At 36.5% G+C, this 144,179-nt stretch overlaps 2 protein-coding genes and 2 pseudogenes across 2 annotated transcripts; 1 reads left to right on the forward strand and 3 right to left on the reverse strand.

Annotated features, from left to right (window-relative positions):
• Positions 1-13,291: 13,291 nt before the first annotated feature.
• LOC149221165 (heterogeneous nuclear ribonucleoprotein 1-like) lies at positions 13,292-15,208 on the reverse strand. Its single transcript, XM_089383663.1, has 3 exons — positions 15,201-15,208; positions 14,341-14,533; positions 13,292-14,236 (listed from the first exon to the last, which is right to left on the reverse strand). The coding sequence occupies exons 1-3, from the start codon at positions 15,206-15,208 to the stop codon at positions 13,292-13,294; spliced, it is 1,146 nt and encodes a 381-aa protein (XP_089239789.1).
• Positions 15,209-37,869: 22,661 nt separating this feature from the next.
• On the forward strand, positions 37,870-115,726 carry LOC149221166 (serine/threonine-protein kinase AFC2-like; annotated as a pseudogene).
• LOC149221167 (heterogeneous nuclear ribonucleoprotein 1-like) lies at positions 46,493-47,696 on the reverse strand (annotated as a pseudogene).
• On the reverse strand, positions 92,322-93,596 carry LOC149221168 (heterogeneous nuclear ribonucleoprotein 1-like). The gene is made up of 2 exons (XM_089383664.1): positions 93,372-93,596; positions 92,322-93,266 (listed from the first exon to the last, which is right to left on the reverse strand). The coding sequence occupies exons 1-2, from the start codon at positions 93,594-93,596 to the stop codon at positions 92,322-92,324; spliced, it is 1,170 nt and encodes a 389-aa protein (XP_089239790.1).
• Positions 115,727-144,179: the final 28,453 nt, after the last annotated feature.

A 144,179-nucleotide genomic window follows, 5' to 3' on the forward strand; every position in this document is an offset into this window, starting at 1 on the left:
TATTCATTGCAATAACTTGATCTGCATAGGCATTTCATGCTTTCATATGAGCCCTTCATAATTTTTGTAGAGAACCAGATAAAGTAATTGTTTATCATGTGCATCATCCAACTATGCTTCCAGTTACTACTATGGGAACAAGAGAATTTGGCATGAAAGAAGTTTATGTGCCAGCTGATCTTACATAAAATGATGGCGTTCAAGCACTAAATGATAGTGAGCATTTAGTTGAGAAATGTATGCAATATTCTTCAAAAGAGACAAATATTCCATGTGAAGGTATGGTTGTGATAAGGCCAACAAAACAAAGGGTTTGTGAGGGGTTGCAAGCTTTACAATATGACACAGTTGTCATTGGAAGCTATGGACGTGGCATGCTTGCAAGAACATTCCTTGGGAGCGTCAACGATTTTCTGTCCCACCATAGTCCCTGCCCAGTCATAGTGGTGAAGACGCAAAATCAAAAGGAAGAAGACATGGAAAAACAAAAAAAAAAAAGAAAATATTGGAGATGTCCACCAACGTGCCATTTGAAATACATTTCCAAAGAATCTATGTGATGGTTTAATAGAAGGATCGACAAAAGAAGCTTCAATGATGGGTTCATGATCTAGGGCTGAAACCGCATTATGATCGCAAGTGCAAGGAGATCTTCAAAGGATGGAATTGCATATCGAACAACAAATCAAATACCAGAGATATTCTGAAAAGGCGTTGGCAGCCCTGGGAGTGTGACCTCCCTCACTTTGACCCCGAGCACTTCCTCTAGCATTTCAGGGATACCAGTATCAATAATTTTTTTATCACAACTTGTTAAGTTTTGATATTTTTATTTGTTTTCTATATTGTTCTAGGTGCCCCCAAATCCAATTTTCCTTGATTTTGTGAATCGCTCAAAACAAATTACATGAAAAATGTGTTATTTTTGAAATCCCTAGCATGATTGAATTCCAAATCTCCACATGTATTTGAAAGTAAAAAGAACAAGAAGAGGGTTGTAAAAAATTATCAAAGACCACAATCACTCAAGGGTATAGGAATATGAGTGGCATATCTAAACATGATATATATATATATATATATATATATATATATATATATATATATATATATATATATAGATACAGATTAAAAACAAAATCATTTAAAAATTTAATAAAAACAAATAAATAAACTAAATAAATAAAAATACAAAGAAAAACATTAAAAAAATAATAACAAAATCAAAACAATAAAAAAAACATATAAAATAAAACAATAATAAATAAACTACAAAAAAATGTTCTATTTGCTAAACTTTCTGGAAGAGGTATTGATCAATTTGAAGATTGGAATGGTTATTTTTTCATAACAAAATTGCATATCTATGTGTACTCAACTGTCTGTTCAAGATTTTAGCTACAGAAACTGCGCAACTCTGTAGTTGACCAACAATTCTGCAGCTGACCAACAATTCTGCAGCTGAAAAACAATTTTGCAGCTATGTATTTAACTCAATGATCTACTTGCCAACAATGCATTCTAATTAGAAAATCATGATCAAAATTTATTGGATTTGTCTAATGATTATGTCTTCAAGTATGATGGAGGAAACAAGAAGAACTGTAAGGGCGCTTTATCTGCAAGATCAATTCATGAATTTTTTATTAAGGATTGTTTTGCAAGAATCATCAAGCATTAGCAAATAGTATTTGCTTATCTTTATGAAATGCTATGATTCAAACATAAATTGAGGAAATTGTTTTCTTTTAGAAATTGTATTTATTATCGTGATTGTGAAATTGGACTAACCATTTGAAACGAAATCACATCATGAACCTGTCAATTATGCAATTTTTTCGTATGTACATAGAGAAATTGATCACTTCTCTTTGAACACACTTACGTTGTTGCAATGTTAGTGCCATGTTTATTTTCAGGTTCTAGGGAAATCAGAGAATTGAAGGAAGCCAATTATACATGGTTGGTTTTCTACGACCAATTTCAAGAAATATAAACCAATTGAATCCATTTCTATCATCCATAAATGCCATCATTTTTCCTCTCCAAACTCACAAGCTACCCAAGCATTTTCGCTAAGCATTGCCATCACCATTTTCCTTGCAAAGAGTCGCATGTTTCCTTCACATTTTCCATAATTTCCATTCATTAACCCATTAAGAGAGACATTCAGCTCGCTTACATGCTGATTTTTCCTTTTTCTTTCCATTCACTTATTTACCCTCTTGTCATTTTCCCTTCCATAAAATAAACCTTGATCCACTGCAAAAATTTTCATTCATAGTTCTTCCAAAATCATCATTTCATGCTCGTGTTAGATGATGGAGGATTCATTAAGACCTCCCTTCTAACAAGTCTTGGCCTATCGACATCAGCACATTATCTAGGTTAAGGGCTAGATTCCTTATTAGTACCTTGAGGCTTGTATGCATCAATGACAAGTTCTCTCGCTGACAATCACGGGAATACATCAATGTCCCTTGATCGTTATATCTTGCAAGTGGCTTGACATCAGCTCATCTATTTGCACATTACAAGATGTACTTAGGTACCTTGGTACTCGTTGACATTAATGGCGAGTTTGCATCACATTGGTTAACGACATTCATCAATGTTTGGTAATCCAATGACTTCTCTTCATGCTCGACAACAACACATTCATTCGCATGGTTAGCATTGTACCATCGGGTTTGTAGCAGGTGAAGACTATATCATTTCAGCATTTTGCAGCATATACGATAGATTTAATAGCAGAAATAAAGAATACACTTTCACCACCTCATCCACCATTTATGCAAACAAGAAGCAGATAAAATTACACATTCTATTCCATGATCCAACAGCAACTACAACTTCTCTACATATGCTTTGTCCACTTCCTAGGTAAGTAAAGGTATGTTCTTTTCTAGATTTTAATCATAGAATTCCTTGAATACTGAAATTATAATTCTTGGAAATACTTCACCATATTTCCTTTCTCATTTGAAAAAAAAATTGTAAAAACCTTTAGTTGAGGGGGGGGGGACATCCATTTATTATCACATCCATATCACTTCATTTCATCCTAACATACTTGTCCTAATCAATTATGATTGCATTATGGTTCAAAAGTTATGTGATTTGCAAATAAAGCCTAAATGATGAGCATATTATATGTTTGATTTAAAGATGCATTCTTAAGTATGTTCAATGAATCTTGCTGCAACAAAAAGAAACAAGGTGTTGAAACACAAGAACCAATACCAAGTAAAAGTTGGTTTTTACACAAGAACCAACCAAACATGTTGCAATTCAATGTATGATAAGGAATACTTTGCAAAAAGAAATGAAATTGTCAAATTCAAAGTTTAAGGACATATGATATAAGCCAATCTCATTCAAAAGCAAATCATGATTAAACAATGCAGTAGATTGCATGAGGACATGCAATAATGTCAGTTGGGGGGTATGTAGAGCCTCCAAAATGTATTCAAAATATAATCCACTTTCACATTTATCACCACCATTTCACTCACATGTCGTAACTCCATGACCATATAACCTTTCATTAGCCTCCATTTTTATAATTATATGGGTTACCTTTGTGTTTTCCAAAAGATAATGATTTCTAGTATTTTAAGTGAATTTATGGTTAAAACTTAGAAAAATGACATATACTTGCTAATACTTAAAAATGGCTTGAGTTTCATGACATGTGTAGGTCATTTGGAAGCTTCCAAGGCACCCTTATGTGGCCTCCAATGCTCAAATTCGAATTCCCTTCAAGATATGGAAGAATATTAGGATAAAGGTCAAAGACGATATGTGTCTCATCATTATCTATTTGAGTTGTAACTCTATAAGATTTTCTAGGGATCTAGGGAGAGAGTAATGGACCTTCATTAATGAGGTAGCTTCTTATGTTTTTGTATAAATAGGAGAGCCTTATCCTGTGTAAAGTTGGAGATACTCAGGTGGAAAGTTAAGATTACTTATGTTTTGAATGGAACTTAGATTTAGCACCATGTTCATGAGTGATGTTCACCTTGATTGGTAAGGCTTTCACTAGGAGCCTCTCAACTTGCCCTCTCTCATGCTTTTGGATTAGCCACCTATAATGTGTGAGATTTATTGTTTTTCATAGATTAAGATTTATTGCTTTCATAGATTAAGATTTATTGCTTTCATATCTTTTCCTATGTGAAAGGTTAAGAGTGATCATTCATTGTCTTTCAAACCTTTTCCTATGTGAGAGGTTAAGAGTGATAGTTTTTATTTTCTTTTCTACCTAGAGGTTAAGAGCAATTATTTTTATTTGCTTTCCTATCTAGAAGTTAAGAGCAATTGTTTTTATTTGCTTTCATATCTTTTCCTGTGTGAGAGGTTAAGAATGATTGTTTTTTCTTTCATTTCATGTCATGTGGTTTTGATTATTCTTTTCAAAGGATCCTAATTTGATAATGCACACATGATCCCTTATAGTAGATTTCATTTCATGTAATTTCAATTCTGCATGATGTACTATAATTGTACTATAATTTCCTTTTAATAGAGTGTTGAATTAGATAGGTGAATTTGGTCTGTCGTTATTTTGTTTTGTAGTTAGATTGATCTATGTTGAAAGTTAATTTCTAGCATATATAATGCATGCACACTTCGCAAGTTTTACGAAACCCCCAGGTTGACAATTAAATGATAGGTAATTAAATTGCCTCAACAGTGATTTTCATAATCATATAAATGATAACCAAAATCATTAACACCATATCTAATAAAGGTACATTTCTTTGATTTTTCCTCAAGCTTTGTTCTATTTTCTTTATAAATGTGGACAAAGGCTTCACAACTAAAAGTCTTTAAAAATGAGTAGTTTACCTTTTTACTTATCCATGCCTCCTCTAGAATACCACCATCCAAGGAACTTGAAGACCCTTTGTTTATTAAATAAACATTAGTATCTACAGCATTTGCCCAAAATTATAAAGGAAATCTCGCATGCAATCTCATGCACCTTGCACGCTCCATGATTGTCCTGTTCATCCTTTCTGACAGACCATTTTGTTGTGGTGTTCCTAGAACTTTCTTCTCTCTCCAGATTCCATGCTCTGAATAATACTTATCAAACTCTTTGTTGCAGTATTCACCTCCATTATCTGATCTGAGACACTTCAACTTCTTTCTTGTCTCATTCTCAACCAAAGCTTTCCATTTCTTGAAAGTATCAAATACATCAGATTTATTTCAAATACAATAAATCCAGGGTTTTCTGGTTGCATCATCAATAAAAGTAACATAATAATGAGAGCCACTGAGAGATGATACTTGAGCAGGTCCCCATACATATGTATGCACAAGCTCTAATTTTTCACTCTTTTTTTCATTCCCAACTTTGATAAATCTAAGTCTTTTATGTTTTCCATAAACACAATTATCACAGAAATCCAAATCAACATGCTTCAAACCTAGCAACAAATTTCTTAAGTGGAGTATTTGCATCCCCTTCTCACTCATGTGCCCAGTCCTATGATGCCACAATGTTGTATCTACTCCTGTGGAGGTTAAAGAATTAACAGAATTATAAATACCACTACATAAATACAATGTACCAACATTTTTTCCTTTTGATATTACCAGGGCTCCTTTAATGACCTTCCAAGTTTTATCTGTAAAAGTAGTTACACAGCCTTCACCTCCCAAAAATTAGATTTCTTTTCAGATTTGGAACATGCCTTACCTCCTTCAATAGCCATTGGTTTCCTTTCTACTATTTTGTGAAAAAATTACCCATTCCAATGATTTTATAAGGTTTATCATCACCCAAATGAACTTGTCCAAAATCACCTTGAACATAATCATGAAAATGTTTCCTATCAGGTGTGGCATGGAATGGGGCCTCTGAATTTACCACTCAGTGATAAATAATATTTTCTAATGAAAGAATCAAAGCATATTGCAATGCATCACCTGTCACATTAGCTTCATGATTGTTTTCTTGGTGTGTGTCTCCTTCTTTTCCCTTCCAAGACTTACAGTCTTTCTTCAGGTGTCCTTTCTTCCCGCATTTCCAGCATACTATCCCCGATCTGGACTTGGATATGCCTTTCCTTGACTTACTGCGATATCCTGGGCTCTTTCCTTTTTCCATTTTTCTTCCCTAGTCTTTGTAGTCAATGCATTACCTAATGTCTCACCAAAGAATTTTTGTCGCATTTCCTCGCTAAGGATGGCACCGACAACATTATCAAACTTTAAAGTACTAGATCCAAAGACAAATTTACTAATGGCCATAACTAAGACATTCCAACTTTCCGGTAATCAGCACAAAAATAATAGAGCCCTAACTTCATAATCAAAATTTACCCCTATAGAACTTAACTAACTGGTAACCGTATTAAATTCATTTAAATGATCAGCAACAGATTCATCTGCTGACATCTTCATATTAAATAAATGCTTCATAAGAAATACCTTGTTTGAGGACGATGGTTTTTCATATATTTTAGCCAATGTTATCATTAAACCCTCTGTTGTCGTTTCCTTTGAAATATTAAAGGTCACCAATGCTACTAGGCACAGTCGTATTGTTCCAAGTACCTTTCTGTCGAGAATCTCCCATTCTGTGTTTGTCATACTCGCCGACTTCTCTATTTTTTTGCTCAATGGTAGGTACATACCTTTCTTATACAAATAATCCTCCATCTGCATCTCCATAGATGGTATTTTTGGCTGTTAAATTTCTTGACCCTAAACCTACCATCTTTTGCCATTGCTCCCACTTGAGCCAGGAAGTTACCCTTCTCTCTTGTGATTTTATCAAGAAAATAGACCTTTGGTTCTGATACCAGTTGTTAGAAAATTATATATTACAAAGCAATGAAACACATAAAATATTTCAAAAACACAAACAAAGAAAACGCATAAAACAAGAGAGACACGGATATATGTGGTTCACCTAATTTGGGCTACGTCCATAGAGAAACAATCATTCCTTCCTATTATATTATCCAACAAAATGAAGAGATACAACCTAAAGGAGATCCGATGTAATTTCCACTTCACTCTCACATAGTCTCCTCTCTCTTTCTCGCTCAGAATATGCATATATACAACCGCAATACAATTCCCTCATAAAAATCGAGGGGTTTCCCTCTAGGGCCAAAAACCCTAAATTAAACATAACTTCTACCATCATATCATCTTCCTAATGAACGACCCAAATTGACTATGAAATTACAATATTTTACAAGGCAATTTTACATCTATTTTTAGCTTCAGGGGTGTTACCCGCGAACCCCTGCCAGCCGCAATACAATTCCCTCATAAAAATCGACGGGTTTCCCTCTAGGGCCAAAAGCTCTAAATTAAACATAACTTCTACCATCATATCATCTTCCTAATGAACGACCCAAATTGACTATGAAATTACAATATTTTACAAGGCAATTTTATATCTATTTTTAGCTTCAGGGGTGTTACCCGCGAACCCCTGCCAGGGGAGGGCTCATAAAATCGTCGTCGCCCCTCCTGGATCCCCCTGACAGCGGCTAAATGAGCGGAATTTTTGACCCATTAGGAACTAGGGTCCAACACGGCGATACCTATGAATAAAGAAGATATTCAGGCTCCACACCCAACATATGTTTGTTTGACGAAAATATGAGAAAGCGCGAGAAGATAATGTCATAGTGGGACATACCCCCTTGTCATATTCAGGTTGGTTTTAGTTTTAGGAATCCATCACAACCATTTTCCCCATAGATCTATGTTATAACACTCAGAGCATGGGGATTCCTCTTTCCCTTCAGATTGTTGTGAGATTTTTTCAATTTTCTTGTACATTCAAATTCAGGGTTCCATAATAATAAACATAGTTATGAGGAATAGTCGGAAGATAATGTCATCATGGGATGTACCCCCTTCTCGGATTCAAGTTGGTTTTAGTTTTTGAAATTCATCTATCCATTTTCCTCATAGATCTATGCTATAACACTCAGAGCACAGAGATTCCTCCCGACCTTCAAATTGTTGTGACATTTTTTTAATTTTCTTGTACATATAGATTTATGGTTTCATAATAATAAACATAGTTAGAGGTTTTTGTATAAATGAATGTTTATGTGTAGGCCCAATAGTTGCAAGTATTTACTATGCAATATGTTGGGAACGGGAATAAAAACAAAGAAGGGGAAGTCAAATTCACTTTATCAGCAAGGGCAAAACCTTCCATTTCATCCTCAGAACATAGTTGGCCTTCATCTTCAACTATGAAATTTAAAGTAGGGATCTCCCACAATGCCTCCCCACCATGGTGTAGTGATGACAAGGATGGCCATTACATGTTTGTACTTGGAGAGAATTTGAAACCTCAATGTCATAACAAATATTTCGCCTCACTATTATTTATTTCATCTCCAATGGTTTTTTCCTAAATGTTAGTATGGGATCTCAGCAAGCGTTTTTAGGTTTATTGTTTGATACCACAACCTAGTTTACAAATAATCCATTTCCTTGATGTGTTTTCCTCATATGTCTTCTGCTCTATGCTCTATAGATAAAATAATCAGTAAAATGGGGCAAGGTAAGGATCTAGGAGACATTGTATGTTGGATTTTTCTTGTCATATATCATGTATTCGATCAATTCTATTTTAATGAGAGTATGGCCAATATTTGTAGGTACATTTGGGCAAGTTTTGGAGCGTTGGGAATGAAAATCAAAGGATCTCATAGCTATCAAAATAATTCATGTCTTAAAAAAGTACCAAGAGGTAACAATGATTCAAGTTGATTTCCTTCGTGAAGTTGCTAAATATGACAGAAATAACACATAATGTGAAGAAGTATTTGTTTTGATGTTTTACTTTGCATGCGTTATTTTTACATGTACAATTTAATAGATGGGCATGTTGGGCATGTGGCCTAACACCCCTGGATAATTTTTTTATTCAAAATATACATGTAGTACTTGTAAATGGTTGTATGAGATGTATGACATCTCCCCATACAGTTGTGTGCGGATGAGGGAATGGTATAACTATCAAAATCACACTTGCATCATCAGAATTTTGTAGCAACTTATATCTTCATTTTATTTTTATTTTTCACAAAGATTGAGTTCTCTGCATTTCGTATTTGGTTGTTATTGTGTATTTTTAAGGTTGTGGATGGAGGTGAAAAGAAGTTTTAGAGAAGCTTGGGCCAAGCATACATGATTTCCTATGAAAAAATAAAATAAAAATTACCACCCAGCTCCCATTGAATTTGTACGAGATGGTGGAAGGAAAATATCGAAGTCTATGGCATGTGTGTAGAAAATACTCACTTGAATCTTGACATATGCATTGGGAGGGTTGAAATATTTTGATTTTATATTAAATGTTTGTCTACAACTCTATTTCATCGGTCATGTTAACTCCCAATTTATGAGATTGGATTGTCATGGGCCTTTTTAAGGGTACTAATAATTTCAATCCAAGGTTTCCTTATCCTAATGTTGTCAATTGTGTGTGGTAGATATGCATGAGTTGAAACTCGTTCACATAGACTTAAAGCCTGAAAATATACTTTTCGTTTCTTCAGACGATGTGAAGGTTCCAGATTGCAAGACAATTTTCCAGTGTTTTGTGCTTTGTGTTTAAGTGATTATGATTGGAATTGTATTGGTTGGCTTAACCTATATATGTCAATGAGGGATACTTAATTTATAATATTGGTTTATAGGATAGGAAGCAACAATTTTCCTACATCCTTCACGCAATAGACAGAGTTAGGGTTATATTTCTCTATTTTTCTTCTTTCCATAATTACTCCAACATTACTAGCAAGAACCCCCTATTGTCCCCATATTGTTGTTAATATGCTCCATATAAACCCACTATTGTTATTTTTGTGCCCTTATGTTAAGAGGCTGAATTCTAAGGCATTGACCTATCTTTTCTATATTTTTGTGAGTTGGTTTCCTAACATTTGGTATCAAAGCTTTGGATTCTAGGGTTTCTCTACTCCAAACAGGTCATCGTGGCATTTTCTTTATAAAAAAATTTCTGCGATGTTTCAGAAGCTACAAAAAAACCCATTTGAGTGTAAATCTTTCTAAACTTTGGGTCCGAATTTCAAATCTTGTCTCACTATATTTGTGGAGATATGATCTGAGGACGTTAGGGTTTTTGCAAACTCCCGAATTACATTCCAAACAGGTGACCTGTGGAAAAGCATCATAACTTTTGTTTTGAGCATCAGATTGAAATTTCGTAAGAAGTTTCAGAAACAAGATGGCCTGTAGTTTTCTGTATATCAGGTTTAGGTACTAAATTTGAAATAGTGACACGTGGCACATCATACAAGTTTGCTCTACTGAACTATTTTATAATCAGGTCACTGTGGGAGATTTGGCATATCTCTTCCTAGGAGAATCCAATATGTATCATACTTGCAGGGTTAGAAAGAGGACTCAAAAGACTACTGTAGAATGAGATTTTAGATATTCGAGTTCCGCAGTTACAGAGATACAACAGATTTAATATCGAGCTCTTACAAACTGAAAAAAAAGGTGTGTAGTTTTTTTTAAATTTTGCATAAGATTGGTTTGAAAGATTAGTTTGAAGGAATTCAAAGGGAATAGTGAAGAATTATTAGCATTAATTAATTCCCCGAAGAAAGAAAATGGAAACACCTAGTAAGCAACCTGAAAGCTCTAGCATGACTTGTGAAGAAGAGGAAGAAATGCAACATGATTTATCAAAATTACAAGACCAAGTACAATAAATTTCACTCTCATTAAAGGTAAATGAAGCCAAGATGAATGGCGTGGAAGCTAATATGAATGGAATGCAAGTTAAGATGGAAGCTAAGATGGATGGCGTGGAAGCTAAGATGAATGGCATGGACAATAAGATGGAAGAATTGAAGATAAATTTGAATAAGTTGCTACAAGAAATGGTCACTAATGGTGAAAGGGTAGTAAAGGAAACTCATGATGAAAACAAAAGAAATTTTAATCATGATTTCATAGACTCTAATGTTGGATTGAAAACCCACCATGTTCCAAAAATCGATATGAGGAAGTTTGATGGCAAGGATCCTAGAACATGGATACTACAAATGGAGTAATTTTCTATCTCCATAATGTGCAAAATACACAAAAGGTACGTATTGCAACTTTATATTTGGAACGCAATCAGTTTGTATGGTATCAATGGCTTTGCTCTCGTAAACAAATTGTCATTTGGGCAAGTTTTACGGAATAAATGATAGCACATTATGAGGATACAAAAAGCAACGCCTTTTTTAACCAATTGATAAATCTCAAACAAAAGGGTTCAATGATGAAGCACATTGAGGACTTTCAAAAATTGAACATCAGGGTAAAAGATATTCCAAATGAGCATAAGATTCCAACATGAGGTTCTCCGGAACCTGATTCATTGGAGATGGCATTCAGGCTGGCAAGAAAAATGGAAAGCAAAATTATGAAAACCAGGAAGCCCACCACTCACAACTATAAAGATAGAAGTGTTGTTTCCCCTAGCCTTCCACAACCTACAAGGCTGACACCACAACAATTGGAAGAAAAAATAGCAAAAGGGCTTTGTTACAGTTGTGATAACAAATACACTGAAGGTCATAAGAGTGCTGAGAAGAAATTATTCTACATATATTGTGAAGAGGAGGAAGAAAATGAACAAGAAATGTCAAAAGAAGAGGATATACACCAAGAAAAAACTCTGGAGAAAGAAGAAATGAATCCAACCATATCTTGTAATGCATTGGCTGGAATTACCACTCCTCAAACTATCAAGATAGGACATATCAAGAAGAAAAATGTAATAGTGTTGATTGATTTAAGCAGTACCCATATCCAGCACCAGAGTGTCAATTGATGGTTGCAAGTGGAGGAATCATAAATTGCTCTGAAAAGTGCCATAATATCAAGCTATCCATGGGAGAATATGTATTGAATAGCCCAATGCTTTCCATTCCAATGGATGGTGTTGATGTTGTACTAGGAGTCTAATGGCTACAATCCTTGGGTACAATAGCTTTTAATTTTCAAGAACTTTTCATGAAATTTTGTGCGTAAGGAAAAGAAGTTGAATTAAGGGGTATTGCGGGGAAACCGAGAAAGATAATCAGCTCTAACGTAAATTGAAATTGAAAAAGAGTGAAATTGAACGTATGGTTGCAAAAATGTTAGATGCTGGTATAATTCAACCTAGTCAAAGTTCTTTCTCTGCTCTAGTAGTATTGGTGCACAAGAACGATGGATCATGGCGCATGTGTCCGGATTATAGGGAGCTCAACAAACTCACTATTAAAGATAAATTTCCCATCCCTGTCATTGATGAATTATTTGATCAATTGCATGGATCAATTTACTTCACCAAGTTGGATCTTTGTTTAGGATATCATCAAATCATAATGAAGACTAAAGACATTCTGAAAACAACATTTAGAACTCATGAGGGTCATTATGAATTTTTGGTCATGCCTTTTAGCCTCACCAATGCACCTTCTACATTTTAAGGTTTTATGAATTCCATTTTCAAACCCTTCCTTAGAAAATTTGTGTTATTATTTTTTGATGATATATTAATCTACTAGCAAGTCTTGGAAGGATAATGTTGAACATGTTGATAGGGTGCTCAAACTATTGGAGGAAAAACAATTATATGCAAAAAGCTCCAAATGTTTCTTTGGAGTACAATTAGATGTATTTTCCAATGTGGTCAAATTAAAGGTATTGTTTAGTATGTCATTAACCCACATGCTATGTCAGAGGTTCGTTGAGTGAAACCCCAATAAGCGTGATGTTATAGCCTCATGTTTTAATAGAAGAGATTTAGAATTACAATAAGTGATTTATTCCAATATACTTTCTGAAACTGGCTATTCCAATATACTTTCTGAAAGTATTTTGATCCTTAACATCAAAGATATAAGGAATTATATTTGCCATTAAAAAACACTTATTACAATGTAAATATTTACAATTTTTAACCGTAATCAACTTTATAAACATAAATGTTCATTAAAATTGTAATTGAAATACAATTCATGTAGTAAATTAGGTAAGTAAAAATAATAAAAACTCCTCGTTAAAACTATGTTTAAAATATTTTTAACAGAAAAAATAGATAAATATATTTTTGTATTATTATGATCAAATTCTCAGTGATTACTGTTGATTAACCAGATAATCTAGTACGCGGCTCCTTGATATGCTATAAGCCTGACACAACTCCCACAATCTTTCTAGTTGTTGCTCTCGTTCTCTTAGAGGAGTCTCCATTACTAGAGCTGCGACATGTGTCCCTCTATGCATCTCCATATCCCACACTTGCTGAGCCATATGGTGGGACTCCCATTTCAAACACATTGTTCTGTGCTGCATAACCAGCATTGTTGCCATTTGACTGCCCATTGTCAACTTGAGCTGCTCCATAGGGATTAATGCCCCTACTCCCTGTGTCTTCGTATCCAACAAAGCTACCTGTGTTTCCATAAGGCATGGCTGGAGCACCCCACATACTTGAACCTGGAGTAGCTGTAGCATCATTGCGATATAATCCTCCATTCCCTGCAGTGTCTACTCCGTAGGCAACAGGACCTCCGTAGCTAATGGGTGCTCCTCCATAGATTCTCTCAGTGCTAGAAATATTGTTTACAAAACTAGTGTTACCATAGCCATCACCAGTAACGGCGGGTCCATATCCTGCAGCAGTTCCATAACTGGAAACATTATACCCACCAGGTCCATATGAAGAATAGCTACCTGTTTCTCCCACTGCAGCACTATAACCAGTGTTCATTGGAGGAAAATGGCCCGCTGAAGGAATTGGAGTAGAATTGAAGCCACGCGCATTGCTGAAACTAAAATTCCCTCCTCTACCTACAGGAAAACGACCATGGCCAGTAGAAAGTTCCTTGGGCACTGATCGTTTGACTTCAACCATCTTCCCATTGAGCTCATAAAAGGGTGTTTGCACAACAATATCTACAGTATCTTCTGAGTCAAATGTGATGAAGCCAAACCCTCGAGATGATTGAGTTACGGGATCATACATCACAACTGCATGGGTGATTGTACCAAACTGGTTAAAATATTCCCTCAAGTCATTCTCAGTAACAGTGGGTGGTAGGCCACCCACAAATATCTTCTTTGTCCTACTTTGATTTTGGCCACTATAACCATGTGTAATATCCCTACTCCTATTTATGTTATTCTGCTCATCTCTGGAAATTGCTTTTCTAACTTCCACCTAAATATTTGTAGAGAAGACAGAAACATGAACTAGTTATAACATGCTACTCATAAATCTTCAAGTCATGAGAAAAGAAGAAGAGGTTAAGAAAAGAAACTTACTATTCGGCCATCGATGTTGTGCTTGGAATCCAAGAGAAGTCTTTCTGCCACAGTTGGATCTGCAAAAACAAGAAAGCCAAACCCTCGTGACCTGCCTGTGAACTTATCCTTCATGATCACCACTTCCACTAAATCACCAAATGTCATAAAATAATCCTTCAGTCGCTCCTCTGTTGTCTCCCATGGTATCCTTCTAGCGTTATTGTAATAGCTTAGGATTAACTTTGTTGCTTTCCAACGTTATGGTAATAGCTTATGAAGAATGATTGTTATGTGGGGGTGTTTTCAAGCGTTATTGTAATATCACATTAATTTTGATATTACTTATTAAATAATTTGGTTATTAGGAAAAAATATTTAAATAACAAAATATTATTAATGATATTAATGATATTTTATTATTAGTAATATTATAGTATTTTTTATAATAATTATTAGATTTTATTTAAAAATATATATATATATTATTATAATAATAATAACTTAATTTGAATTTACTGTGAAGTAAGAAATTAAATTGGTGTATAAGATTTGACTACTAAAGTCTATAAATGTGTAAGACATTAAATTGGTGTATGGGATTTGACTACTAAAGTTTAGAAATGTGTCTAGACTCTACTCGACAGTGGATTTGAACTTGTGATCTATTAGGAGGAAACACATGTTCTTAACCATTAAGCCCATGTAAGCCTCGTTGAGATAAGTTGCATGTCTCATCTACCTAGAACCTCATTCAGCGTAGTCATCCCCCTAGGAATCCTCATGGCCGGATGATGTGAGGCGTTTTAATAAACTTCAATTTTGTTCATGTGTCTGTCACTGCAAATCTAGAACTTGACATATCAACCATCTTAACTTACATGGACATTTCTAAGGTTATGGACATTCCCAGTCTTGGTTTATGAGAGCAAAGCAGGGTTTACGAAGATTTGGGATATACGTGGGGCTGAGATTGAAATGGCAAAGACAATTGCAGTGGCCATGCTTTCTTCCTTTCCAATGCGATTTAGCACGAATTCAATTTAGCAAGCTGGTAATTCTAAATCCGTCTTAGACCAGTTTTTGACGGCAGTTGGTTTTTGACAACAGTTTATGGTTTGCTTCTCATCTCTGTGGATGTTTCCCACTGCATCTCAGATTTGGAGCGAGGTCTCATTTTTGGAGCGAGGTCCTAGTTTCGAAAACTGGAAACAAGTCATTCATAGAAATTGAATAGTGTTGTGCCTTAACAAAGCTGGGATCATTGAGGAGTGAGGGTTAAGAAGGATGGGTGTCAAGCTCTAGGCCACCCAATTGGCTGCTTCTTTTATCTTTGAAGTTTTTTGTTGACGAGCAGCGAGCAGCATGGACATCACTGTGAACAGTGTGGTCAGTAGTGAGAGCATCGAGCAGTGAACAATGAGCAATGTGAGAGCGGGGAGCTTTTATGTAGCAGAAGTCTCGAGTAGCGAGCAAGGAGCAGTGAAAACCTAAATAGGGGGAGTAGTGCGAAGTAATCTTTGCATTTTATAGACATGCATCTTTCTTGAAACAAGTTAGATGGTAAATGCATTCAAACATGACAATGGGACAAGAAATTTTAGAACTTACGGAGACAAATGATTTAGGACAAGTGAAAATTGCCTCATCCGCCAAAGCTGGGAAGTGGATTTGCATCAATGCCAAACAATATCGGGGCATTTTAAAGCGAAGACAAATCCGTCTAAAATGGGAGCAGACAAGGAAAAAGTGGTCTAAAAAGGAAAGTACTCGAGCCCTTTGCAAGAAGCACTCAAACAAGTACCCTCTACAAGCACGTGGCAACAAGAAGTCCAGAGGAAAATTCATTGATGATTCTGCCTTATATAGTCCCACATCCACACCTCTCACCTGGTCCTCTGATCTTTATGTGAAAGAATTGTTAAATGCAAAACAAAGGTTGGAGATTTTAGAAGCTAAAGAGTAGGAAAGAGATCATAAAATTCATATAATAACAGTTGAGAACAAGGCTTTAGCAGAAAGCAATAAAGTTTTAAAAGAACAATTGGCATTGCTACAAGAAGCTCTCCTGATAGGGAAGACAGAATGGCAATGCATGAAGGCCAATGTGCAAAACATAAAGAAATCTATAGTAGAAAGTACAAAGGTGGTGAATGTGAAATAATCCCAGGATAAAGGGAAAATGATTTCCCAAATAGACAACCATGAAGAGAAATCAAGAGAAGAAAGGAAAGGAGATTCCACCAAATTTTCGAAAACTTGGGCTCAAGTTATTAACAATTCTACTAATAAGGAAGGAGAAACAAACATTCAAGTTGACAACATGCAAGATAGAGAAGGCAAGGAAAGACAAAATAGGGCAGCAAACATAATTATTAAAGGGGTGAAAGACTATGGGAAAAATGAATGCACTCTTGACCTTGCAAGAGACTTCTTGAAAGGAAAGTTGTTATGGCAAGGAAAAATATGCCAAGCATGGAGGATCGGTAAGTTTAACTGTAAGAGAACTAGGCCCACAAAAGTCATCATTCCTAGCTTGCATGATAAATATATCATTCTAAGCAAGAAGCATCTCTTGAGGGGTTATCAATTTTTCCTAGAAGAAGATTTAACTGTAAAACAACATTAGGAAAGGAGGGAGGAAATGTTAAAGGTTAGGGAAGCAAGAAATGAAGGCTAGAGAGCATGGATTTATACACGCAAAGTTGTAATATCGCGATTTGGACCTCCTTCCAAAGTAGAGCAGCAAGATGGTAATAAAGAAGAGGCAACAAACTCTTCAACAGGAAATTGGGAAGCAAGCTTAGTATGGGAAAGTAGGGACAAAGACTCAAATGCGAGTCTTGCATGTCAAAATAAATATCAGTCAATCCATACCCAAGTTTCCTTAAGATTAGTTTTTTGGAACTATAGAAGTTACCCATGGAGTTGAGGACCTGGGTTAGGGCCTATTGCGGAAGATAAAGACATAATTTTCCTCATAGAAACACATAAGCATGAAGGGTGAAAGACACCTTTGTTTTAAGGATACTGGAAGATGGCAGTCTGGAACAAGGTAGCAGGGAATGCCAAAGGGCACGGGGGTATCATGGTTTTAGTAAGGGAGAAAGAAAGTCGTTTCATTCAGTTAGAAAAAGAAGACTCCAATAAGCAATTCATTTGGTTTAAAATATCAGAAATGGAAACCACATCAGAAATGCAGCATGTTATTTTGTGCCACAAGTTTCAAAAATATACAAAATTATAGGGCTTGACCACAAAGATCCATTTGTAGCCTTAAAAGCGGATATTGCAACATATTCGTAGCTAGGTGAAGTCCTTATAGTGGGTGATTTCAATGCTAAGACTGAAAGTGAGCAAGCTAGCATTCTTTGATATAAAGATGATTGCGACCCTATTTGGCTTACAAAAGAGAGTAATCATCAGTGGGAAAGAATTTCAAAGGACAAGGGTTGCAATCTCTTTGGTAAACAACTGATTACTTTATGTGGGGACTTTGATTTATTCATTTGTAATGGCTTGACTAGATGGGCAAAGTCTTGTAATTTCACTTGCAATACTTTCAAATGGAGCAAGTGTAATAGATTAAGTAATTTTCTCACATCGTTTGTGTGAGAAAATGGAGGAAGTTTTGATTGGAGATCAGTTGTGGGACTTAAAATCAGATCACAAGCCAATTCATTTATGTTTCTCTTCGACTGGAAAGAAACAATTAGAGTCAAAAATTCATCATGTCCAACAAATTCTCCCACAGGGCAAAATTCTTTTGACTCCAGAAAATTGTAATACCTTCAAAATTACACTAGAGAGGCTCTTCGAGAAGGAGAAAATCACAATTCACAGCCTTCATAGTCATGAATTAATACATTTAATTCAATGCACACTTGCAAAGTGCAAAAGAGAAAAAATTAATAATTCTGAAACAAATTGCTTTCCGGTTAATGCTTGGTTTGAAGAGGAATGCAAAAAGGCAAGGAGAATGTGGAAAGAGACAAACAAGGATACCATAAAGCTCAAAGCTTATAAGTAGTTATTAAGCAAGAAAAAAGTTGATTTCATGGTTTCAAGGAGGGAAGAACTAATCATCCTTGGGAAAAATAATCCCAAATTATTTTGGAATGAGCTCCAACTGAAAAAGATATAAACTAGGAATAGTATTACTGCTTCTAAATGGTTTGACTATGCAAGACAACTCTTATGAGCAAGATCCCAAGGTTGACCCTCCCCCCTTGGTCAACACTGATACTCAACTCTTCATGATGCAAGAGGTAGAGATGAGTATCAAGATTTTTGGTGTTGGAAAAGCAAAATACTTAGCTTAACTCAAGCAGAATATCTAAAGTGAGGCTCAAAGATCCTTGCACCTCACATTACAAAAATTTTCAACAACATCATACAATAGGGGCTCCCCACATATTGGAAAACTAGTCTGGAAATACCTCTTTTCAAGAGTGGTGACGTCAATAATCCCTCCAATTATAGGACCATCGTGATAAACCCTTTGTTTGCAAAGCTATTTAGAAGCATGCTAGAAAATAAAATTAGCAAGTGGGCAAAAGAAAGAGATAAGCATGCTAAAGGGCAAGCGGATTTTACACCTAAACATTCCAAATTTGATCATTGTATAACTTTAAGGCACATCATTGAAAAAGTTTGGGATAAAAAGGAATAAGTCTTATGTTGCTTTCTTGATTTCAGAAAAGCGTTTGACTCGGTTCCTAGGGATAAGCTTTGGCACAAAATGGAGGAACTTGGGGTTCCTAAACATTTCAGAGTAGTTGTGCATAGGCTGTATGAAGAGGTGAAAGTCAAAATTAGAACTTCAGTAGGCATTTCTGAAAGTTTTAGAAGCAATATTGGGGTCAAGCAAGTTTTCCCACTATCTCCTACCCTTTTTGGTTTATATATCGAAAATCTTGAGGAGTGGTTAAATTCGCAAGGGGGTTATGGTATTTATTTGGGAAAGTGTGTTGTAAGGCTTCTTTTGTATGCAGATGACCTTATTCTAATTGCTAAATCGACTCTTGGTTTGCAAGAGCACTTACTATCCCTTGAGAATTTTTGTAGAAGTGTGGGGATGCAAGTCAATATTAGCAAAACAAAAGTAGTGGTTTCTCTAAGAAAATAAAACATAACTAGCATAAGTTCTACTTTGATGGCAACATTCTGGAAGAAGTTGTGTCAGATTACAAATACCTCGGAATTGACTTCAATAAAAATCTAAGTTGGGATGTAGTAGAAAGAAAAGAACTTTTGGGGGTTGGAAAGCATTTTATGCTTTTCAAAATAGGTGTAGAGAGGGATAGTTATGGGACTGGAAAACCACTCAAACTGGGCTAGCAATACATCCGACATGCAATGGAGACAAATTGAGAAAATTCAGAAGTGTTTGATTACAAACAAATTCAAGATTAAAAGTGTAGTTCCTTATGCTATCTTGTTAAGTGAAAAAGGGGTTGCTCCTATTGAAGAAATTGTTATGGTGCGAGTCGTAAGATATTTAAAAAAAGTTGAGCAAATGGAAGAGGGTAGATGGCCTAAGGTTGTATTTAATGACAGATTGTGCAACAGAAAAAAATAAATAAATAAAATTAAATAAAATTAAATTAAAAAATTAAAATTAAAATTGGATGCAGCAAAATAACAAATGGTTTAGTAAATGGGGTATTTGCTTGAATGTGTGTTTCATAAACAGCAAAGAGATAAAAGCTTTTGTTATGGATAAGTTCCACAAGCATACTTGAGATAAGGAGCTAGGAAGAAAAAAAAATTACCATATTGAAGTGTTTAATCCCACTCCTAGCTATCAACCAAAATCATACATAGAGGCCAATATCTCTTAGAAAGCCAAAATTCTTATTGCTCAGTTAAGGACTAATTCTCATCAACTCTGTTGTGAAACAGGGCACTGGAAAAGGCCAAAAGAAGTGTGGGAGGAAAGAGTATGCATTTTTTGTTCTTCCAGAAAAGTGGGAAACAGAAAAACATTTCATTTTAGAATGTGAGGCCTTCAGAGACAACGGTCCTTCAAAGACAACATGGAAAGTTATGCAGATATGCTTGCAGCTGGCTCTTGGGATAATCTATTTAGTGAGGGGTTTGTCGAGAAGTTGGGAGAATTTATTGTGAAGCATCACAGAAAAGGGTCGAATACATCAAGCAAATGAAGAAGCAATCTGTCCCATAGGCTATCTTTAGCCTCGAGGATGTTAAAATAATTTATGTATTCTTTCTTTCTTCTTCAATAATGGATATAAATTTAAAAGTAGGGTCATAACAAACAAAAAATGTGTTATGCATGTCTCTTCAACATCATGTAAAATAGTTCAGCATGTTTATTATCTTATAAACTATAGTAATACAAGTAAAATCTAACAAAACATTTAATATTTAAGGAAAAAACAAATTCCATATACATCTTGAATTTTACTGTCACAATCCACTTGGAACTATGGTCCTTCATTTTCCATATGCATCATGCTAGGTTTAATGTCCAATGTTGCATAGCCAATCCCTACATAAGCTTCCATTACATATAGTGACAAGAACAATGAATAATCGAGTGCTTTGTTCTGGCCCCAAAAAGACCAAAGGATAAGTCCTGCAATATTTCCATAGACTTGGCAGGGAGGGATGAAATTAAACAAAGTTTGGGATGGGCCATGATGTACCCTACCAAAAATTGTAGAGATATTAATTGGAAGGAAATTTTCAATTACTTTCTTGTGTGAATTGACATGAAAGTGTTTTTTTCTTCCTCCCATTCCCTCAAGCCCTTAATGTACTTTGTTTCTCAACCACACATTGATATCAAACTCTATTTGTTTCCAAAATCTACTTCTTGAACCCCTATTTCCACCATTTCTATTACTATGCTAAATAGATCACATTGTATTTTTCCTTTTGCAACAACTTTTTCACATTGCTTGAGACCCCTATGCAATCCCCTAAGCTCTCAAAGAACATAATACTTATTACAATAGTGGCAATGTGCCATGCCTACCCCTAACCTTGGTGAAAAGGACCAATCACTACCAAAATCCATAACTATGTTTGAAAGAAAAAGGTATAGAATTAGCAAAGGCATTCCATACCTTTAATTTCTCACCAACCTTGGTAATGAATTCAAGGAGGACGATCATAAAATAGAAGAAGGCAAAGAAATATCACATGCAAGAGAAGTTGTAATCATCATACTATTCCATATAATACCCTTTGAAGTAGCTTGCATGTTTCTTTGAGGATGGAACTAGTGCTTGTGCTCTCTTTCCCCTTACACCCTCTTGATGGCATGAGTGTTGTGAGGTGGCCTAGTCTTCTTAAATTCTTTACATGTCATCAGAAGAAAAGGATGATACTATGGTTGGTCGACAACTACTTATTGTTATTCATTAGCATATTCCAAGTCAAGAAATTTCCTTACTTACCACTCATCCCCTCCTTTGTCTTAACAATCCCTTTTGGCAAATAAACCCCATACTTTCCTTCTTCTTGGATTCCACAATGAGACTTTAGATATGTGGAAGAATTCAATATGCTCAAATTCACTTATGACCAAGATGGTTCTTTAGAAAATTAGTAATAACTTTAGTTTTATGAAAAGAATTTAACGGGAGAGAAATTATAAAATGATCATTAAGTCATTAATTACTATAGCCTTTTGAATGTCTTTGTCTTTGAAAGAAACCAAGTCTCGTAAGATTACAAGTTTTTGTAGTATCTCCCAAACCCCAAGTAAACTATGTCCTTTTTTCCATTTGGATCATATATCCCCATCCACCTACTATATATATGTCACCCCTAATAATAACTTTGTAGTGTTAATAATGCATTATTAAATTGGTTTATAAATTATAAAATAAAAATAAAAACAAATTTTCTTTTATTAATTATTAAACAATTTTGTTTTAAAAATAAATTCTATAAATTATTAATTTTATATTTCAAAAATACTCGAAATTTTAGAACAAAAGCTATTTTGAAAAGAGCAAATTGTTAATTCTTTTTTCCCACAAACAACTATCTTTTAGTGTGTTGAAATTATTCATCTTTAAATTTTAATCCTTTATTCTCTTAATTTATTTGTTGCAAAATATTACTATTATAAAATATCTATTGTTTTATTTTATTTTTGTAAGAGAAATAACATGTCGATCTCAATTGATTGTTATGAGTCTCTAAATCTAATAAGATAACAATTTCCAAATAAAATTGTTGAAAACATTGAATATTCAATGGAATATAATTCTAATATTCATATAGCTTCTTTTTCTCAAAGAATCCAATAAATAAAATATCATGAAAAACCTATTTTTATGGATAATGATGTACTCTTTAATAATGTCATATCTAATGAAATAATTTCTTCAATATAAACATAATGAAATAATTTCTTCAATATAAACATACTAAAATAATATAGAGGTGATTGATTGCATAAGAATAAGACAATTCAAAATTAGACAATCATAATGAATGATCTCACTCTAAATTTGCTACATAGATAGATAGAAAGAAGTATGCAGATTGTTACATAAATAAAAGTATACATAATTTCAACATTGGCACTCACCCAAAAATGTTTACTAACTATAATAATATTTTTATAAAATTGTAAAATGTGTATTTTTATAAAATTGCAATGTGTACTTTTAATTAGTATGAAGTGATAAAAGGTTAAATATTTTTCAAATTTTATTAATAAAAAAGAAAATTCGTAGAGAAACATTTTCCAAAAAAATCTAAATCACTGAAGTGTGAATAGTACAATCAACCTAAAATATTGTTTCATCCTTATATGGAAAAAGGATGAATTCCCAATACAGAAGTAGAGCATCTCAGGAAATTGAACAGAGAGCATATTCTAAATAAGGAAGTTATACATTTTCAAGATATCTATCTTAAAGTGGATTACGTGTAAAAAGTATATGTTAACATATAAAACTAAGCATATTTCATTAGACTTTAGATTGGTGATTTTCCATAGATTAGAATACTTAAGAAAGTAAGGGTGAGCATGTGTGGAATATGTGTAGATTTAAAAGCCAAAAGACTAATATCCATAAATGTAGAGAAATGTAAGAGTATTACTATTTGATTTTTTATTGTTTATTATTATATTTTTTATTTTAAAAAATGACAAGTATCATTACTGATGAACAATAATAATATGGGTAAAAATAGTCTCATGAGTGTGTTGTAACATTTTGGTCCTTATCAATGCACACAAGTCTGTTAGGATAAAAACCTCAAGATGTGATTCTTACTCTTTATTAGCACACTTACTAGTTTGAAACACTCAATGTCAAATTCATTTTATGTAGTTTAGGATTCTTATCACGCCGTAAAGTGTTCCCTTTGTGAAGAAATCCCCTCCATGCCACTCTGTGCCAATGTGCACCGTTGAATTAATTGTTAGACAATGGAATAATGCTCAACCATTAGATCATCGATAGAGAATATTGTGCTAGAAGGTAGTTACAGATGTTGTGTTGGATTATATTTTGCCTTACACGTGTTTGTGCCTCTTTCAACCCTATCTTCTTCTTCTCATATCTACAAACCCTCAAAACCTAAGTGAGCCACCTTCTCCTTGTGCGACTGAAATTTGTCTAGATACTCATGGGTGCCATGGCTTGCGTTGCAAAATATCATCATCCTCCATGTTGTTGGAAATTTATATATTACAGAGCAATGGAACACACAAAATATTGCAGAAACACAAACACAGAAAATGCATAAAAAAAGAGACATAAATATATGTGGTTCACCCAATTTGGGCTACGTCCATGGAGAAACAACTAGTCCTTTTATATTATCCAACAAATGAAGAGATACAACCTACAGTAGATCCATTGTAATTTCCCCTTCACTCTCACACAATCTCATCTATATTTCTCGCTCAGAATACGCATATAAATAGTCAGAATACAATTCCCTCATATAAATCGAGGCGTTTCCTTCTAGGGAAAAAAACCCCTTAATTAACATAACTTCTACCGTCAAATCATCTGCCTAATGAACAACCCATATTGACTACGAAATTACAATATTTTACAAGGAAATTTTACATATTTTTTTAGTTTCAGGAGTGCTACCCACGAACCCCCACCAAGGGGGGCTCATAAAATTATCATCGCCCCCTCGTCAGTGATTAAATAGGTGGCATTTCTACCCCATTAGGAACTGGGGTCCAACGCAGTGATACCTTTGAATAAACAAGATAATCAGGCTCCACACCCAACAATCTCCCACTTGGATACTGATTATTGCGACTCTGCGATTGCTTCATTTGTTAGACAATTCTTCCATTTTGGACCTGGTTGTTTCTCATCTTCATCATCATACTTGAAGACCAATTGAAACTTAGCAGAATCTTAGTTTCTCCCTGGTTACAACTTTTGTTAACATGTCTACAAGATTCTGGATAGTGTGTATCTTTTCCAGCTTCAACTGTCCATCTTCCAACACTGACCGTATGAAATGGTACTTGAGATGTATATATTTAGTCTTGGAATGAAATGTTGAGTTCTTTGAAATATGAATGGCCCTCTGGCAGTCACTGTATAACCTTCCCATCTCTTGTGTCTTAACCAATTCATCCATAAACCTTTGCAACCAAATCATTTCTTTATTAGCCTCTATATTAGCAACATACTTTGTTTCCATTATTGAAAGTGTAACAACACTTTAAATTTTTTAAACCTAATTGATAGTTGTTTTATCTACAATAAACACATACCCTGTGGTGATCCTCTTGTTATCTCTATCACATACAATATTTGCATCAACATATCCCTGTAGGGCAATGTTTGAACCACCAAATACCCAAGAATCCATTTCACTGCCATCCAATGTCCTTTTCCTGGATTGTTCATGTACCTACTTACAACTTCCATTTCATGTGCAATATCAGGCCATGTGAAGGCCATTGCATACATCAAGCTTCCAATTGTTGATGCATATGGAAATTTAGACATATAATCCATCTCTTCCTGAGTCTCGGGACACATCTCCTTACTTAGTTTGAAATGGCTAGCCAAAGGTGTAGTAACTAGTTTTTCATTACACATATTAAATATTTTCAACACCTTTTGTATGTACTCACTCTGATACAATGTTAATTTTTTATTTTTCTTGTCTCTATTTATTCTGATACCAAGTATTTGTTTTGCAGCACCCAAATCCTTTATTGCAAATGAATTTGTCAATTTTTCTTTGAGCACATTTATTTCCTGCATGTTAGACCATGCAATAAGCATGTCATCTACATACAATAACAATATAATATAGTTGCCATCATTGTGCCTTTTGAGATAAACACAATGATCAGAGTGACATCTAGTATAACCTAGTTCAGAAATAAATCTGACAAATTTTAGATACCACTGCCTTGGAACATGTTTTAGGCCATACTAAACCTTCTTCAACCTGCACACTAGTTTTTGCTTCCCTTTTACCTCATACCCTTGTGGCTTCTACATATATATCTCTTCCTCCAAATCCCCATGGAGAAAGGTCATCTTTACATATAACTTCTCAAGATGAAAATCTTTTTCTGCTACTAGACTTAAAATAGTTCTGATTGAAGTCATTTTAACAACAAGAGAAAATATTTCATCAAATTCTATACCTTTCTTTTGTTCAAACCCATTCACCATAAGTCTAGATTTATACCTTTTTCTACCTCCACCTTCTTCCTTCAACCTGTAAACCCATTTATTCTACAATGTTATTTTACCTGTAGGCAGTCTAACTAAGTCCCAAGTCTGGTTATGTACCAAGGATTCCATCTCTTCTTTCATGGCTAGCTCCCACTTCTTCCTGGTTTCTACCTGCATTACTTCTTCATAACATTCTATTTCACCAGAATCAATCAACAATACATAATATAACGAAGGAGAGTATCATTCAGGGAGTCTACTTATCCTAGTAGATTTTCTAACACCACTTTCAGGTGTTTGAGGTGCATGTTGTTGTTGTTGTGTGTGTTGATCATTGTGATTTTCAAACACCTTTACTTTTCCTGTGATCTCATCAAGCACTTTGTATTTTTTGCTTTCTTTTTCCTGTCCCTTTTCTTGCATCTGATGCTTATACAAGACCCTTTCATTGAATATGGAATCTCCACTCCTAATGATTTTGTGATTGTAGAGCCCCCAAAATTTATTCAAAATATCATCCACTTTCACCTTTATCACCACCATTTCACTCACATGTCTCAACTCCATGACCATATAACCTTTCGTTAGCCTCCATTTTTATAATTATATGGGTTACCTTTGTGTTTTCCAAAAGCTAATGATTTCTAGTATTTTAAGTGAATTTATGGTTAAAACTTAGAAAAATGACATATACTTGCTAATACTTAAAAGTGGCTTGTGTTTCATGACATGTGTAGGTCATTTGAAAGCTTCCAAGGCACCCTTATGTGGCCTCCAATGCTCAAATTCGAATTCCCTTCAAGATATGGAAGAAGGTTTGGATAAAGGTCAAAGAGGATATGTGTCTTATCATTATCTATTTGAGTTGTAACTCTATGAGATTTTCTAGGGATCTAGGGAGAGAATAATGGACCTCCATTAATGAGGTAGCTTCTTATGTTTTTGTATAAATAGGAGAGCCTTCTCCTTTCAAAGGCGTGTGTAAAGTTGGAGATACTCGGGTGGAAAGTTAAGATTACTTATGTTTTGAATGGAATTTAGATTTAGCACCATGCTCATGAGTGATGTTCACCTTGATTGGTAATACTTGCACTGGGAGCCTCTCAACTTGCCATCTCTCATGCTTTTGGATTGGCCACCTATAATGTGTGAGATTTATTGTTTTTCATAGATTGAGATTTATTGCTTTCATAGATTAAGATTTATTGCTTTCATATATTTTCCTGTGTGAGAGGTTAAGAGTGATTGTTTTTATTTGCTTTCCTACCTAGAGGATAAGAGCGATTATTTTTATTTTCTTTCTTATCTAGAAGTTAAAAAAAATTGTTTTTATTTGCTTTCATATCTTTTCCTGTGTGAGAGGTTAAGAATGATTGTTTTTTATTTCATTTCATGTCATGGGGTTTTGATTATTCATTTCATAGGATCCTGATTTGATAATGCACACATGATCCCTTAGAGTAGATTTGATTTCATGTAATTGTACTATAATTGTACTATAATTTCTTTTGAATTGAGTGTTGAATTAGAATAGGTGAATTTCGTTTGTCATCATTTGGTTCTGTAGTTAGATTGATCTAAATTGAAAGTTAATTTCTAGCATATACAGTGCACGCACACTTCGCAAGTTTTACGAAACCCTCGGGTTGACAATTAAATGATAGGTAATTAATTTGCCTCAACATTTTGGCACCGATGTCGGGGAAGTGTGCATGGGAACTAGATTTCAGTCTAGAGTTCATTCTTCAAGAAAAAATTAGATGCATGATTAAAGTATGTAGATACATAAATCATTTAGCTGCATATCATTTTTATAAAAAAATATTAAAAAAAAAAATCAATACTAACCATTTATGGACAAAGGATCTAGAATGCAGATCAAACATTCTTTGGAGCACAAGGACTACATTAAGGAATGGTATCGAAACGTGATTGCGCCACGACATTCATCCGTTCTTCAAGAGATATTTGCGGCAAATCTAAAGGTTAAAACAATTTTTCATGTCCTCATGCACAATCAAGTACATTTCACAAATTTGGATATGAACATTTTAGAAAGTTTAATCTGTAAATGGCTCCATTGGAAACATTCATATACTTATAAAAAAAAAAACAAAAAAAAAAAAACATATATATATATATATATATATATATATATATATATATATATATATATATATATATATATATATATATAATTTCAAGTAGATAAGTTAGGAAAAATAAAATCAAGCTTGATTGCATTTTTTTTAAAGGTTCTTGATTGCATTTTTAAAGCTTTTAGGCTTTAAAAATTTTAGATTTTATTTATTTTTCTTACATTTTCACTAACCTCACAAAAATATTTTCAACAAAAAATCATTTTTTTTTCAATTAAAAAAAATCATGTTAAATTTTATTTTTTATGTTTTTAGTAAGGAAAATGTAAGTTTGAAATTAATAAAAAAAAACAGTTCTCTTTTCACTATCTTCATTTCTTTACTATCTTCATTTTCCAAGGGAATTGACAAATTAATAGCTAGCTCTCGTGCGACCTGCAAAAAAATAAATTCAATTGCATTAGCTTAAAAATCAAAATCCAAAATTCATCATTTAAAAAAAGAAATAAAATTAGATCTTGCTTTAAATCGCTGCATACTTGGCTAATCATCTATAGCTCAACTTCTTCCTGCAATTCAATATGCATTTGCACCAAATATTTGTTTTAAAAGCCGATCCCAATCTTTTACATAAAACAATAAACAATGCTCTTGTTATAGTTTTCTGGATTGTGGTTCAATTGATGGATCGTATGAGGCAAATTTGATGAACCATTGTTGTTGTTGTGAAGAAAGCATTATATGAGGTTTCATATAGACTTCATGAAAATCCTCCCAAGTTCACATTCTTTGTGAAAATCAGCTTTGCTAATTGCAAACTTGATTTCTTGCTCCAGCTTTAGGACCTCTTCCCTTTGATGCCTTTGAGAATTCTCCCTTCTTTTAACATATTCATTCAACTCAACAACCCGTTTTCCTAACATTGTAACATGTCTCTCATGTTCTTCTAGTATCTTGCTCTTTTTATCTATCTCTCTCAAAAACTATGAAAATTGAGATTCTACTAAATGAATCAATGCTTCACTCGCATCTGGTGAAGCTTGAAATTTGGACAGTTTCAATTTAACATCTTCCAAATCCTCAATGTATTTATTCCCAATAGAGGCAGTTGAGCTTTGTGTTTCAGAGCAGCTTGACATTGGCAATTTTCTGACAGAAGAAACAACCATTTTTTAATTCCAAGACCTAGCACTTACCTGAGCATTTGCCAAATATGTGTAGCAGTTTTCGACACGTCATTTTAAAACACGATTTCTAGCCAAATGAAAACACATTTCAAAAAACTAAAACATGAGTTTTCTTCATAACAGGGTTAATTATATTACCCAGGAGCGATTTTCTCAAATTCGTAACCGTTTGAGATATTTTTCAGGTTTCTTTGTAGCCTTATCTGCTAGGTTGCGTGAGAAAAACAGTTTTTAATTAAATGCAAATCCGGTTTTGGATGTTATGGTGGTTTGAAAAATCAGAGTTTTGATTTACTGACACCTAAATCCATGGATTCACTGCCACAGAAGAAAAACGTGTAAAAAGGTGATCCAAGGACTTGGATTGTTGACAAGGCAGATCAGATTTCATCGATTACATATTGCATAACACATTTTCCCAGTGGCAATTATTCGACAGCCTGAGTTGCCTCTGATGCATGATCCCTTGAAATCAGAATGAGTATCCAACATGATATTCATTGCAATAACTTGATCTACATAGGCATTTCATGCTTTCATATGAGCCCTTCATAATTTTTGCAGAGAACCAGATAAAGTAATTGTTTATCATGTGCATCATCCAACTATGCTTCCAGTTACTACTATGGGAACAAGAGAATTTGGCATGAAAGAAGTTTATGTGCCAACTGATCTTACATAAAATGATGACGTTCAAGCACTAAATGATAGTGAGCATTTAGTTTAGAAATATACGCAATATTCTTCAAAAGAGACAAATATTCCATGTGAAGGTATGGTTGTGATAAGGCCAACAAAACAAAGGGTTTGTGAGGGTTGCAAGCTTTACAATATGACACAGTTGTCATTGGAAGCTATGGACGTGGCATGCTTGCAAGAACATTCCTTGGGAGCGTCAGCGATTTTCTGTACCACCATAGTCCCTGCCCAGTCATAGTGGTGAAGACGCAAAATCAAAAGGAAGAAAACATGGAAAAACAAAAAAAAACAAGAAAATATTGGAGATGTCCACCAACGTGCCATTTGAAATACATTTCCAAAGAATCTGTGTGATGGTTTAATAGAAGGATCGACAAAAGAAGCTTCAATGATGGGTTCATGATCTAGGGCTGAAACCGCATTATGATCGCAAGTGCAAGGAGATCTTCAAAGGATGGAATTGCATATCGAACAACAAATCAAATACCAGAGATATTCTGAAAAGGCATTGGTAGCCCTGGGAGTGTGACCTCCCTCACTTTGACCTCGAGCACTTCCTCTAGCATTTCAGGGATACCAGTATCAATAATTTTTTTATCACAACTTGTTAAGTTTTGATATTTTTATTTGTTTTCTATATTGTTCTAGGTGACCCAAATCCAATTTTCCTTGATTTTGTGAATCGCTCAAAACAAATTACATGAAAAATGTGTTATTTTTTAAATCCCTAGCATGATTGAATTCCAAATCTCCACATGCATTTGAAAGTAAAAAGAACAAGAAGAGGGTTGTAAGAAATTATCAAAGACCACAATCACTCAAGGGTATAGGAATATGAGTGGCATATCTGAGATATATATATATATATATATATATATATATATATATATATATATATATATATATATATATATATATATATTAAAAACAAAATCATTTAAAAAGTTAATAAAAACAAATAAATAAACTAAATAAATGAAAATACAAAGCAAAACATTAAAAAAATAATAACAAAATCAAAACAATAAAAAAAAAAACATATAAAATAAAACAATAATAAATAAATTACAAAAAATTGTTCTATTTGCTAAACTTTCTGGAAGAGGTATTGATCAATTTGAAGATTGGAATGGTTATTTTTTCATAACAAAATTGCATATCTATGTGTACTTAACTGTCTGTTCAAGATTTTAGCTACAGAAACTGCGCAACTCTGTAGCTGACCAACAATTCTGCAGCTGAAAAACAATTTTGCAGCTATGTATTTAACTCAATGATCTACTTGCCAACAATGCATTCTAATTAGAAAATCATGATCAAAATTTATTGGATCTGTCTAATGATTATGTCTTCAAGTATGATGGAGGAAACAAGAAGAACTGTAAGGGCGCTTTATCTGCAGGATCAATTCATGAATTTTTTATTAAGGATTGTTTTGCAAGAATCATCAAGCATTAGCAAATAGTATTTGCTTATCTTTATGAAATGCTATGATTCAAACATAAATTGAGGAAATTGTTTTCTTTTAGAAATTGTATTTATTATCGTGATTGTGAAATTGGACTAACCATTTGAAACGAAAACACGTCATGAACCTGTCAATTATGCAATTTTTTCGTATGTACCTAGAGAAATTGATCACTTCTCTTTGAACACACTTACGTTGTTGCAATGTTAGTGCCATGTTTATTTTCAGGTTCCAGGGCAATCAGAGAATTGAAGGAAGGCAATTATACATGGTTGGTTTTCTACGACCAATTTCAAGAAATATAAACCAATTGAATCCATTTCTATCATCCATAAATGCCATCATTTTTCCTCTCCAAACTCACAAGCTACCCAAGCATTTTCGCTAAGCATTGCCATCACCATTTTCCTTGCAAAGAGTTGCATGTTTCCTTCACATTTTCCATAATTTCCATTCATTAACCCATTAAGAGAGAAATTCAGCTCGCTTACATGCTGATTTTTCCTTTTTCTTTCCATTCACTTGTTTACCCTCTTGTCATTTTCCCTTCCATAAAATAAACCTTGATCCACTGCAAAAATTTTCGTTCATAGTCCTTCCAAAATCATCATTTCATGCTCGCGTTAGATGATGGAGGATTCATTAAGGCCTCCCTTCTAACAAGTCTTGGCCTATCGACATCAGCACATTATCTAGGTTAAGGGCTAGATTCCTTATTAGTACCTTGAGGCTTGTATGCATCAATGACAAGTTCTCTCGCTGACAATCACGGGAATACATCAATGTCCCTTGATCGTTATATCTTGCAAGTGGCTTGACATCAGCTCATCTATTTGCACATTACAAGATGTACTTAGGTACCTTGGTACTCGTTGACATTAATGGCGAGTTTGCATCACATTGGTTAACGACATTCATCAATGTTTGGTAATCCAATGACTTCTCTTCATGCTCGACAACAACACATTCATTCGCATGGTTAGAATTGTACCATCGGGTTTGTAGCAGGTGAAGACTATATCATTTCAGCATTTTGCAACATATACGATAGATTTAATAGAAGAAATAAAGAATCCACTTTCACCACCTCATCCACCATTTATGCAAACAAGAAGCAGATAAAATTACACATTCTATTCCATGATCCAACAGCAACTACAACTTCTCTACATATGCTTTGTCCACTTCCTAGGTAAGTAAAGGTATGTTCTTTTCTAGATTTTAATCATAGAATTCCTTGAATACTGAAATTATAATTTTTGGAAAATACTTCACCATATTTCCTTTATCATTTGAAAAAAAATTGTAAAAACCTTTAGTTGGGGGGGGAGGGACATCCATTTATTATCACATCCATATCACTTCATTTCATCCTAACATACTTGTCCTAATCAATTATGATTGCATTATGGTTCAAAAGTTATGTGATTTGCAAATAAAGCCTAAATGATGAGCATATTATATGTTTGATTTAAAGATGCATTCTTAAATATGTTCAATGAATCTTGCTGCAACAAAAAGAAACAAGGTGTTGAAACACAAGAACCAATACCAATTAAAATTTGGTTTTTACACAAGAACCAACCAAACATGTTGCAATTCAATGTATGATAAGGAATACTTTGCAAAAAGAAATGAAATTGTCAAATTCAAAGTTTAAGGACATATGATATAAGCCAATCTCATTCAAAATCAAATCATGATTAAACAATGCAGTAGATTGCATGAGGACATGCAATAATGTCAGTTGGGGGGTATGTAGAACCTCCAAAATGTATTCAAAATATAATCCACTTTCACCTTTATCACCACCATTTCACTCACATGTCGTAACTCCATGACCATATAACCTTTCATTAGCCTCCATTTTTATAATTATATGGGTTACCTTTGTGTTTTCCAAAATATAATGATTTCTAGTATTTTAAGTGAATTTATGGTTAAAACTTAGAAAAATGACATATACTTGCTAATACTTAAAAATGGCTTGAGTTTCATGACATGTGTAGGTCATTTGGAAGCTTCCAAGGCACCCTTATGTGGCCTCCAATGCTCAAATTCGAATTCCCTTCAAGATATGGAAGAATATTAGGATAAAGGTCAAAGACGATATGTGTCTCATCATTATCTATTTGAGTTGTAACTCTATAAGATTTTCTATGGATCTAGGGAGAGAATAATGGACCTCCATTAATGAGGTAGCTTCTTATGTTTTTGTATAAATAGGAGAGCCTTATCCTGTGTAAAGTTGGAGATACTCAGGTGGAAAGTTAAGATTACTTATGTTTTGAATGGAATTTAGGTTTAGCACCATGTTCATGAGTGATGTTCACCTTGATTGGTAAGGCTTTCACTAGGAGCCTCTCAACTTGCCATCTCTCATGCTTTTGGATAAGCCACCTATAATGTGTGAGATTTATTGTTTTTCATAGATTAAGATTTATTGCTTTCATAGATTAAGATTTATTGCTTTCATATCTTTTCCTATGTGATAGGTTAAGAGTGATCGTTCATTTTCTTTCAAACCTTTTCCTATGTGAGAGGTTAAGAGTGATTGTTTTTATTTTCTTTTCTACCTAGAGGTTAAGAGCAATTATTTTTATTTGCTTTCCTATCTAGAAGTTAAGAGCAATTGTTTTTATTTGCTTTCATATCTTTTCCTGTGTGAGAGGTTAAGAATGATTGTTTTTTCTTTCATTTCATGTCATGTGGTTTTGATTATTCATTTCAAAGGATCCTAATTTGATAATGCACACATGATCCCTTATAGTAGATTTCATTTCATGTAATTTCAATTCCGCATGATTTACTATAATTGTACTATAATTTCTTTTCAATAGAGTGTTGAATTAGATAGGTGAATTTGGTCTGTCGTTATTTTGTTTTGTAGTTAGATTGATCTAAGTTGAAAGTTAATTTCTAGCATATACAATGCACGCACACTTCGCAAGTTTTACGAAACCCACAGGTTGACAATTAAATGATAGGTAATTAAATTGCCTCAACAGTGATTTTCATAATCACATAAATGATAACCAAAATCATTAACACCATATCTAATAAAGGTACATTTCTTTGATTTTTCCTCAAGCTTTGTTCTATTTTCTTTATAAATGTGGACAAAGGCTTCACAACTAAAAGTCTTTAAAAATGAGTAGTTTACCTTTTTACTTATCCATGCCTCCTCTAGAATACCACCATCCAAGGAACTTGAAGACCCTTTGTTTATTAGATAAACATTAGTATCTACAGCATTTGACCAAAATTATAAAGGAAATCCCGCATGCAATCTCATGCACCTTGCACGCTCCATGATTGTCCTGTTCATCCTTTCTGATAGACCATTTTGTTGTGGTGTTCCTAGAACTTTCTTCTCTATGCAGATTCCATGCTCTGAATAATACTTATCAAACTCTTTGTTGCAGTATTCACCTCCATTATCTGATCTGAGACACTTCAACTTCTTTCTTGTCTCATTCTCAACCAAAGCTTTCCATTTCTTGAAAGTATCAAATACATCAGATTTATTTCAAATACAATAAATCCAGGGTTTTCTGGTTGCATCATCAATAAAAGTAACATAATAATGAGATCCACTGAGAGATGATACTTGAGTAGGTCCCCATACATATGTATGCACAAGCTCTAATTTTTCACTCTTTTTTTCTTTCCCAACTTTGATAAATCTAACTCTTTTATGTTTTCCATAAACACAATTATCACAGAAATCCAAATCAACATGCTTCAAACCTAGCAACAAATTTCTTAAGTGGAGTATTTGCATCCCCTTCTCACTCATGTGCCCAGTCCTATGATGCCACAATGTTGTATCTACTCCTGTGGAGGTTAAAGAATTAACAGAATTATAAATACCACTACACAAATACAATGTACCAACATTTTTTCCTTTTGATATTACCAGGGCTCCTTTAATGACCTTCCAAGTTTTATCTGTAAAAGTACTTACACAGCCTTCACTCCCAAAAATTAGATTTCTTTTCAAATTTGGAACATGCCTTACCTCCTTCAATAGCCATTGGTTTCCTTTCTACTATTTTGTGAAAAAATTACCCATTCCAATGATTTTATAAGGTTTATCATCACCCAAATGAACTTGTCCAAAATCACCTTGAACATAATCATGAAAATGTTTCCTATCAGGTGTGGCATGGAATGGGGCCTCTGAATTTACCACTCAGTGATAAATAATATTTTCTAATGAAAGAATCAAAGCATATTGCAATGCATCACCTGTCATATTAGCTTCATGATTGTTTTCTTGGTGTGTGTCTCCTTCTTTTCCCTTCCAAGACTTACAGTCTTTCTTCAGGTGTCCTTTCTTCCCGCATTTCCAGCATACTATCCCCGATCTGGACTTGGATATGCCTTTCCTTGACTTACTGCGATATCCTGGGCTCTTTCCTTTTTCCATTTTTCTTCCCTAGTCTTTGTAGTCAATGCATTACCTAATGTCTCACCAAATAATTTTTGTCGCATTTCCTCGCTAAGGATGGCACCAACAACATTATCAAACTTTAAAGTACTAGATCCAAAGACAAATTTACTAATGGCCATAACTAAGACATTCCAACTTTCCGGTAATGAGCACAAAAATAATAGAGCCCTAACTTCATAATCAAAATTTACCCCTATAGAACTTAACTAACTGGTAACCGTATTAAATTCATTTAAATGATCAGCAACAGATTCATCTGCTGACATCTTCATATTAAATAAATGCTTCATAAGAAATACCTTGTTTGAGGACGATGGTTTTTCATATATTTTAGCCAATGTTATCATTAAACCCTCTGTTGTCGTTTCCTTTGAAATATTAAAGGTCACCAATGCTACTAGGCACAATCGTATTGTTCCAAGTACCTTTCTGTCGAGAATCTCCCATTCTGTGTTTGTCATACTCGCCGACTTCTCTATTTTTTTGCTCAATGGTAGGTACATACCTTTCTTATACAAATAATCCTCCATCTGCATCTCCATAGATGGTATTTTTGGTTGTTAAATTTCTTGACCCTAAACCTACCATCTTTTGCCATTGCTCCCACTTGAGCTAGGAAGTTACCCTTCTCTCCTGTGATTTTATCAAGAAAATAGACCTTTGGTTCTGATACCAGTTGTTAGAAAATTATATATTACAAAGCAATGAAACACATAAAATATTTCAAAAACACAAACAAAGAAAACGCATAAAACAAGAGAGACACGGATATATGTGGTTCACCTAATTTGGGCTACGTCCATAGAGAAACAATCATTCCTTCCTATTATATTATCCAACAAAATGAAGAGATACAACCTAAAGGAGATCCGATGTAATTTCCCCTTCACTCTCACACGGTCTCCTCTCTCTTTCTCGCTCAGAATATGCATATATACAACCGCAATACAATTCCCTCATAAAAATCGAGGGGTTTCCCTCTAGGGCCAAAAACCCTAAATTAAACATAACTTCTACCATCATATCATCTTCCTAATGAACGACCCAAATTGACTATGAAATTACAATATTTTACAAGGCAATTTTACATCTATTTTTAGCTTCAGGGGTGTTACTCGCGAACCCCTGCCAGCCGCAATACAATTCCCTCATAAAAATCGAGGGGTTTCCCTCTAGGGCCAAAAGCCCTAATTTAAACATAACTTCTACCATCATATCATCTTCCTAATGAACGACCCAAATTGACTATGAAATTACAATATTTTACAAGGCAATTTTATATCTATTTTTAGCTTCAGGGGTGTTACCCGCGAACCCCTGCCAGGGGAGGGCTCATAAAATCGTCGTCGCCCCTCCTGGATCCCCCTGACAGCGGCTAAACGAGCGGAATTTTTGACCCATTAGGAACTAGGGTCCAACACAGCGATACCTATGAATAAAGAAGATATTCAGGCTCCACACCCAACATATGTTTGTTTGACGAAAATATGAGAAAGCGAGGGAAGATAATGTCATAGTGGGACATACCCCCTTGTCATATTCAGGTTGGTTTTAGTTTTAGGAATCCATCACAACCATTTTCCCCATAGATCTATGTTATAACACTCAGAGCATGGGGATTCCTCTTTCCCTTCAGATTGTTGTGAGATTTTTTCAATTTTCTTGTACATTCAAATTTAGGGTTTCATAATAATAAACATAGTTATGACGAATAGTCGGAAGATAATGTCATCATGGGATGTACCCCCTTCTCGGATTCAAGTTGGTTTTAGTTTTCGAAATTCATCTATCCATTTTCCTCATAGATCTATGCTATAACACTCAGAGCACAGAGATTCCTCCCGACCTTCAAATTGTTGTGACATTTTTTTAATTTTCTTGTACATATAGATTTATGGTTTCATAATAATAAACATAGTTAGAGGTTTTTGTATAAATGAATGTTTATGTGTAGGCCCAATAGTTGCAAGTATTTACTATGCAATATGTTGGGAACGGGAATAAAAACAAAGAAGGGGAAGTCAAATTCACTTTATCAGCAAGGGCAAAACCTTCCATTTCATCCTCAGATCATAGTTGGCCTTCATCTTCAACTATGAAATTTAAAGTAGGGATCTCCCACAATGCATCCCCACCATGGTGTAGTGATGACAAGGATGGTCATTACATGTTTGTACTTGGAGAGAATTTGACACCTCAATGTCATAACAAATATTTCGCCTCACTATTATTTATTTGATCTCCAATGGTTTTTTCCTAAATGTTAGTATGGGATCTCAGCAAGCGTTTTTAGATTTATTGTTTGATACCACAACCTAGTTTACAAATAATCCATTTCCTTGATGTGTTTTGCTCATATGTCTTCTTCTCTATGCTCTATAGATAAAATAATCAGTAAAATGGGGCAAGGTAAGGATCTAGGAGACATTGTATGTTGGATTTTTCTTGTCATACATCATGTATTCGATCAATTTTATTTTAATGAGAGTATGGCCAATATTTGTAGGTACATTTGGGCAAGTTTTGGAGCGTTGGGAATGAAAATCAAAGGATCGCATAGCTATCAAAATAATTCATGGCTTAAAAAAGTACCAAGAGGTAACAATGATTCAAGTTGATTTCCTTCGTGAAGTTGCTAAATATGACAGAAATAACACATAATGTGAAGAAGTATTTGTTTTGATGTTTTACTTTGCATGCGTTATTTTTACATGTACAATTTAATAGATGGGCATGTTGGGCATGTGGCCTAACACCCCTGGATAATTTTTTTATTCAAAATATACATGTAGTACTTGTAAATGGTTGTATGAGATGTATGACATCTCCCCATACAGTTGTGTGCGGATGAGGGAATGGTCTAACTATCAAAATCACACTTGCATCATCAGAATTTTGTAGCAACTTATATCTTCATTTTTATTTTTATTTTTCACAAAGATTGAGTTCTCTGCATTTCGTATTTGGTTGTTATTGTGTATTTTTAAGGTTGTGGATGGAGGTGAAAAGAAGTTTTAGAGAAGCTTGGGCCAAGCATACATGATTTCCTATGAAAAAATAAAATAAAAATTACCACCCATCTCCCATTGAATTTGTACGAGATGGTGGAAGGAAAATATCGAAGTCTATGGCATGTGTGTAGAAAATACTCACTTGAATCTTGACATATGCATTGGGAGGGTTGAAATATTTTGATTTTATATTAAATGTTTGTCTGCAACTCTACTTCATTGGTCATGTTAACTCCCAATTTATGAGATTGGATTGTCATGGGCCTTTTTAAGGGTACTAATAATTTCAATCCAAGGTTTCCTTATCCTAATGTTGTCAACTGTGTGTGGTAGATATGCATGAGTTGAAACTCGTTCACATAGACTTAAAGCCTGAAAATATACTTTTCGTTTCTTCAGACGATGTGAAGGTTCCAAATTGCAAGAAAATTTTCCAGTGTTTTGTGCTTTGTGTTTAAGTGATTATGATTGGAATTGTATTGGTTGGCTTAACCTATCTATGTCAATGAGGGATACTTAATTTATAATATTGGTTTATATGATAGGAAGCAACAATTTTCCTACATCCCTCACGAAATAGACAAAGTTAGGGTTATATTTCTCTATTTTTCTTCTTTCCATAATTACTCCAACATTACTAGCAAGAACCCCCTAGTTCGTTAGGGTGATAGTATCCTGCCAAATTCTCAGCGTGCAATGGTCGAAAGGTTGATTCTAACACAATTTGGAAATCCCCTATTAGGAATTTAAAATAGTCAAGTTTGGTCTAATTTTTCTCGCCATATTTAGAATTTCTCCACCAATTAGAATCTCAAACAATCAAGTTTGGTTTAGGGTTTCGATCATATTTACAACTTCTCAACTAATTATTCTGCAAGACGATGGATCATTCCTAGAGTTAGAGTTTTAGTCATAATTGCAAATTTTGTCACGTATGTATGAGTGTTTGAGCAACATTTGACTTGGATGATAATGATGATTACTTGCTTTGTGTCCTTCATTCCTTTCAATTGACCTCCTCCATTCGTTCCATGAATTCCCATCCCTATAGGAAAAAGCAAATGCAACGCACTAAACATTGATCTTCATCTTTATCTTTATATTTTAAAGTTAGGCTTGATCTATGTATTAATATTGATATCAATAAGTTTGAAATAATTTTTATTCTTTTATATCGTGTAATATACATTATATATAATTTTCATATTTTTTTGGGTAGTAGTTCTATGCAAAAGGACGAGAGACATTATATTTTGTAAATGCTTATAGCATTGCAATATTATGCTCATATGTCTTCTGCTCTATGCTCTGCAAATAAAATAATCAGTAAAATGGGGCAAGATAAGGATCTAGGAAACATTATGTGTTGGATTTTTCTTGTTATGGATCATGTATCCGATGAATTTTTTTTTGATGGGAGTATGGCCAATATTTGTAGGTACGTTTGGGAAAGTTTTGGAGCATTGGGACCGAAAATCAAAGGATCTTGTAGCTATCAAAATCATTTGTGGCTTAAAAATGTACCAAGAGGTAGTAATGATTGAAATTGATGTCCTTCATGAAGTTTCTAAATATGATAGAAATAGCACATAGTGTGAGGAAGTATCTGTTATGATTATTTACTATGCATGTGTTATTTTTACATGTGTAATTTAATACATGGGCATGTTTGGCATGTGACCCAACATTCCTGGATAATTTTTTGATTCAAAATATACATGTAGTACTTGTAAATGGTTGTCTGAGATGTATTCCATCTCCCCATCTCCCCAAATAGTTGTGTGTAGATGTGGGAATGGTTTTATTATCGGAATCACACTTGCATCATCAATATTTTGTAGCAACTTATATCTTCATTCTTTTTTTGTTTCACAAATGCTGAGTACTCTGCATTTCGTATTTGGTTGTTAGTGTCTATTTTTAAGGTTGTGGATGGATGTAAAAACAAGTTTTTGAGAAGCTTGGGTCAAGCTTATATGATTTCCTATAGAAAAATAATTACCACCCATTTCCCATTGAACTTGTACCGGATGTTGGAAGGAAACTATTAGAGTCTATGGCATGTGTGTAGAAAATACTCACTTGAATCTTGACATATGCATCGGGAGGGTTGAAACATATATTTTGAATTTTTTTAGGCCCCTATAATACTAGTGATTCCCCCATTACTATTATCATTGTATTCCTTATTGTTATTATTGTGCCCCTATTGTCTCCATATTGTTGTTAATATGCCCCATATAAACCCACTATTGTTATTTTTGTGCCCTTATGTTATTACTGTTATGTCGGCTTGATTATATTATGACCCCTTAAACTCCTATATATAGAAGGGAGGTTAAGTAATTTTTATCATCCAAGAATTGTTCATTTGTGGAATGTAAAGGAGGTTGCCGCCTCGAAGAGGCTGAATTCTAAGGCATTGATCTATCTTTTCTATCTTTTTGTGAGCTGGTTTCCTAACATTTGGTATCAAAGCTTTGGATTCTAGGGTTTCGCTGCTCCAAACAGGTCATCGTGGCATTTTCTCTATAAATTTTTTTCTGCGATGTTTCAGAAGCTACAAAAAAACCCATTTGAGCCGAAATCTTTCTAAACTTTGGGTCCTAATTTCAAAGCTTGTCTCACTATATTTGTGGAGATATGATCTGAGAACGTTAGGGTTTTTGCAAACTCCCGAATTACATTCCAAACAAGTGACATGCGGAAAAGAATCATAACTTTTGTTTTGAGCATCAGATTGAAATTTCGTAAGAAGTTTCAGAAATAGGATGGCCTGTAGTTTTCTGTATATCAGTTTTAGGTACTAAATTTGAAACAGTGACACGTGGCACATCGTACAAGTTTGCTCTACTGAACTATTTTATAATCAGGTCACCATGGGAGATTTGGCATATCTCTTCCTTGGAGAATCCAATATTTATCATACTTGCAGGGTTACAAAGAGGACTCAAAAGGCTACTGCAGAACGAGATTTTAGATATTTGAGTTCCGCAGTTACAGAGATACAACAGATTTAATATCGAGCTCTTACAAAGTGAAAAAAAAGGTGTGTAGTTTTTTTTTAATTTTGCATAAGATTGGTATGAAAGATTAGTTTGAAGGAATTCAAAGGGAATAGTGAAGAATTATTAGCATTAATTAATTCCCCGAAGAAAGAAAATGGAAACACCTAGTAAGCAACCTGAAAGCTCTAGCATGACTTGTGAAGAAGAGGAAGAAATCCAACATGATTTATCAAAATTACAAGACCAAGTACAATAAATTTCACTCTCATTAAAGGTAAATGAAGCCAAGATGAATGGCGTGGAAGCTAATATGAATGGAATGCAAGTTAAGATGGAAGCTAAGATGGATGGCGCGAAAGCTAAGATGAATGGCATGGACAATAAGATGGAAGAATTGAAGATAAATTTGAATAAGTTGCTACAAGAAATGGTCACTAATGGTGAAAGGGTAGTAAAGGAAACTCATGATGAAAACAAAAGAAATTTTAATCATGATTTCATAGACTCTAATGTTGGATTGAAAACCCACCATGTTCCAAAAATCGATATGAGGAAGTTTGATGGCAAGGATCCCAGAACATGGATACTACAAATGGAGTAATTTTTCTATCTCCATAATGTGCAAAACACACAAAAGGTACGTATTGCAACTTTATATTTGGAACGAAATCAGTTTGTATGGTATCGATGGCTTTGCTCTCGTAAACAAATTGTCACTTGAGCAAGTTTTATGAAATAAATGATAGCACATTATGAGGATACAAAAAGCAACGCCTTTTTTAACCAATTGATAAATCTCAAACAAAAGGGTTCAATGATGAAGCACATTAAGGACTTTCAAAAATTGAACATAAGGGTAAAAGATATTCCAAATGAGCATAAAATTGATGTGTTCATAGGGACTTTAAAGGGTAACATCCAACATGAGGTTCTCCTTTGGGAACCTGATTCATTGGAGAAGGCATTCAGGCTGGCAAGAAAAATGGAAAGCAAAATTATGAAAACCGGGAAGCCCACCACTCACAACTATAAAGATAGAAGTGTTGTTTCCCCTAGCCTTCCACAACCTACAAGGCTGACACCACAACAATTGGAAGAAAAAATAGCAAAAGGGCTTTGTTACAGTTGTGATAACAATTACACTGAAGGTCATAAGAGTGCTGAGAAGAAATTATTCTACATAGATTGTGAAGAGGAGGAAGAAAATGAACAAGAAATGTCAAAAGAAGAGGATATACACCAGGAAAAAACTCTGGAGAAAGATGAAATGAATCCAACCATATCTTGTAATGCATTGGCTGGAATTACCACTCCTCAAACTATCAAGATAGAAGGACATATCAAGAAGAAAAATGTAATAGTGTTGATTGATTTAAGCAGTACCCATAATTTTATTTATTGTAAGATAGCCAAGGAATTGAATTGATTCCTATATCCAGCACCAGAGTGTCAATTGATGGTTGCAAGTGGAGGAATCATAAATTGCTTTGAAAAGTGCCATAATATCAAGCTATCCATGGGAGAATATGTATTGAATAGCCCAATGCTTTCCATTCCAATGGATGCTGTTGATGTTGTACTAGGAGTCTAATGGCTACAATCCTTGGGTACAATAGCTTTTAATTTTCAAGAACCTTTCATGAAATTTTGTGCGTAAGGAAAAGAAGTTGAATTAAGGGGTATTGCGGGGAAACCGAGAAAGATAATCAGCTCTAACGTAAATTGAAATTGAAAAAGAGTGAAATTGAACGTATGGTTGCAGAAATGTTAGATGCTGGTATAATTCAACCTAGTCAAAGTTCTTTCTCTGCTCTAGTAGTATTGGTGCACAAGAACGATGGATCATGGCGCATGTGTCCGGATTATAGGGAGCTCAACAAACTCACTATTAAAGATAAATTTCCCATCCCTGTCATTGATGAATTATTAGATCAATTGCATGGATCAATTTACTTCACCAAGTTGGATCTTTGTTTAGGATATCATCAAATCATAATGAAGACTAAAGACATTCTGAAAACAGCATTTAGAACTCATGAGGGTCATTATGAATTTTTGGTCATGCCTTTTAGCCTCACCAATGCACCTTCTACATTTCAAGGTTTGATGAATTCCATTTTCAAACCCTTCCTTAGAAAATTTGTGTTATTATTTTTTGATGATATATTAATCTACTAGCAAGTCTTGGAAGGATCATGTTGAACGTGTTGACAGGGTGCTCAAACTATTGGAGGAAAAACAATTATATGCAAAAAGCTCCAAATGTTTCTTTGGAGTACAATTATATGTATTTTCCAATGTGGTCTTGGAAGGATCATGTTGAACGTGTTGACAGGGTGCTCAAACTATTGGAGGAAAAACAATTATATGCAAAAAGCTCCAAATGTTTCTTTGGAGTACAATTAGATGTGTTTTCCAATGTGCTCAAATTAAAGGTATTGTTTAGTATGTCATTAACCCACATGCTATGTCAGAGGTTTGTTGAGTGAAACCCCAATATGTGTGATGTTATAGCCTCATGTTTTAATAGAAGAGATTTAGAATTACAATGAGTGATTTATTCCAATATACTTTTTGATCCTTAACATCAGAGATATAAGGAATTATATTTGCCATTAAAAAACACTTATTACAATGTAAATATTTACAATTTTTAACAGTAATCAACTTTATAAACATAAATGTTCATTAAAATTGTAATTGAAGTACAATTCATGTAGTAAAATAGGTCAAGTAAAAATAATAAAAACTCGTTAAAACTATGTTTAAAATATTTTTAAAATATTTTTAACAGAAAAAATAGATAAATATATTTTTGTATTATCATGATCAAATTCTCAGTGATTACTGTTGATTAACCAGATAATCTAGTACGCGGCTCCTTGATATGCTATAAGCCTGAGACAACTCCCACAATCTTTCTAGTTGTTGATCTCGTTCTCTTAGAGGAGTCTCCATTACTAGAGCTGCGACATGTGTCCCTCTATGCATCTCCATATCCCACACTTGCTGAGCCATATGGTGGGACTTCCATTTCAAACACATTGTTCTGTGCTGCATAACCAGCATTGTTGCCATTTGACTGCCCATTGTCAACTTGAGCTGCTCCATAGGGATTAATGCCCCTACTCCCTGTGTCTTCGTATCCAACAAAGCTACCTGTGTTTCCATAAGGCATGGCTAGAGCACCCCACATACTTGAACCTGGAGTAGTTGTAGCACCATTTCCATATAATCCTCCATTCCCTGCAGTGTCTACTCCGTAGGCAACAGGACCTCCGTAGCTAGAAATATTGTTTACAAAACTAGCTGTGTTACCATAGCCATTACCAGTAATAGCTATGAGACTGAAACAGCTCCCCTATAGCTGGGTCAACACAACCTGCAAAATAGGGGACCCAAGGTAATGCTCCAGATTGCATGAGACTGAAACAGCTCCCCTATCCCTGAGTGGCCCTCCATATTTGGTGGTATTCTAGAAGGTGGAGGTGTTAGGATTATCTGGTGGGGGTGATCCCTCGTGGGTAGGAGCCATCTTGGTGAATTCATGTTATTTTGAGTGGTTGTGCTCGAGTCTTCTCTCTATGGGGAGTGTTCTTTTGGGTGTAAAGTTTGGTGTTTAGTGAATGTTCAAAGTATGCCTCCACCGAGGGAAGCTATGAAACTATCAGTGCAAAGGGGGTGCTCTTCCTCCCCTGTTGCCCTTGCTTTTGAAGGGGTGACAAACCAAGCTCTGGTCACAGTGACGCCCCATCAAGGTGTGAAAACATCTAGGCGTGTGGAGAAAGGCAATGTAGGTGTGAGAGGAGGCCGCAGAGGTGGCAAGCAAGGGGTGAGTAGAGGTGAAGGGTCGCACGGCCATGGGCAGACTCGCAAAGGTAGCAGCACCCATGGCGGCAGGGCAAAGCGTGGGCCAGCAACACCCAAGGCTCAAGAGTTAAATTAGATGTATTTTCCAATGTGGTCAAATTAAATGTATTGTTTAGTATGTCATTAACCCACATGCTATGTCAAAGGTTCGTTAAGTGAAACCCCAATATGTGTGACCCCAATATGTGTGACGTTATAGCCTCATAATATAATAGACGAGATCTAGAATTACAATGAGTGGTTTGTTCCAATATACTTTTTGATCCTTAACATCAGAGATATAAGGAATTATATTTGCCATTAAAAAACACTTATTACAATGTAAATATTTACAATTTTTAACAGTAATCAACTTTATAAACATAAATGTTCATTAAAATTGTAATTGAAATACAATTCATGTAGTAAAATAGGTCAAGTAAAAATAATAAAAACTCGCCGTTAAAACTATGTTTAAAATAGTTTTAACAGAAAAAATAGATAAATATATTTTTGTATTCTCATGATCAAATTCTCAGTGATTACTGTTGATTAACCAGATAATCTAGTACACGGCTCGTTGATATGCTATAAGCCTGACTCAACTCCCACAATCTTTCTAGTTGTTGATCTCGTTCTCTTAGAGGAGTCTCCATTACTAGAGCTGTGACATGTGTCCCTCTATGCATCTCCATATCCCACACTGTCTGAGCCATATGGTGCGACTCCCATTTCAAAGATTGTTCTGTGCTGCATAACCAGCATTGTTGCCATTTGACTGCCCATTGTCTACTTGAGCTGCTCCATAGGAATTAATGCCCCTACTCCTTGTGTCTTCATATCCAACAAAGCTACCTGTGTTTCCATAAGGCATGGCTGGAGCACCCCACATACTTGAACCTGGAGTCGGTGTAGCACCATTGCCATATAATCCTCCATTCCCTGCAGTGTCTACTCCGTAGGAAACAGGACCTCCGTAGCTAATGGGTGCTCCTCCATAGATTCTCCCAGTGCTAGAAATATTGTTTACAAAACTAGTGTTACCATAGCCATCACCAGTAATGGCAGGTCCATATCCTGCAGCAGTTCCATAACTGGAAACATTATACCCAGCAGGTCCATATGAAGAATAGCTACCTGTTTCTCCCACTGCAGCACTATAACCAGTGTTCATTGGAGGAAAATGGCCCGCTGAAGGAATTGGAGTAGAATTGAAGCCACGCGCATTGCTGAAACTAAAATTCCCTCCTCTACCTACAGGAAAACGACCATGGCCAGTAGAAAGTTCCTTGGGCACTGATCATTTGACTTCAACCATCTTCCCATTGAGCTCATAAAAGTGTGTTTGCACAACAATATCTACAGTATCTTCCGAGTCAAATGTGATGAAGCGAAACCCTCGAGACGATTGAGTTACAGGATCATACATCACAACTGCATGGGTGATTGTACCAAACTGGTTAAAATATTCCCTCAAGTCATTCTCAGTAACAGTGGGTGGTAGGCCACCCACAAATATCTTCTTTGTCTACTTTTATATTGGCCACTATAACCATGTGTAATATCCCTACTCCTATTTATGTTGTTCTGCTCATCTCTGGAAATTGCTTTTCTAACTTCCACCTAAATATTTGCAGAAGAAGACAGAAACATGAACCAGTTATAACATGCTACTCATAAATCTTCAAGTCACGAGAAAAGAAGAAGAGGTTAAGAAAAGAAACTTACTATTCGGCCATCTCCAAGAGAAGTCTTTCTGCCACAGTTGGATCTGCAAAAACAAGAAAGCCAAACCCTCGTGACCTGCCTGTGAACTTATCCTTCATGATCACCACTTCCACTAAATCACCAAATGTCATAAAATAATCCTTCAGTCGCTCCTCTGTTGTCTCCCATGGTATCCCACCAAGAAAAACCCTCCCTTGCTTTGATTCCATATTACACCAAATCTGCTTCATACAAACACCAAATATCAAATCCGAATAATACAACCAAACCAAAAATCGTACAGTTCGGCGGATAATTATGAAGTAAGACGATAAAAGAGATTCTGCTTTGCGCACCGTTTAAAGTAAAAAGCAGAGCAATTTTGATTATAAATCTCGATCGATAAAGGAAGATGGAAGGAGTGGTCTGCAGTATGAATCAGTTGACCAGTCTCAAACTTTGGTATGTTCTTCCTTGTTCCACCTTCAAATGCAAGAACGGGTAGAAAAGCCCATGTTGGACCTTTTATGTCCACTAGAAAGTTATCAGACTTGCTATCAACAACAATGCCACTAATTTTGTCTTCCACGGCAGGTGTATACCTTTTTTTGTGAGCCTTCAACCCAATATTTGTTTGGCTTTGTATACCTGAGCCTACCAACCTTTGTTACAGTAACATTGTCACAGTCTTGATGAAGACCGCCGCCCAGTCTGAGAGTCTGATTATTGAGTCGCGTTAGGTCTAGCACTGTGTCTCCAGGAGCCAGAGTTTTGTCTACGAAGGGTGAAGAAGCGCCGGCAACCATATCTTATGGCATATCTTAGGCCACCATATCTTATGGCATATTAACCACAAAAGTTCAGCCTCTTCATTATTTTTGCATAGGCCAGCGTGACAATAGCAGGTTGTCGCAGCCTTCGTTTCGACTTTTTAGACTTGGGATGGGCATTGTGTCGTTTCCCAACTCTTCAACGCCGGATTAGACCATTGTTTTCGTCTGCTTCTGGATCATCAGGAGAGAGTGAGAAAGTGAGGCAATCGGCAGCATATGGCGCCATTGAGGTTCTGATCTCAATGATGTAATTGATGATGGGATGATTTGTAGGCGGGGGTAGGAAAATGCAGCGAAGGCCGCTTTCCATGTTTTGCAGCCGCTACAGCAATTTCACAAATTGACCGACGATGGAGCAGAGTACACTGTTCTGTGCTTGCAAGAGACTCAATTTGCTGAAACAGTGAAGACTGAGAGTTTAAAAAGTTTGAGTATTGTGCAGTATCATTCAAAATTTTTAAAGCATTTATATATTGCGCTGCTTTCAAAATAGTATTAGATGATATATTGAAGTGATATATTAATACATTGAAATGATATAGTCATGTACTGCGCTGCTTTCAAAATAGTATTGCATATTGATACATTGAAGTGATACAGTGATATATTGCGCTGCTTTCAAAGTGGTATTACATGATATATTGATATATATTGAAGTGATATATTGAAGTGATCCCTTGTGCGTTTTTTTAACATAGTAGTATTGCATGATATATTGAAGTGATGCTGATGCTTCTATCAAACGTTAGAGGAAAATAAAGTGCATAAGGCTGTGACATAAGGATTTTTTTTTCAGCAGAAGAACTTTTACAGAATGCATTCAATCATCTCTATGGTAGGGATAGTTCTCACTGGCAAGGAGAACTATCCTGAATGGTCCCGGATGATAAAACACACCCTCATCTTCAATGAATTGTGGAAGGGAGTGTGTGTCGGAGAAGGATACAATGACCCAGTACAGCCTACATCAAACAAAGAGCTCGTCATTTGGGATAACAAGAATAGCAAAGCATATGCATTAATCGCAGCATCTGTAAATGAAGAAGTAAGTCGCCATATTTCATCATATTCAACTGCCTTTGAAGCTTTACAAAAGCTCAAAGAACTCTATGACTCACATTCTGCACTTGAAGTTGTTCAGCTCATGATTAAACTCTTCACTCTTGAACTGAAAAATAATGATCCTCTTGCTCTTGCATCTGAAGTTAAATCCATAATGCATGATATCAAATCCACTAAGGTTGAGCTGGATATCCCTCTTATTGCTTTTCTCAAGGCACTCTATCCTACTTATTACAATTATCTTGAGTCTTTACAAGCAAATGGAAATCTTAAAGATATAACCTTTGACTCTCTTGTGAAAAAGTTTGTTGAAAGAGAGAAAGCCTTTGGAAAGAAGACAGTCCCTGAATCTTCTGAAGAGACTGTTTGCCTTGCTCATAAAGAAAAGCATCCTGCTCAATATTCTACAAGAGGAAGAGGTGGACGAAGAGGAAGAGGAAGATACTTCAGAGGCAGGGGGGGCAGACATTCTCAAGGAGAAAAAGCAGATCTGCATTGCATTCGCTGCAAACGAAATGGATCACATGATGCTTCTACATGCAAGCTACCATGGGACAAAATTGAGCAGAAAAGAAACTAGCAGAAAGGTAAAACTGAGGATACAGACAAAGGTAAAGCACCTGAATCCGCTCATTGTATTGAGGCACAATGTAACATTGGAGTAAATGAAGATTTGTTTAATGCTTCACTTGCTTCTTCGAAAAATGATTGGTTTCTTGATTCAGGAGCAACCTGTCATATGACTCATAGGAAAGATTTTTTTGAAGATTTCACTGACAATGTTGATGGAGCAGTATACTTTGCAGATCAGTCAAAAATCAAGCCATCAGGGCTTGGCACAATCAGGCTTAAACTGCCTGGTGTTCCAAACTTTCTTCTGGATCATGTTCTATATCTCCCACAGCTCAAGAGAAACTTGTTGTCCTTGGTCCACATCCGCCAGCAAGGTCACTCCATTCATATGTTTGATGGCAAGCTTGAGGTAAGAAAAGCATCTGACCACTCACTTGTCATGAGGGGAATAGAAGAAGAAAGGCTTCTCAAACTGCAAGGAACCTCTGCTCATGCACAACATTTCTCATATATTTCTCATCATGAAGAAGGTACACTTCCATCAAGTTTATTATGGCATGCTAGATTTGGACATTTAAACTATGACAGTCTCTGCTTATTGAAGAAAAATGGTGTTGCTAGTTTGCCTACAATTCCTAGGAAACATAAGCAATGTGATGCTTGCATTCTAGGAAAGCATAGCAAACATTCTTTTCATGATTCACATTCAAGAGCACATAGGAAGCTCAAACTCATTCATTCAGATTTATGTGGTCCAATGCCTGTTCATTCTGCAAATGGAAATAAATACATCATGACATTTATTGATGATTACACCAGAATGTGTTGGGTTTATCTATTGAAGAACAAATCTGATGCTTTTCAAACATTCAAGAATTTTCATAAATGGATTGAAAATGATGCACAATCTCATATTGGGTCTATTCGCACTAATAATGGAAAAGAATATACATCAAATGAATTTGAACACTATCGTCGCCAACATGGGATTAAACATCAAACAACTGTACCTTATAATCCCCAACAGAATGGTGTAGCAGAAAGAATGAATAGAACAATTTTGAATATGGTACGATCCATGCTTTTCTTCAAAAATGTAAAGATAATGTTTTGGGCTGATGCTGTTCTATGTGCTGCATATATAAAGAATAGATGTCCATCTAATTCTATAAGAAACAAGACTCCTTATGAATTGTGGTATGGACATGTTCCTTCGGTAAAACATCTCAGGATCTTTGGTTCCACCTGTTATGCTTTGATACCAAAGGTACATAGAAACAAACTTGGTGCTAGAAGTCGTAATTGTATCTTCCTGGGGTATTCAAACACATCTAAAGCATACCGCCTCTATGATGAAGTAAATAAAAAGTTTGTTGTATCTAGAGATGTCATTTTTCTTGAATCATCCAAATCTGACAATGTTGTTGAGTGGCAACTTGATCGCTTGGATAGATTCGCAAAAACGAAATCATTTCAAGAATTTGATAATCAGATTCCACATCTTGAAGGGGGCATTCCTATACTAGAACAACATGTGGAATCTTCTTCTGAAGAACAATCTCCCCTGCATGAAACTCCAACAACGGATGATGCTTTAAGTGATGTAATTGATAGAATTGGGAGACTCAATCTTGATTCAGTCCCAACTCAATCAACAGAGCAGCCTGGACCATCTCAGAAAGGTCCCCCAAAGTGGCTGACAAAGACACTTGAAAGTGTTCATCCTGATGAAATTGGAAAAACAGGAACCAGAAATTCAAACCGACAAAATGGAGGTGATGTAGATGACTCTAATTCACCTGTTGATATGGATGTTACTTATGATTGTGAATTGAACTTGTCTACATATTTTGAACCAACTTCCTTCAAAGAAGCTGCTTCTCATGATGAATGGAAAGAAGCGATGAAAAAGGAGTATGATGCCCTCATAAAGAATGGCACTTGGAAGCTGGTTGACCCACCATTTGGAACAAAACCAATTGGCTGCAAGTGGGTCTACAAGAACAAGTACAAAGCTGATGGCTCACTTGACAAGCACAAAGTTAGGCTTGTGGCAAAAGGTTTTGCACAGAAGGAAGGGGTCGATTATGAGGAAACTTTTGCCCCCACAGCAAAATGGGCCACCATCTGGACACTCTTTGCACTAGCAGCTCAGAACGGTTGGAAAGTCCATCAAATGGATGTAAAGACTGCATTCTTGAATGGAGATCTAAAAGAGAATGTTTTTATGTCCTAGCCTGAAGGATTTGCTGTGAAAGGACATGAACAAAAAGTATGCAAACTTGTGAAGTCCTTGTATGGCCTCAAACAAGCACCGCGAGCCTGGTATGAAAAATTAACTGAGCATCTTCTGAAACTCAACTTCAATCATTTTGATCTTGATGATGCAACTTTATTTGTCAAGAAAGTTGGCAAAACAGTGGTATATATTGTGGTATATGTAGATGATCTTTTAATGACAGGGAACAATGAAAGCTATATTGCATCCATAAAGAAAGAATTAGGAAAAAGTTTGAAATGACTGACTTGGGCTATGTTCATTACTATCTTGGCATTGAAGTAACCCAACATCCAAAATCCATATTTCTTTCTCAAAAGAAATACATTGGAGATTTGTTAAACAGATTTGGCATGACAGAGTGCAATCCTCTTTCTACTCCAATGGAACAAAACTTAAAGCTCACATCTATTGAAGGAAAGGAATTTGAGGATGCAACAAAGTATAGACAGCTTATAGGAAGTCTCATCTACCTCACTACTACCAGACCAGACATTTCATTTGATGTTGGAATCCTCTCCAGGTTTATGCAAAAGCCTTGTGACGGACATTGGTCTGCTGCAAAAAGAGTTCTAAGGTACTTGAAGGGAACTCAAGACCTTGGAATCAAGTATACACAGGTGGACGACTTCAGCTTGATTAGATACTCTGATTCAGACTTCGATGGAGACAAAGAAACTGGAGTATCTACTTCAGGATATGCTATGAGTCTTGGATCAGGAGTTGTCTCTTGGAGATCACGCAAACAATCAGTTCCCGCAGATTCCACAACAGAAGCAGAATACGTGGCAGCAGCTGAAGCAACGAAAGAAATTGTGTGGCTCAGGAAAATTCTTGAAGATTTGCAGGTAAAACAAGTACAATCAACTCCACTCATGATTGACAACACCTCTGCAATAAAGTTGGCCAAGAACCCAAAGTTCCATGATCGTACAAAGCATATCAATACTAAATATCATCTGATCCGACATCATGTTGAGGCCAAAACAATCCATCTTCATCATTGTTCCACAAATGAGCAAATTGCAGACATCTTCACCAAAGCGCTTGGAAGAGAAAAGCTTGAAAGATTCAGAACGATGCTTGGACTCACCAACATCCCTTCAGATTAAGGGGGGGAATGTTGACACCTAATCCTCTGCGATTGGGTGAATGTGGAATGTGAACAGTCATCAAGAAGATGAACTGATCAGTCACATTCATGTATATAACAATAGCTACCTAATGAAATTTATGAATCAGTTTTAGAAGTGTGGGGATGCAAGTCAATATTAGCAAAAAAAAAAGTAGTGGTTTCTCTAAGAAAATAAAACATAACTAGCATAAGTTCTACTTTGATGGCAACATTCTGGAAGAAGTTGTGATTACAAATACCTCTGAATTGACTTCAATAAAAATCTAAGTTGGGATGTAGTAGAAAGAAAAGAACTTTGGGGGGTTGGAAAGCATTTTATGTTTTTCAAAATAGGTATAGAGTGGGAGAGTTATGGGACTGGAAAACCACTCAAATTGGGCCAGCAGTACATCTGACATGCAATGGAGACAAATTGAGAAAATTCGGAAGTGTTTGATTATAAACAAATTCAAGATTAAAAGTGCAGTTCCTTATGCTATCTTGTTAAGTGAAACAGGGGTTGCTCCTATTGAAGCAATTTTTATGGTGCGAGTCATAAGATATTTAAAAAAAGTTGAGAAAATGGAAGAGGGTAGATGGCCTAAGGTTGTCTTTAATGACAGATTGTGCAACAATAAAAAAACTTGGATGCAGCAAAATAACAAATGGTTTAGTAAATGGGGTATTTGCTTGAACGTGTGTCCCATAAACAACAAAGAGATAAAAGCTTTTGTTATGGATAAGTTCCACAAGCATACTTGAGATAAGGAGCTAGGAAGAAAAAAAAATTACCATATTGAAGTGTTTAATCCCACTCCTAGCCATCAACCAAAATCATACATAGAGGCCAACATTTAAGGAAAAAACAAATTCCATATACATCTTGAATTTTACTATCACACTCCACTTGGAACTATGGTCCTTCATTTTCCATATGCATCATGCTAGGGTTAATGTCCAAGGTTGTATAGCCAATCCCTACATAAGCTTCCATTACACAGAGTGACAAGAACAATGAATAATCGAGTGCTTTGTTCTGGCCCCAAAAATACCAAAGGATAAGTCCTGCAATATTTCCATAGATTTGGCAGGGAGGGATGAAATTAAACAAAGTTTGGGATCGACCATGATGTACCCTACCAAAAATTGTAGAGATATTAATTGAAAGGAAATTTTCAATTAATTTCTTGTGTGAATTGACATGAAAGCATTTGTTTCTTCCTCCCATTCCCTCAAGCCCTTAATGTACTTTATTTCTCAACCACACATTGATCTCAAACTCTATTTGTTTCCAAAATCTACTTCTTGAACCCTATTTCCACCATTTCTATTGCTATGCTAAATAGATCACATTGTAATTTTCCTTTTGCAACAACTTTTTCACATTGCCTGAGACCCCTATGCAATCCCCTTAGACAATAGTGGCAATGTGTCATGCCTACCCCTGACCTTGGTGAAAAGGACCAATCACTACCAAAATCCATAACTATGTTTGAAAGAAAAAGGTATAGAATTAGCAAAGGCATTCCATACCTTTAATTTCTCACCAACCTTGGTAATGAATTCAAGGAGGACTATCAATAAAATAGAGGAAGGCAAAGAAATATCACATGCAAGAGAAGTTGTAATCATCATACTATTCCATATAATACCCTTTGAAGTAGCTTGCATGTTTCTTTGAGGATGGAACTAGTGCTTGTGCTCTCTTTCCCCTTACACCCTCTTGATGGCATGAGTGCTGTGAGGTGGCCTAGTCTTCTTAAATTCTTTACATGTCATCAGAAGAAAAGGATGATAAAATATCTATTGTTTTATTTTATTTTTGTAAAAGAAATAATATGTCGACCTCAATTGATTGTTATGAGCCTCTAAATCTGATAAGATAACAATTTCCAAATTTGAACACATTGAACATATTTAGATAACAATTTCCAAATTTGAACACATTGAATATTCAATGGAATATAATTTTAATATTTATATAGCTTCTCTTTCTCAAAGAATCCAATAAATAAAATATCATGAAAAACCTATTTTTATGGATAATGATGTACTATTTGAAAATGTCATATCTAATGAAATAATTTCTTCAATATAGACATACTAAAATAATATAGAGGTGGTTGATTGCATAAGAATAACACCAATTCAAAATTAGACCATCATAATGAATGATCTCACTCTAAATTTGCTACATAGATAGATAGAAAGAAGTATGCAGATTGTTACATAAATAAAACTATACATAATTTCAACATTGGCACTCACCCAAAAATGTTTACCAACTATAATAATATTTTTATAAAATTGTAAAATGTATATTTTTATAAAATTGCAAAATGTGTACTTTTAATTAGTATGAAGTGATAAAAGGCTAAATATTTTTCAAATTTTATTAATAAAAAAGGAAAATTTGTAGAGAAACATTTTCCAAAAAAATCTAAATAACTAAAGTGTGAATAGTACAATCAACCTAAAATATTGTTTCATCCTTATATGGAAAAGGATGAATTCCTAATACAGAAGTAGAGCATCTCAGGAAATTGAACAGAGAGCATATTCTAAATAAGGAAGTTATACATTTTCAAGATATCTATGTTAAAACAAAAGTGTGGATTACGTATAAAAAGTATATGTTAACATATAAAACTAGGCATATTTCATTAGACTTTAGATTGGTGATTTTCCATAGATTAGAATACTCAAGAAAGTAAGGGTGAGCATGTGTGGAATATGTGTAGATTTAAAAGCCAAAAGACTAATATCCATAAATGTAGAGAAATGTAAGAGTATTATTGTTTGATTTTGTATGGTTTATTATTATATTTTTTATTTAAAAAAATTACAAGTATCACTATTGATGAACAATAATAATATGGACAAAAATAGTCTCATGAGTGTGATATAACATTTTGTTCCTCATCAATGCACATAAGTCTGTTAAGATAAAAACCTCAAGATGTGATTCTTATTCTTTATTAGCACACTTACTAGTTTGAAACACTCAATGTCAAATTCATTTTATGTAGTTTAGGATTCTTATCACGCGTAAGGTGTTCCCTTTGTGAAGAAATCCATTAGAAGACAATGGAATAATGTTCAACCATTAGATCATCGATAGAGAATATTGCACTAGAAGGTAGTTACAGATGTTGTGTTGGATTATATTTTGCCTTACACGTGTTTGTGTCTCTTTCAACCCTATCTTCTTCTTCTCATATCTACAAAACCTCAAAACCCGAGTGAGCCACCTTCTCCTTGTGCGACTGAAATTTTTCTGGATACTCATGGTTGCCATGGCTTGCGTTGCAAAATATCATCATCCTCCATGTTGTTGGAAATTTATATATTACAGAGCAATGGAACGCACAAAATATTACAGAAACACAAACTAGAAAATGCATAAAAAAAGAGAGACACAAATATATGTGGTTCACCCAATTTGGGCTACGTCCACGGAGAAACAACCAGTCCTTTTATATTATCCAACAAAATGAAGAGATACAACCTAAAGCAGATCCGTTGTAATTTCCCCTTCACTCTCACACAATCTCATCTATATTTCTCGCTCAAAATACGCATATATAGTCGGAATACAACTCCCTCATATAAATCAAGGGGTTTCTTTCTAGGGGAAAAACCTCTTAATTAACATAACTTCTACCGTCAAATAATCTGCCTAATGAACAACCCAGATTGACTACGAAATTACAATATTTTACAAGGAAACTTTACATATATTTTTAGCTTCGGGAGCGCTACCTGCGAACCCCCACCAAGGGGGGCTCATAAAATTATCATCGCCCCCCCCGTCAGTGATTAAATAGGTGGAATTTTTGCCCCATTAGGAACTGGGGTCCAACGCAGTGATACCTTTGAATAAACAAGATAATCAGGCTATACACCTGTTTTATTCTTTAAATGTCATGATTTGGGTTTGTCTGAAGTCTAGAATAGCAGCAAAGTTATGAGTTAATATTTGCAGATCTATATGCTAGTTTGTCTCGGTAAAATCTCGTATACACGCAGGTTCTACTCTTCCAAGTAGCGTATACAAAAGAAAAGCCTATTATTCAAATCTGACTGATCTATCTGATCAGTTCTATTGTTTTACTATTGTCTATCAATGAAGTCTTCTTAGATCTGACTTTAAAATTGAATGCATAAGGATTTTGGTGTCTCATTGATTTATTGTCTAAGTAAGAAGGGTTTTCTCTGCTACTACCTGATTAAAGCTCAGTAAATTGACAATAGATGTTCAGTATATAGCTGGTTGGCACATACTTGATTCAGAAGTTTTATGTTTCAGTAGTTTTGAGGGTATACGCAGTTTTGGTTAAAGGAAGTAGCGTATACATGTAGGTTGGGTTCAGTAAAGTAGCGTATAGACTCTGATGCATGATTTTTGAAGTTACTTCTGATTCTGAATGATGATGCAAGTTTCTGGGTTCAGCACAACATTATGGTGACAGTGATCTGATTGTTCAGATTAACTTATTGTTGGTTGATGCAATTTGAGATTCAAAGTTTCTGATGGGTCCAGTATGAAACTTTGATGAAATGAGGCCTTCATTTGTATTGTTGTGTACGAGGAGCATCCAGTCTGAAAATTTATGAAACGTGCTCCCTTGAAAAAGAGAGAAGGTTGTAGCCTTCTATAGGTCACCGCCTATGTACTAGTAAACACATTGGCTAGTACAAGAGCTAGGGGTTGTAGCTCCCTTCCAGTAGAAGCTGGAAAATGAGAGAAAGTTGTAGCCTTCTGCAGGTGGGTTCCTTCATACTGGTATGAGTCTGCACCAATACAAGATTGTAAACAGATTTTCTTATTATTAAAAGAAGACAGAGACGACAACAGTGGGTATTTTTTCTCTTGCATTGGGTTTCCACCTTAAATCTTGGTGTTCATGTGTGTTTCTTATGTTTGATTGTTTATTATGGATTTATTGCATTTCTTAACAAGTTACTGATGCACTGATTAAAGATAAACTCATGATAAATTGATTAAATAATAAGTTCTCTCAGTATACACTGGTTTATCTAATAACAGTAGCATGTACACGCTAGTTCACTTCACAGAAGTAGTGTATATAAATCTATTTAGGAAATGAAAAATAATTGAACTGATAATACTGATTCACCCCCCTCCCAGTATTATTTCCAACAAAGTCAATCTTTTTTCTTTTGCAGCACTTCATCCTCCTTCTTCCAGCACTTCGTCCTCCCATTACATTCTTCTTCTGGCAACTGATAGCAACCCTATTTATGCTTTCCCTAGAAGAGATATTTTTTGTGTTCCTTTGTTTGAGATGTATATTTCATCACTTAGGAAGAGGGCCTTATTCTTTACCCAATCGAGTTGTACCTTTTGATCTAGTTGCAGATCTAATGTAGTAGCAGTGTGACCCTAATTCTTCACACATGTGAGGGTATATCTTCAAGAAAATTGTGTGTGATTCCTTCTCTTTCCTTCGCTTGAGTATTCTCCTTCTTCACTTGAGTAAGAGGCCTAATAGGCACACTTTTCTAACCCAATTAATTCTCTTTGGGTGATTGCAATAGGAGGATTGTTATGACAGCAGAATGAGCTTCCCTTCCTTTGCACATGTTAATAGGCCCTAAAACAACCCTCTAAAACTCGTTTTCTTCCTTCCTTCTTCGCTACACTAGAGGATCCTTTCCTTGAATTTTTGGTAACCTTTTCTCTTCATCTCCTTCATAGATTTCATATATGAATTTCTTTGTATTGAAGAGGTCGAATGGCCCTTTATATAAGAGTTTACCCCTCCTATTAGGCCAACTTGATAACTTGAGGCCAACCTAATCTCTATAATTCGAATTGCTTCCCTTTATGATGCTGACATATGGAGGAGGCTTCAGACTTTTCTTGGAGGTCTTCTTTTGACTCTAATACATATTTTTACATGGTGTAACAAACCCATAAGGCTCTTCAACAAATACATTGATTCTTTGACTTCCTAGAAGCACTCAAACATGTGCTTGACCTATTCAATGAGAAAGAAACTCATTGTTATAAATGAAAAAAATAATATTTCTTTTCTCTTATAAGTACAAAGATCAAAATTACATTTATCAAGACTGCACCTAGTTACACTTTCTTCAACACTCCCTCTTAACTAGGGAGGTATTCATAAATCATTTACAAGGCATTTGGACATTCTCAATTTTGAAGAATTCACATAGGAGAAAGCGTATTGGCAATCCATTTGTTATAGAATCATAGTAACCAACATTGCTTCCATAGCAAGGCCTTGACTGGTAGCTCTATCTCTCAGTAGATCAGAGCACAATATTGGCGAGACTAATGACTATAGAGACCTTCATCATTGTCTCTCAAGGTACATACCCACCCGGGTGTTCACTGAGTATGACCTTTTAGGACTATTGTTATCTTGGGTTCCAAGCCCTCAAAGAATATCATTTCTCTTACCTACTCTTATCTTGGATGCCCTACACATCCTCAAAGAGTATGGGATGCTAGATGGTTACCCAATCCTTCCATTTTTTCTTCCGATGTGAAGACAAGAATGTTGGGTCTATCTCTCCCTCTTAACTAGGGAAGATATGTTCATTCCTTTAAAGGAATGTACCCAAGTTCCCTCTGGCCAGGAACTTTCCCAAACTCCCTCTTAATTAGGGACTTGTTAGAGCTCCCTTTTATCTAGGGATTCTCCTTTTAATTAGCAATTTCTGTTGGAAATAATACTGAGGGGGGGGTGAATCAGTATTATCTAATTCTTTTAATCAATCTTCCTTATTTGTTCTTTGAATTATTTTTGCATGTCAGTACCATAAAATAATGAGCATGAACAAAGAAAAACAGATAGTCACACCAAAGAACACAAGATGTAAGGTGGAAACCCAATGTGGGTGAAAACCACCTGCTGCAATATGTCTCTATCTTCTTTCAACTTAGAAACTTCTTTTACAATGGTTTTGTACTGGTGTAGTCCTTTACCAGTACGCAGGCTGCAACCTGCAGAGAGCTACAACTCTCTCTCTCTCGTTTTCCAGTCTCTCCTGGAAGGGAGCTACAACCCCCTACTTCTTTTCATAAAGCATCAAATGATCATCAAGTACATAAAGGTTACAGTCCACTACAGTTATCAGATCAGCAATAACAGAACTAACCCACAACACCTTATCAACAGAAAATTTCAGTCAACAGAACATTTTAATACAGATACGCAGTTTTCCCTTCTGTGGCCTGCGTCGCTACGCTATTCACCTTCTGCTTTCCTGCATATACCCGCAGGAATCCTTCTGCCGAACTGCGTGCCCACGCACTGTACCTTGAACCGCGCTGCGTATTATTACTGCAGGGACACACCCAGAGACATTATCGCGCCGTGTACTGTTACTGCAGGGACGCACCCAAAAATACTATCGCACCGCGTACGGACGCACCTGGAAATACTATCGCGCCGCGTATTTTTACTGCACGGACGCACCTGAACCTTAGTCGCTCTGCGTACCCACGCAGGTCTCCTTCTTCTGCTCTGCGTACCGACGCAGGTCTCCTGTTTCTGCTTTGCGTCCCCACGCAGATCTCCTGTTTCTGCACTGCGTACCCACACAGCTCTTCTGTTAAACACCTGCGTCCTTCTGATTAGGGCCGAATAGGCAGTCCACCAGAGTGGCACAATTGCTCAGATCTGATCATGCACTCGAGAGATCACCCTTCACAGATTCGCCTTCAACTTCCCTTTCATATAGATCAAGCTTTTAAGACCATAACCCAATATTTCAGATCTAAAGATATTCAATTGCAAAAGATGCTTAGCCAAGTGATCTCCTTTGCTTTATATAGGCAAGCTCCTCCTCAAATCATGGAACAATACCACGAGCCAACACCATAATAACACAATACCGTCGGCTAGATACCAAGAGTAAAATATAAGAAACCCCCACGTGTGCTTTTCTCTGCCTTGAAATGTGTGCACTGGGGTACGCACCTCCTGAACGGCTGGCCTGCGTATCTGGACGCAGTCCCTACATGGTGTACCTGCGGGTACGCACCTTCTGAACTGATTTCCTGCGTACTTCTTAATTTTCAACAAATTGAGAGCCTGCCACGGGAGTTGCCATCAAGTACAACATCTGTAACAAATAGCCATACCAGAAACATAATGCCAACAATCTCCCCCTTTGGACTTGATGGCAACCTCACAAACTTCAGCTTCATTCTCCCCCTTTGACATCAAGGGCAAAGGGGTATGCTCCCCCTTAGATCATGCTCCCCCTGAAAAATGAACCAGAAAAGAACCATAATCCACCATGAAAGAGATAGAGACATATTGCAGCTATTTCCAAGATCTCCTTCTGACCATCCTCCATAATGCCAAAAATGCATTATATGCTCCCCCTGAACCTGTACCATCAATCAGAAAAGGTTCAACAATAAGATGATGCATCAACAACTCCCAGCTTTTGCCTGAGGTATTCAAAAGTGTCCCTGGGCAATGGTTTGGTGAGAATATCAGCAACTTGTTCCTTAGAAGGAACATACTCCAACTTGACCTTCTGTTCAAGTACTTGTTCCCGGAGAAAATGGTACTTGATTGGTATGTGCTTGGTTTTTGAATGCATAACCGGATTCTTTGAGATGTTGATTGCACTTGTGTTATCACATAAGATGGGGATAGGTGGAGTACAAGTGATTTGAAAATCCTGCAAAGTCTGCATCATCCAAAGGAGTTGAGTGCAACAAGATGCAGTAGCAACATATTCCGCTTCAGCTGTAGACAAGGCAATCGAACTCTGTTTCTTGCTGAACCAAGATACCAGTCTGGAACCCATAAAGAACGCACCACCACTTGTGCTTTTCCTGTCATCCACGCTTCCGGCCCAATCTGCATCTGTATAAGCATGAAGTGTAAGATCTGTATCTCTAGGATACCATAAGCCATAATTTTGAGTCCCTTGAAGATATTTGAAAATTCTCTTCACTGCCTGAAGATGAGTCTCCTTCGGATTTGCCTGAAATCTTCCAACTATTCCAACTGCATGCATGATGTCCGGTCGGGTACCTGTCAAATAAAGTAAGCTTCCAATCATAGATCTGTAGGTTGGTTGATGTACTGCTGCAGATTCATCATTTGCACTGAGGCTACATCTTGTGACCATGGGTGTACATACTGGTTTTGCATCTTCCATACCATATTTCTTCAAAATCTGTTTGAGATACTTGGTTTGAGATAAAAAGATTCCTCCTTCTTTTTGTTGGATTTGTAAACCAAGGAAATATGTCAGTTCTCCTAGCAAAGACATTTCAAATTCTTTCTGCATTACCGAGGCAAAGCTTTGACTCATAGCTTCTTCATTGCTCCCAAAAATAATGTCATCTACATACACAACCAGTATTAGCAATTTGTCATTTTCAACTTTTATATAAAGATTGCTATCTGCTGATCCTTTTGAAAAACCTTGTTGATGAAGATATTTGTCCAAACGGTAGTACCAAGCCCTTGGAGCTTGTTTGAGACCATAGAGAGCCTTTTTCAATCTGCATACAAGATTTGGATCATTTCCAAGAATGAACCCATCTGGCTGTTCAATGTATACTTCTTCTTCCAGGTCTCCATTCAGAAAGGCTGATTTCACGTCCATTTGAAATACTTTGAAGTTTTGAAAACTTGAGAGAGCAAGGAACATTCGGATGGCCTCAAGTCTTGCAACCGGAGCAAAGGTTTCTTCAAAGTCTATTCCTTCTTGCTGCGCATACCCTTTACAAACAAGTCTGGCTTTGTTTCTAATTACTTCTCCATTTTCATTCAATTTGTTTTTGAAGACCCATTTTGTTCCGATAACATTCTTATCCTTTGGTCTAGGAACCAGCTCCCAAGTGTTATTCTTTTCGATTTGCTCAAGTTCTTCATCCATTGCTTTCACCCAACATTCATCTTTGCATGCCTCTTTCACACTTTGTGGTTCAGTAGAGGAGAGTAATGCCAAATAGCTTGAAGCTTCTGCAACTGTTCTTCTTGTTTGTACACCTGCTTCTTTCTGCCCCATAATCTGAGATTCTGGATGATTCTTCTAAACATATCTGGATGGAGTCTTTTCTTCTATTCTTGTCTGCTCCTCTGGTTCTTCTTGAGGTTCTTCTTGAGGTTCTTCTTCTTCATCATTCTGTCTTTGAGGGTAGCCTTCATCTTCTTCGATGTCTTCATGATGTACTTGCCTGGGAATGTATCCCTTCTCATCAACCACTACGTCAATACTGTCAACAATTCTGCCAAGTCTTTTATTGTAGCATTTGTATGCTTTGCTATGTGGAGAGTAACCAAGAAGAATGCCTTCATCTGCTCTAGGTTCAAGTTTGCCAAGCTGCTCATCAGTATTCTTGATATAGCATTTGCTCCCAAAGATTTTGAAGTGCTTTACCGAAGGAGTCTTACCACTTCAGAGCTCATGAGGAGTTTGAGTGTTGTTCACCCGAACATTTGTTTTGTTAAGAATAACAACTGCAGCATGTGCAGCTTCACCCCAGAAAGTTGCGGGAGTTCCTGATTCATCAAGCATAGCACGAGCCATTTGTTGGACTGTTCTGTTCATTCTTTCCACAACTCCATTTTGCTGAGGAGTTCTAGCTGTAGAGAATTCTCTTCTTATCCCATGTTCTTCACAGAAATCGAAAAATTCATTTGAGGTAAACTCCCCACCTCTGTCGGATCTGAGGCACTTAATTTTGTGACCTGATTCATTTTCAACCAAGGCTTTGAAGGACTTGAATTTTTCGAATGCTTCATCTTTGTGCTTCATAAGTCCTATCCAGACAAACCTGGAGAAATCGTCAATGAATAGTATCAAGTATTCTTCTCCTCTAGGTGTTCTTTTCCTAAATGGACCGCATGTATCTGTATGTACTAGCTCGAGAGGCATGCTAGCTTATCCTTCCTTCTCTGGAAAGTTAGTTCTGGTTTGTTTTCCAAACTGACATGATTTGCATATGGTGTTGTCAGGAATTTTGATATCTGGAAGATCGCGAACTACCTGATATTTGCATGCTTTCCTTATTTGTGAAAAGCTTAGATGCCCCAGCCTCCGATGCGGCATCTAAGTAATGTTATGGTTATGGTTAAAAGAATTAGATAATACTGATTCACCCCCCCCCTCTCAGTATTATTTCCAACAATTGGTATCAGAGCAGGTCCTTTGATAAAAGCTTGATCGCTTGAAGGAGATCCGTGGAACAGTGGGAAAGAAGCTTAAGAAGAAAGCTCATAAGAAGAAGAAGACATCTCAGAAGAACTATGACAGTGGGAGAATCGATTGGGGATTAGGCATAAGAAGCTCTTCAGACTCAAAATCAGATTCAGAATCATTATCAGGTATGAATGTGTTATCCTCTGATGTTCCAGCTATATTTCCTTATGAAAGAGATGAAAGTGAAAGCGAAACTACTGAATTAGCTCTCATGGGTGAACAAGAAAGAAATGAGATAGAAGCAGAATTTAGAAGACTGACAAACAAAATTAGAACTCAAGAAGAACTTATGAACATAAAGGATGATACTGCTAAGGCCCAACGAGAGTTATTCAAGGATAAATATCACAAGCTGCAGGATGAAGTAACATTACTAAGAAATGAAGTCAATGAAAAGAACATGACCATCATGAAACTCAGAGATAGATCCAGCTATTATGAAAGTCTTGAAGCCACAATCCGCTCACTAAAGGAAGATCTTGAAGAATCAAAGAAGCAGAATAAAGATCTAGTCCAAGATATTGAAAAACAGGGAAACGAAGTTATCAGCCTAAAATCTCAGCTAGAATGTGCTTTCAGAATTCGTCAAATGCAGCAGGATCTAAATGAAGAACAAGAAAAGGAGATTCTCAAACTAAGGAAACAAATGGAAGAAGGAAGGAAAGCTGAAGAAGATTTGAAAAGGCAATCTCTTGAAAAGGAAGAACAGCTTCAGGTTGAGGTAAATATCTTGAAAGGTAAACTAGAAGAAAGGGATAAGCTTTTACGATTTCAAGATAGTTCTAAAGTCTTGGATGATATTCTTAGTAGTCAAAGGTCTCCTGCTATAAAGACTGGTCTTGGTTTCCATGAATCTGTTGAAGGTGAATCTAGTTCACAAGGTGAGGCAAGGAACTCTAAAGAGAAATCTAAAGTGATCAACAAAGAAATGAAAGATCAATCTCATCATCAACCAAGAAAAGAGATTCCTCAAAGAAAATCCTTTATTCCTCCTATGAATAATGTTGAATGTTATGTATGTCATAATCTTGGACATGTTGCAGCTAGATGTAGAAGAAGAAGAGTTCAAGACCATTATGCAGACAAGTCATCTCAATCAAGGTATTTTTATGGATATTGCTTTGCTTGCAATACGTTTGGTCACAAAGCTGCTGATTGTTACAGGAGGAATATGAAACATGTAAGATGTTATGCATGTAACAAGCCTGGACATATAGCTAAGGAATGCAGGAACAAAGTGTGGGCACCATATCAAAAGGAGAAAATGTCATCATCACGCTTGAAGATATGGAGGAAAAAGGAAGTACAGTCAGAAAAGGATGGCACAGCACAATGTACAGACATACCAGAATCAAAGGAAGCTGAAAGTACAAAACTTCAGGTTCCTGAATCTCATATGCAAACTTCATAAAGGCAAGTCGCATATATACGCGAGTTGGATACTGCACAATCGCGTATATGCTTGTTTGAAGGCAGTAGGCAAGTGAAGTTGGAAATGAATCTATCAGATCTGGGAATCTAACTGGCAGTGGCACAAAGGAGGACTGTTAATTCGGCCCTAATCAGAAGGACGCAGGTGTTTAACAGAAGATCTGCGTGGGTACGCAGTGCAGAAACAGGAGATCTGCGTGGGGACGCAGAGCAGAAACAGGAGACCTGCGTCGGTACGTAGAGCAGAAGAAGGAGAACTGCGTGGGTACGCAGAGCGACTAAGGTTCAGGTGCATCCGTGCAGTAAAAGTACGCGGCGCGATAGTATTTTCAGGTGCGTCCGTGCAGTAAAAGTACGCGGCGTGATAGTACTTTTGGGTGCGTCCCTGCAGTTGCAGTACGCAGCGCAACTGATGGAACAGGTGCGTGGGTACACTCTGTAATAGAAGACTGTCTGCGTATACACACAGTACAGCGGAAGGATATCTGTGGGTGTACGCAGGGGAGCAGAAGATGAAGTGCGTACCTGTCTTAAGGCATTTATTGGCTGATTCTTCTTATTGATTTACTTGATCAGATTTGACAGATGGCACTGGTTCAGGGGGAGCATATGTCCTGAATGCATTGTTGGCATTATGATCCTTGGTGACGATGCTTATGATTCATCTTGCTATGGTTATGAGTTGGTCACATGATCAGATTTATGATTGATTCTCTAATGATGCTTGCATGGAGTCTTTATTGTTTCTTGACACATATATGGATGAGAGGTTGGCTAATTTCATGGATGATTATTCAAAGTTGCTTTGTTGGAGACATGATGATGATGAGTCACTCATATGTTGACATGTGCATGATGCATGATTCCTTTCTTGGCACAAATGGATGAGGATTGTTGGCTGGATACAGGGATGATTATTCATACATATGTTGATTGATGCAGATGCTTTCATTTGATGGCTCTTGATTCATATAGATCTGGATGGTTATGAGTTGATGGCTCGTGGTATTGTTCCATGATTTTAGGAGGAGCCTGCCTATATAAAGCAAAGGAGATCATTTGGCTTGAGCATGTGTTTTGTTGAATATCTTATGAGGGCTAGATCTGGTCTAGATCTAAAGAAGGCGAATCTACTGATGGACTGAGATCTCTTCGGTGCATGATCAGATCTGTAGATCTGACTGTCTGGGTTATTCTTGAAGTCTTGAAATCATTTATGGCCGAAGGTACGCAGGTACAGTGAAAGAAAAGTGCGCCGGTACGCAGGCTCAGAAGCACTGCAGTTGCGGAGGTACGCAGGAAGTCTATTTGGCACAGTGCGTGGGTACGCAGGTCCACAGTTCAGAACAGTGCGTACTGTACGCAGGCATTACATGGGTGAAGCTGCGTACTTCTCTTGAAATCAATTTAGCTGTTCATGTTTATCATTGCTGTGTTCTGGGTTTTGAAGTGATGTCTGGTTTCCGGTATTATGTTCTGATAACAGCAGTGATTGAGTGAATGATTATGATTAGCTTCAGAATTGATGAATGAATGGATCAGGTTCTTAATGATCTGATGGACTAGATCTGATTGATGACTCTCATTGTATATGTATTGATCTAGTGATTGGGTGATTCAGAAGGTTGTTTGATTATGAGCTTCAATGTTGTTATTAGGTCCAATATGAAAATTGGATGAAATGTGGCCTTTCAGATTATGTGTTGTGCTTCAGTGTATCCAGTATGAAAATTAATGAAACATGGTACTTGGAGGAGAAAAGATTGTAGGCCGGCGCCTACGTACTAGAATCTAAGCTAGTACAAGAGCTAAAGGAAATCTTTGGAGCATTGTAGCAGGTAGTAGCCTGCGTACTAGTAAATGGATCGGCTAGTACAAGAGCAAAGGGGGTTGTAGCTCCCGTACTGGTATAAGACTGCACCAGTACAAATATTGTAAAAGGATTTTCTTATTAAGAAGAAGAGATGACTTGCAGCAGGTGGTTTTCTCCCGCATTGGGTTTCCACCTTATATCATTGTGTTCATGTGTGTGCCTTATGTGTGATGATCTACTTTATGTTACTGCATCTGTTATCTGATAATATGGTTGATAATGTTCTAATGACTCATTGAAGATCAATTAACTTAATCATAAGAAGTTGTGGATGCAGCATATATGAATCTGATTATGGAAATGAAAAAGTTTTATAGATGTGATAATACTGATTCACCCCCCCCTCTCAGTATTATTTCCAACAATTGGTATCAGAGCAGGTCCTTTGATAGAAGCTTGATCGCTTGAAGGAGATCCGTGGAACAATGGGAAAGAAGCTTAAGAAGAAAGCTCATAAGAAGAAGAAGACATCTCAGAAGAACTATGACAGTGGGAGAATCGATTGGGGATTAGGCATAAGAAGCTCTTCAGACTCAGAATAAGATTCAGAATCATTATCAGGTATGAATGTGTTATCCTCTGATGTTCCAGCTATATTTCCTTATGAAAGAGATGAAAGTGAAAGCGAAACTACTGAATTAGCTCTCATGGGTGAACAAGAAAGAAATGAGATAGAAGCAGAATTTAGAAGACTGACAAACAAAATTAGAACTCAAGAAGAACTTATGAACATAAAGGATGATACTGCTAAGGCCCAACGAGAGTTATTCAAGGATAAATATCACAAGCTGCAGGATGAAGTAACATTACTAAGAAATGAAGTCAATGAAAAGAACATAACCATCATGAAACTCAGAGATAGATCCAGCTATTATGAAAGTCTTGAAGCCACAATCCGCTCACTAAAGGAAGACTTTGAAGAATCAAAGAAGCAGAATAAAGATCTAGTCCAAGCTATTGAAAAACAAGAAAACGAAGTCACCAGCTTAAAATCTCAACTAGAATGTGCCTTCCGAGTTCGTCAAATGCAGCAGGATCTGAATGAAGAACAAGAAAAGGAGATTCTCAAACTAAGGGAACAAATGGAAGAAGGAAGGAAAACTGAAGAAGTTTTGAAAAAGAAGAACAGCTTCAGGTTGAGGTAAATATCTTGAAAGGTAAACTAGAAGAAAAGGATAAGCTTTTACGATTTCAAGATAGCTCTAAAGTATTGGATGATATTCTTAGTAGTCAAAGGTCCCCTGCTATAAAGACTGGTCTTGGTTTCCATGAATCTGTTGAAGGTGAATCTAGTTCACAAGGTGAGGCAAGGAATTCTAAAGAGAAATCTAAAGTGATCAATGAAGAAATGAAAGATCAATCTCATCATCAACCAAGGAAAGAGGTTCCTCAAAGAAAATCCTTTACTCCTCCTATGAATAATGTTGAATGTTATGTATGTCATAATCTTGGACATGTTGCAGCTAGATGTAGAAGAAGAATAGTTCAAGACCATTATGCAGACAAGTCATCTCAATCAAGGTATTTTTATGGATATTGCTTTGCTTGCAATACGTTTGGTCACAAAGCTGCTGATTGTTACAAGAGGAATATGAAACATGTAAGATGTTATGCATGTAACAAGCCTGGACATATAGCTAAGGAATGCAGGAACAAAGTATGGGCACCATATCAAAAGGAGAAAATGTCATCATCACGCTTGAAGATATGGAGGAAAAAGGAAGTACAGTCAGAAAAGGATGGCACAGCACAATGTACAGACATACCAAAATCAGAGGGAGCTGGAAGTACAAAACTTCAGGTTCCTGAATCTCATATGCAAACTTCATAAAGGGAAGTCGCATATATACGCGAGTTGGATACTGCACAATCGCGTATATGCTTGTTTGAAGGCAGTAGGCAAGTGAAGTTGGAAATGAATTGATCAATCTGAGCAACTGTGCCACTCTGGTGGACTGCCTATTCGGCCCTAATCAGAAGGACGCAGGTGTTTTAACAGAAGAGCTGCGTGGGTACGCAGTGCAGAAACAGGAGATCTGCGTCGGTACGCAGAGCAGAAGAAGGATACCTGTGTCGGTACGCAGAGCAGAAGAAGGAGAGCTGCGTGGGTACGTAGAGAGACTAAGGTTCAGGTGCGTCCGAATAGTAAAAGTACGCGGCGCGATAGTATCTTTTGGTGTGTCCCTGCAGTAACAGTATGCAGCGCGGTTCAAGGAACAGTGCGTGGGCACGCAGTTCGGCAGAAGGATCTCTGCGGGTGTACGCAGGGGAGCAGAAGATGAAGTGCATACCTGTCTTAAGGCATTTATTGGTTGATTCTTCCTATTGATATGCATGATCAGATTTGACAGATGGCACTGGTTCAGGGGGAGCATATGTCCTAAATGCATTGTTGGCATTATGGTCCTTGGTGACGCTGCTTATAATTCATCTTGCTATGGTTATGAGTTGGTCACATGATCAGATTTATGATTGATTCTCTAATGATGCTTGCATGGAGTCTTTATTGTTTCTTGACACATATATGGATGAGAGGTTGGCTGATTTCATGGATGATTATTCAAAGTTGCATTGTTGGAGACATGATGATGATGAGTCACTCATATGTTGACATGTGCATGATGCATGATTCCTTTCTTGGCACAAATGGATGAGGATTGTTGGCTGGATACAGGGATGATTATTCATACATATGTTGATTGATGCAGATGCTTTCATTTGATGGCTCTTGATTCATATAGATCTGGATGGTTATGAGTTGATGCAGAAGTCCTTGATGTTGACAGATACTATGGAGCAGATTATACAGTGTTGTTGATGATGTTTGTCATGATCTTTAGATGTTTGATGTAAAGGTCATAGCAAGACTCATGTTGTAATGGTCTATCTATTGTAGTCATCTCTTCAGGTCATGTAACGGCCTATGTTTCCCCACTATGCATGGGATGAAGATGTAATGTATTTGGTTTTCATATTTCTGATGTATTCCCACTTGGTTGGATGGATGATCCTTATTGTGATGGGTGATGGATGTATGTATTGAGTCTTTTGGTGATAGGAAGGTCACTTATGATATATAGAGTCATGTTCTTCTTGTAGAACATCTTTTTGCAGACCTTGCTTACAGTCAGGGGAGCTTGAGCATGAACAACACTATATAGCGGAGCAGACATCTCAGAAAGACCATTATCAGATTGGAGCACCATGACATATACAAAGGGGGAGCTCATTCAGAGACTTCAGCAGATCTGGTTTATAGTCAAGGGGAGCATGTTCTTAGGGGGAGCATACCCCTTTGCCCTTGATGTCAAAGGGGGAGAGTGATTTGGTGTTGTTGCCATCAAGTCCAAAGGGGGAGATTGTTGGCATTATGATGCATGTGTTGTACTTGATGGCAACCCTCTCATAGAAGATCATCTCACTTATATACATTCAGATGAATCTACAGAAGAGATATCAGATGTGACATAATACATAGATGCAGGACAACTCAAAGGAATCAAATGGCAAGTTCTTAGTAAGCTTTGCCATCAAGTCCAAAGGGGGAGATTGTTGGCATTATGGCTAAAGTGTTGTCCTTGATGGCAACCCATTCAGGTGATAGATCACTGTACTTCAAGTCAGCAGCAGAGGTTGATGATCAGCTATCAAATAGTGAAGAAAATAAGGGGTACGCAGGTACACCTTACAGAAAGTGCGTACCCGCAGGTACACCGTGCAGGGATCGCGTCCAGACACGTAGGCCAGCCGTTCAGGAGGTGCGTACCCCCAGTGCACACATTTCAAGACAAAGAAATTCACATGTGGCGTTTTCTTATGTTTTACTCTTGGTATTTAGCCGACGGTATTGGGTTATTATGGTGTCGACTCGTGGTATTGTTCCATGATTTTAGGAGGAGCCTGCCTATATAAAGCAAAGGAGATCATTTGGCTTGAGCATGTGTTTTGTTGAATATCTTATGAGGGCTAGATCTGGTCTAGATCTAAAGAAGGCGAATCTACTGATGGACTGAGATCTCTTCGGCGCATGATCAGTTCTGTAGATCTGACTGTCTGGGTTATTCTTGAAGTCTTGAAATCATTTATGGCCGAAGGTACGCAGGTACAGTGAAAGAAAAGTGTGCCGGTACGCAGGCTCAGAAGCGCTGCAGTTGCGGAGGTACGCAGGAAGTCTATTTGGCACAGTGCGTGGGTACGCAGGTGCACAGTTCAGAACAGTGCGTACTGTACGCAAGCATTACATGGGTGAAGCTGCGTACTTCTCTTGAAATCAATTTAGCTGTTCATGTTTATCATTGCTGTGTTCTGGGTTTTGAAGTGATGTCTGGTTTCTGGTATTATGTTCTGATAACAGCAGTGATTGAGTGAATGATTATGATTAGCTTCAAAATTAATGAATGAATGGATCAGGTTCTTAATGATCTGATGGACTAGATCTGATTGATGACTCTCATTGTATATGTATTGATCTAGTGATTGGGTGATTCAGAAGGTTGTTTGATTATGAGCTTCAATGTTGTTATTAGGTCCAGTATGAAAATTGGTTGAAATGTGGCCTTTCAGATTATGTGTTGTGCTTCAGTGTATCCAGTATGAAAATTGATGAAACGTGGTACTTGGAGGAGAAAAGATTGTAGGCCGGCGCCTACGTACTAGAATCTAAGCTAGTACAAGAGTTAAAGGAAAACCCAGAACACAGCAATGATAAACATGAACAGCTAAATTGATTTCAAGAGAAGTACGCAGCTTCACCCATGTAATGCCTGCGTACAGTACGCACTATTTTGAACTGTGCACCTGCGTACCCACGCACTGTGCTAAATAGACTTCCTACGTACCTTCGCAACTGCAGCGCTTCTGAGCCTGCGTACCGGCGCACTTTTCTTTCACTGTACCTGTGTAAAGACTTCATTTCTTAGTAATGTTACTTCATCCTGCAGCTTGTGATATTTATCCTTGAATAACTCTCGTTGGGCCTTAGCAGTATCATCCTTTATGTTCATAAGTTCTTCTTGAGTTCTAATTTTGTTTGTCAGTCTTCTAAATTCTGCTTCTATCTCATTTCTTTCTTGTTCACCCATGAGAGCTAATTCAGTAGTTTCGCTTTCACTTTCATCTCTTTCATAAGGAAATATAGCTGGAACATCAGAGGATAACACATTCATACCTGATAATGATTCTGAATCTGATTCTGAGTCTGAAGAGCTTCTTATGCCTAATCCCCAATCGATTCTCCCACTGTCATAGTTCTTCTGAGATGTCTTCTTCTTCTTATGAGCTTTCTTCTTAAGCTTCTTTCCCATTGTTCCACGGATCTCCTTCAAGCGATCAAGCTTCTATCAAAGGACCTGCTCTGATACCAATTGTTGGAAATAATACTGAGAGGGGGGGGGTGAATCAGTATTATCTAATTCTGATACCATAACTAGTGCTCATCATCCTTGCTTAGATAGCATTGTTGTTGTCCTTCTTCAAATATGTACAGATTATTTGGAGTTCTTTTGCCTTTGATCACTGTTTTACCTGTATCAAGATCACGAACAAGACATCCATTTGATCTGAATATAACCTCGGTTCTTTGATCACACATCTGGCTGACACTTAGAAGATTATGCTTCAATCCATCAACATACAAAACATTTCCACCCTTGACTTTTTCTTTTAACTGAGCAATGCCCTTTCCTTTTATAGTTGCAGGAGTATCATTTCCAAAAGATACTTTCTTTCCCTTTTCTAGAGCAGAATAAGACTCGAGTTTTTCTTTATCACCTGTCATATGCTTCGAACATCCACTGTCAATGTACCATAGATTTTCCTGTCCCTCTGCATAAAATGCTATCCCACATCTTTCTGTTTGAGGTTCCTTTATTCTCCATGTTTTGGTGCTTGAGGCTTGTTCCTTTTTCTGCTGAAACCTGCTCTTGCATTCAGAGTCTTCATGACCAAAGTTATTGCAAATAGAACATTCAACTTCATTTTCAAGAACCGAAAAGTTGTTATAGGTCCTTTTTGTAATCCCTGTCATACTTCTTTGTTTTTGAGCTTCCCTAGTCATGATCGTTTTATATGCAACACATTGAGCTGCTTTGTGACCAAAGTTATGGCAAGAAAAACATTGTCCATTGAAGAAACTTCTTCGGTTATTGAATCTACCAGCCAACTGATTGTAATTTCTATTTTCATCTATTCTTGAACCAAATTGAGAAGATTTTACCTGTGGCTGGTTGTAGCTTTTGTTCACCCTTAAGATGGATTGCCCTTGATAGTTTCTGTTTGTAATTCGTTCCTGCTTTACCTGTTGATCTTCATTGTTCTTTTGCTCATTTCTTCTTGCTGCATCAAGATAACTTTTTGAGGTGGATGCTTGAGAAGTTTCTCCATTATAGCCCAGACCTGTCTTGTTTAGAGGAGACCGCTGCACATTGATAATCTCATCCAAAGTTTCAGATCCTTTGACAAACTTGAGATTAATAGCTTTTGTTTTCTCAATCTCTTTTCTAAGACCAACAATTTCACCTTCTAATTTTTCAAGATGTTTTTCCTTTTCATCAATTTGAAATTGTAGAGTATCAATGATCATGTTCTTTTCTTCTATACATCTCTTGAGTCTAGTAATTTCATCATAAAGGTTATCCACATCTACAGCATCCATATAATCATCATCTTCAAATGCCATTAACAACTTATATTCATTACCTTGTTCATCTTCATCACTGTTTGATAGACCATCACTATCTTCATGAGTGTAGTAGCTTTTCTTATTTGCGTTCTGTTTCTTGTTCCATCTAGCAGGTTCCTTTCCTTTATCCTTATAAGGACATTTTGCAGCATAATGACCTACTCTTCCACAAGCAAAGCATTTAAAAGGTAACTTACCTCTGAACCTTCCAGAACCCCTTTGAAGATTTCTGACAAAATTTGATTCTTCTTCCTCTTCTTCTGGGACGTGGCTTGCTTCATAATAATCTCCTTTGCCTGATGCCTTGAAAGAAGCTTCTCTTCTGTCTGATGGACCTCCCTTTCTCATTTCATAAGCAGTTAGAATTCCATGTAGCTGAGACATAGTAAGAATTCGTAGATTTTCCTTTTCTTCTATTGCAGATACTTTAGATTCAAACTTGGGGGACAATGATCTTAGAACCTTTTCAACCACAATAGCCTCTTTTATTTCTTCACCCAAATTTTTCATACAATTAACAACCTCATCTACCAGAAGAAAATAGTTAGCCACACTTTCATCATTATACATTTTGAGAGTCTCATACTGAATTCTGAGAGTTTGAAGTTTAGCACGCTTTACCTGTTCATCTCCTTCATAGCTCGTGACAATTTTGTCCCATATCTCTTTTGCGGATTTATAGTGCATTACCTTCATGAATTCTGATTGAGATATACATCCCAATAGAGTACTGACTACTTTCGCATTTGTTTCATACTTCTTTTTCTCGGCTGCATCTGTAGGAGTAGCTGAAGGAAAAGCGTAGCCTGTCTCTACGATGTCCCAAACTTCTGTACCAAGAGATTGAAGATAGGAAGTAACTCTTACCTTCCAATAATTGAAGTTTGTCCCATCAAAAACCGGTGGCCTGATTGATGCTTCTCTCTCGTAGTTGCTCATGATGAATGATCTACCTTCAAGCAATCAAGCTTCTCTGAAGAACCTGGCTCTGATACCAATTGTTGGAAATAATACTGAGAGGGGGGGGCGAATCAGTATTATCTAATTCTTTTAATCAATCTTCCTTATTTGTTCTTTGAATTATTTTTGCATGTCAGTACCATAAAATAATGAGCATGAACAAAGAAAAACAGATAGTCACACCAAAGAACACAAGATGTAAGGTGGAAACCCAATGTGGGTGAAAACCACCTGCTGCAATATGTCTCTATCTTCTTTCAACTTAGAAACTTCTTTTACAATGGTTTTGTACTGGTGCAGTCCTTTACCAGTACGCAGGCTGCAACCTGCAGAGAGCTACAACTCTCTCTCTCTCGTTTTCCAGTCTCTCCTGGAAGGGAGCTACAACCCCCTACTTTTCATAAAGCATCAAATGATCATCAAGTACATAAAGGTTACAGTCCACTACAGTTATCAGATCAGCAATAACAGAACTAACCCAGAACACCTTATCAACAGAAAATTTCAGTCAACAGAACATTTTAATACAGATACGCAGTTTTCCCTTCTGTGGCCTGCGTCGCTACGCTATTCACCTTCTGCTTTCCTGCGTATACCCGCAGGAATCCTTCTGCCGAACTGCGTGCCCACGCACTGTACCTTGAACCGCGCTGCGTATTATTACTGCAGGGACGCACCCAGAGACATTATCGTGCCGCGTACTGTTACTGCAGGGACGCACCCAAAAATACTATCGCGTCGCGTACGGACGCACCTGGAAATACTATCGCGTCGCGTATTTTTACTGCACAGACGCACCTGAACCTTAGTCGCTCTGCGTACCGACGCAGGTCTCCTTCTTCTGCTCTACGTACCGACGCAGGTCTCCTGTTTCTGCTCTGCGTCCCCACGCAGATCTCCTATTTCTGCACTGCGTACCCACGCAGCTCTTCTGTTAAACACCTGCGTCCTTCTGATTAGGGCCGAATAGGCAGTCCACCAGAGTGGCACAGTTGCTCAGATCTGATCATGCGCTCGAGAGATCACCCTTCACAGATTCGCCTTCAACTTCCCTTTCATATAGATCAAGCTTTTAAGACCATAACCCAATATTTCAGATCTAAAGATATTCAATTGCAAAAGATGCTTAGCCAAGTGATCTCCTTTGCTTTATATAGGCAAGCTCCTCCTCAAATCATGGAACAATACCACGAGCTGACACCATAATAACACAATACCGTCGGCTAGATACCAAGAGTAAAACATAAGAAACCCCCACGTGTGCTTTTCTCTGCCTTGAAATGTGTGCACTGGGGTACGCACCTCCTGAACGGCTGGCCTACGTATCTGGACGCGGTCCCTGCATGGTGTACCTGCGGGTACGCACCTTCTGAACTGATTTCCTGCGTACTTCTTAATTTTCAACAAATTGAGAGCCTGCCACGGGAGTTGCCATCAAGTACAACATCTGTAACAAATAGCCATACCAGAAACATAATGCCAACAATTTCTTCTTCATGGGTCCTTCAACTGCTTGATCACTTTCTTTCCTTGGTATCATGAAATTCAGTTGAGCTTCTTCCTTGTAGGGCATCAGCCATTGATCACTTTCCTTCTTAGTTTGTCATGTCATTCCTTTCTTCATGGAAAGTGGCCTTCTTGAAACATGTCTGGAAGTTTTGTCATATAGATACTTCTTTCTCATCATTCTTCTTTCTGAAATTTTCATCCGCCACATGAATGCTAATTGTACTTGAACTTACAATTCCTGTTCTAGTAACCCTGCATGACTTCATCCAGATATTACTCAAGAATTCAAAAATTAAATCAAATAATACCTTATGATATGATTTTCCATCATGACATCTTGTTGGCTTGAATTATCAACATCCTGCATTTTTACATGTCCAAGATCTTTCCAAGTGTCAAGGGTCCTTTGATGTTTTTCTTCCTTTGTTAGAGTTCCCATGCCTTCTTTAGGGGGATGCCTTCAACAAATCTGTCGGATGATGATTCCTAGTGACCATGGTGTCCTTTCATCTCTGATCTCCTTTCCCATATGCTTCTTCATAGGTTTCTTATTCAACCACATCATACTCCTTATGAGGACATTTCTCATGTTGTCCTTTATTGGTGTGTGAATCATGCCTTCGAGCATATTATTAATGAAAGAGATCTTCCTTATTCTTGACCATGCCTTTTAGAGATATTCCCCATGATCATTAATACATATGATGGCATGTCTATTAAACTGAAAACAAAGATGCATACATACCTCATCTTAGTTCTTTCCTTGATCATCTCAGCTTCCTTTGACAAAATTTAGGATTGAGATTCCCTCAATTCTCTTTGTTTTTCCACATATTTCCTTGCATGCATATCATCCTTTCTTGAATCCCATAAGTGGAATTCGTATCGAGACATTTTCTTTTCCTAAAAGTCATGAACCTTCTATTGAATATTCCACCAGAGGATCCTAGTATTCCTCATCTTGCAAATGCTCCTTCGTGTTGATAATAGTGGCCATCTAAGATTTGATCATGAGCATTCCTTTCTGCATTGATGAGGTCATTCAATAGCTACATCCTTCCTACATGAATATTTTTTTGAGTTATCTCTACATAATTCTCCTATATTCCTGAAGATTCCATTTTTCATAAACCATGCATTCTATCCTACTTTTACATGTTCCTATGATACCCAAAACCTTTAAAGAAGACTTATGTTAAGAAGTTGATTTTAATCATACTAGAGATCTGGAGGGTCCTTTTTCTTCTTCTTCTCTTCTTCTTTCACTTCTTGGGTAATGTTGGCTCTTCTTGCTTCCTCTTATTTTTTTCCTTCTTAAATTTGGGAAAATACCTCTTATAGTGGTGATCTAAATGGGAAAGTTAATGTTTGTTGTACTAAATTCCAATTCAGAAAACAAACAAAGTGCTTGAGGATTATGAGGTAAATTGAAATTTAACCATGAATTTTTATATCTTTATATGTAATGCATGAGATTAAAACGTGAATTAAAAACACTAAACAGCAGCATAACAATAATACATTCAGCAATTGAGAAAGGATTTCACCCCTCTGTTGAGCCCCAAACTTGCATCTCCCCTATACACTTTCTAGCCTTTTTCCATTTACCTGGACCTCCTAAGCTATCAAATCATTGCATATTAGTTTAAAAAGAGCATATAAAGTGGTTTCCTAACTATGTTTTGTGTCTGCTGTTTGAATTAGATTTTTGCTCATTCAATTGCGGAATCTTGTCACTTTCCGCAGCCAGTTCAACTTTCCGCAGCCTTTTTGTTAAATTCTATGTTACAGGTGTCTTCAGGCAAATCCAACCACATGGGAAAGTTGCAAATGACGTGGACATGGACCGAGTCCTATTGGCTCAGTCGAATTCACCAAAGAAGGTCGTGGTCAAAGGTAGTCAAGGGGTGGTCAACGTAAGAGTCCTACGGTGACAGAACTCTGTTTTTCACCACGTGAAGACTTGCATGGATGTTCCTAGATTTCTGGGGACATATCAACACATGTGGACTACTCCATGAACCGAATCCAATAGCCACCCTCCATAGATTCAATCACCACGGCAGCCATGACACTAGATCCCTGGACGTGGTTGTTCACGTGTCTTTTATCAGCGCAGATTTTAGGAAAGTAGTTATGTCATCCTCTGTTATAAATAAAGCATTCTCATACGCATAGTAGCTAGCTTTTGGTAATGTAATTTTGACTGTTAACGAGCCCACTGTGCTGTGACAATAATTTATGTGTTATGACTACATTTTAATACATGAGAAGGCTCTGTTTATAAGTTCAATTCGTGGTTGATTGCTGATTGCCCGAGGTTGTGCAGAGGGCCCCTGTACACACCGAGGTTTTGTTTATTGCTGTATAGTTTCCTGCTTTATTTCTTTACGTTCCTTATGCCATAATCATTCACTTGTATATATTGCACTGCTTATGGTATTCACGTTGATTGTTGTCCATAGTTTTTATGCTTTCTAATGCTGTTAACTGATCAGTGTCTTTGTTTCAGATTACAGTAGGCAGCCCGGGCATTTGCACATAGTTTTATAATGACTAATGACATGGAATTATTCTTGTCCTTCTGCTGATTTATTTTTCTTAGTTCTTATTTCCAGCACTGTTTTATTTATTTCAGTTTTGCTCATTTACTTTTCTGCAAGATAGATATTAAATTGCTCATGTCATTTTCAGTTACCTCCGAAAGCCATAGCGAGACTAATGGTGAGGGATTGAAGAATGAGTGTGTAGTTTGATATTAGTTTACTTTTCTGCAAGTTAGTTATTGAATTGCTCATGTCATTTTTAGTTACCTTTGAAAGCCATAGTGAGACTAATGGTGAGGGATTGAAGTATGAGTGTGTAGTTTGATATTAGTTTACTTTTCTGCAAGATAGATATTGAATTGCTCATGTCATTTTCAGTTACCTCCGAAAGCCATAGTGAGACTAATGGTGAGGGATTGAAGTATGAGTGTGTAGTTTGATACTAGTTTTATTTTCTACAAATTAGATATCAGATTGCTCAAGTTTTTTATGATTACCTCCGAAAGCCAGAGTGAGACGAATGGTGAGGGGTCAAAATATGAGTTGATGTAATTTGATTTTAGTTTACTTTGCTTGCAATTTTTGGATTTCTTTGAGTTCAGTTTCTTTTGTATTTATACAGCAACAAGGATATTGGGTTTCATGATCAATAGTTCATTGTTTGTTTAATTAGAATACTAGCATATTTTCATTCTCTTTTAGGAATTAATTTCATCATTGCATGTTTTAAAACCTTTTTGCAAGTTTGAAGTTTTGGAAATCATTTTAAAGGACATCATTGCCTTGAACATTTTTATCCATACTTGTCTTTTATAATTTCCATCTCACATTAGGGAATCAACGAAGATAAACCCAAAAAAAAACTAAAAATCAAAAACGACAAAAAGTAAGAAATCGATTATCTTGCATATATAGTGCGCCTCACTTCAGCAGTTTACGACTCCCAGATTGACAATTAATATAGCAATTTAGGACACTCTAAATTGACCAAACACCCTCCTAGGCTACGTCTCCTTGGTCTAGCTTCCAATGGCTTGACCCAATCTCATTATTCTCAAAATACTTCAATGATAAAAAATACATAAAGTGTGTTGACCAAAAGAGTGGCTAGTTCACCCTTCAAGGAAACATTCTCCAACAAATAATTCTCACTCTAAAAGCATGACAACCTACATTTAGTCATGAAACAATCAACAAGAAAAGGGTTCTCAAATCGAGACCCCATACTCCATCTGACAATGAGCATAAAAAGTACATCAATTCACTTGAAGTACTAAAAGAGAACTTTCCTCAAGGAGATAATGAGAAAATAGAAATATGAGCTACACTATAGATGTCTCATCTACTGAAGAAAACATATGAAGGCTAGAAAACTCCTACAAGGTCCTCTTCATTCTCAAAAGCCTTCAAAAATTGATTCAACCCCATGGTTGAACCTAGCACCCATATACTTAAACCTGCAAAAAGTATCTTCAGAAGTGCTCCAATGGCTCTGAAACTTGTTCCATTGGCTTCAGAAGTCCCAAAAATGCATATCTAGCCTCTTCCTGCTCATGAAAAGACCAAAAACTGAAGAAGATATGAGATTTCTCTATTTTAACCAATTCTACAGTTAACCTCCCTACAATTCGGCCCAAACCTAGCACCGGTGCCCCAAACGCGGAACTGCTCCTCCAAACCTGGCTCAATTCCCACTCGGCAGACGAAATTGTAGGACCGTTAATTTTTCCAGCCCCCAAAATTTGTGCCCCTAAGCACATGGGCCTCCATATGGCCTGGGACTGGCCCCCCACAGTTGGCGGTCGAACTGACAGTTTAAGCTAACCGCAAACCTGGTCACATGTCAGCGGTTAGGGCTCGGTGGTTTCAAAGGTGGGCGGTTAGGTGAATGGCTTGTTGACTGGCAGTTCAAGCGTTCACATGGCCAGTGTTTTGTTAATTCCTGACAATTAATGCTTGGGTTGCGGAACTGTTTGTGGTAGCTGCTGTGGTAATCAAATGCGGGTGGTAAGAGTTTAAGGCCAGTGGTTAGTTAAACCCCGACAGTTCTGGTGGACTGTTCACATGATACAACAGCAGTTGTGGTAATAATTACTACCATGGGGGTGAGCTAGGGGCTAGTCCCCGACCCCCTGCCCGCGCTCCTCTGGCACGGGGGTGACCAAGGGCTAAGCCCTAACACGTCCCCAATTCCATATGCGCCACTCTTCAAACTTTAAAATAAAGTCTCCACCAACATTTATCAAGCAATACACATGGCCTATTGGTAATGCATGCGGTTTGTACGGTGGAGGTTGTAGGTTTGATTCCCACATAGGCTATTTAGGCCCAAAAAAAATTGGTGGGCCCCATGCTGCCACATGGCAGACTCTGGTTGGGCCACATGGCAGCCTGTGGTTGGCCACTAAACAACCAATCTAAATCGACCAACTCAACTATGTACCTTGTGACACATGGCGAACATTCTACCTATTTTGCTTTGTCTTGTTCTGCCCTGTACTGATCTGTACTTCTCTGCTCTGTTCTGCTCTGCTCTATTCTACTCTGCTCTGCTTTTGTTCGAATTATGAAGAAGAAGAAATGATCGAGGATGCATCATACTGACTCAAATTCAGTCTAAGAGTATGTACCACTGGTCCCAGACTAGTCTCAACCAACCTGAAGTCAGCGTCATAGTGAGTACAACTCCTACCATTGGTCCCAAACCAGTATCATCCTCCATTGACTCGAAGTCAGTCTCAGAGTGCGTACCACTAGTCCTAGACCAGTCTCAATCGGCCTGAATTCAGCGTCATAGTAGGTACCACTCCTACCACTAGTCCCAAACCAGTATCATTGGTCCCAGATCAATGAAGGTCATCTTAGCATAGGGAGTATGGTAGATACAGCGATGCGTCCATCGGTACTACTATGGTCCCTAACTTCATTTCCTTGCTCATTGATCAGATGAGAGGTACTTCCCATGAGTCCCAAACCTCATGGGTAGGATGCCTCACAGGAGAACTAATCATCCTGCTACACAATCGCCATGGAGAATACATCATCCAGGCCTCACAGGAGAACCAATCATCCTGCAACATAATTGTCATGGAGAACACATCGTCCAGACCTCACAGGAGAACCAATCATCCTACTACATAATTGTCATGGAGAACACATCATCCAGACCTCACAAGAGAACCAACCATCCTGCTACAGAGTCGCCATGGGGTGTACATGCACACCACCAGGGGATAGAGAATCACCCTGTGGCCATATGTCACTCCAAGAAGTACACCACACCCCCCTGGAGCTCCCAGAGCTCAATGCATCATACAGGACCCTCATCAAAGGGTCTTTGAACAACACCAAGTTGTTCTCAAAAAGTCAAGAATTTAACTTTCCCTAGTGGCTTTGTCAGAATGTTGGCGACCTGTTCATCTGTACTGATATGTTGGAGCCTTATAGCTCTCCATTGCACCATATCTTGAATATAGTGGTACCTGATATCGGTATGCTTGGAGTGATCATGAAATGCGAGATTCTCTGACAAACGAATCCCACTCTGGTTGTCACATAGGATCATGGTGGTATCCAATGTAAATCCAAACAGCTTGCTGAAGAGCTTCCGCAACCAGATTGCCTCATAGGAGGACATGCTAATAGTAATATATTCTGCCTTGGCGGTGCTCAAAGCCACCGACTTCTTCTTCTTGCTCATCCAGGATATCGAAGCATATCCCAAGGTGAAATAGCACCTGGAAGTGCTCTTCTAGTCCACCACACTTCCTACCCAATCAGCATCAGTATATCCAAGTAGTCTCACATCTCTGGCAGTGTATCTTAACCCAAAAGTGATTGTGCCACGAAGATATCTCAACAAATTCTTGGCACCAATCCAATGTATGTTGTGAGGTTCAACCATATTTTGACTCAATGTGTTGACTGCAAAACATATGTCTAGACAGGTGTTCACCAAGAACATTAATGCTCCGACGAGTTGATGATACTCGGTGGTAGTTCGTAAAACAGGTCCAACAGCACTACCGCTTAAGTTTTTGAAGTCAAGCTCCATTAGGGTAGTTACGGGCTTGCAGTCCACCATACCAAATCTTTCCAAAATCTTCACCACATATTTTCCTTGAGATAGGAAAATTTCCCCTGGCTTCTGCCAAACTTCAAGTCCTAGGAAATAGTGCATCAGTCCTAGGTCCTTCATTTCAAATTCAGAAGCCAACTCCCTCTTACATTTGTGAATGAGAGGGTCTGCACCTGTTAGGAAGATTTCATCCACATATAGCACCAGTATGAGAGGTTTATCATCTTCAACCTTAAAGTAAAGGTTAGGATCGGCTTCACTCCTAGTGAATCCTAGCTTCATCAAGTAGCTATCGATCCTCTCATACCATGCTCGAGGGGCTTGCTTCAGCCCATAGAGGGCTTTCTTCAACCTGCATACATGAGATTTTCGATAATGAATCTCAAATCCTTCGGGTTGCTCCACGTAGACCTCTTCTTTGATTGAACCATGCAAGAATGTGGTCTTGACATCCATTTGATGTAGGTTCCATCCTTGTGAAGCCACAAGGGCTATGATCAAGTGGATGGTGGTATATCTGGCAATAGGTGTAAATATCTCGTCATAGTCTATACCTTCCTTCTGGGAGAAGCCACGAGCGAAAAAACGAGCCTTATATTTTTCCGTACTTCCATCTGTTGCATGCTTTATCTTGTAAAGCCATTTAGAAGTGACAATTGTCTTGTCCTGGGGTATGGGAACTACTTCCCGGACATCATTCTTCATAATAGACTCATATTCTTCGGTCATAACATCCTTCCATACTTTATGCTTGACGGCATCTGAGAATGATGAAGGCTCATTTTGTATGATCGTGCTCATGATGGTCAAGTATCCCTGATGCTTGTTGGGTTTCTTACTTTCACGGAAGGTTCCTCGGGGTGCAGTGTGTCCTTCAGCATCATCGAGTAGCCCCCTAAGCCAAGAGGGCCTCTTCCTAGAAGAGGAAGGCTCAGGTGGATCAATAGGATCCATGGGTTCTTCCACATCAGGCATTGTTTCATCATCCTTTTGTTTCAGTTCCCTATTTGTCAATTTTAACACTCCCTCTCAACTAGGGATAACTCCATTTGCAATCTGTCTATCGGTCGCTATGATTCATCCATCAAATGCACTGCCCTGTACAGCTTGACCCTTGCCCTGCTCTGCTCTATTCTACCTGTTTTGCTTTGTCTTGTTCTGCCGTGTACTGATCTGTACTTCTCTACTCTGTTCTGCTCTGCTCTATTCTACTCTGCTCTGCTTTTGTTCGAATTATGAAGAAGAAGAAATGATCGAGGATGCATCATACTGACTCAAAGTCAATCTAAGAGTATGTACCATTGGTCCTAGACCAGTCTCAACGAACCCGAAGTCAGCGTCATAGTGAGTACAACTCCTACCATTGGTCCCAGACCAGTACCATCCTCCATTGACTCGAAGTTAGTCTTAGAGTGCATACCACTAGTCCCAGACCAGTCCCAATCGGCATGGCTTCAACATCATAGTAGGTACCACTCCTACCACTAGTCCCAAACCAGTATCATTGGTCCCATATCAATGAAGGTCATCTTAGCGTAGGGAGTATGGTAGATACAGCGATGCGTCCATCGGTACTACTATGGTCCCTAACTTCATTTCCCTGCTCATTGATCAGATGAGAGGTACTTCCCATGAGTCCCAAACTGCATGGGTAGGATGCCTCACAGGAGAACTAATCATCTTGCTACACAATCGCCATGGAGAATACATCATCCAGGCCTCATAGGAGAACCAATCATCCTGCTACATAATTGTCATGGAGAACACATCATCCAGACCTCACAGGAGAATCAATCATCCTGCTACATAATTGTCATGGAGAACACATCATCCAGACCTCACAGGAGAACCAATCATCCTGCTACATAGTCGCCATGGGGTGTACATGCACACCACCAGGGGATAGAGAATCACCATGTGGTCATATGTCGCTCCAAGAAGTACACCGCACCCCCCCCGGAGCTCCCAGAGCTCAATGCATCATACAGGACACTCATCAGAGGGTATTTGAACAACACCAAGTTGTTCTCAAAAAGTCAAGAATTTAACTTTCCCAAGGGGCTTTGTCAGAATGTTGGCCACCTGTTCATCTGTACTGATATGTTAGAGCCTTATAGCTCTCCATTGCACCATATCTTGAATATAGTGGTACCTGATATCGATATGCTTGGAGCGATCATGAAATGCGAGATTCTCTGACAAACGAATCCCACTCTGGTTGTCACATAGGATCATGGTGGTATCCAATGTAAATCCAAACAGCGTGCTGAAGAGCTTCCGCAACCAGATTTCCTCACAAGAGGCCATGCTAATAGTAATATATTATGCCTTGGCGGTGCTCAAAGCCACCGACTTCTTCTTCTTGCTCATCCAGGATATCAAAGCAGATCCCAAGGTGAAATAGCACCCGAAAGTGCTCTTCTAGTCCACCACACTGCCTACCCAATCAGCATTAGTATATCCAAGTAGTCTCACATCTCTGGCAGTGTATCTTAACCCAAAAGTGATTGTGCCATGAAGATATCTCAACAAATTCTTGGCACCAATCCAATGTATGTGGTGAGGTTCAACCATATGTTGACTCAATGTGTTGACTGCAAAACATATGTCTAGACAGTTGTTCACCAAGAACATTAATGCTTCGACGAGTTGACGATACTCGGTGGCAGTTCGTAAAATAGGTCCAACAGCACTACCGCTTAAGTTTTTGAAGTCAAGCTCCATCAAGGTAGTTACGGGCTTGCAGCCCACCATACCAAATCTTTCCAAAATCTTCACCACATATTTTCCTTGAGATAGGAAAATTTTCCCTGGCTTCTGCCAAACTTCAAGTCCTAGGAAATAGTGCATCAGTCCTAGGTCCTTCATTTCAAATTCAGAAGCCAACTCCCTCTTACATTTGTGAATGAGAGGGTCTGCACCTGTTAGGAAGATTTCATCCACATATAGCACCAGTATGAGAGGTTTATCATCTTCAACCTTAAAGTAAAGGTTAGGATCGGCTTCACTCCTAGTGAATACCAGCTTCATCAAGTAGCTATCGATCCTCTCATACCATGCTCAAGGTGCTTGCTTCAGCCCATAGAGGGCTTTCTTCAACCTGCATACATGAGATTTTCGATAATGAATCTCAAATCCTTCGGGTTGCTCCACGTAGACCTCTTCTTTGATCGAACCATGCAAGAATGCGGTCTTGACATCCATTTGATGTAGGTTCCATCCTTGTGAAGCCACAAGGGCTATGATCGAGTGGATGGTGGTATATCTGGCAATAGGTGTAAATATCTCGTCATAGTCTATACCTTCCTTCTGGGAGAAGCCACGAGCGACAAAACGAGCCTTATATTTTTCCTTACTTCCATCTATTGCATGCTTTATCTTGTAAAGCCATTTAGAAGTGACAATTGTCTTGTTCTGGGGTATGGGAACTACTTCCCGGACATCATTCTTCATAATAGACTCATATTCTTCGGTCATAACATCCTTCCATACTTTATGCTTGACGGCATCTGAGAATGATGAAGGCTCATTTTGTATGATCGTGCTCATGATGGTCAAGTATCCCTGATGCCTGTTGGGTTTCTTACTTTCACGGAAGGTTCCTCGGGGTGCAGTGTGTCCTTCAACATCATCGAGTAGCCCCTAAGCCAAGAGGGCCTCTTCCTAGAAGAGGAAGGCTCAGGTGGATCAATAGGATCCATGGGTTCTTCCACATCAGGCATTGTTTCATCATCCTTTTCTTTCAGTTCCCTGGTGTCGGTTTCTTGAGAGCTCCTCAAAGTCGGAAGATTTTCCACCTTGCTGAGAGCCATATCTTCGTCAAAGGTGACATCATGACTAATCACAACTTCCCTTTGATCGGCTACATAGATTCTATAGCCCTCGGTATTTTCACCATAGTCCACAAAGATTCCTTTCTTTCCAAATGAACCCAATTTATTCCTTTTCTCTTTCGGAACATGAAATATACAGGGCTTCCAAAAATTATAAAATGAGATACGTCGGGTTTCTTACTGGTGAATGTTTCTTCAGGAGTCTTAGAACCCAATGCTTGATGAGGGCATTGGTTTTGTACATATACAGCGGTGTTTGCAGCTTCGGCCCATAGAAACTTCAAAAGTCTTTGATCATGGAGCATGGCACAGACAGCTTCCACAATCATACAATTCTTCCTTTCCGCCACACCATTCTATTTAGGAGTATATGGTGTAGTAGTCTCCCTCTTGATGCCAGCCTCTTTACAATAGTCATGAAACTCGTTAGATTCATATTCAGTCCCATTATCAGTCCTTAAGATCTTGATCTTCTTTTCAGTTTGATTCTCGATCAAGGCTTTGAAGTGTCGAAACCAAGAGAACACTTCATCCTTCTTTTTCAAGAAGTATATCCAAGTCTTTCAAGAATAGTCATCTGTAAAAGTAAGGTAATATGAATATCCTCCCAAGGAGTTCACAGGCATCATACCAGATATGTCTGAGTGAACCAGTTATAATATATCAGAGGTCTTACTTTGGCTTGAGGGGAATGGTACCATTTTTAGCTTTCCTTCGGCACATCCCAGACATACACCTTCTTTCTCTACTCGGAATTCAGGCATCCCTGTTACATTTGTCTTACAGCGGGTAGAGCTTTATAATGAAGGTGGGAAAACCTCTGATGCCAAAGTTCAGACTGAAGAGATGTGTCACAAGACATGACACCTAGCGAACTTCCTCTGACTTGATATAATGAATCAACTTTCCATATACATACCTTGCATCACTGAAGTTCACCTTGTAGCCTTTGTCTTCCATTGCCGAGATGGACACGAGATTCTTCTTGAGGTCAGGTACATATAATACATCCTATAAGTGGATCGTATTTCCTTGATTCAATTTAAGAGAGACATTGCCTACACCTTTCACGGGATATTTCATATTATCTCCAAGGACAATTTCCAGGTTAGTTTCCTTCTCTATTGGATTATGGAGAACTTCTTTGTAACCAATGAAGTGCCTTGATGCACCACTGTTAATGAGCCAAATTCCCATTGAGTCCGAAGGAGCAGAGGTAGATAGAGCAGCTGGTAAATAATATTCATCTTGCTTATTTTCAACAATGTTGGATTCATACCTGGAATTTTTAGCCTTATTGAATGGTTGTCCTCTTCCTTGATTACCAACACTCCTTTTACCTTTGCTATTGAATTTTCCATTCCTTTGATTGCCATGAGATGGACTTTGATCATCGTCCCGGTGTGAGTCCTTTCTATCAGGACACTCCCTTGCATAGTGACCTGGTTTATCGCAAATGTAACATCGTCCTTTTCTTCCACCCTTAGTTCCAGCCTTTCTTTTTTATTTAGTCACAGAATTTTTCCTTTTTTTAGCATGAGAAGAAAAAGCAACAGGAGGACCTTTAGGCATGGGCATTTCTTGCTCTTCAACCTTTGTTTCTTCTTGAATGCATCTAGCCATTAATTCCTCGAAACTAGGAATTACATTATTGTTCAAAAGAGCAGTCCTGAACACATACATTCAGATGGTAATCCTCCAAGAGCCATGAGTGCCATTTCCCTATCAATAATAGTCTCCCCAATAGATAGGAGATCGTTCCTAATCTCGGTGATTCTTAAGAAGTATGCTTGCATACTCTCATCTTTGCCCTTCTTAATTTTCTTTAGCTTATTTCTAAGGAACAAAACTTGATTTGCATCATTAACTTTAAATAAACTCACCAGTCTATCGTAGATTTTCTTGGAGGTGTTCAAGTCGGAGATGTAAGCCACCAAGCGCTTGTCAATAGAGTCTCGGATGATATTCTTTGTTTTGACTTCACCAGTTTTCCAGTTGTTCTTGGCAGCAGCGATTGCATTTGATGGAGGCTCAACAATATTGCCTCTCACATGGTCCAATACTCCTTGATCTTCTAAGGTAAGATCAATAGACATCTTTCATCTGTGATAGTCAACTTTCTCACAGAGCTTGTCTTCAGTAGGAAAGAGTGATGAGGACCCCATAGTTCTTTTAGGATAACCTTGCCAATCTTCTCTTCAGTGATTGCTCTTGCTCTTGCCCGCGCTTTGTCTTCACCTCAGCTCTAATACCATGCTAATTTATGGTATGTTCTATACTTATAACAGTTTACTTATCTTTACTATTATTATCCACAGATTAGCAATCACATGTACATAAAGTAAAGTGTAGATAGAACATTAAACAATTGACAGGAAACAAGCCAAGACAAGAGACACAAGGTGTGGCGGCTAGCCAAGGACAAACCCCACAATGTGGGGAAACCCTTTGATCAAATCTTATTTTATCTTCAATAATTCAGCAAAGAGAAATAGTACAAAGAGAATCTGATTTATATCAACAGTAGCAAACCCTAGATCAGCAGCATCAGCATTAGCGGCTTCATCATTAAAACTAGGGCAATTGATATCTCGCAAACCGACTGTCGAATCGGCTTGATTACACCACCAAAAACTGTGGCCTTCAGAGGAGGTCCAGATGGACCTACAACGTAGTTATGAGGAGGGAGTCTTCAGGTCAACGCTGGTCAAACTTTGTTTCTACAGTTGTAGAACTAGATTCTGTGTCCTTCCTTCCACTTGTGTGAGAGAGTCACCTACTGCGCAGGAGAGAAGAGACTCTTTTCTGCGTTGGAGAGAGAGAGAGAGATGTGATGAGTTGAGTGAGTCCAAATGAGGAAAAGTCCTCCTGTATTTATACACATCTTATGATAATTGAATAGATGCGACTGTTGGGCTTCTGAACCTACATAAGTGCAGGTCGGCTTGATAATTATTCCATAATCAAAATAAATTCATACCTCCATAAATACTTATCGAAATCGGATCATCTTTAGATCAATACTACAACTCTCGACGAGAAGAATCTAATAAAAATATTATCAGCCATGAATAAGATGACCCACATGGAGTTTGGCCCTAGTTGCCAATTTTAAGAGGGATTCCCCCATAATAATAATGTCCTTAATTTCCCTTTTTTCTGACTAAAAGGAGACTTATCTAGAGTTTGTAAACCTATGCTTGATTATTGGTTTTTCTTCCTAATCCCCAAGCATACTTATTCCCTATTATTCCTTTGGGATTAGAGAGAATCCCTCCCCCTCTTGCCACTGCTAGATTTCGCTTTGAAGCTCCATCAAATTGAAGAATCCAAGACTAGGCATTCAACTTCCAGTCAACAAAACTTCAAGAGAGTTTTGAAGAAGCTAGGGAGGACATGACCTCAACTTATTTGAAGGAGAAGTTGGGAGGGATCAGATCAAGGATTTGAGCCATTGAAGTTTTGAGGGGTCCAAATAAAAATCGACTGAGGGAGGGTTCTGTTTAAAGCAGAAAGAGAGGGCTTTAAGAACATCTCTTATGATAGTGACTAAGGAGGATTTAAGGATAGCTTGATTATGAGATAGCTAAATCTGCTAGCAAAAATATTTGGGAAGGGTTATCCAATACTCTTGAAAAGAGGATTTGGTCTGAAGGGAGCCCATATATTGCTTATGCCTAGAAGAAAAGAAGGGTTGAATATCTGAGGGTCAAAGAATCCTGCAAAATAGGGGACCCAAGGTAATGCTCCAGATTGCATGAGACTGAAACAGCTCCCCTATCCCTGAGTGGCCCTCCATATTTGGTGGTATTCTAGAAGGTGGAGGTGTTAGGATTATCTAGTGGGGGTGATCCTTCATGGGTAGAAGGAGCCATCTTGGTGAATTCGTGTTATTTTGGGTGGTTATGCTCGAGTCTTCTCTCTGTGGGGAGTGTTCTTTTGGGTGTAAAGTCTGGTGTTTGGTGAATGTTCAAAGCATGCCTCCACCGGGGGAAGCTATGAAACCGTCGGCGCGAAGGGGGTGCTCTTCCTCCCCTGTTGCCCTTGCTTTTGAAGGGGTGACAAACCAAGCTCTAGTCACAGTGACGCCCCATCAAGGTGTCAAAACATCTAGGCGTGTGGAGAAAGGCAATGTAGGTGTGAGTGGAGGCCGTAGAGGTGGCAAGCAAGGGGTGAGCAGAGGTGAATGGTCGCACGGCCATGGGCAGACTCACAAAGGTAGCAGTACCCGTGGCGGCAAGGCAAAGCGTGGGCCAGCAACACCCAAGGCTCAGGAGTTAAATTAGATGTATTTTCCAATGTGGTCAAATTAAAGGTATTGTTTAGTATGTCATTAACCCACATGCTATGTCAGAGGTTCGTTGAGTGAAACCCCAATATGTGTGATGTTATAGCCTCATGTTATAATAGAAGAGATTTAAAATTACAATGAGTGGTTTGTTCCAATATACTTTTTGATCCTTAACATCAGAGATATAAGGAATTATATTTGCCATTAAAAAACACTTATTACAATCTAAATATTTACAATTTTTAACAGTAATCAACTTTTTATAAACATAAATGTTCATTAAAATTGTAATTGAAATACAATTCATGTAGTAAAATAGCTCAAGTAAAAATAATAAAAACTCCTCCTTAAAACTATGTTTAAAATAGTTTTAACAGAAAAAATAGATAAATATATTTTTGTATTCTCATGATCAAATTCTCAGTGATTACTGTTGATTAACCAGATAATCTAGTACACGGCTCCTTGATATGCTATAAGCCTGACTCAACTCCCACAATCTTTCTAGTTGTTGATCTCGTTCTCTTAGAGGAGTCTCCATTACTAGAGCTGCGACATGTGTCCCTCTATGCATCTCCATATCCCACACTTGCTGAGCCATATGGTGCGACTCCCATTTCAAACACATTGTTCTGTGCTGCATAACCAGCATTGTTGCCATTTGACTGCCAATTGTCAACTTGAGCTGCTCCATAGGGATTAATGCCCCTACTCCCAGTGTCTTCATATCCAACAAAGCTACCTGTGTTTCCATAAGGCATGGCTGGAGCACCCCACATACTTGAACCTGGAGTCGGTGTAGCACCATTGCCATATAATCCTCCATTCCCTCCAGTGTCTACTCCGTAGGCAACAGGACCTCCGTAGCTAATGGGTGCTCCTCCATAGATTCTCCCAGTGCTAGAAATATTGTTTACAAAACTAGTGTTACCATAGCCATCACCAGTAACGGCGGGTCCATATCCTGCAGCAGTTCCATAACTGGAAACATTATACCCAGCAGGTCCATATGAAGAATAGCTACCTGTTTCTCCCACTGCAGCACTATAACCAGTGTTCATTGGAGGAAAATGGCCCGCTGAAGGAATTGGAGTAGAATTGAAGCCACGCGCATTGCTGAAACTAAAATTCCCTCCTCTACCTACAGGAAAACGACCATGGCCAGTAGAAAGTTCCTTGGGCACTGATCGTTTGACTTCAACCATCTTCCCATTGAGCTCATAAAAGGGTGTTTGCACAACAATATCTACAGTATCTTCTGAGTCAAATGTGATGAAGCCAAACCCTCGAGATGATTGAGTTACGGGATCATACATCACAACTGCATGGGTGATTGTACCAAACTGGTTAAAATATTCCCTCAAGTCATTCTCAGTAACAGTGGGTGGTAGGCCACCCACAAATATCTTCTTTGTCCTACTTTGATTTTGGCCACCATAACCATGTGTAATATCCCTACTCCTATTTATGTTATTCTGCTCATCTCTGGAAATTGCTTTTCTAACTTCCACCTAAATATTTGCAGAAGAAGACAGAAACATGAACTAGTTATAACATGCTGCTCATAAATCTTCAAGTCATGAGAAAAGAAGAAGAGGTTAAGAAAAGAAACTTACTATTCGGCCATCGATGTTGTGCTTGGAATCCAAGAGAAGTCTTTCTGCCACAGTTGGATCTGCAAAAACAAGAAAGCCAAACCCTCGTGACCTGCCTGTGAACTTATCCTTCATGATCACCACTTCCACTAAATCACCAAATGTCATAAAATAATCCTTCAGTCGCTCCTCTGTTGTCTCCCATGGTATCCCACCAAGAAAAACCCTCCCTTGCTTTGATTCCATATTACACCAAATCTGCTTCATACAAACACCAAATATCAAATCCGAATAATACAACCAAACCAAAAATCGTACAGTTCGGCGGATAATTATAAAGTAAGAGGATAAAAGAGATTCTGCTTTGCGCACCGTTTAAAGTAAAAAGCAGAGCAATTTTGATTATAAATCTCGATCGATAAAGGAAGATGGAAGGAGTGGTCTGCAGTATGAATATTTGTATCGAAGCGGTCTCTGGAGAATTACATGTGTTTGTTTTTAATCCCCCGAGGATCTGTTCACCGCATGTGTTTGTTTTTAATCTCTATTGTGATCATCTCTATTTATACATGAATGCGTGGTCAAAAGATGGTGGTGCTCGTAAGCGGGGACCTTCCACCGACGTGAAAGAACTCTGAATTAAAATTATAATAATAAATTAATCTTTTTTTCCTTGATTAGTGGAAGAATAATTGTTATGTTGCAGTGATCATGGGTGCTTTCTAGCGTTATCCTAATAGCTTAGGATTAACTTTGTTGCTTTCCAACGTTATGGTAATAGCTTATGAAGAATGATTGTTATGTGGGGGTGTTTTCAAGCGTTATTGTAATATCACATTAATTTTGATATTACTTATTAAATAATTTGGTTATTAGGAAAAAATATTTAAATAACAAAATATTATTAATGATATTTTATTATTAGTAATATTATAGTATTTTTTATAATAATTATTAGATTTTATTTAAAAATATATATATATATATTATTATAATAATAATAACTTAATTTGAAGTTACTGTGAAGTAAGAAATTAAATTGGTGTATAAGATTTGACTACTAAAGTCTATAAATGTGTAAGACATTAAATTGGTGTATGGGATTTGACTACTAAAGTTTAGAAATGTGTCTAGACTCTACTCGACAGTGGATTTGAACTTGTGATCTATTAGGAGGAAACACATGTTCTTAACCATTAAGCCCATGTAAGCCTCGTTGAGATAAGTTGCATGTCTCATCTACCTAGAACCTCATTCAGCGTAGTCATCCCCCTAAGAATCCTCATGGCCGGATGATGTGAGGCGTTTTAATAAACTTCAATTTTGTTCATGTGTCTGTCACTGCAAATCTAGAACTTGACATATCAACCATCTTAACTTACATGGACATTTCTAAGGTTATGGACATTCCCAGTCTTGGTTTATGAGAGCAAAGCAGGGTTTACGAAGATTTGGGATATACGTGGGGCTGAGATTGAAATGGCAAAGACAATTGCAGTGGCCATGCTTTCTTCCTTTCCAATGCGATTTAGCACGAATTCAATTTAGCAAGCTGGTAATTCTAAATCCGTCTTAGACCAGTTTTTGACGGCAGTTGGTTTTTGACAACAGTTTATGGTTTGCTTCTCATCTCTGTGGATGTTTCCCACTGCATCTTAGATTTGGAGCGAGGTCTCATTTTTGGAGCGAGGTCCTAGTTTCGAAAACTGGAAACAAGTCATTCATAGAAATTGAATAGTGTTGTGCCTTAACAAAGCTGGGATCATTGAGGAGCGAGGGTTAAGAAGGATGGGTGTCAAGCTCTAGGCCACCCAATTGGCTGCTTCTTTTATCTTTGAAGTTTTCTGTTGACGAGCAGCGAGCAGCATGGACATCACTGTGAACAGTGTGGTCAGTAGTGAGAGCATCGAGCAGTGAACAATGAGCAATGTGAGAGCGGGGAGCTTTTATGTAGCAGAAGTCTCGAGTAGCGAGCAAGGAGCAGTGAAAACCTAAATAGGGGGAGTAGTGCGAAGTAATCTTTGCATTTTATAGACATGCATCTTTCTTGAAACAAGTTAGATGGTAAATGCATTCAAACATGACAATGGGACAAGAAATTTTAGAACTTACGGAGACAAATGATTTAGGACAAGTGAAAATTGCCTCATCCGCCAAAGCTGGGAAGTGGATTTGCATCAATGCCAAACAATATCGGGGCATTTTAAAGCGAAGACAAATCCGTCTAAAATGGGAGCAGACAAGGAAAAAGTGGTCTAAAAAGGAAAGTACTCGAGCCCTTTGCAAGAAGCACTCAAACAAGTACCCTCTACAAGCACGTGGCAACAAGAAGTCCAGAGGAAAATTCATTGATGATTCTGCCTTATATAGTCCCACATCCACACCTCTCACCTGGTCCTCTGATCTTTATGTGAAAGAATTGTTAAATGCAAAACAAAGGTTGGAGATTTTAGAAGCTAAAGAGTAGGAAAGAGATCATAAAATTCATATAATAACAGTTGAGAACAAGGCTTTAGCAGAAAGCAATAAAGTTTTAAAAGAACAATTGGCATTGCTACAAGAAGCTCTCCTGATAGGGAAGACAGAATGGCAATGCATGAAGGCCGATGTGCAAAACATAAAGAAATCTATAGTAGAAAGTACAAAGGTGGTGAATGTGAAATAATCCCAGGATAAAGGGAAAATGATTTCCCAAATAGACAACCATGAAGAGAAATCAAGAGAAGAAAGGAAAGGAGATTCCACCAAATTTTCCAAAACTTGGGCTCAAGTTATTAACAATTCTACTAATAAGGAAGGAGAAACAAACATTCAAGTTGACAACATGCAAGATAGAGAAGGCAAGGAAAGACAAAATAGGGCAGCAAACATAATTATTAAAGGGGTGAAAGACTATGGGAAAAATGAATGCACTCTTGACCTTGCAAGAGACTTCTTGAAAGGAAAGTTGTTATGGCAAGGAAAAATATGCCAAGCATGGAGGATCGGTAAGTTTAACTGTAAGAGAACTAGGCCCACAAAAGTCATCATTCCTAGCTTGCATGATAAATATATCATTCTAAGCAAGAAGCATCTCTTGAGGGGTTATCAATTTTTCCTAGAAGAAGATTTAACTGTAAAACAACATTAGGAAAGGAGGGAGGAAATGTTAAAGGTTAGGGAAGCAAGAAATGAAGGCTAGAGAGCATGGATTTATACACGCAAAGTTGTAATATCGCGATTTGGACCTCCTTCCAAAGTAGAGCAGCAAGATGGTAATAAAGAAGAGGCAACAAACTCTTCAACAGGAAATTGGGAAGCAAGCTTAGTATGGGAAAGTAGGGACAAAGACTCAAATGCGAGTCTTGCATGTCAAAATAAATATCAGTCAAGCCATACCCAAGTTTCCTTAAGATTAGTTTTTTGGAACTATAGAAGTTACCCATGGAGTTGAGGACCTGGGTTAGGGCCTATTGCGGAAGATAAAGACATAATTTTCCTCATAGAAACACATAAGCATGAAGGGTGAAAGACACCTTTGTTTTAAGGATACTGGAAGATGGCAGTCTGGAACAAGGTAGCAGGGAATGCCAAAGGGCACGGGGGTATCATGGTTTTAGTAAGGGAGAAAGAAAGTCGTTTCATTCAGTTAGAAAAAGAAGACTCCAATAAGCAATTCATTTGGTTTAAAATATCAGAAATGGAAACCACATCAGAATTGCAGCATGTTATTTTGTGCCACAAGTTTCAAAAATATACAAAATTATAGGGCTTGACCACAAAGATCCATTTGCAGCCTTAAAAGCGGATATTGCAACATATTCGCAGCTAGGTGAAGTCCTTATAGTGGGTGATTTCAATGCTAAGACTGAAAGTGAGCAAGCTAGCATTCTTTGATATAAAGATGATTGCGACCCTATTTGGCTTACAAAAGAGAGTAATCATCAGTGGGAAAGAATTTCAGAGGACAAGGGTTGCAATCTCTTTGGTAAACAACTGATTACTTTATGTGGGGACTTTGATTTAGTCATTTGTAATGGCTTGACTAGATGGGCAAAGTCTTGTAATTTCACTTGCAATACTTTCAAATGGAGCAAGTGTAATAGATTAAGTAATTTTCTCACATCGTTTGTGTGAGAAAATGGAGGAAGTTTTGATTGGAGATCAGTTGTGGGACTTAAAATCAGATCACAAGCCAATTCATTTATGTTTCTCTTTGACTGGAAAGAAACAATTAGAGTCAAAAATTCATCATGTCCAACAAATTCTCCCACAGGGCAAAATTCTTTTGACTCCAGAAAATTGTAATACCTTCAAAATTACACTAGAGAGGCTCTTCGAGAAGGAGAAAATCACAATTCACGGCCTTCATAGTCATGAATTAATACATTTAATTCAATGCACACTTGCAAAGTGCAAAAGAGAAAAAATTAATAATTCTGAAACAAATTGCTTTCCGGTTAATGCTTGGTTTGAAGAGGAATGCAAAAAGGCAAGGAGAATGTGGAAAGAGACAAACAAGGATTCCATAAAGCTCAAATCTTATAAGCAATTATTAAGCAAGAAAAAGTTGATTTCATGGTTTCAAGGAGGGAAGAACTAATCATCCTTGGGAAAAATAATCCCAAATTATTTTGGAATGAGCTCCAACTGAAAAGGATATAAACTAGGAATAGTATTACTGCTTCTAAATGGTTTGTCTATGCAAGACAACTCTTATGAGCAAGATCCCAAGGTTGACCCTCCCCCCTTGGTCAACACTGATACTCAACTCTTCATGATGCAAGAGGTAGAGATGAGTATCAAGATTTTTGGTGTTGGAAAAGCAAAATACTTAGCTTAACTCAAGCAGAATATCTAAAGTGAGGCTCAAAGATCCTTGCACCTCACATTACAAAAATTTTCAACAACATCATACAATAGGGGCTCCCCACATATTGGAAAACTAGTCTAGAAATACCTCTTTTCAAGAGTGGTGACGTCAATAATCCCTCCAATTATAGGACCATCGTGATAAACCCTTTGTTTGCAAAGCTATTTAGAAGCATGCTAGAAAATAAAATTAGCAAGTGGGCAAAAGAAAGAGATAAGCATGCTAAAGGGCAAGCGGATTTTACACCTAAACATTCCAAATTTGATCATTGTATAACTTTATGGCACATCATTGAAAAAGTTTGGGATAAAAAGGAATAAGTCTTATGTTGCTTTCTTGATTTCAGAAAAGCGTTTGACTCGGTTCCTAGGGATAAGCTTTGGCACAAAATGGAGGAACTTGGGGTTCCTAAACATTTCAGAGTAGTTGTGCATAGGCTGTATGAAGAGGTGAAAGTCAAAATTAGAACTTCAGTAGGCATTTCTGAAAGTTTTAGAAGCAATATTGGGGTCAAGCATGTTTTCCCACTATCTCCTACCCTTTTTGGTTTATATATCGAAAATCTTGAGGAGTGGTTAAATTCGCAAGGGGGTTATGGTATTTATTTGGGAAAGTGTGTTGTAAGGCTTCTTTTGTATGCAGATGACCTTATTCTAATTGCTAAATCGACTCTTGGTTTGCAAGAGCACTTACTATCCCTTGAGAATTTTTGTAGAAGTGTGGGGATGCAAGTCAATATTAGCAAAACAAAAGTAGTGGTTTCTCTAAGAAAATAAAACATAACTAGCATAAGTTGTACTTTGATGGCAACATTCTGGAAGAAGTTGTGTCAGATTACAAATACCTCGAAATTGACTTCAATAAAAATCTAAGTTGGGATGTAGTAGAAAGAAAAGAAGTTTTGGGGGTTGGAAAGCATTTTATGCTATTCAAAATAGGTGTAGAGAGGGATAGTTATGGGACTGGAAAACCACTCAAACTGGGCTAGCAGTACATCCGACATGCAATGGAGACAAATTGAGAAAATTCAGAAGTGTTTGATTACAAACAAATTCAAGATTAAAAGTGTAGTTCCTTATGCTATCTTGTTAAGTGAAAAAGGGGTTGCTCCTATTGAAGAAATTGTTATGGTGCGAGTCGTAAGATATTTAAAAAAAGTTGAGCAAATGGAAGAGGGTAGATGGCCTAAGGTTGTATTTAATGACAGATTGTGCAACAGAAAAAAATAAATAAATTAAATTAAATTAAATTAAATTAAAAAATTAAAATTAAAATTGGATGCAGCAAAATAACAAATGGTTTAGTAAATGGGGTATTTGCTTGAATGTGTGTTTCATAAACAGCAAAGAGATAAAAGCTTTTGTTATGCATAAGTTCCACAAGCATACTTGAGATAAGGAGCTAGGAAGAAAAAAAAATTACCATATTGAAGTGTTTAATCCCACTCCTAGCCATCAACCAAAATCATACATAGAGGCCAATATCTCTTAGAAAGCCAAAATTCTTATTGCTCAGTTAAGGACTAATTCTCATCAACTCTGTTGTGAAACAGGGCACTGGAAAAGGCCAAAAGAAGTGTGGGAGGAAAGAGTATGCATTTTTTGTTCTTCCAGAAAAGTGGGAAACAGAAAAACATTTCATTTTAGAATGTGAGGCCTTCAAAGACAACGGGCCTTCAAAGACAACATGGAAAGTTATGCAAATATGCTTGCAGCTGGCTCTTGGGATAATCTATTTAGTGAGGGGTTTGTCGAGAAGTTGGGAGAATTTATTGTGAAGCATCACAGAAAAGGGTCGAATACATCAAGCAAATGAAGAAGCAATCTGTCCCATAGGCTATCTTTAGCCTCGAGGATGTTAAAATAATTTATGTATTCTTTCTTTCTTCTTCGATAATGGATAGAAATTTAAAAGTAGGGTCATAACAAACAAAAAATGTGTTATGCATGTCTCTTCAACATCATGTAAAATAGTTCAGCATGTTTATTATCTTATAAACTATAGTAATACAAGTAAAATCTAACAAAACATTTAATATTTAAGGAAAAAACAAATTCCATATACATCTTGAATTTTACTGTCACAATCCACTTGGAACTATGGTCCTTCATTTTCCATATGCATCATGCTAGGTTTAATATCCAAGGTTGCATAGCCAATCCCTACATAAGCTTCCATTACATATAGTGACAAGAACAATGAATAATCGAGTGCTTTGTTCTGGCCCCAAAAAGACCAAAGGATAAGTCCTGCAATATTTCCATAGACTTGGCAGGGAGGGATGAAATTAAACAAAGTTTGGGATGGGCCATGATGTACCCTACCAAAAATTGTAGAGATATTAATTGGAAGGAAATTTTCAATTACTTTCTTGTGTGAATTGACATGAAAGTGTTTTTTTCTTCCTCCCATTCCCTCAAGCCCTTAATGTACTTTGTTTCTCAACCACACATTGATATCAAACTCTATTTGTTTCCAAAATCTACTTCTTGAACCCCTATTTCCACCATTTCTATTACTATGCTAAATAGATCACATTGTATTTTTCCTTTTGCAACAACTTTTTCACATTGCTTGAGACCCCTATGCAATCCCCTAAGCTCTCAAAGAACATAATACTTATTACAATAGTGGCAATGTGCCATGCCTACCCCTAACCTTGGTGAAAAGGACCAATCACTACCAAAATCCATAACTATGTTTGAAAGAAAAAGGTATAGAATTAGCAAAGGCATTCCATACCTTTAATTTCTCACCAACCTTGGTAATGAATTCAAGGAGGACTATCATAAAATAGAAGAAGGCAAAGAAATATCACATGCAAGAGAAGTTGTAATCATCATACTATTCCATATAATACCCTTTGAAGTAGCTTGCATGTTTCTTTGAGGATGGAACTAGTGCTTGTGCTCTCTTTCCCCTTACACCCTCTTGATGGCATGAGTGTTGTGAGGTGGCCTAGTCTTCTTAAATTCTTTACATGTCATCAGAAGAAAAGGATGATACTATGGTTGGTCGACAACTACTTATTGTTATTCATTAGCATATTCCAAGTCAAGAAATTTCCTTACTTACCACTCATCCCCTCCTTTGTCTTAACAATCCCTTTTGGCAAATAAACCCCATACTTTCCTTCTTCTTGGATTCCACAATGAGACTTTAGATATGTGGAAGAATTCAATATGCTCAAATTCACTTATGACCAAGATGGTTCTTTAGAAAATTAGTAATAACTTTAGTTTTATGAAAAGAATTTAACGGGAGAGAAATTATAAAATGATCATTAAGTCATTAATTACTATAGCCTTTTGAATGTCTTTGTCTTTGAAAGAAACCAAGTCTCGTAAGATTACAAGTTTTTGTAGTATCTCCCAAACCCCAAGTAAACTATGTCCTTTTTTCCATTTGGATCATATATCCCCATCCACCTACTATGTATATGTCACCCCTAATAATAACTTTGTAGTGTTAATAATGCATTATTAAATTGGTTTATAAATTATAAAATAAAAATAAAAACAAATTTTCTTTTATTAATTATTAAACAATTTTGTTTTAAAAATAAATTCTATAAATTATTAATTTTATATTTCAAAAATACTCGAAATTTTAGAACAAAAGCTATTTTGAAAAGAGCAAATTGTTAATTCTTTTTTCCCACAAAAAACTATCTTTTAGTGTGTTGAAATTATTCATCTTTAAATTTTAATCCTTTATTCTCTTAATTTATTTGTTGCAAAATATTACTATTATAAAATATCTATTGTTTTATTTTATTTTTGTAAGAGAAATAACATGTCGACCTCAATTGATTGTTATGAGCCTCTAAATCTAATAAGATAACAATTTCCAAATAAAATTGTTGAAAACATTGAATATTCAATGGAATATAATTCTAATATTCATATAGCTTCTTTTTCTCAAAGAATCCAATAAATAAAATATCATGAAAAACCTATTTTTATGGATAATGATGTACTCTTTAATAATGTCATATCTAATGAAATAATTTCTTCAATATAAACATAATGAAATAATTTCTTCAATATAAACATACTAAAAGAATATAGAGGTGGTTGATTGCATAAGAATAAGACAATTCAAAATTAGACAATCATAATGAATGATCTCAGTCTAAATTTGCTACATAGATAGATAGAAAGAAGTATGCAGATTGTTACATAAATAAAAGTATACATAATTTCAACATTGGCACTCACCCAAAAATGTTTACTAACTATAATAATATTTTTATAAAATTGTAAAATGTGTATTTTTATAAAATTGCAATGTGTACTTTTAATTAGTATGAAGTGATAAAAGGTTAAATATTTTTCAAATTTTATTATTAAAAAAGAAAAATTCGTAGAGAAACATTTTCCAAAAAAATCTAAATCACTGAAGTGTGAATAGTACAATCAACCTAAAATATTGTTTCATCCTTATATGGAAAAAGGATGAATTCCTAATACAGAAGTAGAGCATCTCAGGAAATTGAACAGAGAGCATATTCTAAATAAGGAAGTTATACATTTTCAAGATATCTATCTTAAAGTGGATTACGTGTAAAAAGTATATGTTAATATATAAAACTAAGCATATTTCATTAGACTTTAGATTGGTGATTTTCCATAGATTAGAATACTTAAGAAAGTAAGGGTGAGCATGTGTGGAATATGTGTAGATTTAAAAGCCAAAAGACGAATATCCATAAATGTAGAGAAATGTAAGAGTATTACTATTTGATTTTTTATTGTTTATTATTATATTTTTTATTTTAAAAAATGACAAGTATCATTATTGATGAACAATAATAATATGGGTAAAAATAGTCTCATGAGTGTGTTGTAACATTTTGGTCTTTATCAATGCACACAAGTCTATTAGGATAAAAACCTCAAGATGTGATTCTTACTCTTTATTAGCACACTTACTAGTTTGAAACACTCAATGTCAAATTCATTTTATGTAGTTTAGGATTCTTATCACGCCGTAAGGTGTTCCCTTTGTGAAGAAATCCCCTCCATGCCACTCTGTGCCAATGTGCACCGTTGAATTAATTTTTAGACAATGGAATAATGCTCAACCATTAGATCATTGATAGAGAATATTGTGCTAGAAGGTAGTTACAGATGTTGTGTTGGATTATATTTTGCCTTACACGTGTTTGTGCCTCTTTCAACCCTATCTTCTTCTTCTCATATCTACAAACCCTCAAAACCTAAGTGAGCCACCTTCTCCTTGTGCGACTGAAATTTGTCTAGATACTCATGGGTGCCATGGCTTGCGTTGCAAAATATCATCATCCTCCATGTTGTTGGAAATTTATATATTACAAAGCAATGGAACACACAAAATATTGCAGAAACACAAACACAAAAAATGCATAAAAAAAGAGAGAGACATAAATATATGTGGTTCACCCAATTTGGGCTACGTCCACGGAGAAACAACTAGTCCTTTTATATTATCCAGCAAAATGAAGAGATACAACCTACAGTAGATCCATTGTAATTTCCCTTCACTCTCACACAATCTCATCTATATTTCTCGCTCAGAATACGCATATATATAGTCAGAATACAATTCCCTCATATAAATCGAGGGGTTTCCTTCTAGGGAAAAAAACCCCTTAATTAACATAACTTCTACCGTCAAATCATCTGCCTAATGAACAACCCATATTGACTACGAAATTACAATATTTTACAAGGAAATTTTACATATTTTTTTAGCTTCAGGAGTGCTACCCACGAACCCCCACCAAAGGGGGCTCATAAAATTATCATCGCCCCCCCTGTCAGTGATTAAATAGGTGGCATTTCTACCCCATTAGGAACTGGGGTCCAACGCAGTGATACCTTTGAATAAACAAGATAATCAAGCTCCACACCCAACAATCTCCCACTTGGATACTGATTATTGCGACTCTGCCATTGCTTCATTTGTTAGACAATTCTTCCATTTTGGACCTGGTTGTTTCTCATCTTCATCATCATACTTGAAGACCAATTGAAACTTAGCAGAATCTTAGTTTCTCCCTGGTTACAACTTTTGTTAACATGTCTACAAGATTCTGGATAGTGTGTATCTTTTCCAGCTTCAACTGTCCATCTTCCAACACTGACCGTATGAAATGGTACTTGAGATGTATATATTTAGTCTTGGAATGAAATGTTGAGTTCTTTGAAATATGAATGGTCCTCTGGCAGTCACTGTATAACCTTCCCATCTCTTGCGTCTTAACCAATTCATCCATAAACCTTTGCAACCAAATCATTTCTTTATTAGCCTCTATATTAGCAACATACTTTGTTTCCATTATTGAAAGTGTAACAACACTTTAAATTTTTTAAACATAATTGATAGTTGTTTTATCTACAATAAACACATACCCTGTGGTGATCCTCTTGTTATCTCTATCACATACCATATTTGCATCAACATATCCCTGTAGGGCAATGTTTGAACCACCAAATACCCAAGAATCCATTTCACTGCCATCCAATGTCCTTTTCCTGGATTGTTCATGTACCTACTTACAACTTCCATTTCATGTGCAATATCAGGCCTTGTGAAGGCCATTGCATACATCAAGCTTCCAATTGTTGATGCATATGGAAATTTAGACATATAATCCATCTCTTCCTGAGTCTTGGGACACATCTCCTTACTTAGTTTGAAATGGCTAGCCAAAGGTGTAGTAACTAGTTTTTCATTACACATATTAAATATTTTCAACACCTTTTGTATGTACTCACTCTGATACAATGTTAATTTTTTATTTTTCCTGTCTCTATTTATTCTGATACCAAGTATTTGTTTTGCAGCACCCAAATCCTTTATTGCAAATGAATTTGCCAATTTTTCTTTGAGCACATTTATTTCCTGCATGTTAGACCATGCAATAAGCATGTCATCTACATACAATAACAATATAATATAGTTGCCATCATTGTGCCTTTTGAGATAAACACAATGATCAGAGTGACATCTAGTATAACCTAGTTCAGAAATAAATCTGACAAATTTTAGATACCACTGCCTTGGAACATGTTTTAGGCCATACAAAACCTTCTTCAACCTGCACACTAGTTTTTGCTTCCCTTTTACCTCATACCCTTGTGGCTTCTACATATATATCTCTTCCTCCAAATCCCCATGGAGAAAGGTCATCTTTACATATAACTTCTCAAGATGAAAATCGTTTTCTGCTACTAGACTTAAAATAGTTCTGATTGAAGTCATTTTAACAACAAGAGAAAATATTTCATCAAATTCTATACCTTTCTTTTGTTCAAACCCATTCACCATAAGTCTAGCTTTATACCTTTTTCTACCTCCACCTTCTTCCTTCAACCAGTAAACCCATTTATTCTACAATGTTATTTTACCTGTAGGCAGTCTAACTAAGTCCCAAGTCTGGTTATGTACCAAGGATTCCATCTCTTCTTTCATGGCTAGCTCCCACTTCTTCCTGGTTTCTACCTGCATTACTTCTTCATAACATTCTATTTCACCAGAATCAATCAACAATACATAATATAACGAAGGAGAGTATCATTCAGGGAGTCTACTTATCCTGGTAGATTTTCTAACACCACTTTCAGGTGTTTGAGGTGCATGTTGTTGTTGTTGTGTGTGTTGATCATTATGATTTTCAAACACCTTTACTTTTCCTGTGATCTCATCAAGCACTTTGTATTTTTTGCTTTCTTTTTCCTGTCCCTTTTCTTGCATCTGATGCTTATACAAGACCCTTTCATTGAATATGGAATCTCCACTCCTAATGATTTTGTGATTGTAGAGCCCCCAAAATTTATTCAAAATATCATCCACTTTCACCTTTATCACCACCATTTCACTCACATGTCTCAACTCCATGACCATATAACCTTTCGTTAGCCTCCATTTTTATAATTATATGGGTTACCTTTGTGTTTTCCAAAAGCTAATGATTTCTAGTATTTTAAGTGAATTTATGGTTAAAACTTAGAAAAATGACATATACTTGCTAATACTTAAAAGTGGCTTGTGTTTCATGACATGTGTAGGTCATTTGAAAGCTTCCAAGGCACCCTTATGTGGCCTCCAATGCTCAAATTCGAATTCCCTTCAAGATATGGAAGAAGGTTTGGATAAAGGTCAAAGAGGATATGTGTCTTATCATTATCTATTTGAGTTGTAACTCTATGAGATTTTCTAGGGATCTAGGGAGAGAATAATGGACCTCCATTAATGAGGTAGCTTCTTATGTTTTTGTATAAATAGGAGAGCCTTCTCCTTTCAAAGGCATGTGTAAAGTTGGAGATACTCGGGTGGAAATTTAAGATTACTTATGTTTTGAATGGAATTTAGATTTAGCACCATGCTCATGAGTGATGTTCACCTTGATTGGTAATACTTGCACTGGGAGCCTCTCAACTTGCCATCTCTCATGCTTTTGGATTGGCCACCTATAATGTGTGAGATTTATTGTTTTTCATAGATTGAGATTTATTGCTTTCATAGATTAAGATTTATCGCTTTCATATATTTTCCTGTGTGAGAGGTTAAGAGTGATTGTTTTTATTTGCTTTCCTACCTAGAGGATAAGAGCGATTATTTTTATTTTCTTTCTTATCTAGAAGTTAAAAAAAATTGTTTTTATTTGCTTTCATATCTTTTCCTGTGTGAGATGTTAAGAATGATTGTTTTTTATTTCATTTCATGTCATGGGGTTTTGATTATTCATTTCATAGGATCCTGATTTGATAATGCACACATGATCCCTTAGAGTAGATTGGATTTCATGTAATTGTACTATAATTGTACTATAATTTCTTTTGAATTGAGTGTTGAATTAGAATAGGTGAATTTCGTTTGTCATCATTTGGTTATGTAGTTAGATTGATCTAAATTGAAAGTTAATTTCTAGCATATACAGTGCACGCACACTTCGCAAGTTTTACGAAACCCTCGGGTTGACAATTAAATGATAGGTAATTAATTTGCCTCAACATTTTGGCACCGATGTCGGGGAAGTGTGCATAGGAACTAGATTTTAGTCTAGAGTTCATTCTTCAAGAAAAAATTAGATGCATGATTAAAGCATGTAGATGCATAAATCATTTAGCTGCATATCATTTTTATAAAAAAATATTAAAAAAAAAATCAATACTAACCATTTATGGACAAAGGATCTAGAATGCAGATCAAACATTCTTTGGAGCACAAGGACTACATTGAGGAATGCTATCGAAACGTGATTGCGCCACGACATTCATCCGTTCTTCAAGAGATATTTGCGGCAAATCTAAAGGTTAAAACAATTTTTCATGTCCTCATGCACAATCAAGTACATTTCACAAATTTGGATATGAACATTTTAGAAAGTTTAATCTGTAAATGGCTCCACCGGAAACATTCATATACTTATAAAAAAAAAACAAAAAAACAAAAAAATATATATATATATATATATATATATATATATATATATATATATATATATATATATATATATATATATATTATATAGTATATATATATATAAAATCAAGTTGATTGCATTTTTAAAAATTCTTGATTGCATTTTTTTTAAGGTTCTTGATTGCATTTTTAAAGCTTTTAGGCTTTAAAATTTTTAGATTTTATTTATTTTTCTTACATTCTCACTAACCTCACAAAAATATTTTCAACAAAAAATCATTTTTTTTTCAATTAAAAAAAATCATGTTAAATTTTATTTTTTATGTTTTTAATAAGGAAAATGTAAGTTTGAAATTAATAAAAAAAAACAGTTCTCTTTTCACTATCTTCATTTCTTTACTATCTTCATTTTCCAAGGGAATTGACAAATTAATAGCTGGCTCTTGTGCGACCTGCAAAAAAATAAATTCAATTGCATTAGCTTAAAAATCAAAATCCAAAATTCATCATTTAAAAAAAGAAATAAAATTAGATCTTGCTTTAAATCGCTGCATACTTGGCTAATCATCTATAGCTCAACTTCTTCCTGCAATTCAATATGCATTTGCACCAAATATTTGTTTTAAAAGCCGATCCCAATCTTTTACATAAAACAATAAACAATGCTCTTGTTATAGTTTTCTGGATTGTGGTTCAATTGATGTATCGTATGAGGCAAATTTGATGAACCATTGTTGTTGTTGTGAAGAAAGCGTTATATGAGGTTTCATATAGACTTCATGAAAATCCTCCCAAGTTCACATTCTTTGTGAAAATCAGCTTTGCTAATTGCAAACTTGATTTCTTGCTCCAGCTTTAGGACCTCTTCCCTTTGATGCCTTTGAGAATTCTCCCTTGTTTTAACATATTCATTCAACTCAACAACCCGTTTTCCTAACATTGTAACATGTCTCTCATGTTCTTCTAGTATCTTGCTCTTTTTATCTATCTCTCTCAAAAACTATGAAAATTGAGATTCTACTAAATGAATCAATGCTTCACTCGCATCTGGTGAAGCTTGAAATTTGGACAGTTTCAACTTAACATCTTCCAAATCCTCAATGTATTTATTCCCAATAGAGGCAGTTGAGCTTTGTGTTTCAGAGCAGCTTGAGATTGGCAATTTTCTGACAAAAGAAACAACCATTTTTTAATTCCAAGACCTAGCACTTACCTGAGCATTTTCCAAATATGTGTAGCAGTTTTCGACACGTCATTTTAAAACACGATTTATAGCCAAATGAAAGCACATTTCAAAAAACTAAAACATGAATTTTCTTCATAACGGGGTTAATTATATTACCCAGGAGCGATTTTCTCAAATTCGTAACCGTTTGAGATATTTTTCAGGTTTCTTTGCAGCCTTATCTGCCAGGTTGCGTGAGAAAAACAGTTTTTAATTAAATGCAAATCCGGTTTTGGATGTTATGGTGGTTTGAAAAATCAGAGTTTTGATTTACTGACACCTAAATCCATGGATTCACTGCCACAGAAGAAAAACGTGTAAAAAGGTGATCCAAGGACTTGGATTGTTGACAAGGCAGATCAGATTTCATCGATTACATATTGCATAACACATTTTCCCAGTGGCAATTATTCGACAGCCTGAGTTGCCTCTGATGCATGATCCCTTGAAATCAGAATGAGTATCCAACATGATATTCATTGCAATAACTTGATCTGCATAGGCATTTCATGCTTTCATATGAGCCCTTCATAATTTTTGCAGAGAACCAGATAAAGTAATTGTTTATCATGTGCATCATCCAACTATGCTTCCAGTTACTACTATGGGAACAAGAGAATTTGGCATGAAAGAAGTTTATGTGCCAACTGATCTTACATAAAATGATGACGTTCAAGCACTAAATGATAGTGAGCATTTAGTTTAGAAATATACGCAATATTCTTCAAAAGAGACAAATATTCCATGTGAAGGTATGGTTGTGATAAGGCCAACAAAACAAAGGGTTTGTGAGGGGTTGCAAGCTTTACAATATGACACAGTTGTCATTGGAAGCTATGGACGTGGCATGCTTGCAAGAACATTCCTTGGGAGCGTCAGCAATTTTCTGTACCACCATAGTCCCTGCCCAGTCATAGTGGTGAAGACGCAAAATCAAAAGGAAGAAGACATGGAAAAACAAAAAAAACAAGAAAATATTGGAGATGTCCACCAACGTGCCATTTGAAATACATTTCCAAAGAATCTGTGTGATGGTTTAATAGAAGGATCGACAAAAGAAGCTTCAATGATGGGTTCATGATCTAGGGCTGAAACCGCATTATGATCGCAAGTGCAAGGAGATCTTCAAAGGATGGAATTGCATATCGAACAACAAATCAAATACCAGAGATATTCTGAAAAGGCGTTGGCAGCCCTGGGAGTGTGACCTCCCTCACTTTGACCTCGAGCACTTCCTCTAGCATTTCAGGGATACCAGTATCAATAATTTTTTTATCACAACTTGTTAAGTTTTGATATTTTTATTTGTTTTCTATATTGTTCTAGGTGCCCCAAATCCAATTTTCCTTGATTTTGTGAATCGCTCAAAACAAATTACATGAAAAATGTGTTATTTTTGAAATCCCTAGCATGATTGAATTCCAAATCTCCACATGTATTTGAAAGTAAAAAGAACAAGAAGAGGGTTGTAAGAAATTATCAAAGACCACAATCACTCAAGGGTATAGGAATATGAGTGGCATATCTAGACATGATGTACATCTATATATATATATATATATATATATATATATATATATATATTAAAAACAAAATCATTTAAAAAGTTAATAAAAACAAATAAATAAACTAAATAAATGAAAATACAAAGCAAAACATTAAAAAAATAATAACAAAATCAAAACAATAAAAAAAAAACATATAAAATAAAACAATAATAAATAAATTACAAAAAATTGTTCTATTTGCTAAACTTTCTGGAAGAGGTATTGATCAATTTGAAGATTGGAATGGTTATTTTTTCATAACAAAATTGCATATCTATGTGTACTTAACTGTCTGTTCAAGATTTTAGCTACAGAAACTGCGCAACTCTGTAGCTGACCAACAATTCTGCAGCTGACCAACAATTCTGCAGCTGAAAAACAATTTTGTAGCTATGTATTTAACTCAATGATCTACTTGCCAACAATGCATTCTAATTAGAAAATCATGATCAAAATTTATTGGATCTGTCTAATGATTATGTCTTCAAGTATGATGGAGGAAACAAGAAGAACTGTAAGGGCGCTTTATCTGCAGGATCAATTCATGAATTTTTTATTAAGGATTGTTTTGCAAGAATCATCAAGCATTAGCAAATAGTATTTGCTTATCTTTATGAAATGCTATGATTCAAACATAAATTGAGGAAATTGTTTTCTTTTAGAAATTGTATTTATTATCGTGATTGTGAAATTGGACTAACCATTTGAAACGAAAACACGTCATGAACCTGTCAATTATGCAATTTTTTCGTATGTACCTAGAGAAATTGATCACTTCTCTTTGAACACACTTACGTTGTTGCAATGTTAGTGCCTTGTTTATTTTCAGGTTCCAGGGCAATCAGAGAATTGAAGGAAGCCAATTATACATGGTTGGTTTTCTACGACCAATTTCAAGAAATATAAACCAATTGAATCCATTTCTATCATCCATAAATGCCATCATTTTTCCTCTCCAAACTCACAAGCTACCCAAGCATTTTCGCTAAGCATTGCCATCACCATTTTCCTTGCAAAGAGTCGCATGTTTCCTTCACATTTTCCATAATTTCCATTCATTAACCCATTAAGAGAGAAATTCAGCTCGCTTACATGCTTATTTTTCCTTTTTCTTTCCATTCACTTGTTTACCCTCTTGTCATTTTCCCTTCCATAAAATAAACCTTGATCCACTGCAAAAATTTTCGTTCATAGTCCTTCCAAAATCATCATTTCATGCTCGTGTTAGATGATGGAGGATTCATTAAGGCCTCCCTTCTAACAAGTCTTGGCCTATCGACATCAGCACATTATCTAGGTTAAGGGCTAGATTCCTTATTAGTACCTTGAGGCTTGTATGCATCAATGACAAGTTCTCTCGCTAACAATCACGGGAATACATCAATGTCCCTTGATCGTTATATCTTGCAAGTGGCTTGACATAAGCTCATCTATTTGCACATTACAAGATGTACTTAGGTACCTTGGTACTCGTTGACATTAATGGCGAGTTTGCATCACATTGGTTAACGACATTCATCAATGTTTGGTAATCCAATGACTTCTCTTCATGCTCGACAACAACACATTCATTCGCATGGTTAGAATTGTACCATCGGGTTTGTAGCAGGTGAAGACTATATCATTTCAGCATTTTGCAACATATACGATAGATTTAATAGAAGAAATAAAGAATCCACTTTCACCACCTCATCCACCATTTATGCAAACAAGAAGCAGATAAAATTACACATTCTATTCCATGATCCAACAGCAACTACAACTTCTCTACATATGCTTTGTCCACTTCCTAGGTAAGTAAAGGTATGTTCTTTTCTAGATTTTAATCATAGAATTCCTTGAATACTGAAATTATAATTTTTGGAAAATACTTCACCATATTTCCTTTATCATTTGAAAAAAAATTGTAAAAACCTTTAGTTGGGGGGGGAGGGACATCCATTTATTATCACATCCATATCACTTCATTTCATCCTAACATACTTGTCCTAATCAATTATGATTGCATTATGGTTCAAAAGTTATGTGATTTGCAAATAAAGCCTAAATGATGAGCATATTATATGTTTGATTTAAAGATGCATTCTTAAATATGTTCAATGAATCTTGCTGCAACAAAAAGAAACAAGGTGTTGAAACACAAGAACCAATACCAATTAAAATTTGGTTTTTACACAAGAACCAACCAAACATGTTGCAATTCAATGTATGACAAGGAATACTTTGCAAAAAGAAATGAAATTGTCAAATTCAAAGTTTAAGGACATATGATATAAGCCAATCTCATTCAAAAGAAAATCATGATTAAACAATGCAGTAGATTGCATGAGGACATGCAATAATGTCAGTTGGGGGGTATGTAGAACCTCCAAAATGTATTCAAAATATAATCCACTTTCACCTTTATCGCCACCATTCACTCACATGTCGTAACTCCATGACCATATAACCTTTCATTAGCCTCCATTTTTATAATTATATGGGTTACCTTTGTGTTTTCCAAAATATAATGATTTCTAGTAGTTTAAGTGAATTTATGGTTAAAACTTAGAAAAATGACATATACTTGCTAATACTTAAAAATGGCTTGAGTTTCATGACATGTGTAGGTCATTTGGAAGCTTCCAAGGCACCCTTATGTGGCCTCCAATGCTCAAATTCGAATTCCCTTCAAGATATGGAATAATATTAGGATAAAGGTCAAAGACGATATGTGTCTCATCATTATCTATTTGAGTTGTAACTCTATAAGATTTTCTAGGGATCTAGGGAGAGAGTAATGGACCTCCATTAATGAGGTAGCTTCTTATGTTTTTGTATAAATAGGAGAACCTTATCGAGGGGTTTCCCTCTAGGGCAAAAAACCCTAAATTAAACATAACTTCTACCATCATATCATCTTCCTAATGAACGACCCAAATTGACTATGAAATTACAATATTTTACAAGGCAATTTTACATCTACTTTTAGCTTCAGGGGTGTTACTCGCGAACCCCTGCCAGCCGCAATACAATTCCCTCATAAAAATCGAGGGGTTTCCCTCTAGGGCCAAAAGCCCTAAATTAAACATAACTTCTACCATCATATCATCTTCCTAATGAACGACCCAAATTGACTATGAAATTACAATATTTTACAAGGCAATTTTATACATCTATTTTTAGCTTCAGGGGTGTTACCCGCGAATCCCTACCAGGGGAGGGCTCATAAAATCGTCGTCGCCCCTCCTGGATCCCCCTGACAGCGGCTAAACAAGAAGAATTTTTGACCCATTAGGAACTAGGGTCCAACACAGCGATACCTATGAATAAAGAAGATATTCAGGCTCCACACCCAACATATGTTTGTTTGACGAAAATATGAGACAGCGCGGGAAGATAATGTCATAGTGGGACATACCCCCTTGTCATATTCAGGTTGGTTTTAGTTTTAGGAATCCATCACAACCATTTTCCCCATAGATCTATGTTATAACACTCAGAGCATGGGGATTCCTCTTTCCCTTCAGATTGTTGTGAGATTTTTTCAATTTTCTTGTACATTCAAATTTAGGGTTTCATAATAATAAACATAGTTATGAGGAATAGTCGGAAGATAATGTCATCATGGGATGTACCCCCTTCTCGGATTCAAGTTGGTTTTAGTTTTCGAAATTCATCTATCCATTTTCCTCATAGATCTATGCTATAACACTCAGAGCACAGAGATTCCTCCCGACCTTCAAATTGTTGTGACATTTTTTTAATTTTCTTGTACATATAGATTTATGGTTTCATAATAATAAACATAGTTAGAGTTTTTGTATAAATGAATGTTTATGTGTAGGCCCAATAGTTGCAAGTATTTACTATGCAATATGTTGGGAACGGGAATAAAAACAAAGAAGGGGAAGTCAAATTCACTTTATCAGCAAGGGCAGAACCTTCCATTTCATCCTCAGATCATAGTTGGCCTTCATCTTCAACTATGAAATTTAAAGTAGGGATCTCCCACAATGCCTCCCCACCATGGTGTAGTGATGACAAGGATGGTCATTACATGTTTGTACTTGGAGAGAATTTGACACCTCAATGTCATAACAAATATTTCGCCTCACTATTATTTATTTGATCCCCAATGGTTTTTTCCTAAATGTTAGTATGGGATCTCAGCAAGCGTTTTTAGATTTATTGTTTGATACCACAACCTAGTTTACAAATAATCCATTTCCTTGATGTGTTTTGCTCATATGTCTTCTGCTCTATGCTCTATAGATAAAATAATCAGTAAAATGGGGCAAGGTAAGGATCTAGGAGACATTGTATGTTGGATTTTTCTTGTCATACATCATGTATTCGATCAATTTTATTTTAATGAGAGTATGGCCAATATTTGTAGGTACATTTGGGCAAGTTTTGGAGCGTTGGGAATGAAAATCAAAGGATCGCATAGCTATCAAAATAATTCATGGCTTAAAAAAGTACCAAGAGGTAACAATGATTCAAGTTGATTTCCTTCGTGAAGTTGCTAAATATGACAGAAATAACACATAATGTGAAGAAGTATTTGTTTTGATGTTTTACTTTGCATGCGTTATTTTTACATGTACAATTTAATAGATGGGCATGTTGGGCATGTGGCCTAACACCCATGGATAATTTTTTTATTCAAAATATACATGTAGTACTTGTAAATGGTTGTATGAGATGTATGACATCTCCCCATACAGTTGTGTGCGGATGAGGGAATGGTCTAACTATCAAAATCACACTTGCATCATCAGAATTTTGTAGCAACTTATATCTTCATTTTTATTTTTATTTTTCACAAAGATTGAGTTCTCTGCATTTCGTATTTGGTTGTTATTGTGTATTTTTAAGGTTGTGGATGGAGGTGAAAAGAAGTTTTAGAGAAGCTTGGGCCAAGCATACATGATTTCCTATGAAAAAATAAAATAAAAATTACCACCCATCTCCCATTGAATTTGTACGAGATGGTGGAAGGAAAATATCGAAGTCTATGGCATGTGTGTAGAAAATACTCACTTGAATCTTGACATATGCATTGGGAGGGTTGAAATATTTTGATTTTATATTAAATGTTTGTCTGCAACTCTACTTCATTGGTCATGTTAACTCCTAATTTATGAGATTGGATTGTCATGGGCCTTTTTAAGGGTACTAATAATTTCAATCCAAGGTTTCCTTATCCTAATGTTGTCAACTGTGTGTGGTAGATATGCATGAGTTGAAACTCGTTCACATAGACTTAAAGCCTGAAAATATACTTTTCGTTTCTTCAGACGATGTGAAGGTTCCAAATTGCAAGACAATTTTCCAGTGTTTTGTGCTTTGTGTTTAAGTGATTATGATTGGAATTGTATTGGTTGGCTTAACCTATCTATGTCAATGAGGGATACTTAATTTATAATATTGGTTTATATGATAGGAAGCAACAATTTTCCTACATCCCTCACGCAATAGACAGAGTTAGGGTTATATTTCTCTATTTTTCTTCTTTCCATAATTACTCCAACATTACTAGCAAGAACCCCCTAGTTCGTTAGGGTGATAGTATCCTGCCAAATTCTCAGCGTGCAATGGTCGAAAGGTTGATTCTAACACAATTTGGAAATCCCCTATTAGGAATTTAAAATAGTCAAGTTTGGTCTAATTTTTCTCGCCATATTTAGAATTTCTCCACCAATTAGAATCTCAAACAATCAAGTTTGGTTTAGGGTTTCGATCATATTTACAACTTCTCAACTAATTATTCTGCAAGACGATGGATCATTCCTAGAGTTAGAGTTTTAGTCATAATTGCAAATTTTGTCACGTATGTATGAGTGTTTGAGCAACATTTGACTTGGATGATAATGATGATTACTTGCTTTGTGTCCTTCATTCCTTTCAGTTGACCTCCTCCATTCATTCCATGAATTCCCATCCCTATAGGAAAAAGCAAATGCAACGCACTAAACATTGATCTTCATCTTTATCTTTATATTTTAAAGTTAGGCTTGATCTATGTATTAATATTGATATCAATAAGTTTGAAATAATTTTTTTTCTTTTATATCGTGTAATATACATTATATATAATTTTCATATTTTTTTGGGTAGTAGTTCTATGCAAAAGGAAGAGAGACATTATATTTTGTAAATGCTTATAGCATTGCAATATTATGCTCATATGTCTTCTGCTCTATGCTCTGCAAATAAAATAATCAGTAAAATGGGGCAAGATAAGGATCTAGGAAACATTGTGTGTTGGATTTTTCTTGTTATGGATCATGTATCCGATGAATTTTGTTTTGATGGGAGTATGGCCAATATTTGTAGGTACGTTTGGGAAAGTTTTGGAGCATTGGGACCGAAAATCAAAGGATCTTGTAGCTATCAAAATCATTTGTGGCTTAAAAATGTACCAAGAGGTAGTAATGATTGAAATTGATGTCATCATGAAGTTTCTAAATATGACAGAAATAGCACATAGTGTGAGGAAGTATCTGTTATGATTATTTACTATGCATGTGTTATTTTTACATGTGTAATTTAATACATGGGCATGTTTGGCATGTGACCCAACATTCCTGGATAATTTTTTGATTCAAAATATACATGTAGTACTTGTAAATGGTTGTCTGAGATGTATTCCATCTCCCCATCTCCCCAAATAGTTGTGTGTAGATGTGGGAATGGTTTTATTATCGGAATCACACTTGCATCATCAATATTTTGTAGCAACTTATATCTTCATTCTTTTTTTGTTTCACAAATGCTGAGTACTCTGCATTTCGTATTTGGTTGTTAGTGTCTATTTTTAAGGTTGTGGATGGATGTAAAAACAAGTTTTTGAGAAGCTTGGGTCAAGCTTATATGATTTCCTATAGAAAAATAATTACCACCCATTTCCCATTGAAATTGTACCGGATGTTGGAAGGAAACTATTAGAGTCTATGGCATGTGTGTAGAAAATACTCACTTGAATCTTGACATATGCATTGGGAGGGTTGAAACATATATTTTGAATTTTTTTAGGCCCCTATAATACTAGTGATTCCCCCATTACTATTATCATTGTATTCCTTATTGTTATTATTGTGCCCCTATTGTCTCCATATTGTTGTTAATATGCCCCATATAAACCCACTATTGTTATTTTTGTGCCCTTATGTTATTACTGTTATGTCGGCTTGATTATATTATGACCCCTTAAACTCCTATATATAGAAGGGAGGTTAAGTAATTTTTATCATCCAAGAATTGTTCATTTGTGGAATGTAAAGGAGGTTGCCCCCTCGAAGAGGCTGAATTCTAAGGCATTGATCTATCTTTTCTATCTTTTTGTGAGCTGGTTTCCTAACATTTGGTATCAAAGCTTTGGATTCTATGGTTTCGCTGCTCCAAACAGGTCATCATGGCATTTTCTCTATAAAAAAATTTCTGCGACGTTTCAGAAGCTACAAAAAAACCCATTTGAGCCGAAATCTTTCTAAACTTTGGGTCCGAATTTCAAAGATTGTCTCACTATATTTGTGGAGATATGATCTGAGAACGTTAGGGTTTTTGCAAACTCCCGAATTACATTCCAAACAAGTGACCTGCGGAAAAGCATCATAACTTTTGTTTTGAGCATCAGATTGAAATTTCGTAAGAAGTTTCAGAAACAGGATGGCCTGTAGTTTTCTGTATATCAGTTTTAGGTACTAAATTTGAAACAGTGACACGTGGCACATCGTACAAGTTTGCTCTACTGAACTATTTTATAATCAGGTCACCGTGGGAGATTTGGCATATCTCTTCCTTGGAGAATCCAATATTTATCATACTTGCAGGGTTACAAAGAGGACTCAAAAGGCTACTGCAGAACGAGATTTTAGATATTTGAGTTCCGCAGTTACAGAGATACAACAGATTTAATATCGAGCTCTTACAAAGTGAAAAAAAAGGTGTGTAGTTTTTTTAAATTTTGCATAAGATTGGTTTGAAAGATTAGTTTGAAGGAATTCAAAGGGAATAGTGAAGAATTATTAGCATTAATTAATTCCCCGAAGAAAGAAAATGGAAACACCTAGTAAGCAACCTGAAAGCTCTAGCATGACTTGTGAAGAAGAGGAAGAAATCCAACATGATTTATCAAAATTACAAGACCAAGTACAATAAATTTCACTCTCATTAAAGGTAAATGAAGCCAAGATGAATGGCGTGGAAGCTAATATGAATGGAATGCAAGTTAAGATGGAAGCTAAGATGGATGGCGCGGAAGCTAAGATGAATGGCATGGACAATAAGATGGAAGAATTGAAGATAAATTTGAATAAGTTGCTACAAGAAATGGTCACTAATGGTGAAAGGGTAGTAAAGGAAACTCATGATGAAAACAAAAGAAATTTTAATCATGATTTCATAGACTCTAATGTTGGATTGAAAACCCACCATGTTCCAAAAATCGATATGAGGAAGTTTGATGGCAAGTATCCCAGAACATGGATACTACAAATGGAGTAATTTTTCTATCTCCATAATGTGCAAAACACACAAAAGGTACGTATTGCAACTTTATATTTGGAACGAAATAAATGATAGCACATTATGAGGATACAAAAAGCAACGCCTTTTTTAACCAATTGATAAATCTCAAACAAAAGGGTTCAATGATGAAGCACATTGAGGACTCTCAAAAATTGAACATAAGGGTAAAAGATATTCCAAATGAGCATAAGATTGATGTGTTCATAGGGACTTTAAAGGGTAACATCCAACATGAGGTTCTCCTTTGGGAACCTGATTCATTGGAGAAGGCATTCAGGCTGGCAAGAAAAATGGAAAGCAAAATTATGAAAACCGAGAAGCCCACCACTCACAACTATAAAGATAGAAGTGTTGTTTCCCCTAGCCTTCCACAACCTACAAGGCTGACACCACAACAATTGGAAGAAAAAATAGCAAAAGGGCTTTGTTACAGTTGTGATAACAAATACACTGAAGGTCATAAGAGTGCTGAGAAGAAATTGTTCTACATAGATTGTGAAGAGGAGGAAGAAAATGAACAAGAAATGTCAAAAGAAGAGGATATACACCAGGAAAAAACTCTGGAGAAAGATGAAATGAATCCAACCATATCTTGTAATGCATTGGCTAGAATTACCACTCCTCAAACTATCAAGATAGAAGGACATATCAAGAAGAAAAATGTAATAGTGTTGATTGATTTAAGCAGTACCCATAATTTTATTCATTGTAAGATAGCCAAGGAATTGAATTGATTCCTATATCCAGCACGAGAGTGTCAATTGATGGTTGCAAGTGGAGGAATCATAAATTGCTTTGAAAAGTGCCATAATATCAAGCTATCCATGGGAGAATATGTATTGAATAACCCAATGCTTTCCATTGCAATGGATGGTGTTGATGTTGTACTAGGAGTCTAATGGCTACAATCCTTGGGTACAATAGCTTTTAATTTTCAAGAACTTTTCATGAAATTTTGTGCGTAAGGAAAAGAAGTTGAATTAAGGGGTATTGCAGGGAAACCGAGAAAGATAATTAGCTCTAACGGAAATTGAAATTGAAAAAGAGTGAAATTGAACGTATGGTTGCAGAAATGTTAGATGCTGGTATAATTCAACCTAGTCAAAGTTCTTTCTCTGCTCTAGTAGTATTGGTGCACAAGAATGATGGATCATGGCGCATGTGTCCGGATTATAGGGAGCTCAACAAACTCACTATTAAAGATAAATTTCCCATCCCTGTCATTGATGAATTATTAGATCAATTGCATGGATCAATTTACTTCACCAAGTTGGATCTTTGTTTAGGATATCATCAAATCATAATGAAGACTAAAGACATTCTGAAAACAACATTTAGAACTCATGAGGGTCATTATGAATTTTTGGTCATGCCTTTTAGCCTCACCAATGCACCTTCTACATTTCAAGGTTTAATGAATTCCATTTTCAAACCCTTCCTTAGAAAATTTGTGTTATTATTTTTTGATGATATATTAATCTACTAGCAAGTCTTGGAAGGATCATGTTGAACGTGTTGACAGAGTGCTCAAACTATTGGAGGAAAAACAATTATATGCAAAAAGCTCCAAATGTTTCTTTGGAGTACAATTAGATGTATTTTCCAATGTGGTCTTGGAAGGATCATGTTGAACGTGTGGACAGGGTGCTCAAACTATTGGAGGAAAAACAATTATATGCAAAAAGCTCCAAATGTTTCTTTGGAGTACAATTAGATGTGTTTTCCAATGTGGTCAAATTAAAGGTATTGTTTAGTATGTCATTAACCCACATGCTATGTCAGAGGTTCGTTGAGTGAAACCCCAATATGTGTGATGTTATAGCCTCATGTTTTAATAGAAGAGATTTAGAATTACAATGAGTGATTTATTCCAATATACTTTTTGATCCTTAACATCAGAGATATAAGGAATTATATTTGCCATTAAAAACACTTATTACAATGTAAATATTTACAATTTTTAATAGTAATCAACTTTATAAACATAAATGTTCATTAAAAATGTAATTGAAGTACAATTCATGTAGTAAAATAGGTCAAGTAAAAATAATAAAAACTCGTTAAAACTATGTTTAAAATATTTTTAACAGAAAAAATAGATAAATATATTTTTGTATTATCATGATCAAATTCTTAGTGATTACTGTTGATTAACCAGATAATCTAGTACGCGGCTCCTTGATATGCTATAAGCCTGAGACAACTCCCACAATCTTTCTAATGGTTGATCTCGTTCTCTTAGAGGAGTCTCCATTACTAGAGCTGCGACATGTGTCCCTCTATGCATCTCCATATCCCACACTTGCTGAGCCATATGGTGGGACTCCCATTTCAAACACATTGTTCTGTGCTGCATAATGAGCATTGTTGCCATTTGACTGCCCATTGTCAACTTGAGCTGCTCCACAGGAATTAATGCCCATACTCCCTGTGTCTTCGTATCCAACAAAGCTACCTGTGTTTCCATAAGGCATGGCTGGAGCACCCCACATACTTGAACCTGGAGTAGCTGTAGCACCATTGCCATATAATCCTCCATTCCCTGCAGTGTCTACTCCGTAGGCAACAGGACCTCCGTAGCTAGAAATATTGTTTACAAAACTAGCTGTGTTACCATAGCCATTACCAGTAATGGCAGGTCCATATCCTGCAGCAGTTCCATAACTGGAAACATTATACCCAGCAGGTCCATATGAAGAATAGCTACCTGTTTCTCCCACTGCAGCACTATAACCAGTGTTCATTGGAGGAAAATGGCCCGCTGAAGGAATTGGAGTAGAATTGAAGCCACGCGCATTGCTGAAACTAAAATTACCTCCTCTACCTACAGGAAAACGACCATGGCCACTAGAAAGTTCCTTGGGCACTGATCGTTTGACTTCAACCATCTTCAAAAGGGTGTTTGCACAACAATATCTACAGTATCTTCCGAGTCAAATGTGATGAAGCCAAACCCTCGAGATGATTGAGTTACGGGATCATACATCACAACTGCATGGGTGATTGTACCAAACTGGTTAAAATATTCCCTCAAGTCATTCTCAGTAACAGTGGGTGGTAGGCCACCCACAAATATCTTCTTTGTCCTACTTTTATATTGGCCACTATAACCATGTGTAATATCCCTACTCCTATTTATGTTGTTCTGCTCATCTCTGGAAATTGCTTTTCTAACTTCCACCTAAATGTTTGCAGAAGACAGAAACATAAATCTTCAAGTCACAACTGCATGGGTGATTGTACCAAACTGGTTAAAATATTCCCTCAAGTCATTCTCAGTAACAGTGGGTGGTAGGCCACCCACAAATATCTTCTTTGTCCTACTTTGATTTTGGCCACTATAACCATGTGTAATATCCCTACTCCTATTTATGTTATTCTGCTCATCTCTGGAAATTGCTTTTCTAACTTCCACCTAAATATTTGCAGAAGAAGACAGAAACATGAACTAGTTATAACATGCTGCTCATAAATCTTCAAGTCATGAGAAAAGAAGAAGAGGTTAAGAAAAGAAACTTACTATTCGGCCATCGATGTTGTGCTTGGAATCCAAGAGAAGTCTTTCTGCCACAGTTGGATCTGCAAAAACAAGAAAGCCAAACCCTCATGATCACCACTTCCACTAAATCACCAAATGTCATAAAATAATCCTTCAGTCGCTCCTCTGTTGTCTCCCATGGTATCCCACCAAGAAAAACCCTCCCTTGCTTCATACAAACACCAAATATCAAATCCGAATAATACAACCAAACCAAAAATCGTACAGTTCGGAGGATAATTATAAAGTAAGAGAATAAAAGAGATTCTGCTTTGAGAATAAAAGAGATGGAAGGAGTGGTCTGCAGTATGAATATTTGTATCGAAGCAGTCTCTGGAGAATTACCGATGCCCCGCGAGGATCTGTTTTTAATCTCTATTGTGATCATCTCTATTTATAAATGAATGCGTGTTCAAAAGATGGTGGTGCTCGTAAGCGGGGACCTTCCACCGACGTGAAAGAACTCTGAATTAAAATTATAATAATAAATTAATCTTTTTTTCCTTGATTAGTGGTTAAAAAATTATCTTAGGAAGAATAATTGTTATGTTGCAGTGATCATGGGTGCTTTCTAGCGTTATTGTAATAGCTTAGGATTAACTTTGTTGCTTTCCAACGTTAGGGTAATAGGTTATGAAGAATGATTGTTATGTGGGGGTGTTTTCAAGCGTTATTGTAATAGCTTTGAGGTTGATGTTCACATTAATTTTGATATTACTTATTAAATAATTTGGTTATTAGGAAAAAATATTTAAATAAGAAAATATTATTATGATATTAATGATATTTTATTATTAGTAATATTATAGTATTTTTTATAATAATTATTAGATTTTATTTTTAAAAAAATATATTATTATAATAATAATAACTTAATTTTGAAGTTATTGTGAAGTAAGAAATTAAATTGGTGTATAAGATTTGACTACTAAAGTCTATAAATGTGTAAGACATTAAATTGGTGTATGGGATTTGACTACTAAAGTTTAGAAATGTGTCTAGACTATACTCGACTATGGATTTGAACTTGTGATCTATTAGGAGGAAACACATGTTCTTAACCATTAAGCCCATGTAAGCCTCATTGAGATAAGTTGCATGTCTCATCTATCTAGAACCTCATTCAGCGTAGTCATCCCCCTCAGAATCCTCATGGCCAGATGATGTGAGGCGTTTTAATAAACTTCAATGTTGTTCGTGTGTCTGTCACTGCAAATCTAGAACCTGACATATCAACCATCTTAATTTACATGGACATTTCTGAGGTTATGGACATTCCCAATCTTGGTTTACGAGAGCAAAGCAGGGTTTACGAAGATTTGGGATATACGTGGGGCTGAGATTGAAATGGCAAAGACAATTGCAATGGCCATGCTTTCTTCCTTTCCAATGCGATTTAGCATGGATTCAATTTAGCAAGCTGGTAATTCTAAATCCGTCTCAGACCAGTTTTTGACAGCGGTTGGTTTTTGACAACGGTTTATGGTTTGCTTCTCATCTATGTGGATGTTTCCCACTGCATCTCATATTTGGAGCGAGGTCTCATATTTGGAGAGGGGTCCTAGTTTCGAAAACTGGAAACAAGTCGTTTATAGAAATTGAATAGTGTTGTGCCTTAACAAAGTTGGGATCATTGAGGAGCGAGGGTTAAGAAGGATGGGTGTCGAGCTCTGGGCCACCCAATTGGCTGCTTCTTTTATCTTTGAAGTTTTCTGTTGACGAGCAGCGAGCAGTATGGACATCACTGTGAGCAGTGTGGTCAGCAGTGAGAGCATCGAGCAGTGAACAGTGAGCAATGTGAGAGTGGGGAGCTTTTATGTAGCAGAAGTCTCGAGCAGCGAGCAAGGAGCAGTGATAACCTAAACAGTGGGGAGTAGTGCGAAGTAATCTTTTCATTTTATAGACCTGCATCTTTCTTGAAACAAGTTAGACGGTAAATGCATTCAAACATGACAACAGGACAAGAAATTTTAGAACTTATGGAGACAAATGATTTAGGACAAGTGAAAATTGCCTTATCCGCCAAAGCTGGGAAGTGTGTTTGCATCAATGCCAAATAATATCGAGGCATTTTAAAACGAAGACTAACTCCTCTACAATGGGAGCAGACAAGGAAAAAGTGGTCTAAAAAGGAAAGTACTCGAGCCCTTTGCAAGAAGCACTCAAACAAGTACCCTCTACAAGCACGTGGCAACAAGAAGTCCAGAGGACAATTCATTGATGATTCTGCCTTATATAGTCCCACATCCACACCTCTCACCTGGTTATCTGATCTTTATGTGAAAGAATTGTTAAATGCAAAACAAAGGTTGGAGAATTTAGAAGCTAAAGAATAGGAAAGAGATCATAAAATTCATATAATAACAGTTGAGAACAAGGATTTAGCAGAAAGCAATAAAGTTTTAAAAGAACAATTGGCATTGCTACAAGAAACTCTCCTGATAGGCAAGATAGAATGGCAACGCATGAAGGCGGATGTGAAAAACATAAAGAAATCTATAGTAGAAAGTATAGAGGTGGTGAATGTGCAATCATCCTAGGATAAAGGGAAAATGATTGCCCAAATAGACAACCATGAAGAGAAAGCAAGAGAAGAAAGGAAAGGAGATTCCACCAAATTTTCCAAAACTTGGGCTCAAGTTATTAACAATTCTACTAATAAGGAAGGAGAAACAAACATTCAAGTAGACAACATGCAAGATAGAGAAGGCAAGGAAAGACAAAATAGGGCAGAAAACATAATTATTAAAGGGGTGACAGACTATGGGAAAAATGAATGCACTCTTGACCTTGCAAGAGACTTCTTGAAAGGAAAGTTGTTAAGGCAAGGAAAAATATGCCAAGCATGGAGGATCGGTAAGTTTAACGGTAAGAGAACTAGGCCCACAAAAGTCATCATTCCTAGCTTGCATGATAAATATATCATTCTGAGCAAGAAGCATCTCTTGAGCGGTTATCGCTTTTTCCTAGAAGAAGATTTAACTGTAAAACAACATTAGGAAAGGAGGGAGGAAATGTTAAAGGTTAGGGAAGTAAGAGATGAAGGCTAGAGAGCATGGATTTATAAACGCAAAGTTGTAATAGTGCAATTTGGACCTCCTTCCAAAGTAGAGCAGCAAGATGGTAATAAAGAAGAGGCAACAAACTGTTCAACAGGAAATTGGGAAGCAAGGTCAGTATAGGAAAATAGGGACAAAGACTCAAATGTGAGTCTTGCATGTCAAAATAAATATCAGTCAAGCCATGCCCAAGTTTCCTTAAGATTAGTTTGTTGGAACTGTAGAGGTTACCCATGGAGTCGAGGACCTGGGTTAGGGCCTATTGCGGAAGATAGAGACATAATTTTCCTTATAGAAGCACATAAGCATGAAGGGTGAAAGACACTTTTGTTTAAAGGATACTGGAAGATGGTAGTGTGGAACAAGGTAGCAAGGAATGCCAAAGGGCACGGGGGTATCATGGTTTTAGTAAGGGAGAAAGAAGGTTGTCTCATTCAGTTAGAAAAATAAGACTCCAATAAGCAATTCATTTGGTTTAAGATATCAGAAATGGAAACCACATCAGAATTGCAGCATGTTATTTTACACCGCAAGTTTCAAAAATATACAAAATTATAGGGCTTGACCTCAAAGATCCATTTGCAGCCTTAAAAGCGGATATTGCAACATATTCGCAACTAGGTGAAGTCCTTATAGTGGGTGATTTCAATGCTAGGACTGCAAGTGAGAAAGCTAGCATTCTTTGATGTAAAGATGATTGTGACCCTATTTGGCTTACAAAAGAGAGTAATCATTAGTGGGAAAGAATTTCAGAGGACAAGGGTTGCAATCTCTTTGGTAAACAACTGATTACTTTATGTGGAGACTTTGATTTAGTCATTTGTAATGGCTTGACTAGATGGGCAAAGTCTTGTAATTTCACTTGTAATACTTTCAATGGAGCAAGTGTAGTAGATTATGTAATTTTCTCGCATGGTTTGTGTGAGAAAATGGAGGAAATTTTGATTGGGGATTAGCTGTGGGACTTAAAATCAGATCACAAGCCAATTCATTTATGTTTCTCTTTGATTGGAAAGAAACAATTAGAGTCAAAAATTCAGCATGTCCAACAATATCTCCCACAGGGTAGAATTCTTTTGACTCCAGAAAATTGTAATACCTTCAAAATTACACTAGAGAGGCTCTTCGAGAAGGAGAAAATCACAATTCACGGCGTTCATAGTCATGAATTAATACATTTAATTCAATTCACACTTGCAAAGTGCAAAAGAGAAAAAAATAATAAGTCTGAAACAAATTGCTTTCCGGTTAATGCTTGGTTTGAAGAGGAATGCAAAAAGGCAAGGAGAATGTGGAAAGAGTCAAACAAGGATACCATAAAGCTCAAAGCTTACAAGCAGTTATTAAGCAAGAAACAGGTTGATTTCATGGTTTCAAGGAGGTAAGAACTAATCATCCTTGGGAGAAATAATCCCAAATTATTTTGGAATGAGCTCCAACTAAAAAAGATATAAACTAGAAATAGTATTACCGCTTCTAAATGGTTTGACTATGCAAGAAAACTCTATGAGCAGGATCCCAAGGTTGACCCTCCCCCCTTGGTCAACACTGATACTCAACTCTTCACAGTGCAAGAGGTAGAGATGAGTATCAAGATGTTGGGTGTTGGAAAAGCAAAAGACTTAGCTTAACTCCAAGCAAAATATCTAAAGTGAGGCTCAAAGATCCTTGCACCTCACATTACAAAAATTTTCAACAACATCATACAATAGGGGCTCCCCACATATTGGACAACTAGTCTGGAAATACCTCTTTTCAAGAGCGGTGATGTCAATAATCCCTCCAATTATAGGACCATCATGATAAACCCTTTGTTTGCAAAGCTATTTAGAAGCATGCTAGAAAATACAATTAACAAGTGGGCAAAAGAAATAGATAAGCATGCTAAAGGGCAAGCAGGTTTTACACCTAAACATTCCACAGTTGATCATTGTATAACTTTAAGGCACATCATTGAAAAAGTTTGGGAGAAAAAGGAAGAAGTCTTATGTTGCTTTCTTGATTTCAGGAAATAGTTTGACTCGGTTCTTGGGGATAAGCTTTGGCAAAAAACAGATGAACTTGGGGTTCCTAAACATTTGAGAGTAGTTGTGCATAGGCTGTATGAAGAGGTGAAAGTCAAAATTAGAACTTCAACAGGCATTTCTGAAAGTTTTAGAAGCGATATTGGGGTCAAGCAAGTTTTCCCACTATCTCCTACCCTTTTTTGTTTATATATCGAAAAGCTTGAGGAGTGGTTAAATTCTCAAGGGGGTTATGGTATTTATTTGGGAAAGTTTGTTGTAAGGCTTCTTTTGTATGCAGATGACCTTATTCTAATTGCTAAATTGACTCTTCGTTTGCAAGAGCGCTTACTATCCCTTGAGCATGTTGACACCTAATCCTCTGCGATTGGGTGAATGTGGAATGTGAACAGTCATCAAGAAGATGAACTGATCAGTCACATTCATGTATATAACAATAGCTACCTAATGAAATTTATGAATCAGTTTTTTGCCTAGTCTGGAGTTACTCTTGGTCTGACATGGTATCAGAGCCAGTCCTAAGAATAGTCGTAACTCCTCTCATTGATTCTCTGCGCATGAATACCTGAGCGCTGCCTCTGTCCTGTGTCTCATTGATTGTCCTGAGTCTCATTGATTGTCCTGCGTCTCATTGATTCTCTGCGCATCGGTTATGAGCCCTTTTCGCTGCCTCTCCACTGCTGACAAAGGCTCAGATCCCAGCGTGGTTTCGCTGCCTCATCAGTGTATGAAAGCTCTGGGTTCATGTCACGATTTGTTTTAACCACTCGCGTATAGATCAGTTGACCAGTCTCAAACTTTGGTATGTTCTTCCTTGTTCCACCTTCAAATGCAAGAACGGGTAGAAAAGCCCATGTTCGACCTTTTATGTCCACTAGAAAGTTATCAGAATTGCTATCAACAACAATGCCACTAATTTTGTCTTCCACGGCAGGTGTATACCTTTTTTTGTGAGCCTTCAACCCAATATTTGTTTGGCTTTGTATACCTGAGCCTACCAACCTTTGTTACAGTAACATTGTCACAGTCTTGACGAAGACCGCCGCCCAGTCTGAGAGTCTGATTATCGAGTCGTGTTAGGTCTAGCACTGTGTCTCCAGGAGCCAGAGTTTTGTCTATGAAGGGCGAAGAAGCGCCGGCAACCATATCTTATGGCATATCTTATGGCATATCTTAGGCCACCATATCTTATGGCATATTAACCACAAAAGTTCAGCCTCTTCATTATTTTTGCATAGGCCGGCGTGACAATAGCAGGTTGTCGCAGCCTTCGTTTCAACTTTTTAGACTTGGAATGGGCATTGTGTCGTTTCCCAGCTCTTCAACGCCGGATTAGACCACTGTTTTCGTCTGCTTCTGGATCATCAGGAGAGAGTGAGAAAGTGAGGCAATGGGCAGCATATGGCGCCATTAAGGTTCTGATATCAATGATGCAATTGATGATTGGATGATTTGTAGGCGGGGGTAGGAAAATGCAGCGAAGGCCGCTTTCCATGTTTTGCAACCGCTACAGCAATTTCACAAATTGACCGACGGTGGAGCAGAGTACACTGTCTCTGTGCTTGCAAGAGACTCAATCTGCTGAAACAGTGAAGACTGAGAGTTTAAAAAGTTTGAGTATTGTGCAGTATCATTCAAAATTTTTAAAGCATTTATATATTGCGCTGCTTTCAAAATAGTATTGGATGATATATTGAAGTGATATATTAATACATTGAAATGATATAGTCATATACTGCGCTGCTTTCAAAATAGTATTGCATATTGATACATTGAAGTGATACAGTGATATATTGCGCTGCTTTCAAAGTGGTATTACATGATATATTGATATATATTGAAGTGATATATTGAAGTGATCCCTTGTGCGTTTTTTTAACATAGTAGTATTGCATGATATATTGAAGTGATGCTGATGCTTCTATCAAACGTTAGAGGAAAATAAAGTGCATAAGGCTGTGACATAAGGATTTTTTTTTCAGCAGAAGAATTTTTACAAAATGCATTCAATCATCTCTATGGTAGGGATAGTTCTCACTGGCAAGGAGAATTATCCTGAATGGTCCCGGATGATAAAACACACCCTCATCTTCAATGAATTGTGGAAGGGAGTGTGTGTCGGAGAAGGAGACAATGACCCAGTACAGCCTACATCAAACAAAGAGCTCGTCATTTGGGATAACAAGAACAGCAAAGCATATGCATTAATCGCAGCATCTGTAAATGAAGAAGTAAGTCGCCATATTTCATCATATTCAACTGCCTTTGAAGCTTTACAAAATCTCAAAGAACTCTATGACTCACATTCTGCACTTGAAGTTGTTCAGCTCATGATTAAACTCTTCACTCTTGAACTGAAAAATAATGATCCTCTTGCTCTTGCATCTAAAGTTAAATCCATAATGCATGATATCAAATCCACTAAGGTTGAGCTGGATATCCCTCTTATTGCTTTTCTCAAGGCACTCTATCCTACTTATTCCAATTATCTTGAGTCTTTACAAGCAAATGGAAATCTTAAAGATATAACCTTTGACTCTCTTGTGAAAAAGTTTGCTGAAAGAGAGAAAGCCTTTGGAAAGAAGACAGTCCCTGAATCTTCTGAAGAGACTGTTTTCCTTGCTCATAAAGAAAAGCATCCTGCTCAAGATTCTACAAGAGGAAGAGGTGGACGAAGAGGAAGAGGAAGATACTTCAGAGGCAGGGGGGGCAGACATTCTCAAGGAGAAAAAGCAGATCTGCATTGCATTCGCTGCAAACGAAATGGATCACATGATGCTTCTACATGCAAGCTACCATGGGACAAAATTGAGCAGAAAAGAAACCAGCAGAAAGGTAAAACTGATGATACAGAAAAAGGTAAAGCACCTGAATCCGCTCACTATATTGAGGCACAATGTAACATTGGAGTAAATGAAGATTTGTTTAATGCTTCACTTGCTTCTTCGAAAAATGATTGGTTTCTTGATTCAGGAGCAACCTGTCATATGACTCATAGGAAAGATTTTTTTGAAGATTTCACTGACAATGTTGATGGAGCAGTATACTTTGCAGATCAGTCAAAAATCAAGCCATCAGGGCTTGGCACAATCAGGCTTAAACTGCCTGGTGTTCCAGACTTTCTTCTGGATCATGTTCTATATCTCCCACAGCTCAAGAGAAACTTGTTGTCCTTGGTCCACATCCGCCAGCAAGGTCACTCCATTCATATGTTTGATGGCAAGCTTGAGGTAAGAAAAGCATTTGACCACTCACTTGTCATGAGGGGAATAGAAGAAGAAAGGCTTCTCAAACTGCAAGGAACCTCTGCTCATGCACAACATTTCTCATATATTTCTCATCATGAAGAAGGTACACTTCCATCAAGTTTATTATGGCATGCTAGATTTGGACATTTAAACTATGACAGTCTCCGCTTATTGAAGAAAAATGGTGTTGCTGGTTTGCCTACAATTCCTAGGAAACATAAGCAATGTGATGCTTGCATTCTAGGAAAGCATAGCAAACATTCTTTTCATGATTCACATTCAAGAGCACATAGGAAGCTTGAACTCATTCATTTAGATTTATGTGGTCCAATGCCTGTTCATTCTGCAAATGGAAATAAATACATCATGACATTTATTGATGATTACACCAAAATGTGTTGGGTTTATCTATTGAAGAACAAATCTGATGCTTTTCAAACATTCAAGAATTTTCATAAATGGATTGAAAATGATGCACAATCTCATATTGGGTCTATTCGCACTGATAATGGAAAAGAATATACATCAAATGAATTTGAACACTATCTTCGCCAACATGGGATTAAACATCAAACAACTGTACCTTATAATCCCCAACAGAATGGTGTAGCAGAAAGAATGAATAGAACAATTTTGAATATGGTATGATCCATGCTTTTCTTCAAAAATGTAAAGATAATGTTTTGGGCTGATGCTGTTCTATGTGCTGCATATATAAAGAATAGATGTCCATCTAATGCTATAAGAAACAAGACTCCTTATGAATTGTGGTATGGACATGTTCCTTCGGTAAAACATCTCAGGATCTTTGGTTCCACCTGTTATGCTTTGATACCAAAGGTACATAGAAACAAACTTGGTGCTAGAAGTCGTAAGTGTATCTTCCTGGGGTATTCAAACACATCTAAAGCATACCGCCTCTATGATGAAGTAAATAAAAAGTTTGTTGTATCTAGAGATGTCATTTTTCTTGAATCATCCAAATCTGACAATGTTGTTGAGCGGCAACTTGATCGCTTGGATAGATTCGCAAAAACGAAATCATTTCAAGAATTTGATAATCAGATTCCACATCTTGAAGGGGGCATTCCTATACTAGAACAACATGTGGAATCTTCTTCTGAAGAACAATCTCCCCTGCATGAAACTCCAACAACGGATGATGCTTTAAGTGATGTAATTGATAGAATTGGGAGACTCAATCTTGATTCAGTCCCAACTCAATCAACAAAGCAGCCTGGACCATCTCACAAAGGTCCCCCAAAGTGGCTGACAAAGACACTTGAAAGTGTTCATCCTGATGAAATTGTAAAAACAGGAACCAGAAATTCAAACCGACAAAATGGAGGTGATGTAGATGACTCTAATTCACCTGTTGATATGGATGTTACTTATGATTGTGAATTGAACTTGTCTACAGATTTTGAACCAACTTCCTTCAAAGAAGCTGCTTCTCATGATGAATGGAAAGAAGCGATGAAAAAGGAGTATGATGCCCTTATAAAGAATGGCACTTGGAAGCTGGTTGACCCACCATTTGGAACAAAACCAATTGGCTGCAAGTGGGTCTACAAGAACAAGTACAAAGCTGATGGCTCACTTGACAAGCACAAAGTTAGGCTTGTGGCAAAAGGTTTTGCACAGAAGGAAGGGGTCGATTATGAGGAAACTTTTGCCCCCACAGCAAAATGGGCCACCATCCGGACACTCTTTGCACTAGCAGCTCAGAACGGTTGGAAAGTCCATCAAATGGATGTAAACATTGCATTCTTGAATGGAGATCTAAAAGAGAATGTTTTTATGTCCTAGCCTGAAGGATTTGCTGTGAAAGGACATGAACAAAAAGTATGCAAACTTGTGAAGTCCTTGTATGGCCTCAAACAAGCACCGCGAGCCTGGTATGAAAAATTAACTGAGCATCTTCTGAAACTCAACTTCAATCATTTTGATCTTGATGATGCAACTTTATTTGTCAAGAAAGTTGGCAAAACAGTGGTATATATTGTGGTATATGTAGATGATCTTTTAATGACAGGGAACAATGAAAGCTATATTGCATCCATAAAGAAAGAATTAGGAAAAAGTTTTGAAATGACTGACTTGGGCTATGTTCATTACTATCTTGGCATTGAAGTAACCCAACATCCAAAATTCATATTTCTTTCTCAAAAGAAATACATTGGAGATTTGTTAAACAGATTTGGCATGACAGGGTGCAATCCTCTTTCTACTCCAATGGAACAAAACTTAAAGCTCACATCTATTGAAGGAAAGGAATTTGAGGATGCAACAAAGTATAGACAGCTTATAGGAAGTCTCATCTACCTCACTACTACCAGACCAGACATTTCATTTGATGTTGGAATCCTCTCCAGGTTTATGCAAAAGCCTTGTGAGGGACATTGGTCTGCTGCAAAAAGAGTTCTAAGGTACTTGAAGGGAACTCAAGACCTTGGAATCAAGTATACACAGGTGGACGACTTCAGCTTGATTGGATACTCTGATTCAGACTTTGATGGAGACAAAGAAACTGGAGTATCTACTTCAGGATATGCTATGAGTCTTGGATCAGGAGCTGTCTCTTGGAGATCACGCAAACAATCAGTTCCAGCAGATTCCACAACAGAAGCAGAATATGTGGCAGCAGCTGAAGCAACGAAAGAAATTGTGTGGCTCAGGAAAATTCTTGAAGATTTGCAGGTAAAACAAGTACAATCAACTCCACTCATGATTGACAACACCTCTGCAATAAAGTTGGCCAAGAACCCAAAGTTCCATGATCGTACAAAGCACATCAATACTAAATATCATCTGATCCGACATCATGTTGAGGCCAAAACAATCCATCTTCGTCATTGTTCCACAAATGAGCAAATTGCAGACATCTTCACCAAAGCGCTTGGAAGAGAAAAGCTTGAAAGATTCAGAACGATGCTTGGACTCACCAACATCCCTTCAGATTAAGGGGGGGAATGTTGACACCTAATCCTCTGCGATTGGGTGAATGTGGAATGTGAACAATCATCAAGAAGATGAACTGATCAGTCACATTCATGTATATAACAATAGCTACCTAATGAAATTTATGAATCAGTTTTAGAAGTGTGGGGATGCAAGTCAATATTAGCAAAAAAAAAGTAGTGGTTTCTCTAAGAAAATAAAACATAACTAGCATAAGTTCTACTTTGATGGCAACATTCTGGAAGAAGTTGTGATTACAAATACCTCCGAATTGACTTCAATAAAAATCTAAGTTGGGATGTAGTAGAAAGAAAAGAACTTTGGGGGGTTGGAAAGCATTTTATGCTTTTCAAAATAGGTATAGAGTGGGAGAGTTATGGGACTGGAAAACCACTCAAATTGGGCCAGCAGTACATCTGACATGCAATGGAGACAAATTGAGAAAATTCGGAAGTGTTTGATTATAAACAAATTCAAGATTAAAAGTGCAGTTCCTTATGCTATCTTGTTAAGTGAAACATGGGTTGCTCCTATTGAAGCAATTTTTATGGTGCGAGTCATAAGATATTTAAAAAAAGTTGAGAAAATGGAAGAGGGTAGATGGCCTAAGGTTGTCTTTAATGACAGATTGTGCAACAATAAAAAAACTTGGATGCAGCAAAATAACAAATGGTTTAGTAAATGGGGTATTTTCTTGAACGTGTGTCCCATAAACAGCAAAGAGATAAAAGCTTTTGTTATGGATAAGTTCCACAAGCATACTTGAGATAAGGAGCTAGGAAGAAAAAAAAATTACCATATTGAAGTGTTTAATCCCACTCCTAGCCATCAACCAAAATCATACATAGAGGCCAATATTTAAGGAAAAAACAAATTCCATATACATCTTGAATTTTACTATCACACTCCACTTGGAACTATGGTCCTTCATTTTCCATATGCATCATGCTAGGGTTAATGTCCAAGGTTGTATAGCCAATCCCTACATAAGCTTCCATTACACAGAGTGACAAGAACAATGAATAATCGAGTGCTTTGTTCTGGCCCCAAAAATACCAAAGGATAAGTCCTGCAATATTTCCATAGATTTGGCAGGGAGGGATGAAATTAAACAAAGTTTGGGATGGGCCATGATGTACCCTACCAAAAATTGTAGAGATATTAATTGAAAGGAAATTTTCAATTAATTTCTTGTGTGAATTGACATGAAAGTGTTTGTTTCTTCCTCCCATTCCCTCAAGCCCTTAATGTACTTTATTTCTCAACCACAGATTGATCTCAAACTCTATTTGTTTCCAAAATCTACTTCTTGAACCCTATTTCCACCATTTCTATTACTATGCTAAATAGATCACATTGTAATTTTCCTTTTGCAACAACTTTTTCACATTGCCTGAGACCCCTATGCAATCCCCTTAGACAATAGTGGCAATGTGTCATGCCTAACCCTGACCTTGGTCAAAAGGACCAATCACTACCAAAATCCATAACTATGTTTGAAAGAAAAAGGTATAGAATTAGCAAAGGCATTCCATACCTTTAATTTCTCACCAACCTTGGTAATGAATTCAAGGAGGACTATCAATAAAATAGAGGAAGGCAAAGAAATATCACATGCAAGAGAAGTTGTAATCATCATACTATTCCATATAATACACTTTGAAGTAGCTTGCATGTTTCTTTGAGGATGGAACTAGTGCTTGTGCTCTCTTTCCCCTTACACCCTCTTGATGGCATGAGTGTTGTGAGGTGGCCTAGTCTTCTTAAATACTTTACATGTCATCAGAAGCAAAGGATGATACTATGGTTGGTCAACAACTACTTATTGTTATTCATTAGCATAGTCCAAGTCAAGAAATTTCCTTACTTACCACGCATCCCCTCCTTTGTCTTAACAATCCCTTCTTATTGGATTCCACAATGAGACTTTAGATATGTGGAAGAATTCAATATGCTCAAATTCACTGACCAAGATGGTTCTTTAAAAAATTAGTAATAACTTTAGTTTTATGAGAAGAATTTAACGGGAGAGAAATTATAAAATGATCATTAAGTCATTAATTACTATGGCCTTTTGAATGTCTTTGTCTTTGAAAGAAACCAAGTCTCGTAAGATTACAAGTTTTTGTAATATCTCCCAAACCCCAAGTAAACTATGTCCTTTTTTCCATTTGGGTCATATATCCCCATCCACCTACTATGTATGTCACCCCTAATAATAACTTTGTAGTGTTAATAATGCATTATTAAATTGGTTTATAAATTATAAAATAAAAATAAAAGCAAATTTGCTTTTATTAATTATTAAAAATTTTGTTTTAAAAATAAATTCTATAACTTATTAATTTTATATTTCAAAAATACTCGGAATTTTAAAACAAAAGCTATTTTGAAAAGAGCAAATTGTTAATTCTTTTTTCCCACAAACAACTAACTTTTAGTGTGTTGAAATTATTCATCTTTAAATTTTAATCATTTATTCTCTTAATTTATTTGTTGCAAAATATTACTATTATAAAATATCTATTGTTTTATTTTATTTTTGTAAAAGAAATAATATGTCGACCTCAATTGATTGTTATGAGCCTCTAAATCTGATAAGATAACAATTTCCAAATTTGAACACATTGAACAAATTTAGATAACAATTTCCAAATTTGAACACATTGAATATTCAGTGGAATATAATTTTAATATTTATATAGCTTCTCTTTCTCAAAGAATCCAATAAATAAAATATCATGAAAAACCTATTTTTATGGATAATGATGTACTATTTGAAAATGTCATATCTAATGAAATAATTTCTTCAATATAGACATACTAAAATAATATAGAGGTGGTTGATTGCATAAGAATAAGACAATTCAAAATTAGACCATCATAATGAATGATCTCACTCTAAATTTGCTACATAGATAGATAGAAAGAAGTATGCAGAGTGTTACATAAATAAAACTATACATAATTTCAACATTGGCACTCACCCAAAAATGTTTACCAACTATAATAATATTTTTATAAAATTGTAAAATGTATATTTTTATAAAATTGCAAAATGTGTACTTTTAATTAGTATGATGTGATAAAAGGCTAAATATTTTTCAAATTTTATTAATAAAAAAGGAAAATTTGTAGAGAAACATTTTCCAAAAAAATCTAAATAACTGAAGTGTGAATAGTACAATCAACCTAAAATATTGTTTCATCCTTATATGGAAAAGGATGAATTCCTAATACAGAAGTAGAGCATCTCAGGAAATTGAACAGAGAGCATATTCTAAATAAGGAAGTTATACATTTTCAAGATATCTATGTTAAAACAAAAGTGTGGATTACGTATAAAAAGTATATGTTAACATATAAAACTAAGCATATTTCATTAGACTTTAGAATGGTGATTTTCCATAGATTAGAATACTCAAGAAAGTAAGGGTGAGCATGTGTGGAATATGTGTAGATTTAAAAGCCAAAAGACTAATATCCATAAATGTAGAGAAATGTAAGAGTATTATTGTTTGATTTTGTATGGTTTATTATTATATTTTTTATTTAAAAAAATTACAAGTATCATTATTGATGAACAATAATAATATGGACAAAAATAGTCTCATGAGTGTGATGTAACATTTTGGTCCTCATCAATGCACATAAGTCTGTTAAGATAAAAACCTCAAGATGTGATTCTTATTCTTTATTAGCACACTTACTAGTTTGAAACACTCAATGTCAAATTCATTTTATGTAGTTTAGGATTCTTATCACGCGTAAGGTGTTCCCTTTGTGAAGAAATCCATTAGAAGACAATGGAATAATGTTCAACCATTAGATCATCGATAGAGAATATTGCACTAGAAGGTAGTTACAGATGTTGTGTTGGATTATATTTTGCCTTACACGTGTTTGTGTCTCTTTCAACCCTATCTTCTTCTTCTCATATCTACAAACCCTCAAAACCCGAGTGAGCCACCTTCTCCTTGTGCGACTGAAATTTGTCTGGATACTCATGGTTGCCATGGCTTGCGTTGCAAAATATCATCATCCTCCATGTTGTTGGAAATTTATATATTACGGAGCAATGGAACGCACAAAATATTACAGAAACACAAACTAGAAAATGCATAAAAAAAGAGAGACACAAATATATGTGGTTCACCCAATTTGGGCTACGTCCACGGAGAAACAACCAGTCCTTTTATATTATCCAACAAAATGAAGAGATACAACCTAAAGCAGATCCGTTGTAATTTCCCTTTCACTCTCACACAATCTCATCTATATTTCTCGCTCAAAATACGCATATATAGTCGGAATACAACTCCCTCATATAAATCAAGGGGTTTCTTTCTAGGGGAAAAACCCCTTAATTAACATAACTTTTACCGTCAAATAATCTGCCTAATGAACAACCCAGATTGACTACGAAATTACAATATTTTACAAGGAAACTTTACATATATTTTTAGCTTCGGGAGCGCTACCTGCGAACCCCCACCAAGGGGGGCTCATAAAATTATCATCGCCCCCCCGTCGGTGATTAAATAGGTGGAATTTCTGCCCCATTAGGAACTGGGGTCCAACGCAGTGATACCTTTGAATAAACAAGATAATCAGGCTGTACACCTGTTTTATTCTTTAAATGTCATGATTTGGGTTTGTCTGAAGTCTAGAATAGCAGTAAAGTTATGAGTTAATATTTGCATATCTATATGCTAGTTTGTCTCGGTAAAATCTCGTATACACGCAGGTTCTACTCTTCCAAGTAGCGTATACAAAAGAAAAGCCTATTATTCAAATCTGACTGATCTATCTGATCAGTTCTGTCGTTTTACTATTGTCTATCAATGAAGTCTTCTTAGATCTGACTTTAAAATTGAATGCATAAGGATTTTGGTGTCTCATTGATTTATTGTCTAAGTAAGAAGGGTTATCTCTGCTACTACCTGATTAAAGCTCAGTAAATTGACAATAGATGTTCAGTATATAGCTGGTTGGCACATATTTGATTCAGAAGTTTTATGTTTCAGTAGTTTTGAGGGTATACGCAGTTTTGGTTAAAGGAAGTAGCATATACATGTAGATTGGGTTCAGTAAAGTAGCGTATAGACTCTGATGCATGATTTTTGAAGTTACATCTGGTTCTGAATGATGATGCAAGTTTCTGGGTTCAGCACAACATTATGGTGACAGTGATCTAATTGTTCAGATTAACTTATTGTTGGTTGATGCAATTTGAGTTTCAAAGTTTCTGATGGGTCCAGTATGAAACTTTGATGAAACGAGGCCTTCATTTGTATTGTTGTGTACGAGGAGCATCCAGTCTGAAAATTTATGAAACGTGCTCCCTTGAAAAAGAGAGAAGGTTGTAGCCTTCTATAGGTCACCGCCTATGTACTAGTAAACACATTGGCTAGTACAAGAGCTAGGGGTTGTAGCTCCCTTCTAGTAGAAGCTGGAAAATGAGAGAAAGTTGTAGCCTTCTGCAGGTGGGTTCCTTCGTACTGGTATGAGTCTGCACCAATACAAGATTGTAAACAGATTTTCTTATTATTAAAAGAAGACAGAGACGACAACAGTGGGTATTTTTTCTCTCGCATTGGGTTTCCACCTTAAATCTTGGTGTTCATGTGTGTTTCTTATGTGTGATTGTTTATTATGGATTTACTGCATTTCTTAACAAGTTACTGATGCACTGATTAAAGATAAACTCATGATAAATTGATTAAATCATAAGTTCTCTCAGTATACACTGGTTTATCTAATAACAGTAGCATGTACACGCTAGTTCACTTCACAGAAGTAGTGTATATAAATCTATTTAGGAAATGAAAAATAATTGAACTGATAATACTGATTCACCCCCCTCCCAGTATTATTTCCAACAAAGTCAATCTTTTTTCTTTTGCAGCACTTCATCCTCCTTCTTCCGGCACTTTGTCCTCCCATTACGTTCTTCTTCCGGCAACTGATAGCAACCCTATTTATGCTTTCCCTAGAAGAGATATTTTCTGTGTTCCTTTGTTTGAGATGTATATTTCATCACTTAGGAAGAGGGCCTTATTCTTTACCCAATCAATTTGTACCTTTTGATCTAGTTGCAGATCTGATGTAGTAGCAGTGTGACCCTAATTCTTCACACATGTGAGGGTATATCTTCAAGAAAATTGTGTGTGATTCCTTCTCTTTCCTTCGCTTGAGTATTCTCCTTCTTCACTTGAGTAAGAGGCCTAATAGGCACACTTTTCTAGCCCAATTAATTCTCTTTGGGTGATTGCAATAGGAGGATTGTTATGACAGCAGAATGAGCTTCCCTTCCTTTGCACGTGTTAATAGGCCCTAAAACAACCCTCTAAAACTCGTTTTCTTCCTTCCTTCTTCGCTAGACTAGAGGATCCTTTCCTTGAATTTTTGGTAACCTTTTCTCTTCATCTCCTTCGTAGATTTCATATATGAATTTCTTTGTATTGAAGAGGTCGAATGGCCCTTTATATAAGAGTTTACCCCTCCTATTAGGCCAACTTGATAACTTGAGGCCAACCTAATCTCTATAATTCGAATTGCTTCCCTTTATGATGCTGACATATGGAGGAGGCTTCAGACTTTTCTTAGAGGTCTTCTTTTGACTCTAATACATATTTTTACATGGTGTAACAAACCCATAAGGCTCTTCAACAAACACATTGATTCTTTGACTTCCTAGAAGCACTCAAACATGTGCTTGACCTATTCAATGAGAAAGAAACTCATTGTTATAAATGAAAAAAATAATATTTCTTTTCTCTTATAAGTACAAAGATCAAAATTACATTTATGAAGACTTGACCTAGTTACACTTTCTTCAACACTCCCTCTTAACTAGGGAGGTATTCATAAATCATTTACAAGGCATTTGGACATTCTCAATTTTGAATAATTCACATAGGAGAAAGCGTATTGGAAATCCATTTGTTATAGAATCATAGTAACCAACATTGTTTCCATAGCAAGGCCTTGACTGGTAGCTCAATCTCTCAGTAGATCAGAGCACAATATTGGCGAGACTAATGACTATAGAGACCTTCATCATTGTCTCTCAAGGTACATACCCACCCGGGTGTTCACTGAGTATGACCTTTTAGGACTATTGTTATCTTGGGTTCCAAGCCCTCAAAGAATATCATTTCTCTTACCTACTCTTATCTTGGATGCCCTACACATCCTCAAAGAGTATGGGATGCTAGATGGTTACCCAATCCTTCCATTTTTTCTTCCGATGTGAAGACAAGAATGTTGGGTCTATCTCTCCCTCTTAACTAGGGAAGATATGTTCATTCCTTTAAAGGAATGTACCCAAGTTCCCTCTGGCCAGGAACTTTCCCAAACTCCCTCTTAATTAGGGACTTGTTAGAGCTCCCTTTTATCTAGGGATTCTCCTTTTAATTAGCAATTTCTTCTTCATGGGTCCTTCAACTGCTTGATCACTTTCTTTCCTTGGTGTCATGAAATTCAGTTGAGCTTCTTCCTTATAGGGCATCAGCCATTGATCACTTTCCTTCTTAGTTTGTCATGTCATTCCTTTCTTCATGGAAAGTGGCCTTCTTGAAACATGTCTGGAAGTTTTGTCATATAGATACTTCTTTCTCATCATTCCTCTTTCTGAAATTTTCATCCGCCACATGAATGCTAATTGTACTTGAACTTACAATTCTTGTTCTAGTAACCCTGCATGACTTCATCCAGATATTACTCAAGAATTCAAAAATTAAATCAAATAATACCTTATGATATGATTTTCCATCATGACATCTTGTTGGCTTGAATTATCAACATCCTGCATTTTTACATGTCCAAGATCTTTCCAAGTGTCAAGGGTCCTTTGATCTTTTTCTTCCTTTGTTAGAGTTCCCGTGCCTTCTTTAGGGGGATGCCTTCAACAAATCTGTCGGATGATGATTCCTAGTGACCATGGTGTCCTTTCATCTATGATCTCCTTTCCCATATGCTTCTTCATAGGTTTCTTATTCAACCACATCATACTCCTTATGAGGACATTTCTCATGTTGTCCTTTATTGGTGTGTGAATCATGCCTTCGAGCATATTATTAATGAAAGAGATCTTCCTTATTCTTGACCATGCCTTTTAGAGATATTCCCCATGATCATTAATACATATGATGGAATGTCTATTAAACTGAAAAAAAAGATGCATACATACCTCATCTTAGTTCTTTCCTTGATCATCTCAGCTTCCTTTGACAAAATTTAGGATTGAGATTCCCTCAATTCTCTTTGTTTTTCTACATATTTCCTTGCATGCATATCATCCTTTCTTGAATCCCATAAGTGGAATTCGTATCGAGACATTTTCTTTTCCTAAAAGTCATGAACCTTCTATTGAATATTCCACCAAAGGATCCTAGTATTCCTCATCTTGCAAATGCTCCTTCTTGTTGATAATAGTGGCCATCTAAGATTTGATCATGAGCATTCCTTTCTGCATTGATGAGGTCATTCAATAGCTACATCCTTCCTACATGAATATTTTTCTGAGTTATCTCTACATAATTCTCCTATATTCCTGAAGATTCCATTTTTCATAAACCATGCATTCTCTCCTACTTTTACATGTTCCTATGATACCCAAAACCTTTAAAGAAGACTTATGTTAAGAAGTTGATTTTAATCATACTAGAGATCTGGAGGGTCCTTTTTCTTCTTCTTCTCTTCTTCTTTCACTTCTTGGGTAATGTTGGCTCTTCTTGCTTCCTCTTATTTTTTTCCTTCTTAAATTTGGGAAAATACCTCTTATAGTGGTGATCTAAATGGGAAAGTTAATGTTTGTTGTACTAAATTCCAATTCAGAAAACAAACAAAGTGCTTGAGGATTATGAGGTAAATTGAAATTTAACCATGAATTTTTATATCTTTATATGTAATGCATGAGATTAAAACGTGAATTAAAAACACTAAACAGCAGCATAACAATAATACATTCAGCAATTGAGAAAGGATTTCACCCCTCTGTTGAGCCCCAAACTTGCATCTCCCCTATACACTTTCTAGCCTTTTTCCATTTACCTGGACCTCCTAAGCTGTCAAATCATTGCATATTAGTTTAAAAAGAGCATATAAAGTGGTTTCCTAACTATGTTTTGTGTCTGCTGTTTGAATTAGATTTTTTCTCATTCAATTGCGGAATCTTGTCACTTTCCGCAGCCAGTTCAACTTTCCGTAGCCTTTTTGTTAAATTCTATGTTACAGGTGTCTTCAGGCAAATCCAACCACATGGACAAGTTGCAAATGACGTGGACATGGACCGAGTCCTATTGGCTCAGTCGAATTCACCAAAGAAGGTCGTGGTCAAAGGTAGTCAAGCGGTGGTCAACGTAAGAGTCCTACGGTGACAAAACTCTGTTTTTCACCACGTGAAGACTTGCGTGGCCGTTCCTAGATTTCTGGGGACATATCAACACCTGTGGACTGCTCCATGAACCGAATCCAATAGCCACCCTCCATAGATTTAATCACCACGGCAGCCATGACGCTAGATCCCTGGACGTGGTTGTTCACGTGTCTTTTATCAGCGCAGATTTTAGGAAAGTAGTTATGTCATCCTCTGTTATAAATAAAGCGTTCTCATACGCATAGTAGCTAGCTTTTGGTAATGTAATTTTGACTGTTAACGAGCCCACTGTGCCGTGACAATAATTTATGTGTTATGACTACATTTTAATACATGAGAAGGCTCTGTTTATAAGTTCAATTCGTGGTTGATTGCTGATTGCCCGAGGTTGTGCAGAGGGCCCCTGTACACACCGAGGTTTTGTTTATTACTGTATAGTTTCCTGCTTTATTTCTTTACATTCCTTATGCCATAATCATTCACTTGTATATATTGCACTGCTTATGGTATTCACGTTGATTGTTGTCCATATTTTTTATGCTTTCTAATGCTGTTAACTGATCAGTTCCTTTGTTTCAGATTACAGTAGGCAGCCCGGGCATTTGCACATAGTTTTATAATGACTAATGACATGGAATTATTCTTGTGCTTCTGCTAATTTATTTTTCTTAGTTCTTATTTCCAGCACTGTTTTATTTATTTCAGTTTTGCTCATTTACTTTTCTGCAAGATAGATATTAAATTGCTCATGTCATTTTCAGTTACCTCCGAAAGCCATAGCAAGACTAATGGTGAGGGATTGAAGAATGAGTGTGTAGTTTGATATTAGTTTACTTTTCTGCAAGTTAGTTATTGAATTGCTCATGTCATTTTCAGTTACCTTTGAAAGCCATAGTGAGACTAATGGTGAGGGATTGAAGTATGAGTGTGTAGTTTGATATTAGTTTACTTTTCTGCAAGATAGATATTGAATTGCTCATGTCATTTTCAGTTACCTCCGAAAGCCATAGTGAGACTAATGGTGAGGGATTGAAGTATGAGTGTGTAGTTTGATACTAGTTTTATTTT

This window comes from Pinus tabuliformis, chromosome Q (assembly GCF_031772625.1).
Source record: "Pinus tabuliformis cultivar Carrire ecotype Pingquan chromosome Q, CPIR1, whole genome shotgun sequence".
NCBI classification, from domain to species: Eukaryota; Viridiplantae; Streptophyta; class Pinopsida; order Pinales; family Pinaceae; genus Pinus; species Pinus tabuliformis.

Excerpts from the sequence above, each read along its gene's own strand:
- LOC149221165 (XM_089383663.1), bottom strand. Across the intron at positions 14,237-14,340 it reads ACAACATCGATGGCCGAATA|GTGGAAGTTAGAAAAGCAAT; the intron begins GTAAGTTTCTTT and ends ACAAATATTTAG.
- LOC149221168 (XM_089383664.1), bottom strand. The coding sequence starts at position 93,596 with ATGGAATCAAAGCAAGGGAGGGTTTTTCTTGGTGGGATACCATGGGAG. Across the intron at positions 93,267-93,371 it reads ACAACATCGATGGCCGAATA|GTGGAAGTTAGAAAAGCAAT; the intron begins GTAAGTTTCTTT and ends GCAAATATTTAG.